This window comes from Quercus lobata, chromosome 3 (assembly GCF_001633185.2).
Source record: "Quercus lobata isolate SW786 chromosome 3, ValleyOak3.0 Primary Assembly, whole genome shotgun sequence".
In the NCBI taxonomy this organism is placed as follows: domain Eukaryota; kingdom Viridiplantae; phylum Streptophyta; class Magnoliopsida; order Fagales; family Fagaceae; genus Quercus; species Quercus lobata.
In genome coordinates this window covers 33,001,173-33,105,978 of record NC_044906.1, presented here as the reverse complement: position 1 = coordinate 33,105,978, position 104,806 = coordinate 33,001,173, and the positions used below count along the sequence as shown (strand labels likewise).

The window sequence follows — 104,806 nt, the reverse complement described above, 5'->3', positions numbered from 1 at the left end:
TTATTTTATTGATGTGGGCCCATGTGTTGCTTCATAACCCACCAACTCAAATATGCAAATTTTAAATGTGTTGGCAATTCAAACGGTAACAAACGTTAACAAATTCTCCTTTATTACAATGAGCTGGCAGTTCAGGTGAGGTAAGCAAATTTTAATTCGCTGGCATGCTCCTATTGGCTGGGACTACAAGGTCAGCATGCTGACCTTGTAGTTCGGGACTAGGCAATAATTTCCCCTTCTAATGACCCCAGGCCAGCTAATAAATAAGCAATTCTGAAACATATGGATTTTTATTTTATTTGAATATGTAAAATGTAATATTGTAATTCAATAATTTACCAACCAACCAACCAAACACTGCAATTTTCAACATCAGTTATTAATTGAATTCAACGCACACAAAAAATTTATAAAAAGAAATAATGAATAGAGATAGATAGAGAAATTGGAATTGGCGGCATAGGTCAGAGGAGAGGGGTTGGTTGTGTTGTACTACTGACCTGAGTGAGAGACAGAGTGCGACGCGTGATCTAATTGTTCTGTGAGACTCAAGCCTACCGGCAAGAGATCGATAGATCAGATCAGAGAGAGAGTGAAGATCATGGAGTTGGAATTGGAGTTGGGCTGCTTTTATATATATATTATATATATATATATATTATATATTATTTATATATATTGATTGGGTCACTCTCATAATTGGCCCAATTCTCCCTTTTTGGGGGTGGGGGTGGGGGTGGGGTTGGGTGGGGGGAAGGGAGGAACTATTAAGGTGCTGTTTGGTAGACTTGATTAAACATAAATTTTTAATTTTTAAACAATATTACACTTATTTTTACACACTTTTTCACTACAGTATAATAAATACAATTGCACAAATTATTGCTGTCATTCTTCTCTAAATATACAAGAGAAATTTGCTACCAATATCAAATCTGATCCCAACTCTTGAACAACAGTTGAAGAATATGGTACATTGTAATACATAGCTCAATAGTAAAGACATGGTCATCAAAGACTTTTCTGTGGATGTAGGCCTTCATACCAAACCATTCTTTCTAAATCTTTTATTTTCTTCAATTTATTATTAGTATCAGAGCTATGTTCAAATGTATCTTTTCTCACACAATAATGCCTACAAGCATAGTTGTTAAAATGTGAATCGTATCATGAATCTTATTTTTTTGTATTGTGTATCATATTGTGTCATGTATCGTATCGTATCATATATAGTAAAATATACAAACACTTAATAAAATTTATAAAAAAAATTATAGATATACATATATATAAAAGGTAAATTCATTATAAATTTTGAATATATTCAACTAATGCCTAATTTATCATCACTTATGTAATAATGTTGACAAATTAACTAAATAAATCAAACTAGCATGCGCTTATAAAATACACATTCAAATTTATTAAACTCAGAAGTGATAGTACATTACAAATGACTCAAAATATTAATTTTTTTTTAATCATATTCATCATCTTGCCTAATCAACTTCATCTAAGTCAATGTTATCATCATGTTCATCATTTTACAAACTTATTTCTTCATTGAAATTTTCTTCATCAGCATCAACATTTACTATCTCCTCTTGTTCATTTATTTTAATAATTTAAATATATGTGTGTTTGTGTGTGTGTGTGTGTGTGTGTGTGTTTCTTCTTGACATTCTAGTTTCTTAGACTTATAAGAATAATGATAAAAATAAAAAATAATTATATTATCAGTTAATACAATATTCATAGAATCATAGTATAGAAAAAAAATTTGTAAATAAGAAAGTGTGAGGTCCAAATTTTGTAAGAGAAAGGGGGAAAAACAAAGACTTATGGACTTGTTGTTTTATTAGACTAAATTATCTAGTAATTTTATGTCAAAAACAAGTATAACAACTTGTTAGATTCAAATATAAGTGCAAATTGTAACCCAAAAAAAAAATAATAATAAAATTCACTTTAAAGCTTATGTTTATATATCATACGAACTGTACAATTTTACGATACGATACGATTCATATGATACGCACAATGTATTATGTGATTCATGAGCACTTTTTATACACCCTTATTATACAAAACTTTACACAATACGTATCGCATATCATACAATACTAACAGCTATGCCCAAAGGTACATTAATGAATAAAAATACCAAAATGTTAGTGTAGACACATGAATGCACATGAATATGATTAGTGTTAGTGATTTGGTTAATCTAAGGATCTCAATTAGAAATTGACAAGTTTTAATTCAAGAGTTGCGTGATTGTTTGGGAAATGATTAGGTAGGCTTCATTTGGATGTCATATGTACAAGATATATTCTTATTAACTATGCTATTTTTGTGCTTATTGAAACCTAAACTACAATTACCAAATTTTGTAATGAATTTGTAGAAATGGCAAAACGGGTTAGAATTTTCTAACTTGGCTTGAAAAATACCCAACTTGAAATTGATTTTTTAACTCGAAGCAAAAACGAGTTGACCCGTGACCTAATCCGTGTTTTTTGTGAGTCAACCTATCCCGACCCGTGACCCGAACAATTTTCAAATTTTTTTTGGTAAAAAAAATAAAATTAAGACAATATTGGTTTAATAGTTTGTTGTGAGTTTTAAGGAAACAATTGAGACATTTACATAACTGCATGCAAATGAATTGAAAGATGAATGGTTGAACATTTTGTCATGAGTAAAGATTTTTAAATATCAAATAGTAAAGTACATGCCAAGATAATCTGGTTACAGTTAAGTAAAAAACATAGATCTAAACTTGTAGACATGTGTGAGAGACATTCATAAGTGTGAAAATAGCGAAGCCAAATTATCAAATTAGCATAAATTATGAATGCTTAGACATATTTTTTAACAATTTATGTCCAAAATAAACGGCTTTTCAAAATAAATTATGATATTTCCCAGAGTGTGTATTGCTTAACAATGATATAATATTCATAAAAGAGATCATGTATAAATAAGTAAATAATGAAACTTAAATGTATATTCTCAAATTGAAATAAAGTGCTAACCACAATTGATAACAGATATAAAATTAATTTTCAAGATTGTAAATTTCTTATATGTTTTTATTTTTTGTCAAATGAGTTATCCAATAAAAGTCATTTGTAATTTTGTTCTATATTTTGGGATGTTGATATTGTGTAGAAATAAAATTTGTGTATTTGTTTTACTTATTTTTGTATTATTTTGTTTTAGCTAGCAATGTTGGGATTTTTATAATTTTAAAATCATTGAATAAGTATTAATAAGTTTAACTGAATTCATTCTTGATATAAGTAGTGAATTCAACGTAATGTATTTTACATTAAGTAATTTGTTGCATGACTTTCCAAATGACAAATATAAGTTTTTTTTTTTTTTTTTTAATTATTAAAAAAAATCATGTGAAAATTACGGGTCAACCCGACCCAACCTGCCTGCAACCCGATTGACCTGAACTCGTTTTTAATCAGCCTAAAATGACACGTTTTTGAGTAGTAGCTTGTTTGACCCATAATCCGATTGACCCAATCCGAACCCGACCCGGCCAAACCCGCACATTTTGCCATGTCTTTGAATCTGTGGCACTGGAATCTGCTACCTACTTAATTGCATAGCAACTTGACAAATACTATTCGCTATGAATCAAACTATACAATAAGGGAGATAGAAGCCTAAACCATAGAGATTCAGATCAGGTGCAATACCTAGGATATTGCACCTGATGCAATAGCAATACATGGTTGAGATTGAAAGTTTAAAAAAGAAATTTTCAATTTTAACCATTGAATAAAAAAAAGTTAAAAAGAAGTTGAAAAGGTTTATCCATGCTAGATTTGCGTTCTTTTGTGGATATTGCTCTATAAAGAGATCAAGTTTATCCATGCAAGATTTTCAACCTTTTCCTAATGGGCATATAAGTAAACTTCCAAAATTGATATAGCAAACAACATACAAATGTGATTCCCAGCACATGGAAAGTGGTCAGATTAAATTATCAAATTAGTTAGTTACTTTTTCATAAAAAATTTTCTAATGGTATACTAACTGAAAGCTCGAATTTATGCTAAAATATAAGAGCTTGTTTAGACCCCCAAACTAAAAAAAAAAAAAAAAAAAGGCTAGATAGCTTTTATTCTAACTTATACTAAGTGCGGAACAAAAGTAAAGAAGCGCAATCATTGGATCAACTCTAGTGCATACACATAAATAATAAACAATAAAAGAAAAGTACAAGAGTAAGGGAAGAGAGATGCAAACACAAGATAACTGTAACGACCCAAGGAAAAGCGCTAGCCACATCTGCGCTATACCTCAAAAGGACTAGTCACAATTGAGACTTCTTGTAGTTGTTAATAAAACCCAGTTCAACCCAATAAATATCCGATGTGGGACTCATCACACACCCACACACATCACACAATCAATCAATCAAATCAAGGCATCACAATCTCCCCCACTTAAATCCCTAACGTCCTCGTTAGAGCCCACTTTGTGGGGTAGTGTTTTTGAGCCCACACGGGGTTACCAGGCCGGCTCTGATACCATAACTGACGACCCAAGGAAAAGCGCTAGCCACATCTGCGCTATACCTCAAAAGGACTAGTCACAATTGAGACTCCTTGTAGTTGTTAATAAAGCCCAGTTCAACCCAGTAAATATCCGATGTGGGACTCATCACACACATCACACAATTAATCAATCAAATCAAGGCATCACAATCTGTAACACCTCAAACCCATACTAAGGATTTAGATGCACAACCTGTCTTAGTAATACTCAACAATAATATAATGGAACAGAGCGTAATTAAATATCCACAAATAAACTTCACTTTTATCAAAATCTTTCCTATGAAATCCATAAAACAAAAACTTTAACAATAAAGTCTCCAAATACAATCTCAAAGAGTTCCACAAATGCCAAAATTACTATCCTAAGAAAAAAAAAATACTAAAACAATCCCTCAACTAACATAGCTCCAAAAGAAGTCTTCAATCTATGTCTCCAATGATCTACCACCAAAAGATATTCCACTGCTCTAATCTGAAAGGGTGGAGAAAGGGGGGTGAGCTAGAAGCCCAATAAGAGATTACATAACATGAGGATGTCTTTCAAAACAAAACATTAGTATCATTAACAAAATATAGTCTTTACAAAACATTTACTATATAGCTTTAACGGTAATATAATATATTCTATAAAACTGTTAGAAAGAAAACATTTACTATAACATTGTAATCAGTAAATAAAATAGTAACAACGTTAGTTAGCCAAAATACACTAAATAGGTAGAAACAATATAATATAACAATAAACAATCTTTTTTCCACTTATAAAGATCAGTAACAATAAAATAGTAATTCGATATGGAAAACATTAGTCAGACAAAGACGTAAGCTGCTAAACACTCGGTGGGTGATTCCCATGGGGAACAATAACACTACCCTCAAAGAGGCAACACTGGCTCCAAAGAGCAAACGATAACACTACACCACACCACAATAACACTACATCGGCCGAAGACCAACACTTAACCCTGTGTTGGCAAAGGTTGCAGACTGTCTAGCTGACTATTTGAAAACATTCTTATTTTATTACAATATTGTCAATACCAATCATATATCATATAACAAATACTTTCTCAAAAATATAGTTTTGAGTCATTCATAACATTTACAGTTTCAAGGTAATACTTAAGAAATAATAAAATTTAGGTATGTGTACAAAGCATTGATAATAGTATAAGTTTTTGGAAACTTCACTTTTGCAATTATATATATATAAATATATTTTTACCATAAATATATATAGATATAAACGTCCTGAGAGATGTCATGTTCTGTAGTCCACTTACCTCTAGTTGTTAAACCAAGCTTCACCTCAACAGTTTGAAACAATATCAATTAGAACCTAAATAAACACAAGACGACTCAATAAGAATGGATATACTAAGGCAGCAACAAAATATAAATTTCACTCTTAAAATTCGTATCTCACTACTTATTCTGAACTATAGCTAATCTAGTACTCAATTGCTTTATCAAGTACTCCAAAATCAATACCTAGTAAACAATTCTAAGGAGCTGAATATGTAAATCTCTATATTATTAAATTCTCCCAGTACAAGTTGGCTTCCAAATGATCACATGCTTGTAGATCATATTAACCCAAAATAATATATATCATCCATAGAAAATTCTACCCGTAGGACATAGAAACTATAGTATGTACTGAGTGTTAGAAAGTTTATCTAACATATATATATATATATATATATATATATATATATAATATTCAAAGATCTATCCTACCCGTAAGCCATAGGAAGAACACAATAGATTCACCAATTACTTCCTACCCGTAGGACTTAGTGACCTGAAGCATGCATTGATAAAAGTTTAGAACTTGACCACAATATAGATTACAAGATTCAAAAGTCCAGTCCCACTACCATGCGTAAACTCTAGCAACTAGGTTATTTCCATGAGGGTTTGAGAGAGAGGTATACCTGGCCACACGACCATACGGATGCAGGATTTGTTTCTTGTAACTTTGCCGTCTCTCTCTCTCTCTATATTTCAGCAGGAAACCCTAACCTACTAACACGTTAAAACTATTTTCACTTGGGCTCAAATATAAAACCCACTAAAAGCTTAAATAAGCCTCCCAAGACTTCAATTCCCACTAAACTCATATTAAGGTTGTTTAGATGGGCTAGAACTCTAAAGAATTCAAATAACACTTAAACTCCTAATCCAATTAGGTTTTAGTCTCTTATCCTTGTCCTTAACTGATAAGGAGACTAAAAGTTTAATATGAATAATCCACAAAATAACTCTCACGTTACATCTTTTATTTATTTTCTTTGTAGATATCATAATATAAAATAATATCACCTTCACAATAAATTAAATAATTCATCAATTTCACTTTAGAAGCAATAAAATTAAATTTAAGTGAGGCGGGTGTTACAATAACACCAAGACATGTTATCGAAGAGGAAATCAAAAAACTCGGCGAAAAACCTCTCCGCGACCCTTCAAGTCGAAATCAATCCACTAGCGAATAAGTTGGAATACACGAATAACAAAAAACCCTCCAAACCTAATCTACCCAATGTACTTGAGCTCTCCAAGCTCTTGCTACTGACGGACTTCTCGGAGTCTTGTCTTCACTAGCTTTTCAGATCCCGCAATACGCCCGATTGCATCCACCAAACCTCACCGACTTCTTTTGGCAAATCCCCAAAACTTTCCAAGTTCCAAAACACTCTTTATACTCTAACAAGGTGTGAGTTGTGTTTGGGTACAAATCTCCTCTCAAGGTATGACAATGGAAGAGGGAAGGAAAAGAGACTAGAATGATTTCTTACTAAAGATGAGTAGCTCTCTCTTTAAAAGATGGGTGTGTTGTGTTGTAGAAAATCTATCTAAGGTTTTTCTCTTTGAATAGCCTTTCATATTTTTGTGGGTAATAAGAGTATATATAGTATAAGTGAAGAGTAAGAAAGTCACACTTAAAATTCTCAAAGTAGAATGTTTCATGGGTACCTCGCAAGATGGCCTATCTCGCGAAGCACTCGTGAAATGTAGCTAGCATTTGACTCTTCAGCTTCTAGCATGTGCTTTTCACGTGCCCTTTTTGCGAGTTACTCTTTTCGCAAACTTTTTGTGAGCTAATCACGAAACTGCACTGATTCTTCAATTCATGTTCAATTCTTTATCAACTTAATACTAAATCTAATACAATAAAATCTCACAAAATACAAGGAATAAAATTAATGCAATTACAACACTTTTTGTCATATAATAAAGCCAATATAAAATATGGTTGTAAGTCACAACTTTACACTAACATATGTTTTTAGGGCATATGTTAATATAACCCAATAGAAAAAATATATGATCTTTCTTTATTAGTAAAGACCAGGATCTTACCTCTCAAATACGTTGGTCTCACATCCACCTTGAGTTTGAGGGGGGCTGTTAACGTGTATTGGGTTGTGGGCTTTAGGCCTATCTTGTTTATTTGTATAGCACTCTTACTTGTACTACGCACATCTACCTCCTATATAAAAGCACTCATATATATTCTATTATTCTGAGAAATATAATACATTTATTCAGTATTTCTAACAAATATAATATTAATACATGCTATAGGTGTCAAGTTAAGAAAATTCATATATTCATATATAACAAACTTGTTTTGATTCAATAGTTAAAATTGGGGTGGGAAGAAAGGGGGTGGATTTGGCCATTGGATGTTTCCATTGAAAACAGTAGGAGATGTCAATTAATTATAAGGCTCTTGGCAAAACAAGTGTCAAAACACACTTATTTTGATAAATTTAGCGTTAATAAAAAAATTAACTTACAAAAGATTTTTACTACACTTTTTGCTAAACCACTGTCCAGATAAGGGAGGACTCATAAATAGACATGGCAAAACGGGTCAGAATTTTCTGACCCGACCCGACCCGACCCGAAAAATACCCGACCCGAACCTGATTTTTTTTGACCCGAAGCAAAAACGGGTTGACCCGTGACCCGACCCATGTTTTGTGCGGGTCAACCCGACCCGAACCCGAACCATTTTTTTAAAACTTTTTTTTTTTGTAAAAAAAAATAGTGAAATTAAGTCAATATTGGTTTAATTGTTTATTGTGAGCTTTAAGGAAACAATTGATACATTTACATAACTGCATGCAAATTAATTGAAAAATAAATGGTTGAGTATTCTGTAATGAGTAAAGATTTTTAGATATCAAATAGCAAAGTACATGCCAAGATAATATGGTTACAGTAAAGTTAAAAACATATTTAAAATTGTAGATATGTGTGAGACACATTCACGAGTGTGAAAATAGTAAAGCCAAAGTATCAAATTAGCATAAATTATGAATGCTTAGATCTATTTTTTAACAATTTATGTTCAAAACAAACGGCTTTTCAAAATAAATTATGATATTTTCTAGAGTGTGTGCTGCTTAACAATGATATGATCTTCATAAAAGAGACTAAGTATAAATAAGTAAGCAATCAAACTTTAATGTATATCTCAAATTGAAATAGAGTGTCAACCACAATTGATAATAGATTATAAAATTAATTTTTAAAATTGTAACTTTCTTATATGTTTTTATTCTTTATCAAATGAGTTATCCAATAAGTCATTTGTAATTTTTTTTTTTGAATGTTGATATTGTATAAAAATAAAACTTGTATATTTGTTTTACTTATCTTTTATGTTGTTTTGTTTTAGATAGCAATGTTAGGATTTGTATAATTTTAAAATTATTGAATAAATATTAATAAGTTTAACTGAGTTTATTCTTGATATAAGTAGTGAATGCAAAATAATGCATTTTACATCAAGTAATATGTTGTATAACTATCCAAATGGCAAATACATATTGTTTTCTTTATAAAAAAAATAAAAAATAAAAAATAAAAAATTTCATGTGAAAAATACGGGTCAACCCGACCCAACCCGACCCGACCCGCAACCTGATTGACCCGAACCCGATTTCAACCCGCTTAAAATGACCCGTTTTTGACCCGTGACCCGTGACCCGATTGACCCGACCCGAACCCGACCCGACCCGCCTGTTTTGCCATGTCTACTCATAAAGCCCTTTTGATTCACTTGGAAAGTGTTAACAACATAACACCAACATTTCATTTTCTGTTCAGCAGCAGAATTTAAACCAAGAACTTCCCAACCTCAACGACCCCTTTCCTACCTTAGTTTTGCTTACTAAAATTAAATGTGATGCTTAGGGGTATTACTGAGAACATCAACTTATACATATTATTTACTTTTGAATTTTTAATGCATCAATTATGTTCAAATAGGACTTGATGCTGTAACTCTGGATTAATGCTAGCCTCTAGGTAGTAACTCTTTGATCAAAGACAGATCTTTTTTATTATATTATTATTATTATTATTATTTATGGGTAAGTTAACCATGCACCCAATGGATCTTGAACCATAACTTCACTCTCCACCAAGAACTTTTAAGGGAATGTGGTACCATTTGAGCTAGAGCTCATAGGCAAACTCTCAGGTAAGTTCAAATGCAGCCAACGAATTTTCTGGACTGTAAAAGTATTTAGAAAAACAAGTCAATTCTTCTATCTCTTGGGTTGAAAGATGTTTTTAACATAGTCAAAGGCAAAAGGCTACATTAAGGCACAAAGGCCTTGTATCGCACGAAACATGAGGTGACAAAAAGGTGCTCGACTGACTAGAGAGAAGAGCCAAATTCTCAATATAATTTAGGTTTTACAACAAGATTAGAATAAAAGCAATTATAAATTTAAAAAATAAACAAAGGAGGGAGGGGAATTAGTCTCTAGCCTTAGCACCTTGCCTCGTCTGGGTGCCTAGGCAAGCGCCCAACACACCTTTGACTTCCATGGATGTACCTCAACAGAAATAGATATTTTCTAATTAGGTTCATTGCTACTCTAGTCACTTATAAGCACAGATACAAATATGCTCTACAATATATACAAAAAGTTCATATAGCATTAAAAAAAAAAAATAATAATAAAGCTATTAGTAAAACACACTCTTCATCCCATTTTGATGGTCCTTACAAATTCTTGATGCCCAACTACTATCGCCCACTTGAATATGTAGTTAAACCAAAAATGTTAAACAAAAATATAAAATCTGAAAAATCCACTAAATAGTCATTATAGGTGTTTAGAACGTATTATTTTAGTCCGCAAATTGCAAAACAATGCAGGAAAATTCAAAAAATAAAAAACCACAAGTTTCAGGGGTATATTAATATGCAATTTAAAAGTTAATAAAATTGAAATAGAGGGAGTATTAAGTAAACAAATATGTTGCTAATGAGATCAAACTCAAATAGCATTTCCTCTTCTCACGAGAATGTGTAGATGGTGACATAGTGAGTTCAAAATCTATAATAAAAAGATTATGTGCATCTAGAAAAATAACATTTTCACACCAGAGAATTTGGAAAGTGGCAGTTACCACCTGCAGTTTGGGAACATGACACTTCTTTTTTATATATAAGTAAATTTATCATATTCTTTATTATAAAAAAATAAAAATAAATAAATAAATAAATAAAAAACCTACCTCATGAACAATACAAAGCACAAGAATGTCTAAAGAATTATAATTAACAGATTGAATTAGCAAACTCGGTGACAGTACCACTGTCACTGAGATCCAGAGCAGTCAATCATTCAACAAGAGATGAAAGCCTCAACTATACCTATCATAAAAAAATAAATAAAAAAAGAGACGAAAGCCTCAACTACACTTCCGAGCCTTCCACATGTTCAAAAAGGTACAGCAATTCCGCTCCCACCACAAAAGCCAATTAACTGCAAAAAACACCCAATTAACTGGCAGTAAATCAAATATTATATGCGGCTGCACCAAATTAACTGACAGTAAATCAAATATTATATGCGGCTGCACCCAATTAATTGCAAAAAAATATGTCTTATTTGTATAATAATTTTAATAGCTAATCACACACAAAATAATAGTAGCTATTTAACATATAAATATCTATTTTACTGTAATAATTTCTTAGTACTTATTTACTAAATGCTATATCCACTAGCTAAAAACTTTTAAGAATGATAATGAATATCATCATCATCCAATAATAAGCAATTGAGTTTTACTAAGACATTCTCACAATATTTAAATTTTTGTAATGAATGATGGTATATACTACAATTGAAGTTTTTCATCAAATACCTTCAACCATACATAATGAAAAAAAATTTCATTCATACTTTTTTCCCTATCATTCTACATCAGTCTAGGTGCAATACTTAGCTTACTTTTGAATAAACACCAATTTTAGGCAAGAAAAGGAAGAAAAAAAAATGCATATGTCATCGAATTTCCTATTAGATAAATTATTAGTTTCGAAGATTTAAACCTAGAAAATAAATGTTTTTTAGGTAATAAATAATACACCTTATATCACAATTCCAACTTTCTAAGCATTATTTCGTACCATCAAAACTCAAAATACGAGAAATTTTTTTTGGAATATTAAAATTTAGTGGGAGTTTTTAGACATTACACAATGTAATATTTTAAGAATTATACGATTTGATTAGAGTTTAACTGAGAGAATAACAATATGACTTATTTGCTCTTTTTCAAAATATTAAGAGAAAAATTGCTTGATTTTAAAGTTTAGGAAAGAATTGTAAACTACCCCAAACATAAAAGATGAAAAGTGCATTTATCCTAAGTTTTTTTTTTTTTTTTTTAATTTTTTTATGTAAAACTATGTGTTTTAATTAAAATTGTGCTTAAAAATAAAAATACAATAAGAAATACAAAAAGAACTATATGTGAAATAGTGAATTTTGGCTCAACAAAATTGACTAAACCCAAATAAAAAATTCTAGAAACACAACATAATTGTACAACATTTTCGTAATACCTTTATAATTTTGTTATATTTTATTTTGACTCGTAAAGAATCGAAACTTTAGTAGTTGTGAAAATATAATGATTACAGCAAAATTACTTAATATTTTCACAAGAGAAATGCAATGTTCACAATATTTTCATAACAAATCATAAAGTAGTTGGTAGTTACGGGTTGTTGTTGGTAGGCAAAAAAGTAATTTCATTGTTAAGTTTAAATTAAAAACAATAACAATTTTCTATCTATGATTTGTTATGAAAGTGTTGTGCAAAATGTTATGGATGCCAAACTTTTATTTTTCACAATACATTTATTTTTAATTGTGGTTGGTTCTAGTATGATATTTTTATTATTATTATTTTATTTTAGCTTATAAAGAATTAACACCTCAACTATTGTGATAATATTGTGGCAATTTGTTGTGATAATATATATATTTTTTTGGGTAATATCTCATATGTAGATAAAAAAAAATAACAATAAAAAGCATGTTTAATAGGTGATATTTCCCAACCAAAAAAAAAAAAAAAGAAGAAGAAAGAAGAAAGCTACTTTTCACAAGAGAAATGCTATATTCACAATATTTTCACAACAAATCATAAAGTAATAGGTTGTTACAGGTTGTTATTGATAAGCAAAAAAGTATTTTCATTGGTAAGTTTAAATTAGAACCAATAATAATTTACAACCTATGATTTGTTATAAAAGTGTTGTGAAAAATATTATGGATATCGTACTTTATTTTTAACAATATCTTTATTTTTAGTTGTAGTTGGTTCCAGTATATATTTTTTTAGCCTATAAAGAATTAATAGTATTAATTTAATACCTCAACAATTACAAAAATATATATTGTAGCAATTTGTTGTGATAATATTTTCTTCTTTTAGGGTAACAACTCATATGCATATATAAAAAAAAAATTAATAAAATATAAAAGTGTGTTCAAGAGGCGATATTTCCAAAAAAAAAAAAAAAAAAAAGTAAAAAGAAAGCCAATGAAACTATTTGGATTGAATAAACCAAAAATACTGTATCTTTGAGTATTGACCCTTTTTATATATAGATGAGTTTAAATTAGAACTAATAATAATTTACTACCTATGATTTGTTATGAAAATGTTGTAAAAATTGTTGTAGATGTAACACTTTTTTTTATGATACTTTTATTTTTAATTGTAGTTAGTCTCAATATGATATTTTTATTATTTTATTTTATTTTTTCCTATAAGGATTTAATACGTCTAACAATTGCAAAAATATTATGAAAATTTGCTGTTTTAATAGAGTTCAAAATCCGCGGTATTAAAAAAAAAAGAAAAAAAAGAAAGAAAGAAAGAGAGCTAGCGGAACACTGCCTCTTCAATAAACCGAATGTATTGTAACAATTTACTTATTCGCACTTTTTATATAGATAGATAGAAGGTGTGATTGTACTTGTTAATTTCAACTTTTGTAGTAGGAAGCTGCGAGCCCATATGATATGGGACCAATAAATATCATTTGTGTGGTGCCATAGGAATTTGGTCCTTATTAGGATATCCGAGTTCAACTTATTGGACACTGCGTGGACCAACCGACTCTATTGACCAAAAGTGGCAATGGTATACCCAAAAACTATATTATATATATTGAGAACCCAAGTTTCCAGAGTTAGTTTGAATAGATTTAGTTTCTCAAAAAAAAGTTTGAATAGATTTATAATCCAAGTCTTAATCTTTATCTTTACAGCTGGGTGGAGCCTCCACCTACCACACGTCAGAAAATTGAACAAGTTGAAACTTGAAAGCTGTACGTTCACATAGTCATCATTGATAATTTGATTAATCTATTCTAAAATAGAGATTAAATTTAATAAAGATGGGCATAAATCCTTTAGTTTATACCCATCAATAAAAACATGTCATATCTGACTTCTATTTAAATTGATTGTAAAATCGATACATCTTAATATATCTTTAAAAAAAAAAAAAAAAAAACACTGTTTCACATTTTTAGCCACAAACCTCGCTAGACCTCCGTTTGCCACCGCACTATCTCACCAAACCCCCATCTGCTGCCACACTACCTCACTAGACAACCCATTATAAACAGTATAATTCAATATTTACTAAAAAAATAAATAAAAAAAGAAAACCTATTGCTGTGTGAAGCCTGAACACACTGCCTCACCGAACTGGAGAAGTCGCCTGAAACCTACTGAGACTGAAATGTGTTTTTATATGGCAAAACTCAAATCAAATGTTTCTGTCCAAGACTTCCATGGAATTCTTCTAAGTAATCCGTAATAAACAAATGAAATAAAAGGAAAACTTAGATTAACAATACTCCAAATACGAAATCATACCTAATCACACTAAAGATGCATTGAGATTTGAGATTCATACCTTTCACTCCAAATACGAATCTGAAACTCAATTTTTCTTCTTCTATTTATTTTTAATTTATTAATTAATTTATTTCAAAGGTTAGAAGAATCACACTAAAGATTTGAGGTTCATTCATATAAGATAAGGTTCACTGGTGATCGTGGCGATTGTGGTTACAGGCGAAGGAGTGAGGTAGTGGGAACAAAGAAGAGTAGAGAAAGATAAGACCGGTATGGACAATAGATCAATGATGGTGACCTCCGGTGAGCGACGGCTGTGGCGAGCCATGGCAATTGGTTTTTGCAGTCAAAGAAAGGGTCTGAGAGAGACGATGAATGAGGTTATTGGGCTTTAATCAGGTGTTTTTCGGATGTATCAGTCTTTAGTTTACTATTTTAAAAAGTCTAATGTGCAACTTGTCTATTGGATGGTGTACTCCGTCTTTATTGAATTTTATCTCGTCTAAAGTAATATATAGTAGACCAAGTCAATCCAATTACTACAAGTTGGCAACTTGCTTTATAATTCGGTAGACCTGGCAGCCGGCAATTATTGACGAGCAAAGACAAATTATCATGGTGGCATACGAATAAACAAATAAGTACCTGGTTTTTCTTATAATCGTTGATGGTTTTTCTTATAACCGTGAATCGCGGGTTGTATTTTTCGCAACAAACAATTACCCAGCAAAATAATAATAATATTAAAAAAATAAAAATAAAGAGAAGTCCAATTTAACCATGGCTTACAAATAGGTACTACCATCCAACAATCTAACCGACCTTCACTCATTCCTCTCTGCAATCAACCATGGCGCTCTCCAACATGCCTTTTTTCCTTGTTCAACCTCCTCAAAAACTCCACTTTCTTTTCAATCAGCTCTTCATCTTCTTTTTGTTGCTACTTCCCAGTGCAATGTCAATTTCCTTCAACTTCCCTAGCTTCAACACAGATAACAGTAACCTAACCTTACAGGGTGATGCATTCACGAACCCAGATGGTCTCCAACTCACAAAGGATACTCGTGGCAGCTCCATCGGCGGAAGTGTTGGTCGTGCCTTATATCATGAACGAGTTCACCTTTGGGATAATAGCACAGGGAAGCTTAAAGTTACAGACTTCACCACGAACTTCTCCTTTATCATTAAAGCTGTAAATAAGTTTGCTGCTGATGGGCTTGCTTTCTTCATCTCACCATTTAATTCTAGTATCCCTAACAATTCAGCAGGCGGGTATCTTGGACTGTTTAGTAATGAAACCGGTATCAACGGCACTCAAAATCAAATTGTTGCCGTTGAGTTTGACACTTACCAAAACCGGTGGGATCCAAGTGCTCGTCATGTGGGAATCGATATCAATTCCATTGTCTCAAAGGTAAATGTGACTTTGCCACCAAGCATTAATATTACGAATGGGTCAACAACAAATGTATGGGTAAGTTACGACTCATCATCCCAAAATCTTAGTGTGCTCCTTACTTATGCTACTAAACCAGTTAGTCTTTCATATATTGTTGACTTGACTATTTTGCCGGAATGGGTTAGCGTTGGTTTCTCCGCTACTACAGGTGCGGATGCTGAGTTACATACAATACTTTCTTGGTCATTTAGTTCAACTTTAGAGGCTGGAGATGTGTCTACTCAACCAAACAAGACAGGAGGTGGATTTACTCAAACAAACAACACGGGAAATGGGAGTACGAAAAACAAATTGGGGTTGATCATTGGTTTAGCAGTGAGTTCCGGTGTAGTGAGTTGTGGTATAGGTCTACTTTGGTTTTTTTGTTGGAGAAAAAGGGCCGGTGGAAATACAGAAGATTCGGGTGATGATGACAATATGGATGTTGAATTTGAAAAAGGAACAGGGCCAAGGAGGTTCACATACCGTGAACTTCTCAATGCAACAAACAACTTTGTTGAACGAGGGAAGCTTGGAGAGGGAGGATTTGGAGGAGTTTACAAAGGTTTGTTAAGTGAATCCAATGTGGAAGTTGCAGTTAAGAGGGTCTCAAAAGGATCGAAGCAAGGAAAAAAGGAGTACAAGTCAGAAGTGAAGATCATTAGCCGTTTGAGACATAGGAATTTGGTTCAACTCATTGGTTGGTGCCATGAAAAGCGTGAGTTACTTCTTGTGTATGAGTACATGCCTAATGGAAGCCTTGATTCTCATCTATTTGGAGTAAAGATTATGCTAATATGGCCAGTAAGATATAACATAGCCCAGGGATTGGCTTCTGCATTACTCTACCTTCATGAAGAGTGGGAACAATGTGTAGTGCACAGAGATATAAAGTCTAGCAATATCATGTTGGATTCAAACTTCAATGCCAAACTTGGTGATTTTGGCCTTGCAAGACTCGTAGACCATGAGTTCGGCTTACAAACAACTGTTTTAGCTGGGACCATGGGCTACCTTGCCCCAGAGTGTTTCACCACCGGTACAGCTTCTAAGGAATCCGATGTTTATAGTTTTGGGGTGGTTTGTCTTGAAATTGCATGTGGAAGAAAGCCCGTCGATCCACAGGTGGAACCAAGCAAGGTTAGGCTACTAGAGTGGGTGTGGGATCTCTATGGAAATGATCAACTCCTTGAGGCCGTTGATCAAAGATTAGGTAAGGAATTTGATGAAGGGGAAATGAAGAGCTTGATGGTGGTTGGATTATGGTGTTGTCATCCTGATCCCACTAGCAGGCCCTCTATAAGGCAAGTAATACACGTTTTTAAGTTTGAAGCTTCTCTGCCCAACCTTCCATCAAAGTTGCCGGTGCCAATGTATGCTGGGGCCCCAATGGACCTATGTAAATTATCCAATACTTCATCGGGTTTCACCAGATCCAAAGATCAAACGCAATGTTCATCTAGTAGTTGTTCTACTAATTCGTCTATGTCAACTGGCCCAAGCAAACCTCTTCTATATTCAAGCAAAGCTGAAGTGAAGTTGGCATCAACTATGCATTAATGTATTTGATAATTCAAACTTTTGTAATGAATTTGAAAACATGCATGTATCATGAATGTAAACTTTTATTTGAAAGTGTCTTTCCTGAATGGTTTGAGAAAATGAAGTATGTTTAAAAGTCCTATTAAGTTAGGCAATGACAAAGTCCATCTTTTTGGTGCTGAGTCCTTTCTTGCATATGGTCACTTAGGTGCAGTTTGGATAGCTAAAACGCAGCGCATTTTGTGTCCGCATTTCAGCCTTTTTTTTTATTTATTTTTTTTATCAGCGCATGAACAGTAACTCACACGGTTCATATACATTGTGCAAGAGATATTGTGTATTGTTCATGGGACCCACAACCACTTTATTCAGGAAAAAAAAATATTAAAAATGGTCTCATGGTACTATTTACACATTTAAAAATTATTTCGCTACAATATTTTCAGTTTTCAACTGTATCCAAACAGACCTTAGTACGAACAAGCTTAAAAATTATTTTATGCTCCAAACAGATCTCAATATCAAAATGGTTTTCATTCAATTTTAGAAGAAATAATCCCTATACTCTTTTCTAAAATGATATCCTTTTTTTAATTAATTATAAGTGGGTTTGGATTTTTTAAAGGATTATAAGTGGGTTGTTACTTGTTGGACTTAAAAAGTAGAGTGAGGCTATTTTCGTAATTGGACTTAAAAGTAGACAATAAAAATAGAGTGTGGCTATTTTGGTAATTGGACTTAAAGTAACCTAAACATCTATTTATTATTGGACATAATTTAGTTACAAAATTAGTTGTAGCGTAAGACTACAACTTTACTCAATAAATTAAATATTACTACATATTTTGAAAATCTAACTGTTAAATTGCATATTCTTTACGCTCTTAATATATATATTAAATTTTGTGTCAATTAGATATTATTTACTATATGATCTATAAGTTTATATTTTATGTATAATTTTAAATTACAAAAATTTACAATTTAAACAATTTATTGATGAAATAGCTATTGATATTTAATTTTTTAGAAATTTTGTGAGCATAGAGGGTATAAGAAGAAAATATAATCCAATTATGAATTTATCAAAATACACCTTTATTAAAAAAAAATATTAAATAAAGTTATAGTCTAAGACCCCAACCAATCTTATATTTAAATTTTGTCCTTTATTATTTTCTTTTCTCCCTCGCAAGCCTCCCTTTTCTCCCCGGCCCAACCCGCATCTGATCTGACTTTAGTCAACACTAACTTAAAACCTTTAGGTCTTTCTTTTACCCATCTTGTTAGCTAGTCATGGTCTTCTACAGTTCAGTCAATGTGAGCTACTTTGGTGGGGTTGAGGGTTGTTGGGCACTTCACGCGGTTATACTAGTAGGCTAAGACCACCATATTAATTAAATTAGTAATTTAAGAAAAAAAAAAAAAAAAGACCGAACGAGTTTATATTCGCGCTTCGCATGAAATTTTTTATTTGTAAATATATAAATATTAATATTTAAATGATAAAATTTAACAATAAATTAAATTGATTATAGTTCAAGACTACAATCTTACTTTATATTTTTTTATTGAAAGTGAATTTTGACAAATTTATCAGTGGATTACTTTTTCTTCTTATATTATCCATACTTGCAAAATTTCTAGAAAATTAAATACTAATAGCTATGTTATCAATAAATTTTTTAAATTACAATTTTTTGTAGTTTAAAATTATGAATAAAATATAATCTTATAAATTTTATAGTAAATAATATCCGATTGGCACAAAATTTGACATGTAAATTAATGTAAAAAATATACAATCTAATAGTTAGATTTTTAAAATATATAATAATATTAATGATATATGAAATTTAACCATTAGATTTGTGAATACACCCCAACCCAAGTAAATTTCCTGGTCTCCAAAGAAGGATCTCAAAAAGGGGCGAAAATAAATGCTTGTGGGGGTATGAGTATGGCATGAGAGTGTAGAATCTTTCACACAACCAAGGCAAAGGAAAGAAGTGAGTCTGAGTAAGAGATAGAAAGAGATAAAGGAAAACACAAGATGGGGTTTTGTACAATTTTTTAACAAAAGATTCCCTTCAATGCCTTGAGAGCCAAATAAGAGGCTGTTTCCTTGGTCGGAGGAAAAGCCAACGCGGAGCCCGAGCGCAACCAGTTAGCCAAGGAGACATAACCAACCGGCTATTAACACTAAAATATTTCTCATATCAGTAACACCCACAAGCACAAATCTGAGTCCACCTCACTCTCTCTATATATTTCTGTTTTTTTCCCTTCACTTGCTGATCACTTTGTTACATTTGTTTTCCATTTTTTTAAGGATTCATACCACTAGACCCTCTTGTGACCTTTAAAGCTTCAAGTTCCAAACACAACAATATAAAAAATCAACTTTTTTGTATGAATTATTTAACCGTTGATGCTTCAAAGCAAGGGTGCCAGAATGAGGTCCACTCAGAGGGAGTTTGGATTATAGTGGCTGCGTTTGCTTTTTCTGACTTTGTTTTTTTTTTTTTTGTTTCAGCCGTACTATTTAACCAAGTCAATTGTAAATAATGCATGGATGTACTATTTATAGACCTACAAATTCTACTTTTTAGTCACTTTTTCATTAAAAATGAGTCTTATAATACTATTTACACATTTAAAAATTATTTTATTACAATTTTTTCAGTTTTCAATTTTAACAAAATAAGTTCTATCCAAACAGACCCTCATTTTACCTAAACTTCATAATTTTTCATCAATGTAAATAAAAGGCCTTTAAAGTTCATTATTTTTTTTAAAAAAAGGTAAAGGATGTCACTGGTAGTTTTTTTTTTTTTTTTTTGGGCTAAAGGTTAATCACATTCAAACGAAAAAGTGATAGTTATGGCCTATAAACTAATAAACATTGACAACACATACCCAACACAGAACCCAATATCAATATACACAAACTAGGACCAAGTGACCAACAAACAGCAGGAAACAAAACAAGCTAGCAAACTAGAACAAAACCAGGACACTAGTGGAGGACATTCTATCTTCTAAGAAACCAATAGTAAACATAATGAGGGATTTAGATAGACACCCACAAAGTGGGGAATTTGAATTATTTGAATTTATAAGCACTCCCTTAATGAGGAAGTCTTTGAACATAATTTTTGTGTCATGGTCCTGAGAGCATCTCTAACAACTTAGTTAAATTTTCACACTATTAAGAGAGCAAACAGTTCTATCTATCAAATTTTTAAAATACATTTTTCATTAGACTCTCTATCCAAATTTTTTTTTATCACACTTAAATATTACTTTTTCATTATTTATTTAATCTTTTTTATTCTTTATTCTTAATGTGCACAAATAAAGGGAGAGAGTGGTTGAATATTTTAATTAGTAAATATTTAATTCATAACAATTTATTTGGAGAGCAACAGTAACTTTCGATATGTGGAGAGTACTGTAGCTAATCTATTTTATTTTTTTAGATTTTGAAGAGGTTGTTGGAGCTAATTTTTGTGAATTTTCTTCCTAAATATGACTTTAGAGAGCGTATTGGATTTGGCGATTCGCTCTAATGCAATTGACAATGATAGATAGAGAAAAAGTGATAAATCAGTTATAAAAAAAAAAAAAAAAGATTTGTTACACTCACAGTCAACTGTGTCAAAATTGCGGCACAAAATTGTGGTCATAGAAAAATTGTGGAAATGAATTTAATCATAGTTTGACATCAATCCCACAAAGATTTCAATGATAAAATGTTACTTCCATATCGTTTAGTTATAGATCTTCAGTTCAAACCCTCAACAATAACGGCACAATGTTAATTGCTGGTTCAAAGAAATTAGTGAATGAATGTAGTAAATTATTTGGAATGAGCAGCTTTTGAATCTCTTTTTTTTTTTTTTTTTTAATAAGAAATATTGAGCGGGCTAACTCTAATAAGCATGTCTATTTGGTCCTCCCGATTTAATCCATAACGAGAAATTTTGACTTTGCTTGAAGAAGTCGCTCTTACTAAAATGGAAAGCCTCTTGGTGAAAGAGTGACTATTGATGACTGTAGAAAAAAAAATTAAATAGAAGGGAGACTCTTGATGAAGGATTACAACCTTTGAAAAATGTTACAAAATTTTTGTATTTATGTTATTTTCTTTTGAGGTACCAATTAAGGTAGACCTCATAGGCAAACTCTTTAATCAAAGATGTGGTGGTTTTATAGATAAATTTATTCTAAATTAATTATGATTGGTTGTTGGTTTCTTCGCTTCCATATGATGGCAATTGTATGCATTGCCAACCTTCATGTAATTCCATTGCAGCCACCGAGGTTTTTATCCTCTCTCAACTCTCGGGTTGAACGATATAATTTCTCAACAGAAATATACATTCATTATTTATTTTCATTCTTGCTTTAGTCACTAGTAAGCACAGATACAAATATGCACTAGAATGTCTATAAAATATACTAAAAAGTCCAAATAGCATTAAAATTTTAAAATGATGAGGGAAATTTTGGACCAACCCTAGAAAGGGACGGTTGAACTTGAAATTGAAGATTGTCCCCCAAAAGGGATGATCTGGCCCTACAAGGGACGATCAATCCCTGAAAGGGAAGATTGATCCCTGAGAAGGACAGCCAATCCCCGAGAGGGATGATCCTTCAGGGGTCGACGAGTCAGACGATTCTTGGTTTGAGCGACCCATCCCTAGGGTTTCGCCATGGCTTGCGTGGGGCCTATTTACATAACATTACTTGGAAATTACTTGCACATCACAACCAAAGGCCTTGCCGCGCAATCAGATCTCTTATATATGAAAAGCCAATCCCGAATATCTCGGAACCCTTCTCCCTACAAGGAAACTCCCCCGAATCAAGGGATTCAAGTCAGCTATCTACCACTATATAAATCGCCAGCCTAGCCTTTCTTGAGATACGTGAATTCTCCCTAGCTCTTGCGCTCTCAAGTTCTTGGAAATTCTTCTATCACTAACTTAATCTTCGAATAATCTTCAGCCTGTACCCCACAGGTGCCCTTTGATTGGTTCTTCTCTTTTGTTCTTCAGGTACACCCATTGGCACGTGTGTGCACAATCAACTCATTGAAGATTTTTTTACATCATCATAAAATTAAGATATATGTTCGTAATGCACACCCGAAAAAAAAAAAAAAAAAAAAAGTAGTAATAATAATATTAAGTTAAAAAATTTGATTCTCCACATAAAAAAAAAATATAATAAATTAGATTACCATAGGGAATAAAAAAAAAATGTTTTGATGAACATAAAAACTGTAAAATAAAAAATATATGTTAATAATGAGCTTTAACTCAAATAGTATTTTCTTCTCTCACAAGAATGATTAGAAAGTGACATCACATGAATTCAAAGTCTATGTTCAAACTTCAAATGATTATATGCTTCAAGAAAAATTAACATTTTTACCCACAAGAGATTTAGAAAAGTGGCAGTTACCACCGGTGATTTAGGAAAATGACACTTTTTTCATATAAGAAAATTGAATTATTATATTTCAAAAGAAAACTACCTCATGAATAATACATAGTACAAGATAGTCTAAAAAATTGTATCTAAGAATTAAAATTAAAGGATATTAAATTAATAATTAAACCTAAGGTTTTTTTTATAAAGAAGTAATGACGTGTATCGTATGTGAACTAGATAAGTATGATGGTGACCAAAATAAGGAGGGAGCAATTTGACAAAGCTTTGGCATTCAAAGCACATCAGTCCGAAGAGAACAGTGCATTGACCATCATTCCTAGCATCCTTCTGCCCTTTATCTTGACTCTTGAATTGTGAAGAATTAGATTGCTTTTGGTCCTTGTCAAATCCTTTAGCATTGACATTCTACATAAATTTTTTGAATTGCCTTATGATGTAGGATTTCATTTTAGAATCTTCATCATCCGAAGACTCATCGATGTCACTGCTTTTGGCCTTTAGTGCCATGCTCTTACCCTTGCTTGATTTCCCAATCTTAGTTAAATCCAATTCATAGGTCTGCAAGTTGCCAACCAACTCTGTCAAAGGAATTTTGTCAATGTCCTTTGATTCCTCAATGGCGATAATCTTGGCATGAAATCTCTCAGGTAGAGATTTGAGCACTTTTCTAACAATCTCGAGTTCTGGAATGGTTTCCCTAAGATTAAATGCAAAGTTCACTATGTCCTTAAGCTTGTCATAGAACTCATCGAATGACTCATTCTCCTCTATCTTAGACTTGAACTTTTGTTCCTTGAAGTATTAAACACATCCTAGATCTACACAATTACAAGTAAAGTGCGTTTTGTCAAAAGAATTAGCCAATTCTAAATTACATATGTTATTAACATAATCCACATATGTCCTAACAATATTGGCTGAAAAAGGAAACTTTTTTTACTATTTAGTTTATTTTTACTACTATTCATAAGTCTTATTACACTTTTTGGTAATATTAATAAGTCTTACTATACTATTTTAACTAGTTTTTAGTTTTATTTACAGTACTTTCAGTAAAAAAATTTCAATTTCAACTAAATAAATTTTTCCTAAACAAACTCGTAATGATGTGGCTAAGGATCGAAACTTTAGTTATGAGGGATGGGGGCCATGGGGCTGGGTTGCTTAATTAGAGAATGCTAATGGGAAAACTCAATTCTTCAAGGGGACACCCTTGAATTAAATAGCTTTAGGTTGTACTATAGAATTGCAATAAATAAATAAATAAAACTTATTACAATTTTCAACATAGGCTCTTAGCATTTGACTGGTTAATTGAGTAGCTTACTAGCTAACCATTACTATAGTTCTAATAAACAAAACGTGTGGTGTCCGCAGGATCTTCGAGAAAGCTGATGGCAATGGAGCCCTTAATGCTACGTGCAAGATCATGGAACAATCGCCAATAATGGGTTTTACACCCAATTCTATTACCTGCATTATATCATTCATTCAAGAAAAGCATATATATAATTAGAATGATCCGCTGCATCACTTTGCCACTCACACTCAGAATCAATTCGTGTATGGCTAACATTAAGATTAAAAAAAAAAAACAATTATGGACACATTCATACATGAATATACTTATTAAGATGATATGCTCAAATAGTCAAACTTAGATAGTTTCTTCTGTGATAAAATTTTGAAAAATACTAAAACTACTACGTATTTTAATATATAATATTTTTAAACTGAAATTGTACTGAATGCGATTTGTGAGTTTCAAACACCTAAAATTGAACGTTTGATTTTTTTTTTTTTTAGTAAAATTGTCAAATCAATTAATAAATTATAATATATAATAAAATTTGTAATAAACCTAGCATTTTTCCCTAAAATCTTAACCAAAAATCATTTAGATGGATCCGGCCGGCCGGTTGGGCTGCGATAGGTAACAAATAAAAACAAAATTTAAAGGGGAGAGCGAGAAGTGCAGAGCCCACTGTAAACAAAGTTTTGTTTGCATATGGCACCAAGCGGTGGCTTCAATCTGGATCCTCAACATGAAAATGATATACACGTACGATACATAATATGATCAAATGCTTAATTAAAGTTGTCCCAAAGGATTGCTATCCAACTTATCGTTTTCTACGCATTCAACGTAACCATATAAGGACATCTCCAACATACATTCTAGCCTTCTTCAATATTAGAAAGTCCATTGTTTTCTCAGTCAACTCTTCATCTTCATCTTCTTTTTATTTCTACTTCCCTCTGCAAACTCAATTTCCTTCAACTTCTTTAGTTTCAATTCAAATGTTGTCAACATAACCTTTCAGGGTGATGCACACTCGCTACCAGAAGGTCTGCAACTCACAAGGGATTCCGGCTACGAGAACAACACCTATAGTGTTGGTCGTGCCTTATATCATGAACAAGTGCACCTTTGGGATAACAGCACAGGGAGGCTTGCGGACTTCGAAACTCAATTCTACTTTAACATCAAATCTATTCATGAGGTTTCTGGTGATGGACTCTCCTTCTTTATTGCATCATTTGGTTCGGACATCCCTAAGAATTCAGATGGTGGGTATCTTGGATTGATTAGTTCTGGTACTCTATCTTCTTTTAATGAGTCTAGCAAAAATAATTTTGTTGCAGCTGAGTTTGACACTTATAAAAACTGGTGGGATCCAAGTGATAATCATTTAGGAATCGATGTCAATTCCATCAATTCAAGCGTCACATTCAGTCAAGTTAACTTTAGGCCAGCAGCAAGCGCATTGATATGTTATAACTCAACAACCAAAAATCAGAGTGTGTTCTTTACTTCTGCTGAGAATCTTGACCTCAACTGGAATTATATCCTTTCATTTATAGTTGATTTGAGGACTGTTTTGCCAGAATGGGTTAATGTTGGATTCTCCGCTGCTACAGGTGAGTTCAACCAGTCATACAATACTTTCTTGGTCATTCAATTCTAGCTTGAGGGAAGAAGGGATTCAGGGGAATACCCTGCCAAACAAGAAAAACGTATTGGTGTTGGGGATTGGTTTTGCAGTGGGCTTGGTTGTAGTCATGAGTTGTGGATTAGTTCTACTTTGGTTCATCTGTTGGAGAAAAAAAGAAAGTGAGTGAATAGAAAAGTTTATTGATAATATGTGTATGGAAGATGAAATTTGTGCAGGAACTGTGCCAAGGAGGTTCACTTACCTTGAACTTAGCCGTGCAACAAACAAGTTTGTTGAAGAAGGGAATCTTGGAGGGAGGCTTTGGAGGCGTTTGCAAGGGTTTGTTATGTGAATCCAACATACAAATTGCTGTTAAGGTCTCAAAAGAATCAAAACAAGGAAAAAAGGAGTACATATCAGAAGTGAACATCATTACTCATCTAAGAAATAGGAATTTGGTTCAGCTTATTGGTTTGTGCCATGAATGAAATGAGTTTCTTCTTGTGTATGAATACATGCCTAATGGAAGCCTTGATTCTCATTTATTTGGAGAAAAAATTACACTAACATGGCCAATAAGGTAAAAAATAGCCCAAGGATTGACTGCTGCATTGTTGTGCCTTCATGAAGAGTGGGAACAATGTGTGGTTCATAGAGATATAAAGTCTAGCAATATCATGTTAGATTCAAATTTCAATGTCAAGCTTGGCGATTTCGGCATTGCAAGACTTGTAGACCATGAGTTAGGCTCACAAACAACTGTTTTAGCAGGTACCATGGGCTACCTAGCCCCGTAGTGTTTCACCACTGGCAAGGCTTCTGAAGAATCTGATATTTATAGTTTTGGTGTTGTTTTCCTTAAGATTGCATGTGGAAGAATGCCAATTGAGCCACAAGCAAAACCAAATAGGGTAAGGCTTGTAGAGTGGGTGCGGGATCTCTATGGAAAAGACCAACTATTTCAAGCCATTGATAACGAATTAAGTTTGAAATTTGATAAGCGGCAAATGGAATGCTTAATGGTAGTTGGCTTATGGCATTGCCATCCTGATCCGTCAATCCAACCCTCTATAAGGCAAGTGATGCATGCTCTTAATTTTGAAGCCACTTTTCCCAAACTTCCATCAAAGTTGCCAATGCCAACGTACTTTTGACCTCCAGTACATGTCACACTCACGCCCCAAACCAACTAGCTAGGGGGCCAACTGCATGAGAAAACTATCCATTAAGAAACTTGTAAATTTTATTTTCATATAGGGCATTCTTTGGGAATTCTCTTCATTTAGATTTCCATATCATCAAACAACTGAATTTATGTTAAGTATTAATTCATTATGTATTAATAGGTAGATGTGTGCATTTATTTCTATTCACAAATTAACTTGTCCAAGTAATTTATATGGTTCTCTCTCTCTCTCTCTCTCTCTATATATATATAGTACAAGTGTAACTATATTCAACATCACATCATTGAATTACACATTTTCATTGTTGTTAATACAGATACCGAATTTTGTGTTAATCGAATATTATTTACTGTATAATATAATATTTTACAAATATTACAAATAAAATAGAAACTAATCTTAATTATCTTTTTAGTTTGCAAGTATGTATAATTTAAATAGACAATGTAATATCTGACCAACAATTTAAATGTTTTCACTCAATTTAATAGCATAATATAAAATCAAAATCAATTTCCCAAATACAATCAATGAAGTGTAATATAATTTAAATTAATCCATGTACCATAAAATAATTTCCTATTACAATTTTCAAAATGAAGTAATAGCATATTGACTAGTTCATAAAATATTAGCCTCCTAATATCACTTGTCACGGTAAGTGAGAGCTCTATGGTCTATAGATATTAACAAAACTTGCAGCTCAAATCCTGTATCTCTCAAAATACACATTTTACAACGGTATAACTACAAGTGACATCTAAACTGTCACTAAGATAAATATAGTTCAACGTCATACTATAATCCTCTTTGGATTGTGCAATCGCAAGAACATGTCTAGCTCTTGCACACCTAGGATCGATCCACAAACTCCAAGAGCCTTTAGTAAAAGCAAGTAACATCCCATGAGTAACACATAGTAGATGCTTTTGACCATTAGATACTAGAAAAAACGGCTTATAACTTAGCAATGTTGGTGCCTAACACCTTAACTACCTCAGCTCCAAACTTGAACCTTGGAATGTCGATTATATGTTTCTATTTCAATTAGAGTTTACTTGTAATTTTTCTTTTCCAATGCTATAATTACATGTTCCTTTTAAATTTTCTTTAAAAATTAAAGTGGCAATTCGATCGTTAGAATACAGGGGTATGATATGTAGATAATCAATTTCTCACCTTAAGAGACCCCAAAATTGAATTATATAAAAGTTATAGCCAAAGAATCAATATGCAATTTTGTGTCTCATTTATCTGAGAACCACTTACAAAGAGAATAGATTCTCCTTCTCATCCACAAATCTTATCTTCATAGTTAACTAGGCATGTCACTACACTATAGCAAATACAATTGCACAAATTATATTGCTGCCATTCTTCTCTAAATATGCAAGAGAAATCTGCTACCAATATCAAATCTGATCCCAACTCTTGAACAACAGTCGAAGAAAATGGTACATTGTAATACATAGTGTTCAATAGTAAAGATGTAGCCATCAAAGACTTTTCTATGAATGTAGGCCTTCATACCAAATCACACAAACTCTCTCTCTTTCTAAATCTTTTATTTTCTTCAATTTATTATTGCTATCAGAGCTATGTTCAAATGTATCTTTTCTCACACAATAATACTTACAAGCATAGTTATCAAAACATAAATCGTATCATAAATCGATTTCTTATTTTTATGTATTGTGTATCGTATCATGTCATATATCGTATTGTATCGTGTATAGTAAAATACACAAACACTTAATAAAATTTATAAATACACACACACACACACACACATATATATATATATATATAAGGTAAATTCATTATAAATTTTAAATATATTCAACTAATGTCTAATTTATCATCACTTATGTAATAATATTTGACAAACTAACTAAATAAATCAAACTACCATGTGTTTATAAAATATACATTCAAATTGATTAAACTCAAATGTGATAATACATTACGAATGACTCAAAATATAAAAAAAAATTTCATCATATTAATCATCTTCCCAAATCAACTTCATCTAAGTCAATGTTATCATCATGTTCATCATTTTACAAACTTATTTCTTCATTGAAATTTTCTTCTTCATCATCATCAATATTTACTATCTCTTCCTGTTCATTTATTTTAATAATTTAAATATATATATATATATATATTTCTTCTTGGCATTATTGTTTCTTAGACTTATAAGAATAATGATAAAAATAAAAAATAATTATATTATTAGTTAATACGATATTCATAGAATCATAGTATAGAAAAAAAATTTGTAAATAAGAAAGTGAAATTTAAGCGTGTAGTCCAAATTTTGTAAAAGGGAGAAAAAACAAAGACTTATGGACTAGTTATTTTATTAGACTAAATTAAGTACCTAGTAATTTTATGTCCAAAACAAGTATAGTAAAACAACTAGCTTGTTATATTTAAATAAAAGGGCAAATTGTAACCCAAAAAAAAAAAACTCACTTTAAAGCTTATGTCTGTGTATCATACAAAACGTACAATTTTACGATACGATACAATTCATATGACACGCACAATATATCGTACGATTTATGAGCACTTCGCATACACCCTTATTATATGAAACTTTACACGATACGTATTGCGTATCATACAATACTAACAACTATGCCTAGAAGTACATTAATGAATAGAACTACCAAAATGTTAGTGTAGACACATGAATATGATTAGTGTCAGTGATTTGGTTAATCTGAGGGTCTCAATTAGAAATTGACAAGTTTTAATTCAAGAGTTACGTGATTATTTGGGAAATGATTAGGTAGGTTTCATTTGGATGTCATATGCACAAGATATATTCTTATTAATTATGCTATTTTTGTGCTTATTGAAACCTAAACTATAGTTACCAAATTCTGTTTTGAATTTGTGGCACTGGAATCTGCTACCAACTTAATTGCATAGCAACTTGACAAATACTATTCGCTATGAATCAGACTATACAAAAAGGGAGATAGAAGCCTAAACCACGGCTATGATGTTACATCATTCACTGCAATGTCAATCATTTGTCTAGCAGATATCACCCTGTCCAATGTTTGGTCTGGAACCATGATCCCAGATGTCTCCAAGTCTGCAACAATTGCAATGGTTGCATCTGGTTCCCCAAGATCGAGACATAACAAGATGATTTCATCATAAAGCTGACTGCAATAGAGGAAACACAATAAGATAAGTTTTATGGTAATGATTTCAAATAGCCAAAAAGACATGCAATTTTAAGGCTTTTTTGGATTGGACTTTTTTCTAATGAATTACATGTATATATGTGTGTGCGCGCACGCATTGTATCCAAATGCAAGAAAACTACTAAAATGCTAAAAAAAAGAATTACGTTGTTGCATCAATCTAATGCATGGACAATTTAGGGCCCATTTAAATTAAGGGAGGAGTGGAGAGGAGTGAAGTAAAGTTGGTTGAAAATAGGCTAATTTTAGATCATTTCTACTCTACTCTACTTTACTCTCCCTCCCTCTCCCTTAATCCAAACAAACCATTAGAGAAAGTCCATCCATGCTGTCCCACTAATCATGCAACTCTTAAATTGCGTTCTTTTGTGGACATTGCTCTATAAAGAGAAGAAGTTTATCCATGCAAGATTTTCAACCTTTTCTTAATGGGCATATAAGCAAATTTCCAAAATTGATATAGCAAAATACATACAGATGTGATGCCCAGCACATGAAGTGCTCAAACTGAATCTAGAAAATCGCATCTCTCTCATAATCTATCTTCTTTACTATCAAATCAAAAAATATGATCTTTCTTTATCAGTAAAGACCAGGATCTTACCTCCCAAATACGTAACCAAGACTGTGCGTTGTCTGTAAGATCTTCAAGAAAGCTGATGGCAACGGAGCCTTTATTGCTGCGCGCAATATCATGGCACAATCGCCAATAGTGGGATTTCCACCCAATTCTATTACCTGAATTATATCCCAAAAAAAAAAAAAAAACATAATTACAGAAGATGCTTGTAAGGCAATGGTAAAGTTTCCACATCAATGAAATTACATGTGAATCCTTCAGGCCTAGGTTTTAATATACTATTAATACATGCTACGTGTCAAGTTAAGAAGATTAATATGTTCATATATAACAAACGTTTTTTGATTCGATACTTAGAATTGGGGTGGGGGAGGGGAGGGGGTGGTCCAGGTGGATTTGGCCCCTAGATGTCTCTATTCAAAACACCAGAAGGTGCCAATTAAGTTACAAGACTCTTGGCAAAACAAGTATCAAAACACACTTGTTTTGATAAATTTAGTGTTAATCAAAACATTAACTTACTAAAGATTTTTACTACACTTCCTGATAAGGGAGGACTCATACAGCCCTTTTGAATCACTTGGAAAGTGTTAACAACATAACATCAATATTTCATTTTCTGTTCAGCAGCAGAATTAAACCAAGACCTTCCCAACCTCAACAACCCCCTTCCTACCTTAGTTTTGCTTACTAAAAATAAATGTGATACCTAGGGGTATTACTGAGAACATCAGCTTATACATATTATTTACTTTTGAAAATTTTTAATGCATCAATTATGTTCAAATAGGACTTGATGCTGCAACTCTGGATCAATGCTAGCCTCTAGGTAGTAACTCTTTGATCAAAGATTGATTTTTTTTGCTTTTTTTATTGGTAAATTACAAATGCACCCAATGGATCTTGAATCACAACTTCACCCTCCACCAAGAACTTTTAAGGGAATGAGGTACCATTTGGGCTAGAGCTCATAGGCAAACTCTCAGGTAAGTTCCAAAGCAGCCAATGGGTTTTCTGGACTGTAAAAGTATTTAGAAAAACAAGTCAATTCTTCCATCTCTTGGGTTGAACGATGTTTTCAACACAGTCAAAGGCAAAAGGCAACCTTGTGGCACAAAGGCCTTGTATTGCCCAAGACGTGAGGTGACAAAAAAGCGCTAGACTGACTAGAGAGAGGAGCCAAATTCTCAACATAGTTTAGGTTTTACAACAAGATGTCAAGATTAGAATAAAAGCAATTATAAATTTAAAAAAAATATACAAGGGAGGGAGGGGAATTAGGCTCTAGCCTTAGCACCTTGCCTCGCCCGGGTGCCTAGGCAAGCGCCTGGCTCACCTTTGACTTCCATGGATGTATCTCAACAGAAATTGATATTTACTAATTAGGTTCCTTCCTGCTTTAGTCACTAATAAGCACAGATACAAATATGCGCTATAATATATACAAAAAGTTCATATAGCATTAAAAAAATAATAAACAAAAATAAAAAATTAAGCTATGTTAGTAAAACACACTCTTCATCCCATTTTGATGGTCCTTACAAATTCTTGATGCCCAACTACTATCGTCCACTTGAATATGTAGTTAAACCAAAAATGTTAAACAAATATATAAAGTCTGAAAAATCCACTAAATAGCCATTATAGATGTTTAGAATGTATTATTTTAGTCCGCAAATTGCAAAACAGTGTAGGAAAATTCAAAAAATAAAAAACCACAAGTTTTAGGGGTATATTAATATTCAATTTAAAAGTTAATAAATTGAAATAGAGGGAGTATTAAGTAAAAAAATATGTTGCTAATGAGATCAAACTCAAATAGCATTTCGTCTTCTCACAAGAATGTGTAGATGTGACAATGAGTTCAAAATCTGTAATAAAATGATTATGTGCATCTAGAAAAATAACGTTTTCACACGAGAGAATTTGAGAAGTGGCAGTTACCACCTGCGGTTTAGGAACATGACACTTATTTTTTATATGTAAGTAAATTTATCATATTCTTAAAAAAAAAAAAAAAAAAAAAAAAAAAAAAAAAAAAAAAAAAAAAAAAAAAAAAAACTACCTCACGAACGATCAAAGCACAAGAATGTCTAAAGAATTGCAATTAACAGATTGAATTAGCAAACTCGGTGGCAGTACCACTGTCACTGAGATCCAGAACAGTCAATCATTCAACAAGTAAGAGATGAAAGCCTCAACTACCTATGATAAAAATAAAAAAGAGATGAAAGCCTCAACCACACTTCCGAGCCTTCCACATGTTCAAAAAGGTACATGGATTCCGCTCCCACTAACTGTAAAAAATACTATATGTGGCTGCACCCAATTAACTGCAAAAAATACTAAGCACATGGCCCCATATCACATAGGCAAAATCACAATAAAGTAACAAATGTTCCACTGAAACAAATTTGGTTCCTATTATATTATAGGGTAAACTACATATTTGGTCCCTAATATTTATGTTGAATGTCAATTTAGTCCTTAACTTTTCAAATGTATTAATTTGGTCTTTAACCTTTTACTATTATCTCAAAATAGTCCCTACCAATAAGTAGTGGATGAAAAATACTGACGTGACTAACTGTTAAAATAAAACATTAGGTTTAGGCAGACAGCCACTTGGACTGTCACATCAGCTTAATAATAAAAAAAAATACCCCAGTTTAAAATACTCAATACTCTAGTTTTAAAACATTATTTTTTTCACTATTTATTATTTTTTCTCTCTGATTTTTTCTTCATCTGTTCGGTGTTCCTCCTCTTTGACCAAAATCAACTACACCTTTATAACCTTTCTTCCTCTATCTATGTTCCTTCCAACCAGATCATCCCATTAATGTTTATCTTCCCCTCTCTTTCTCCCAGGTCAACCCCTTCATATACATGAGACAATCCAAATCAACATCAACAAAACTTAAACTGAGCCAAAGAACCTAGATCAACTCCTCCGCCTCTCTTCAATTAATAAATAAACAAAGGACCAAACAACCATGGAAGACCCATCATCAAGGGTGACAGCCATGGACAACAGCCAAACTACCAGAGGATGAAAACCGTCTTGCTAATTCAAGACGGTGGTTGCAGCGGCCAAACGGTGAAATAGAGAGGTGGGCTTTGTTGTCAGAGAGAGAGAGAGGTGGAAGAGAAGACCAAACAACCAGAGAGAGAAAGGGGCCAAACGGTGAAAACTGTTTTGCAGCGATGGTTTGAGGGGCGGCAATTGCAAAGGGTAATTTTTGGATGGATTTGAGGATTATGCGACAGATTTTGGGGATTATAGTTGTGGGCTTTGGAATTTATGGGGTTGATACAATTTCTTTGCGACACATTTGTTGGGTTGTTTCAATAATTCATGGTTGTTGAAGAACAACCCCAGCCTTTGGACTTCAATTACACAAGCGTAGATCTTCGTGTTCTGTAAGAGGCAATGTTGATGAGAACCAAACCATAATTAAAAACAAAACAGAACAAAAATAAAAGGACGTTGAGGCACATATAATTTATTTATTTAATTTAGGCTGAAATGGCAGTCCAAGTGGCAGTCTTATGTGGTCTAAAATTAATATTTTATTTTGACTGTTAACCATGTTAGCATTTTCCATCCATTACATAGCAGTAAGGATTATTTTGACACAACATTAAAAGGTTAGGGACTAAATTGACACATTTGAAAGGTTAAGGACTAAATTGACATTTAGTGTAAAGGTTAGGGACCAAATATGTAATTTACCCTATATTATATTCCCCACTACTCCTACATAAACAGCACCAGTATTATAATGTGATTCCTATCTAAGATTATCATTAGACAAAATCTTCCCTCACACTACAAAGAAGAAGCTACCCACTTTGGGGCTTTGGCACAACAAATTCCTCTCAATGGGAAAGAAATCTCTCTTGGGGCTTGGCTTGCAGCACACCATAGTATAATTGCACATCGTACACCCCCGTACCTCGCAAACTCCATCTCATTCTATTAGGACCTATCCTCTTTCGTATATTTGAATGCAATAATCCAATCCGAGAAACGACCAAATCCAACTCCCAGTCATTAAAACTGTTTATAAAGCAAACATCTTAGTGTTTCTCTCTCCCTCAGTATTGCATTCCAAGTATGAAGCCACTAAAGTGTCCCGGTCAACTACCAAACAGTACAAGGGCAGATCTCCACACCACTTATCAGTTATCATGCCAAAATCGTACATTCTCTATTCCCCACCTCAAAATGCATAAATTCATCCTACCCTACAATGACACTCTTTCCATAAGCTACATCAAATCATCTATGATTTCTACAGTGGCTTTCATTCTCCAACCACCCCCCATCCACCCCATGCTTAAATGCAATGATCCTTCTCCACAAATGAGTCTCTTCCTCCCCAAAACGCCATCACCATCTGCATTCACAATTTAAAGGTTCAGTTGAATCAACAAATTCTAGATTTCAATATGTTTTTCTATCTGATACAGGTAAAAGAAATGTGACCTAGTGATCACCTACAGTGATGAAGCTTGTCCAACATAAAATCCAATGCAGCCAAAAAGGACAAAAGACAAAATTGCAAGTGTTCCTGTAACTAATTATACATCTAAAATATTTTTCATACATTTGATATTTGTGAAATTAACAAGCTACATTTGAGGTTTGTCATTGACAAAAAGGTAGAATACATTTTTTGATATAGAGTCAAAGAAGAATATCGCTGCTCTTTTGACTAAGAAGGCTTAACTAATTATTTATCAAAATAAAAAATAAATAAAAAATCCAGAACAAACAAGGAGGGTACTTTTGAAAGATCACTAAGACCAATACGAGGAAAAAAACTGAAAAAGCCGCCCTCACCCCAATCTCTAAAGGGGCTTAAGCACTCCGCTTGTATAAGCCCCTCTAGAGATTGGGGCGAGCCACGAGCTTACCTTGAGTATTCATGACTCAACACATGACAGGCATATGACATGATTCTCAAGGAGTTACACGACGACCATGCATGTAAGGGGCCTTTTCTTGCTTGTTGCGCCCACTTACCCCTATTTTCTTAGTTTTTTCATTAAGGAACTCAAGTTTAACCTTTTGACAACCTTACTAATAGAAAGGGGCAAGCACACAATGGCTTTCTCTGATATGGTCTTGCTTCTTCAATCTTCGTTTGCTGCTTTTCATTTTGATAGGGTTCATTCCCATCAATACCAAGAGCCCTTGAGTCTGCTTTGGTTAGGGAAGGCAATAAGTTGGTTGATCACTGTTTGCCTCATTAGTGTAAAGCATAACATGAAGCAGATATCAAATCAATGATTGTTTGGATTGCTGTGTGAACCCCACTGGGCCACTTTCCTTATTTCAACCATCGCCCGGGGGGGGGGGGGGGGGTGAGGGTGTTATTCCTACTTTCAACAGGCTTCTTTCCCTATTTTTAGCCTGTAAATTTTGGCCTTACCATTTTAGAGAAGAGGAAAGATCTTCTCCATATAAACTGGCGCAGTAAAAACATTATCCAATTTGATCAAAACTTCAACTAATTGCATAGAAAAAGTATCCATAAATGCATATAGTAGCTAAAGAATCCAAACAGCCAAACCACCATGGACGCTCTCTCTCTCTCTCTCACTCTCATTTTTCTTGACGACGAAAGAGTAATTGTGACAACATTTTGACTGACGTTGAGCAATTTTTAGGGAGTTTTAAAGCAATAAAGTGAGTTGTGGTGGGCAGAGAGAGAAAGAGACAGGTATTTGATCTCCAATCTTTCACTTATTTAAGGGAACCCTTAGATCTAAGACACCTTTTTTCTACGTTTTCTTTTGTTTTTTTTATAAGTACTTTTTTATACGTTTTCCATGTGGTCAGCAACAAGAAGGCAAATTTTTGGCTATCATGTTGATTAAAAATTCAAGTACTCAGAAAAATATCAGTTTATTTGCTGAATTGAGAATTCAATTGGAATCGATTGAATCCAAACATATTTGTTGCCTTAAGAACTACTGTATGGCAATCAGGATTGCAATTTTAAACCATTATAAGGTTAAATGGTTGAGAAATCCATCACACATTCAAGACTTCAACTAAAGAGAGGCTTAATCTCTATTCAAGCATGGGTCAACTTGACAAATTTAACGAACCAAACTGAGCCAAGCTCAAGCCGATAGTTTTTTGACATGGTAGTCAAAGCTCAATTCAAGATTGAAGGCAAGAGATATAGTTTCTTCATCAAGAACAACTTCAAGTAGCTCAAGGCTTAATGCCGCTTGTCTCCTTAGCATGTTGCAGCTCCAATTTTTAACAACTAATCAAAGATAGGGCAAAAGAAAGTGAATTCAAGGAACCACATGACGGCAATCAGGCACACAAAGAAAGAGACACACCATTATTTGCGGAGTAGGGGTTTTGATTTCATTGATTGGTGCATCATGTGTCGTTGCTATAGGGAGACAGTGGATCATTTGTTGCTACATTGTGACAAGGCTCATCATTTGTGGAGTTTTGTCTTTAGAACTTTTGGGATTTCATGGGTCTTCTCAAGATCAGTTGTAGATTTCATTTTTGGTTGGTGGAATTGGTTGGGGAAGCATTCATCTAACATTTGGAATTTAGTTCCGTTATGTTTAATGTGGTGTATTAGAAGGGAACATGATCGGTGGACTTTTGAGGATTTAGATAGATCCAATGACCAGTTGCTTGCCTTTTTTACTAGTTCACTTTTTGATTGGTCTAGGGCATGGGGACTCACATCTAGTGAATCCCTCTCTTTGATTCTTAGCTCTCTATTTCTTTGTAATTAGTTTCTTTTCTTTGTTCTTGCTTTTCTCTCATTATTGTAATCTTTGATATGCTTTGTGCTTCTTTGCATAAAGTAGTTTTTTTAATATACTTTTTTCTTACTTATCAAAAAAAAAAGTTGGGGGGGGGGGGGGGGACAAAGGATAAAGGTTGTGGAAGAAATACTGTGCTCATCAAAAATAAGGATTACTAATGTCACATGCAAAGAAAGAAGTGAGAAAAAGGTATAGGACTTGCCTTCATTATAACTTTAATTGCCAACTCAACTTCCCATTCTTGCGACCATCTTCGAGGAGTTACATTTTTTAGTTTTCTCTCCCATGTCCAACCCCAAGCGTCAGCTAATGTATACATGTCTGACACATCAAACACCTTCCTTTTTCTCAGCTCCTTAAATGCCTCAAATATATCCTCGGGAAACTAGTCCTCATCATCATCGTCCTGCATCCATATACAGAACAGATTCTAAGGTAAGATTATAGGTCCAAAGACAGATTGTGGTCCTATTCCATAGTTAGTGCAACCCTAATAACAAAAGCAAAAAACCAATATACAAAATTCCACACCTAGTATATGCTCTTAAATTTTTCAATGAAAGAATCAAACCACATCCGACCAAGAAACCAAATATGAAAAAGACTATTATTATAACTAGCCTCATCACACACGTTTTTTTTTTTTTTTACTGATCCTATTTTGTAGCCAAAACAAAAAAAAAAAACGTGTTTTTATTTTAAATATATAATTTTTATTTTGAAATTTTAATTTATAAATGGATAAAGTAATTTGAAAATCAATAGGAGAGTGACCCTATTTTTTAAGCAATGTTTTAGTAGGAGTTAGAGCTGTATTTTTATTGGATTGTCTTTTAGTCTTATCTCTACTTAAACTAGGGATGTAGGGCCATTTTAGAACCATGAAAATGAGGAATCCAAATAGGGGAAGCCCCTTAAATAGTAGTATAGATAATTTAAACATATTAGTGACATTGCTTAGATTGAGGAAACCTATCTAAGTGTACTTGTAGTAAGGCTTAGGAGAATCTGTGGATACATGATTATCCAAAAGGAAGTATTAGGATTTGTGGTTTGAATTATGATTTGAAAAATTAAATTTTGATGGATGAAAGAAATTTGAAACATGGAAACCTACTTGCTAGAATTTTCTGGCAAAAATAAAAGGTTTTGCTTTTAATGATGTTAAGAGGGATGATTTGCTATCTGGAAGGGTGGAAAATTTTAGGGTTTTGGCTTCAAAAGGAATAGAGCGAACTAATTTGGGTTTATAAAAGAAGAAAGAAAGAAGTCTAATATGACTTACAACTTAAAAAACTAAAATATTCCACTAATACATCCAATCTTCAGCGGATATTCATATTCATAGAAATTATAAAGCCAAAAAGACTAGCATTTCTACTTATCAAAAAAAAAAAAAAAAAAGACTAGCATTTATTTTATTGATAAGTTCAAAAAGATTAGCATTTATTTTCTAGAATTTCTGAGGAAGATGCCACTTGGTTGGACAGACCTTTTGATGAGGAAGAAGTATTTGGAGTGGTCCAAGATTGCAATGGTGATAAAGTGCTAGGTCTGGATGGTTTTACAATGGCATTTTTCCAGTCTTGTTGGTGCTTGGTGAAATTAGATATTAAGGTGTTTCATAGTTTTCATGCCCACGCTGTGTTTGAAAAGAGCCTCAATGCTACTTTTCTTGTTCTCATTCCTAAGAAAATTGATGTTGTGGATGTCAAAGACTTTCGGCCTATTAGTTTGGTGGGAGGGTTGTACAAGATTATTGCTAAGGTTTTAGCCAATCGAATGCGTAGGGTGGTTCACAGCCTTATTTCTGAATCTCAAAATGCCTTTGTGAAAGGTAGACAAATTTTAGGTTCTGACCTTATTGCTTCTGAGTGTTTAGACAGTCAATTGAAGGCAGGGGTTCCGGGGTGCTGTGCAAACTGGATATTGAGAAAGCATATGATCATGTGAATTGGAAGTTTCTCATGTTTCTGTTACAGCAGTGTGGCTTTTTTGAGAAGTGGAGAAGGTGGATCAGGCGTTGTATATCAACTGTTAAATTCTCCATTTTGATCAATGGTAGCCCTTCTGACTTTTTTGGGAGTTCTAGAGGACTTTGGCAAGGTGACCCTTTATCCCTTTTCTCTTTGATAATGTCATGGAGGCCTTGAGTCGTATGTTGGTCACAGCTACTGCAGCAGGGCAGTTTTCAGGCTTCATAGTGGGGAATGTGACTGGTTCCTTGATGACGATGTCTCACCTTTTGTTTGCGGATGACACAATTGTTTTCAGTGATGCTGATAGCAATCATATAATAGCTTTGCGTGGGATTCTCTCTAGATTTGAGGAGATGTCAGGGTTAAAAATTAATTTAGGAAAATCTAAATTGGTTGCAGTTGGGGATGTGCCTAATCTTCATGAGCTAGTGGAGATTTTGGGTTGTAGGGAGTCGGCTCTTCCGCTGAAATATTTAGGTCTTCCGTTAGGTGCTTCTTTTAAAGATAAGATGATTTGGAATCCTATTTTGGAGAAGATGGAGCGAAGGCTAGCTGGTTGGAAGAGGTTGTATTTATCTAAGGGGGGTAAGGTTACCCTTATTAAGAGTACTCTCTCTAGCCTACCTATATATTTCCTTTCTCTTTTCCCAATCCCAGGCAAGGTGGCTAAGAGGATGGAGAAATTACAAAGGGACTTCCTTTGGATTGGTATGGGGGACGAGCATAAGATTCACTTAGTAAATTGGTCTAAGATATGTAGGCTAGTGAAGTTTGGAGGGATAGGCATTAGGTGTTTGAGAAGGTTTAATTCTACCTTATTAGCCAAATGGTTGTGATGCTATGGTTTGGAGAATGATGCCCTTTGGAGAAGGATCATTGGGGCGAGGTATGGGAATGAGTGGGGTGGTTGGTGCACAAAATCTGTGTCTGAGGCATATGGTGTTTGTTTATGGAAGTTCATTCGGAGTGGTTGGGGGAATTTTTCCAAATTCATTCGGTATGAAGTGGGTGATGGAACTCGTGTGAAGTTTTGGGATGATGTGTGGTATAGGGATCGTCCTCTTAAGGAGGCGTTTCTAGATTTATATAATATTAGTAAGACAAGGGATGCTTCGGTCTCGGAGGTTATGTGCTTTGTAAATGGGAGAGTTTCTTGGGACATTCAGTTTCATCGTTTAGTGAATGATCAAGAGTCACAATCTTTGGATTCGTTTATGGTTTTGATCTATTCCACAAAGGTGCGGGGTGTTGGTTCTGACAATCTTTGTTGGAAGCCAGCCAGCAGTCGAGGTTTCAAGGTGAATGGGTATTATCATTCTATTTCCCCTTCTACTAGCATTTCTTTCCCTTGGAAAATGGTGTGGCAATCGAAGGTTCCTCCTCGAGTAGCTTTTTTCTCTTGGACTACGGCTTTAGGCAAGATTCTAACTATAGACAACATTCGGAAGAGACATTTTGTTGTCCTTGAGTGGTGTTTTATGTGCAAAAGGTGTGGGGAATCTGTAGATTATCTCCTCCTTCACTATCCTATAGCTTATGAGATGTGGAGTATGATCTTTTTCTTGTTTGGTATTTGTTGGGTGATGCCTCAAAGGGAAGTGGATTTGTTGGATTGTTGGGCATGCAATTTCAGGCGTCATCGTAATATAGTCATTTGGAGGCTTGTGCCACACTGTTTGATGTGGTGTATCTGGCGGGAACGAAATTCTAGAAGTTTTGAGGGTCGTGAACGGTCAATGATTGAGTTTAAGTCTTTCTTTTTTTTTACTCTTCCCCAATGGTGTCTTGTTTTACCATCTTTTTCTTGTTTTTCCTTTCCTGAGCTGCTAGATCTTTGTAATTTGGTTTCTTGATGTTTTTGCCTTTATGTACATTTCCAATGTACTGGGCTGTGTGTTTTTTAATAAAATTTGGCTAAATTGCAAAGTACACTCCTAACATTTGGGGATGATTGAATTTTACACCCCAACGTTTCAGAACTTTGATTTTACATCCCAACGTTTGGTTCTGTTAGCAAATTACACCCCTGGTTAGATTTTGCTGTTAACTGCCAAGTCACCTTGCTGACATTTTTTTTTTTTGGCCAAATAAGCTCAAAATGACACAGTTGCAATGGAAATGATGTGATGACTTGGCACATGCTAAACGGCACCGTTTTGCCCAAAGAGAAAACAAACAGAAAATCTCTAAACCCACGAACCAGCCCTTAGCTCCCTAACCCACGAACCCAACCCTCCCTTCCTAACCCTTATGAACCCAGACCACCCATCAGCTCTGCAACCAGACATGAGCAAGTTCATCGAAGGCTCCAAGTTAGCTCCAAGGCAGTAGCAGTGGTGGTGACGGGTACAGCCAAAAATTCTCTATGGTTCTCTCTCCCTCTCTTTTTGGATTTTTCTTGTCATTGCTGGATTGGAATTTTGGGTTTTTTATTGGGTTTGTTGGGGCTTTTGTTGTTTGGGTTTGTTGAGGTTTTTGTTCAATTTTTTTTTGTTTGGGAATGTGGCTGCCTTGGAGCTAACCTGGAGCCATCGATGAACTTACTCACGTCTGGATTCATGATGCAAGGAGCCGGTTGTAGAGCCGATGGGTGGTCTGGGTTCATAAGGGTTAGGAAGGGAAGGGAAGGGTTGGGTTTGTGGGTTAGGGAGCTAAGGGCTGGTTCGTGGGTTTAGAGATTTTTTGTTTGTTTTCTCTTTGGGCAAAACGATGTCGTTTAGCATGTGCCAAGTCATCACATCATTTCCATTGCAACTGTGTCGTTTTGAGCTTATTTGGAAAAAAAAAAAAAAAAAAAAAAAAAAAAAAAAAAAGCAAAGAAGCAAAGTGACTTGGCAGTTAACAGCAAAATCTAACCGGGGGTGTAATTTGCTAACAGAACCAAACGTTGGGGTGTAAAATCCAATCACCCCCAAACGTTAGGGGTGTACTTTGCAATTTATTCATAAAATTTTTATGTTACTTATCAAAAAAAAAAAAGATTCATATTATATGTGACAAATCACTAAAAATTTGTAAGTTAAGCTGTATTTTTGGAGAGTGACCATTAATTCTGCTATACAAATTTCAGGCCTATATTGATTCTCAGGGAAAAAAAATTAAAAATTAAAAATAAATAAAAATAAAACTTCAGGTCTATATTCTTTTTTCTTTAACAAGAATATCATTTCAAAAAAATTAAATTGGAAGGGCATCAAACCTAGTACATGAGACATATACAAGAGATACACAAAAGTAAATAAAAAAGGAAAAAAAGAACATCCAAATTACAGATATTTACAACTATGAAAAAGGCCCTGGAAGAAAACTCTCAACTCATCATCTAATTGAAATGTGATATAAATAATAGTAATTTTAGTCTAACATTATAAAACCATTCCTTCAAAAGTCCTAGCATCCCTCTCTAACCAAATACTTCACATGCATGAAGATATTGTATTCTCACATTTTAGGCTTGTTTTTCTTAATAAAAATTCTTACATTACTTATCAAAAAAAAAATGCAACTCTTCCTGACTTTTATATCTTCTTGTGGAATCGAAACAGTGGCATCAGGTTAAAAAATTAACCTATTGAGTTGATATCAGAAACTTAAACAGCAACCCCCACCCCCCACCCTGAAAAAGAAAAAGAAAAAGGAATAGTAAGAAATGAAACCATTACAGACTTTAATTCCTCCACTGATATTCGAGAGGATCTTCTCCTCGACTTTTTGGATGAAGTAGTTGTTTGATCAGAATCTTTCAACAATTGAACTCCAATCATTTGAAGTGGCTTCTTGGCTGCGACCCCCTTATCCTTTACCCTGTCTCCATCTTAGCTCTCAGTCTGGTCTACGTCCTCCTCCTCATCAGTCTCATCATCCTCCACCTCTTTTGCAGCATCTTCTACATCAGCGTCATCCAACACATCTGGAGGTTCTAATTTGCTCATGTCCAGAGGCTTCTCATGATCATCACTAAATCCTTCTCCAAGGAAGCGACGTTTCCAGAATTCTGTATTTCCTTCTTCAAGCTTGATCCGAGATCAGGGGCGTAGCCAGGAAAACATGCTTGGGGGGGCCGGGTTGTAACAGAGATATACCAAATATAATTTTTAAGTCTATTGGATACAAAATTTTCAACTTTTATATATTATTATATACTTGAACATGTTGGGAATTCAACCGAAATTTCAAACCTGTGAGAAACAAAAAAATAGAGAAAACAAAACGCCAAAAGTAAAATAATCACACGCACAAGACAGTATTTACGTGGTTCGGCAATTTGCCTACGTCCATAGAGTTGCAGGGATTTCACTATTATCAAAGAAAATTACAATGTGCAGCTACAATGTTTTTCTTTCTCAAAAACAACAACAAGACAAAACCTCAATCACCAAAAAAAACAGCTTTTATATCCTGCGCACAAGATTCACAATAGGTTACAAAACGGGCCAAAAAAATTTTGTCGGCCCAAGCCTCCGCTCCATGGACTAAGCCTCAGTAAATCTCCCATTATTCAGGTCAGGTCGGGTCATCAACTGAATCAAATCATGCCTGACGACGATTTTTCATGGAATAAAATTCATCCATTATCATCTCTATAGTGAAATTCCCTGCAATTTCCTTCTCTATATAAATTATCATATTATCTGCCAAAAACTCATCCTCCATTCTATTGCGAAGTCTTGTTTTTAACAACTTCATAGCTGAGAAAGCTCGTTCTGTAGTTGCTGTAGAAACTGGAAGCGTCAACATAAGACGAATAAGTCTATCAATCAAAAAATATATTTTAGACTTTCCTGAAATTTTTAATCCCCTACATAGCTCGGAAATTGTACTCATATTCTGAAAATCTGGATGTTTTATCACATCAAGCTCATAATGTCGCAATTGAGACTCCAAAAGTTCTTGTTCATGTTCAGTGAAATCTTGAGGATAATATTTCTTAACCAAATTGCATATATCAACAATCTTGAATAATCTAAAAGCATCCTTGGGATTTAAAGCTGAACTAAGAATGACAAGTTCCGTTGTTAGCTCACAAAATCTACTTTTCAATTCTTGCAATTGAAAGTCTATTGCAACTGTAAATATGCCAATTCTAAAATGATGTTCCATTGTTAAATTGTCATCTTGACGACGATATCTACCTCGACCTTTAGTGTAACGAGCATTCATATCAGGAATATCAATTTCATGTTGCTCACAAAATGATATAACACTAGCAAGTAAAGGCTCCCATCCATCATCTCTCAACTTTTGAATAAGTGATTTTGTAGTTGAAACTAAATGCATGGCATTTAAAAGGTCTTGAGATTGTTGTTGCAAAGCTTGACAAAGAACATTAGTAATTCCCATTATCTCTTTCATCAAATGCAAGATTAAAATAAACTCAAATGATGTTAACACCTGATAAGCTCCCTCGGCATCACCGCGTTGTTTATAATTAGCCCCTTCCTCAGAAATAGTATTAATAACTTTGCAAGTAGCGTCAAACATTTTAATCAAACTACAAATAGATTGAAAATGAGATCCCCACCTAGTATCTCCAGCTCGTTGCAAAGTACCAATCTGGTTTGCACCTCTTCCAGTCTCAATTTCATTAGAAGCAATCATATTCTCAACTTGTTCTGCTTGAGCATGTTGCAATTCATCATTACGCTTACTAGAACCAACAACAATATTGATAATATTGACCAAATGATCAAAGAATTGATGAACATCTTTTACTTCTCTAGATGCTGTAACTAGAGCTAATTGCAACCTATGAGCCATACAATGTACATAATAGGCATATGGACAATCTTTAAGAAAAAGAGCTTGTAATCCATTCCATTCACCACGCATGTTACTAGCCCCATCATATCATTGACCTCGAATATTTTCAATGTGGAGGTTATAACGAGAAAGGACAGCACATATCTCATTCTTTAAAGTCAATGCAGTAGTGTCTCTAACATGCACAACATAAAAAAAACGCTCTTTAATAAAACCTTCTTTATCAACAAATCTCAAAATGATGGCCATTTGCTCTCTCTTCGACTCATCCCGAGCTTCATCAACAAGAATGCAGAATTTTGCATCTCCAATTTCTTCACGAATAGCATTTCGCACATTATTAGCAAGAATATGCAAAATCTCCTTTTGAATTGTGGGTGATGTATATTTGGCATTTCCAGGAGCATTTTCCAAGACAACACTAGCTACTTTTTCATTGAAAGTTGATGTCAATTTTATCAATTCAATAAAATTGACTCTATTTTTTGAATCAAGGCTTTCATCATGACCTCTAAAAGCACAAGCTTGGAATGCTAGCCATCGAGCACACTCTATTGAGGTTTTGAGCCGCAACCGATTATTCTCTAATTCTTTTGACGTTTGTTTCTCAATTAGCTTGTCAATATGTTGTGAATAATTCTGTAAATCCTCGCAACATTTCACAGCATTTTTATGTGGAGAGTTTGGTTCTTTCCCTTCATGACGAATTAAAGGACAATTCATTCCATCTTTCACCTTTTTCCAATTATTAAAACCTGTTGAAATGAATACATCTGATCCGGGACGACCTATTGGTTTCTTACTAAAAAGGTAGCAAGGTAGACAATATAATGCATCCGTTGTAGGTGAGTATTCCAACCAATCCTTATGTGAAACAAACCATGAAGGTTGAAATCGACGACGATAAGTATCATCATTGTATGGACAGACTATATCTTCAGGTTGGTATGGACCTTCTATGAGATAAGCTTGTCGAATTTCATCTTGTTTGTTGATAGGAAATTCACATATTTGTTTACGTGTTCCTGGATCACGATCTATCTCTTCAGATTGAAGTTTTGGACATTTGGAGGTGTGTTCATCAGGCATCGAAGTATTAACATTTTGCTTAGTTATATGAATATTATTCATACTCAAGGAAAAAACAAAATTTTCACTATAATTTAAACAGTCAACCCATTTTTAATACAACTTTAATTAATAATAACCCCTCAAATAATTTAATTAATTTATCTTTTATAATGTATTGGTTAATTTAATTATATAACTTTAATTATTGTTGTTTAGCATAACAATAAACTATATTGCTTTAATTTATTTATCATTAATTATAATGCTTTAATCCTAGTTAGTAATTACGCAATATAGTTTTAATTTATTTGTCATTAATTTTAGCATAACATATCCTTTGTTACAATTCCTAAAATATAGCAATAAATAATTAAACAATTCTTAAAAAATTGCAATAAATAATAGTTAATAATTTAATTATTAACTTTTGAATAAATATTAATTATTATTTAATAATGTTGGTTTATACTAAAAACCAACACATTGACCATTGACCAACAATGAGGAATAACCGGATAAGATAAAGACAAACAGGAAAAAGAAAAAAAAAAAAAATCAACCAATGAATGATTGAGATGTATTCAGCCAAAAAAATAAAAAGAATGAGTGAGAATGTGAGATGATATTAAAGTTAAAAGAATAAAAGGGCAGAACAAGATTCATAAACAGCCTAAACCATTCGGTGAGAGAGAGAGAGAGAGAGAGAGAGAGAGAGAGAGTCAAAGAGAAAAACCAGTTGAGGGAGGGCCGGACTGCCGGAGCCGGAGCCGAAGCGGAGGAAGCAACTAGTCAACGGCAGATCTCCGACAGCGATGAGTGATGACCGATCTACCGTCTGGCGTCGACGATCTACAAAGATTTCGTTCAATTTTTCATTTTAGTGACAATGAGATAAAGAGAGAGAGAAAAAGAGAGAAATACCTTGAGGGAGGGCCGGAGGGAGCACCGGAGCAGAGGCCGATCTCCGATCTGCGATGAGGGGCGAGCGATGACGGCGACGACGAGCGAGCTGCGGCGTCGCGGCGACGTGACCGTGGGTCTGCTGGGGTTTGGTTTTTATTTGTGTATTTGGGAATTTTTTTTTTTTAGATAAAAACCTCTGTCTCTCTGTGTTCGTTGTGTTTCCCTCTGTGTTTGGTTTGCTGTTGAGTGTTGAGTTTGGTTTGCTGTTGAGCTTGGTTTGCTCTGTATAGACAGTATCGGGCATTGTGGTATCTGCCACCGATTTGATCTCTCTGCCAGCGACGTGATGGGTGGATTTTCTGATTCTCTGTAATTTTTTTTTTTTTTTTTTTTTTTTTTTTTTTTTTTTTTTTTTTTTTTTCGATTGAGAATGGTGGGCTTGCCGTGAGTTTGTGGCTCACCGTGGGCTTAGCTTGCCGTGGGCTTCTCTGTGAATTTTTTTTTTTTTTTTTCAGATTTTAGTTCAATTTTTTTTGGGCTTTTTTTTTTTTTTTTTTTTGCTTGAAAGTAGACAGATAATTTTTTTTTTTTTCTTTTAATCTAAGGATGTTACTAATTTTTTATTGAGGCCTGGGAGAATGGGTGAGAAATTGGGAGGGGGGGTCGGCTGCCTAAGGTTGGGGGGGCCTAATTATTTTTTCTTCATAGTCTAATGGGAAATTTTTTTTTTTTGCAGGGGCCTCAGCCCCCCCAAGCCACTATGTGGCTCCGCCCCTGTCCGAGATATTAGTTCATCAAACTCTTCATCAACCTGCCAGATGAAAAAAATGAGATATTAGTTCATCAAACTCTTCATCAACCTGCCAGATGAAAAAAATACAGATTGATATATGAGTATTCAGGAAATATGTATATGATTTAAGAGGAGATTAACCTCTTCTTCTTCCTCCTCAATGGGAGGAACCCATAGAGGCCGACCACGAGAGCGGTTTATTCTCCTTGCTTTTTGCACACGCTGATAAAGAACATTTCTAGTTCCATCAGTTGGCAGACCTTGTGCTTCTAGTTCTTCCTTCAGTTCAGGTACTATCATCTTACTAGCAGCCTTGGGTTTTAAAACGTTCTGATCGGGACCTTTTATGATTTTCTTTAACCATTCTTCCACTCTGATATAATCAGATTCTGATGCATCCCCTAGAGCTGAAGGTCCTTCATTCTGTAAGGTTTTCAAGAGCTTTCGGTGGTGTTCCCTCAAATCCTCAATACATCTTTGCTTAAAGGAGGTTTCAATGGGATTAGAGTATATAAATCCAGCAACATCTGGATCAAGAGGAGTTTTTCCCCTTCTGGGTACCCATCGCTTGCGGTCACCAGTAAGCCCACCCTCTTCAATATACCTGATTCATGTGCAAAGCCACTGAATACCTTACAGTAAAGTTATGATCAGGCCCATCAGGGCATGCACCAGACCAATGGTAAAACATGCCTGGAAAAAAAATGATCAAATAAAATGTCAAAAGACCCATCAATTTCTATTCAATATTTGAGTTATGATTGCACAAGCAATAGGTAAAGATGCTAGTTCATGAGAATGGGACTCATATAGACATGGAATAAAGGGTCTTTAATTAAGAAACTGGGAAAAATAATAGATACAATGACCAGAAGGAGAATAAACAAATTCACCCTTAAGTGGCTAGGTGAGAAATCTAGGGAAGTCGAACATACAAGATATAAATTACAATATCCATAAAAAGATAAAAATAAAAACGGGGAAAGGATAATCGTAGATAAAATTCTTGAAGAATTGTTGAGGTTATGATGATAGAGGATAAAATTTTATTAATAAAACTTGATTTAAGAGAAGAGACAATTAACATAGTTACAATGTATGTTCCTCAAATAGAGTTGGAAGAAAACATTAAGAAATAAATTTTAAATAAATGAATTGATGCATGTGTTACCAACTTGGATATTTTAATTGGAGGAGACCTGAAGGATAATGTTGGAAAAGAGAGGGGGATTTGAATGCAGTAAGGAAGAATCAAGAAATGCCATTTTGGACTCCACAACCATAAGTGAATTGATATTGATGAACACTTTGATTCAAGAAGAGATTCACACACAAATTACCATCAAAAGTTGGACAATCATTAGCCAAACAGATTTCATCCTTACTCCAAAATTTGATAGTAAATGTTGTATAAATTGCAAAGATGATACAAAGAAAGAATGTGACCACAACATAAGCTGCTAGCACTAGATATTTGTATTAGAAGATGGAAAGAAGATACAGTAGACAGAGAACCCAAGAATTAGGTGTCAGAGCTTGAACAATGGAGATATTTTAAACCGTACAAATTGCCATGGAATTAAGTTTCAGTCACATGATGAAACACTGGGAAAAAGTGATAGAACATAGATTAACACACAAAATAACAATATTGAAGAATCAATTTAGTTTCATGCCAAGACGGTCTACCATGAAAGTTATTTTGCTATTTAAAAGCCTAACGATGAAATATTGAGAAGATATTTGTCTATACAATATTCTTACATTTGTCTACATCTAAGTGGCAGAGAGACAAAATTTCTTAATATAATACAGATATAGAATAGAAACAATGCTGCTATGCACAATAGGGGAACAGAGCATTCGGCAAATCTAAAAATAAGAAATCATAGAATGGAGGGCTAAAACTTATAACATAATACAAAATTGTATTAAAAAGACATGAAGGTCTCTTTTTTCATTGTGTTCATTCCTGAATATGCTTGATCTTTTACTTAGAGAGTTTTATATGTTGTTCCATGTATACGCCCTGCGTACCTGGTATTTTCATCAATGACAATGTTGCTTAGCTCTAGTACGCAGGAACATACACTTTTTTGCTTGCAATTTACACTCAATGAAATAACTAAAATAATAAATATCAATGTATAGACTCGCAGCACTGTAGTAATGTATTGATTATAAAGCAAACCTAGCAATGTAATCAATCTCATATCCAAGTTCAGCTTCTTCTTGTAGAGGTTCAATCCATGAGCTCACTAAAGACCGGTACTTCCTGCTCAAGATCATGGCTCGTGGTGGAATTGGTTGGTTATCTTTTGCCATAGCTTCTAAAGCTTCTAGCAACTCAACAATCCTGCCTGGATTTAAACATGACTACTAGCTCAGAAACATTTCTTAGTGAGGTCAAATGAAGAAAAATCCAAAACATAAGTAAAAAACACAGTGAAAAGATATATATTGTTTGAACCTACCAGATTATTAAAGAGGTAGTAATTCCACAGCTGTAATAAACCTAAAAGCTAGAACAATAAACTATGGGTAGAAGCACTACAAACTAACCTGAAAAAATGTATACTGAGCTTTAATTAATGATAGAATTTGAACAAAGATAATGACTACTAGAAGGTCCTAATACAACATCTGGTGACATAACTTGTGATTCCATTGTAGACTAAGAATTAATTATTTTTTAAACAGAAACCTTCCAAGCTACTATGCTAGATCCTAAAGTAAAAACCTAAACAACAATGGCTAGCCTCATACATGGCTCAACTCAGATAGTCAAGCCCTCATTACATAAAAATTATTAGTCAAAATAACATTGTTATCAACAATTCAACATACAAACAAAGGGTTAAATTATTTTGTAAGATTGTAGCACATGTTGAAACAGCAAAATAGAGAGCTATTCCAATGCACACTGAGAAAGAAAAAGAAGACTGGAGAGAAACTAGAAACCATGCCTCAAAACAAACACACAACTCCATCATTAACATTTAATTTTTGTTATTACAATTAATCATGTTAGTGTAGGGGGTGCTTTATAAACATTGTCAGTTTACTTCCTTAAAGCATAAAAATTTGGAATAGATGGGTCCTAATATGGTGTCAAACTTTGGCTTGAGAGGTCACTTGTCCAACAAAATAAGCATGTGAAGTGACAGATTTAATCATCAATAATAATTCTGACACTCCTAAACACATGGGTTTTTGAACTTAAATGGGAAAAGACAAATTTTGGATAAAAAACCCTCTGCTATAAAACCATATTATTAACTATTAATCCTAAAAAGAAGAAATTATTACAAAATGGACCAAAAGAGTAGATCAGATTCACCAACATTAACGCTACCTATGTTTATAGACTTGAATAGATTTGCTTGGCAAGTAAAATCCAATATAGAAACTTAAACATACTTAATTTCTATCTTATGTACACCCCCAGTGGACATGTATTTTCTATTAATATAATTCTGTTATTTGGTCTATTGATCTCCCCTTGGAAGGAGGAACTTTTATTTGGTCTAATTCTCGATAAGTCGCTTCAAAGGCTAGGCTGGATACATTTTTGTTCTCAGCAGATTGGGAGGATAAGCTTCCTACGGTTTACCAGCAAAGAATGTCTAGGTTATTATCAGATCACTTTCCGACTGTCCTAGAGGGTGGTTCTTTTCATCGGGGCACGAGGCCTTTTAGATTTGAGAACATGTGGCTTAAGGATGACGGTTTTGTGGATAGGGTGCGTTCTTGGTGTGAATCTTATCATTTTCAATGTGCTCCGAGTTTTGTTTTGGCAAACAAACTAAAACTTTTGAAAAATGATTTGAAAAAATAGAATGTGGAGGTGTTTGGAAATGTAGAAGAATGGGGGAAATAGTTGTGAAGGGATCTTAGTGGACTGGAGACTATTGAGGAGAGTCATGGACTAGCGGACAGGGAAAAGCTGGATTTGGAAAGAATCTGAGGTGAGCTAGAAAAAACTTTTTTGGGAGAAATTTGTTGGAGGCAGAAATCTAGAGTGCTTTGTATTAGAAGGAGACAAGAATACTAAATTTTTCCATCGTATAGCCAATTCTCACAGGAGGTTAAATTCCATAGATAGGCTTATGGTGGATAGAGAACTGTCCTCAGGTCCGCAGGACATAGTAGAGTGCATTTCTCATTTCTATAGGCAGCTATATTAAGAGAATGTGGTTAATAGACCTGTCCTTAATGACGTGGAATAAACTAGAATTTCTGAAAAAGATGATATTTGGTTAGATAAGTTGTTTGATGAGGAAGAGGTGTATGGGTGCTTAATGGTTTTAATGGTGATAAGGCTCCTGACCCGAATGGGTTTTCCATGGCATTCTTCCAGTCTTGTTGGAGTTTTTTGAAGAAAGAGATTATGGAAGTCTTTCAGAACTTCCATACTCAAGCTGTTTTTGAGAAGAGTCTTAATACTTCTTTTCTTGCTCTAAAAAGGCAGATGCTATGGAGATCAAGGATTTTCGGCCTATCAATTTAGTTTGTGGGATTTACAAGATTATTTTGAAGGTGTTGGCTAATCTGTTCCAAAGGGTGGCTCATGGGCTTATTTCAGATTCTCAGAATGCATTCATGAAAGGTAGACAAATTTAGGATTTCGTGTTAATTGCTTTTGAATGTATTGATAGTAGATTGAAGACACCTAGGGTGTTGTGTAAGTTGGATGTGGAGAAGGTGTACGATCATGTGAATTGGAGTTTTTTAATGTATTTGTTGCAAGCGTTGTGGGTTTTTGGATACGTGGAGAAAATGGATTATATGTTGCATTCCTACTGTTAAATTTTACATCTTGATTATTGGGAGTCCTTCAGATTTTTTTGGAAGCACTAAGGGAATTAGGCAAGGGGATCCTCTATCTCTATTGTTCTTCGATGTTGTCATGGAGGCTTTAATCCGTATGTTGGATGTGGCAATAGCTATTGGACAGTTTTCGGGTTTCTATGTAGGTTCTACCCCTAGTACTTTGATGAGGGCATCTCATCTTTTATTTGCAGATGACACTCTTATTTTCTGTGATGATGACTCTAATCAGTTAGTTACTCCGAGGGAGATTCTAACTACATTTGAGGAAGCTTCGGGTTTAAAAATTAACTTGGGGAAATCAGAATTGGTACTAGTTGGAGAGGTACACAATCTGGATGTGTTGATGGGGCTGTTGGGTTGTAGGCATTCTTCCCTTCCTTTGAAATATTTGGGACTTCCCTTGGGCGCTAAATTCAAGGAGCTATCAATCTAGAATCCTATATTAGAGAAGATGCAGCGAAGACTAGCAAGATGAAAGAGGCTTTATTTATCTAAGGGGGGTAAGGTAACTCTTATTAAAAGTACCCTCTCTTCCTTACCTACTTATTTCCTTTCCATTCTTTCTATACTTGGGAAGGTTGCTAATCACGTGGAGAAGTTACAGAGAGATTTTCTTTGGAGTGGTAGTAGTGGAGATGCTAAATTACACTTGGTGAAATGGGCTAAGGTTTGTAAACCAACGCAGGTGGGGGGGCTAGGTATAAGACGATTGAGAAGTTTTTACTCTGCCTTGCTAGGCAATTGGTTATGGAGGTATGATTTAGAGACAGCAATATGGAGGAGGGTTATAGAGACGAAATACGGGAATGTTTGGGGTGGTTGGTGCACAAAAAAGGTGACAAGTGCTTATGGTGTTAGCCGCTGGAAATTTATTAGAAGTGGCTGGTTGATTTTCTCTAAACTCCTTTGGTATGATGTGGTTAATGGATGTGTAGTGTGGGGATTGTACTCTCAAAGAGGCTTTTCCAGAACTTTATTGTCTTAGTAAGGCAAGAGACTCTTCAGTGGCAGAGGTTATATGCTAGTTTGGTGGGAGGATTCGTTAGAATTTTCATTTTCGTCGTTCATCGCAGGATTGGGAGGAAGATTCTTTTGACAGATTTATGGACACTTTTTATGGTTCAAAAGTGCGTGGAGTTGGCCCTGATAAGGTTATTTAGATGCCAGTAAGGAGTATTAAGGTTAGAGGTTTTTATCTTTCTTTCTACCCTCCTACTCTTTCTTTCCCTTGGAGGTTGGTATGGCAATCGAAGGTTCCTCTAAAGGTGGCTTTCTTTTCATGGCCAACTTCTTTAGGTAAGATTCTTACGACTGATAACCTTCGCAAAAGGCATATTATTGTTCTTTAGTGGTGTTACATGTGTAAGAGGTGTGGGGAGTTGGTGGATCTTCTTCTGTTTCATTTCCCCACAGCTTTTGAGCTGTGGTCTTTGGTGTTTTGTTTGTTTGGTCTTCATTGGGTTATGCCTCATAAGGTAATTGAGGTGTTTGAGTCTTGGCAAGGTAAATTTGGGCGACATCACAATATAGAATTTTGGAGAATTGTGCCACATTGTTTGATGTGGTGTATTTGGAGCAAATGAAATGCTAGATGTTTTGAGGGATGCGAACGGTCTTTGTTAGAGATTAAGTCTTTTTTCTTGCATTCTCTCCTTGTTTGGAGTGTGGCATTGCCACATTTTTTTGTTTTTCCCTTCCTGTTTTACTTGATCATTGTAATTTTGGTTCTTGATTTATGCCCCCAAAGTACATCCCCAATGTACTTGGGTTGGCTATTTTTTCTTAATAAAATTTTTTGTTACCTATCAAAAAAAAAAAAAAAAAAAATTCTGTTATTTATCCAAAAAAAAAAAAAATCTATCTTATAAATCCTTAGTTTAAACACAAGCAAGCACATACAAGGCTAAGAGAAACAATTACAAACCCTAGACTAAACTTAATCCTAATAAGCCTAATCTCCATTGCAGGCTGCACGTAAGAAAGTTGGTTCAATTTTCATGAAGTTTTACTAAAAACAGGGGTTTTTAGGTAAGTCCATATTTTCTAGAATGAACTGCACAAGAGACCCATGAGTCATATTTTTATGTTTTGAGTTCTTTTTCTATTTGGTTTAGAAGTTCTTAATTAATTTTATTTCTTATTAGGAGTCTGATTCTTTCTAGGAAAATATTCTTTAGAAGTCCTAATCTTCTAGGAAACAATTTGGCAATTTAGTCAATAAAATTGAGATAAAGCTTTAAGGGTGTAATTGCCTTCATATTATTTGTTTCTAGTTCAATTTACTGTTTCAATGCCAAACAACCATCAAATTCCCTCAAGATTCAATCTTTATTCACCTAACCATATTTCCTTCAACAATAAACCTCATTCAAGAATCCTTCAAGGTGATATAGGAATCCTAATATAGTGTCGAATTTATAAAGATCCAACATCAGAATTGGCATCAGAGCCCATTAAAGTTTATATCCTCCATCAACCACTTAGGACAATGAAACACTATTGGACTTGATTTATTTCATGTATGATCTAACAACTATCATGTCAGAGATGATAGAAAAGACTTGACGGACAGTTAGACACAATTTTAACATCTACAAACAATTTTAGGCATTGACACTCTCACTATTGCAAAATGGCATAAGCCTAATCTCCATTGCAAGCATGATTTTAGATTGCATGGTTCAAAATCTCTAGCCAATATGTATTGAAAGAAAGGAAGAAATCAAATGATTAGAAATAAGTATTACTGTTAAAACATAATATAGTATATGCACACCTTCTCGACATAAAGCCCGAAGATACAAGGATAGCGGATCCCCAAAGTTTCCTTCGTTATTTAAGGGCACGAAAATGCCGAATAGCTTCTCTTACAACACAATACTTGGTAAAGCACTCCACCAACAGCCTGATCATGAATGCATAATGTTATCTATTGGAATTAGAAAAGAACAAGAGTTAAATTTAAGATAGTATCAAAAAATCTAAAACGCATCCAGCCTTTAGTTCTATATTCATGTATTTCTAGGCACACAAAAAGAAACTTTTGGCTCACATGTAGCAAAAGGCAGAGAGCAAAGAAAAATTATTTCAGAAAACCAGTTGTGTAAACGCATATTTGGTCTCGAGCACCAGGAAAGATGAAGAAACCACCTTAAATTAAGGTAAACTATATATGCATCTCCTGTCAAGAATTTTACGAAAGTGGTTAGAGTCACAGCTTATGCTTTCCAAGATCACTTTGAATAAACAACACTATGCATTGTGCTTGTTGCTTATACTTTTTTTTTACTTTGTCCAAGGAGACAGAGAGCTTCATTGCCACCTCTCACCTAACCAAAGAACAATCATGCTATACCAGGTTACATGCAATTCTAATAACAGACCACTAATCACAGGCAAATAATTTGACCATTCTTGTATCTGAATTCAAAAATACCCCACAGGTATTGCTAGAAAAGGAACTAGGAAAGGAAACTAGGATCCCTTCCCGAAAGGATTTGATGTGTTTAAAGAAAGTCAGATATTAATTTAGGAATCCTATACTCCAAGAGCCAATCATTGCTTATTGAAGGAAAAGAGTCAACTGTTATACCAACAGAATCAGGGTAACACCTTGACAACTTATATTATTGAACTCAATAATTCTAAACCTAATTAATGAACAGTAACCATTTTTGTGGAGCAAGCAAGCTCATCCAAAACCAATATAAAGAGATATGGACTCATTTTTAATTGCATGATATTGACTATTATTATAGTCAAAGCTCATTGACTAACTATTATTGCAACAGTTCAGTTGCGGTTTGTTCAAATAGACACATAATCGATGGCAACAAAAACCCTACTCAATGTTTATGTCTCAGGTAACAAGAGTTAACATATTTCAAAAATAATAAGAACGAAACCAATAAAAATGTATTAAACATGATCTCATTTAATATATATTTATTAAACATGATCTCTAAGATAGGAAAAATACAAAATAATATAAATTTCACGTAAACGATTTACCTAAGTTTCAACTGAAAAAAAATTCCTTAAGATTAAGATTCATAGAAAGAGGCTTTGCTTACGCATGGATCTTCACATTAGGCTGCAAACGCTTGTGGTCTTCAACCATCATTCCTAGTAACTCAGCAACATCTTGCACCATACAAGTACGTTATAATGAAACCCCAAGATAATTTATGTTATACATTAACTTGAAATTTTCTAGTTCAAAACATAGAAACTAAAGCAAACCAATAAAGATAACTTTCTAGAGATTTTTTTTTTTATTTTTTGGATAAGTATAACTTTCTAGAGGAAATACTCCTGAACTGTGCTTTTTCATGCTAAACTAAAGCATAGACGTCATTAATTGTCAATTAGATATAATTTGCGGGTAGTTTTCTCACTCTCTTTTTTCATTTTTCATTTTTCCTTTCATGTAAAAGGATTGTGGAGATCTTTGTTTAAAAATTTTCATTCTTCAATAAAAACAATTGTTTTCATCTGCTAATCTTGAATCTCGGTTTCTGATTTCGTATTAGCAATAAGAGTAGTGCTCCAGAGGCCTTGTAATTTCAACTAGTAGCAGCTAGCACCAAGCATTGTTGCAACAGGATCATTAATCAACATTTTTATTGTGGATATTATCGAGTTACTTTTCTTAATGGAAGGATATTCTTAAAGGCAATTACAATTTACAACATTCATAGTGGTCACATAATTATTTTGTATGATGGCTTATCTTAATTACTTGCTATGATGGCAACTTTTAATTACCACTACATATGTAAAACAAAATAAAACTAGTTCTGAGTTTTGACTTGACATAAAAATGAGATGGGACCCGCCTGATAATTTGATCGTCTTTTTGACAATTAGTGTTCACTTTTTGACAATTATAATTTACTTGTATTCATATCCATTTATGCAAACCAAGCATTCTTCTTGGTAGACATGACTGTTGTGCCAGTCTATGAGTCTATGACCTTCTGCAAAATTGTTGGGGTAAACTATTATGCAGTAAGGGATTGTGCAGTGCCAAATGCCATGCCTATCTATGAACTTTTGTCCAATCCAATTTAAAATCATGAACTATGTGTTAGATAGCCCCTGTCGCTCAAAACCAATAGCACTTATTGCTTACCAGTAAATTCATACATGTAACAAATTCAGTAACTCTCCCCCTATAAATTCATATATGACGTAAGAAAGAAAAAACATTTGAAACCAGGTGATACTTCTACCCTTTAAATTGGAAGGGATTTAGGGAGAAAACGGAAGGTCGGAGGATTCTGCAACAAGGGAAGGGTAGTAGGCAAACCACTATTTGTGCCATTGATAACCAGAAAATGAGAAGAAAAATGTTTAACGTGGTAAATTATATGACCTTCAACTGATTTACCTTTTTCTAAGAATATTCAAATTGGAAAATCCTAGAGAGGAACAAGCAATTGATAAAATGAATAGAATGAACCCTGAGGAATGAGCACGGTCAGGGGCGGAACTAGAATTTTGTGAATGGGGGGCCAAAATAATAACAATATAAATTGAACCAATTTAATGGTGTCATACATGAAATATGAAGAGTTTGGGGGGCTAGCCATATTTCTTTTGAAAATTTTAGGAAAATTCAGGGGGTAAAAATCTAATATTTGAGATGTTTGAGGGAGGGGGGGTGCCAACCATATATTTTTTGAAGAATTTAGGAAATTTTAGGTGTAATTTTATAATATTAGAAAAGTTTGGGGGGCTCTCTTCTAAGTGGGTCCGCCCCTGAGTACGGTCAAGATGGAGTAAATTGGCATTGTAAAACAATCAATATATAACAGAGAGTCTAGAGGAAACTACAATACACTTGTTGATCCAACAAATAGAAGGAATCCGAAAACTTGATCGTGACAATAAGTAATTAACTGAAATTTGGCACATTGGTAGGAGTTCCATGTTCTTGGGAACTTAACCCCAAAAATAGGGTTCAATTATTTTATTTTATTTCATTTTCTTCTTTGACAATGATAACGTTGGGAACCTTTCTAAAAAAGACCTTTTTTACTTGACTAAAGCTAGTAAAATTTAAGGACAACATATTATTAAGTTTTCATTTCTTGGTTTAATCAAAAAATTAGGGCTGTCAAAGCACTCGACTAGGAATTTGACCCTAAATACTTTGAAGAATCAAAACATTATTGCTCGTAAATAAACCAAATCTGGTCTTGCTGATATGCTACTGAAGTACTTGTCATAAGATTCAGCTTTTGTATACGCTTGGATCAGCCAATTATAAGTCTCAGTATCAGGTTTCATATAATCTGTTATGCAAAAATAATTACAAGTATTTAACACCCAGGGGGAAAAAAAGATAATTAAGTACAAACCTTGAACAGTTGAAAACAGGCTAGAGAGTTCATTTAACTAAATTAAACCTACATAATGTAATTATGGAGTCTATTTCAACAATTGAATCAATGAAGTTAATATTGCGGAGGTTAAATAGATGATTACCTATTATTCTGTTAAACTAATTGGTTTCAAAATATGGATATTGTAAAGTTTCAAAGTCATAAACATTTCCAACTTCCAAGGGAAATAACATGGATAGAATCGGATACTATGAAGCACCAAAGGAAAGAAAAACAGTGTGGAAAGAAGCAAAAGTCAACCAAGAGAGCTTAAAACCCTTTGGCAAACCAAAAAATAAGAGTACAATTTAGTTTCAATTAACAAGTGTCAAATATGTAGCAAACAGTTTAAATCGAGGGATGCCCCTTGACCAATTTTTGCTTGTAATACGTCCAATTAATTTGATAAAAATTGAACTAATACGAGAAAGCATTGCAACTCTCAAAAAACAAGCATATTCACTAAACCTGCACCAGGCCAATGCATAGGAGAACCTACTTGCAGAAGAAGGCATTGGCCGGAACTATTTTAACTAGTGACATTGATTTGCCTTGACATAGTTTTTGTTTCCCTTTCCACTTTATTTCCTCTTCAATTGTATTTGTTGAGGAATTTCTTCTATCTCTACCCTTTCTTCTACAAGTAAATATTTAATTTATTAATACGTAAAAGAGGCACCACCCATGTACACAGGATTATACAACAGGTATACCAATATTGAACACTAAAAGTAAAGCAATCAAACATCTCAGGAAAAGTAACAAAAGAGAACAACTCCAAGGATTTATCCTCTATCTCTTCTCTTCTCTTTTTTCCTTTTCATCACATGTTCCTCATCAAAGTGGTTTTCTGTAGTGGATCCATTCAAAAAGGGGGTAAAGTAGAATAAAAACAACTAGAAAACTACTAATTCATATATATTGTAAAATAACCAAAGTACATCTTTAGTGCAACACATACACTAAAATGGTCACACCAGTTCCCATGGCAAAAATCTTATCAAAGTCAGTTAGCAACTGGGCAATCATCATACCATTAATGATAGTGCACTACCGAAAAAGGCATAAGCTTCCCAAACATTTATGAAACAAAGCAACTGCCCTGTAACTAATTCTGAATAAATGAACTGAAGTATGGCTCTATGGGAGGAGATTGGTCCACCAATGCCGCGAATGGGCTGTATGGGGTTAGCCTTTGGAAAAATATACAGGGAAGGTGAAATCTCTACCTTCATCAATTTCAAGGGTGGTGATTAAGGAGTCTTTCCTTGAGTTGCATCATATTGCATAGAATAAGGGAACTAGTAGCGGTCATATGCAATCACACAATCCATTCACTGGGAGTCGAAAATTTACCAAGGAAGCACATGCATGGATACGGGCACCGGTACAAGTACGGATACGGCACAGTGACACGACAATTTTTGAAAAATTAAGACACTAGTCAGTCGGGATATGTATATTATTTTATTTTTTTTCAAATTTTACAAAATTTGTTTTATAACAAAAATTTTATTTGTTTTTAAATAATTGTTAATAATTCTTTTGTAAGTATATTAAAGCCTAGCCAATATATATATATATATATATATATATACACTTGTATCTATTGTCTACCTAAATAATAATAAAAGAATAATAAAAAGTTAACTCATAAAAGAAAAGTTTAAAAAGAAGTTGGCTTAGGACACACGAACAAAAAAAAAGGGCATAAGGGGGAAATATGAATGGATTTGTCCTTTAGTCCTTCCTGTGTGAGAAGAAGATGAAGAAGACAAAGATGAAGAAGAAGAGATCTGTGATGAAGAAGAACAAGAACATCTGCAAAGAAGAAGAAAAAGAAGATCTGCTATGGGCTGGGTTAGTTAGTCATTTTATTTTCACGAAGCGGGTCCCAACTATGTCTCAGAAGTGTCCGAGCTGTGTCCAGGCCGTATCCAATTATTTTAAAAAAAAATTAAAAAAAAGGGTGAGTGGGACACGCGTACAGCTGTGTCCCAGGAGTATCCCGTGTCACATACAACACGGATACGGCACCCAATTTGCTGTGTCCGTGCTTCCCAGAATTTTACACAAGCAGTCCATAACTGGGAATTGAAGTTAGAGGAGAGGATACGTTGTGCTGAAGGTCATCTATTCAGGAGGGTTCAAGATTAGATCCTATAATAGAGCCTTAGCCCCTACAGAAGTTGAAAAGTTGCCTTGGAAATGCATTTGGAAGCCTAAAGTCCCAACAAAGGTAGCTTTTCTTTCTCTAGGTTGCTTCTTTGGAAAAAATTCTAGCAACAGATAATTTGAGAAAGCATAATATTATTTTAGTTAGCTGGTTTTGTATGTGCAAGGGGGATGGGAAACATTAAATCACTTGTAGAGAGTTGTGGGATATGGTATTTGCTCTTTTTGAGGTTCAAAGGGTGATGTAGATTTACTAGCTTATTAGCAAAGGCTGTTTTGGGCAACATCGGAACAGTGAGATATGGAAGGCCACTCCTCATTGCTTGCTGCAGTGCATCTATAGGGAAAGAAATGTAAGAAACTTTGAAGGGTGTGCGAGGAGTCGAGGACAGATCTAGAAATTGCATTTCTTTGAAAACTCTTAGAATGGTTGCCAGCATCAGAAAGCTTCTCTTTCTCAAACTTATTAGAGTTTATTGATCATTGTACTCTTAGAGCTTAGTTGTGACGAACATCTATAATACATTGTGTGTAATTGTTGAATTCTTGTTTTTCCAATACAACTTAGTACTTATAAAAATTAAAAATTAAAAAACAAATTCACAGCGCATAATATCTTCATGTAAAAAAACAAACAAAGGAAAAAGTTGTTGCGAACCTTCTCCATATTTCATGTTCTCAAATGTTGCAAAGGCAATTTCAGGGATGCCACAAGTAGCCTAAATAATAGAAACAAATGTAATCAGTTTGATGCAAAATCTGTAACTAAAAAAAACTAGGTCAATTTTGTTATCTAATTGTTAAATTATTGTAACACACGCATTAATTGAGTTTTTAAACCACACCCTCAGTCTCCAGCCACTCTTGTGGGAGGAGGAAGTACCTTTTAAGCCAAAGTTCATAAGCAAACAACTATGCCAATTTTGACCAAGCTGGAATAGTTTACTACAGAATTAAAACATCAGCTGATACTTCTAGTGTTATTCTAACCACCATATTTAGTAGTTCATGAAGATTAATTAAAAACAAAACAAAATAAAAGTAAATTACATTGACATTCTTGAGGTATAGTGAAAAAAGACTTTAAATACCCTACTGTTCCCCCAAATTCTAAAAATGATTGAAACTCCTTCGAACTTAAACAGAGGGCTAAAGCCTATTCCCAATAAAACCAAATTCAAAATCCCAAACATCATCTTGGGGTTCAAGTAATAGCCTAAAGGTAATGGCATTTTTTGTGGTGCCCCATATATGTGGTTCGAAGCCAATCTCCCCCTCCCCCACTATCTACCTATCAAAAATATATCAGAAACATCATTTTTAATTAAACACTCCACCATGTATTTACTTTTCTTCTCTTTTCTCTACAACCAAACAAAACAAAAAAATTAAAATGAATAGAATGAATAAACCTTCAAGAGAGCCAATGGTTGTGGGAATGGGCTCAGTAGGGTTGTGGGGCCACTATTATGGGTTACAACAAAGACTTACGACGACAGTGGTGGCTAGGTTTTCATCAACGACCACATGCAGAGGTTTGACAAATCAACAATTGGGGATTTGGCTTGGGTTATTAGCGGCGGCGGTAGGTTGTGGTTCATTTGGGGGTTTTGAAGATTTTGTATGCTTGATGATGTAATTGGTTGTTGTTGTTGTAGGAATGTTTGGTTCCTGGGTCAGCTGAGTTTTGTCTTTAATTTTATGAAATTCTTTATCTTGGTTCATCCTTCTAAAGGAAATATTTGAAAGATTAATTCACCACTAGTGTTTTATTTTTACCCTAAATAGATTGAACAATTTTTAAGCTATAGACCAAGCTTGGAAGCATGTGTGGTGCGGGGATCGTTCTTTCGAAGAGGCTTTTTCGGAGCTTTATTGTCTTAGTAGGTCAAAGGATTCCTCGATGGCTGAAGTTATGAGTTGGTCTACTAGGAGGTTTCACTGGAATGTGCAATTTCGTCGTCGACCACAAGATTGGGATGAAGAAGCTTTTGATCGGTTTATGGGGTTGGTCTATTCTTCGACAGTGCGGGAGTTTGGATCAGATAAGGTTTGTTAGAAGCTTGCAAGGAATAGAGTTTTTAAGGTTAAAGGTTATTACTGCTCATTCTACCCTCCTACTCTTGTACCTTTCCCATGGAGAATGATATGGCAATCAAAGGTCCCTCCAAGAATAGCTTTCTTTTCTTGGTATGCTTCCTTAGGTAAGATCTTAACAACAGACAACCTTCGTAAAAGACGTGTGCTAGTGCTTGATTGGTGCTATATGTGTAAGAGTTGTGGGGAGTCGGTGGATCATCTTCTGCTTCATTGTCCCATAGCTTGGGAGTTGTGGTCTTTGGTTTTTTGCTTATTTGGTATTCAATGGGTTATGTCTCATACTGTCCTTGAGTTGTTTGAGACTTGGTAAAGGAAGTTTGTGCAACACCGTCACATAGATGTTTGGAGATTAGTGCCTCATTACTTGATATGGTGCATTTGGTGTGAAAGGAATGCTAGAAACTTTGAGGGTTGTGAACGTTCTTTGTTAGAGATTAAGTCTTTTTTCTTGCACACTCTCTTTGAATGGACTGTGGTCTTTTCTCATTTTTCTTGTTCCTCTTTTCCTATTTTTCTTGATTGGTGTAGTTTTGGTTCCTGATTTGTGCCCCTATAGTACATCCCCAATGTACTGGGCTAGGCACTTTTTCTATTATTAATAATATGCTTATGTACTTATAAAAAAAAAATTGAACTTTGAAATCTTGTAATAAAAAATATAGCTTTACCAATGATGATGATGAAACGACAATATAGCTGTGATCGTCTTCTACTGATTCTTCACATGCTGAAGCAAAGGTTTCGTCCTTGATCATCCAATTCCAATCAATTTTAATTTTTTTTTAATTTGAATGTTAAAGCATTTTCGATGATAGTTCAGCCAGTCTTATTTTTTTGAGATTTTTTACTTAGATTTCTGTGGCGAATTTAATAAACGCCCTGGGCATAGATTGTAAATGAAAAAAAAAAAAAAAAAAAAAAAAAGGAGAAAATCTCCTTGGCTGCACGAAATTGGCTAGTTAAGTGCTTGGTTACATAAAAGGTGTTTGGAATGTTTGATTTTTGTTTCATTGGAACATGTTGATGCGGACAAAAAGATTTCAAGGAAAAACAACATTAAGAGTCAATTTGGATACAACTTATTTTGCTGAAAACTGAAAACACTGTAGCAAAATAATTTTTAAATGTGTGAATAGTGCTGTGGGACCCATTTTTAATATTTTTTTTTTGAATAAAGTGGTTGTGGGTCCCGTGAACAGTGCATGAACAGTACATGAATAGCACTTTGTCCCCTAAAGCTGAAACGTGTGCAAAAAAAAAAAAAAAAACCCCGCAAAATGCCAAACGCAGGTTCATCTGGATCCAAACACATACTAAATACGAAAAAAATTCAAGATTTGTGGTCTAGTCTAGATGTGGGACTTTTGACACCTTTCATAGGTTACTCTAGTTGTTATTGAGTTTCTTAGGATAGAAAGATGTTGGATCAATTTTAACTCAGGGTCCGTTTGGATTGAGCTTATTGTTGCTGAAACTGAAAGTACTGTAGCAAAATAATTTTTAAATGTGTGAATATCGTGGGACCCATTTTTAATATTTTAATGCGTGAACATTACGTGAACAATGAACCCATGTGAGGTTACTGTTCACGTGCAAAAAAAAAAAAAAAAAAAAAACAAAACAAAACAAAACGTGGAACTGAAAACGCAAGAATAAGCACTCCCCAAATGCTCACTCAGTTTCACTAGAATTAGGGAAATTTGGTAATTTCCAAAAAACTGCAATGGGCTGTCCTTGGCTGTACCCAAGGCCCATGACTCTTACTTTATGCTTTGAGTCATTTTCCAATTTGGTTTAGAAATTCTTAAGTCCTTTTTGAAAGTTATTAGTAAACCTGTTCATTCTATGAATAGGTTATTGATAGTAAGATTTTCTAATAAAATCTTAGCAGCTTATTTTATTGTTTGAGGGTGTGATTGCCTTCTCCAACCTAAGTGTGATTGCTTAGAAACCTAGGTATGATTGCCTAGTGATTTATCTATCTTATTTCATATTCTACTCACTATTTTTGACACAAAAAAAAACCATCAACATATTCAAGAATTGATATTTTCTTTACCTAAACCCTTTAACCCCAATCCTTATTCAAGAAACCTTCAAGGTCTCATTAAGAACCTAATTTAGAGCTAAATCTTAAAAAACCTACATCACATGTCAAGTTTTGATGCCATTTGACTTGGAAGCATAGCCGGCTCTAGCATATAAGCAAGAAAGGCAGTTGCGTAAGGCCCCAGGTAAAAAAAAGGCCCCCTAATTTTAACCAATAGAGTTATTTCATTTATTTTAATATTATTAATTAAGCCTAAAATATTAGCCAATAAATAAAATAGTATTTTTTTACGAAAAAGAAATTCTACGTTCACAATATTTTTCACAATACTTTCACAATAAATTCTAAGTAGCAGGATGTTACTGGCTGTTATTGGTGGTTAAAAAAATAATATCAATGGTGGGTTCAAATTAGAACTAGTAACAATTTAACACCTAAAATTTGTTGTGAAAATATTATGAATTTAGCACTTTAAAAAAAAAAAAAAGAATAATACACAAAAAATTTCACAAGATTTTTCATAACAATTAAGTTGGCAAATTTTTACTAATTCTCATCTAAGTCCACCACTGACGTCACTTTTTTTTACTTACAATTATTAATCTGCCACATCAATAGGTGTGAAATGTTTAATCAAATTTTTTGCGTCTACAAACATTCTAAAAAAAATATTCTAGGTGGTTCATACTAATTAGTAATTTTGCATCTAACAAGAGAATAGAGTTTAAGCAATATTTAGATTATTTTTTTTAAAAGTCATTTTTAAATATATAAAAGGTCTCAATTCTTTTTTCGCCTTAGGCCCCTCAATGTATCAAGCCGCCCCTGCTTGGAAGTAGGTCAAGGGTGCACACTATAAACAACGATTTTTTTTTTGATGAGTAATAAGTTTTATTGATATAAAACAAATAATTGATGGCAGAACATGGTGTTTGGCTGTTTTGACTAAAGATACAAGAACAATGTTAAAAGAGCCATAGCCAAGTGCATGTAGAATTCATATTTCACCAATATCAGCTGCATCTCAATTAAAAAAAAGTTGTTTCAAATTTGGGAAACATAGGAAAGCATTGGATGGGTCCCCCAGTCGGTTGGTATCTATATACCAACTTTCGCTTACACGTGAACAGACAGTACCTTTTTTCTAGATCTTGTTTATTTTAAAAATAAACTAAATAAATAGATTAGTAGTGACTCATTTCATCACGTAAGAGACAAATTGGAAAAAAAATATGACACTTGTATCTGGTAGTTATTTCTTACACACAATTTTTTCAGATTATTTGTGTATTGGATCTAAAAGAAGATTTTTCCCAGCGAGGGTGTTTTCCATGCTGCTGCTGGTACGGAAGCTGAGGCTGGTGATTTAGACATGAGTTTTTTTTTTTTTTTTTTTTGTGCTTTCATATGGTTTAGACTAATGAGCTTTTTTTGTGCTTTCATAGGTGTGTTTTTTTACTGATTTTGTTGCTAATTGTGATATATTTTTTTTTATTATTCTATATATTTGAACATATTTTGGCACTCACTAGTTATGACATAATTATCCAACATATGGTTTCTTTTGCACTATATATCGTTTTGCATGCTTTTGATCTATTATGTTTGCAACTTGATGCTTTTGTGCCCTTGATTGCTAATTGTTCTATTGGTTTCCTTCAAATTACTATTAGGTGCACCTAATGCCTATTATAGTGGAATTCCAAGAAAAGTGTTTTTTTTTTTTTTTTTTTTTTCAGTTGTTGGAGAACCACTTTCTATTTAAAGATAAATAGAGCATTCAGGAGAGAGAGAGAGAGAGGATCAGATTTTAGAACAATCATATTAATCAATAAACTACAATTCAGTAAGGCATAACTTACTTATAAAAATAAAAGTACAAAAACAAACAAACAAAAAAGAAGAGTCAAGCTGGGTAAAAATTTAAGGTGCTCAAAGAAAAACAAGTTGAAGAAATATACAAGAACTCAAACCCTCAATATACTAAGACTATCAAAGAAGATTGACACTACCAAAGAAGATTGTACAAACAGAACTTACAACAGCTATATTGACAATACGAAAGAAGATTCCATAAACAAACAACTGCAGTTACACCTCTTGCAAGAGACAACTCCATATTACTTGCCAACTACAGTTAAAATGCAAAATTTTCTCAAAATAATAAGTCAGTTTTAAGTTTTAAGTATGAGGATAAGAATATTAATTAGAGCAATACAGAAGACATATATGATCATTAATAGGATTTATAATTTTGTGATACTTCAAAAGTATTCTTGCAAAAAAAAGAGGAACTCAACCACACAAAAGTGCACAGGAGGATCCCTTCAAGAAATTTATAGAACTTTACAATGCCCAGAGAAAAATAATAAAAAGATATTAGGGGTCCTTAAGGCCTAAAATATTTTCATTGGAAAATAATTCCTTGTTCATGTTAGGATGCGTTTTGAAAAGGATGGCTGGATTCCCACTAGTTTCAATCTATACAATAAGGCAAGAAAAAACATAAATGCAATGAAGAAAGGTCGACCACTGCCTGTTCACGCAATGCACTAGAAACAAATTGTTAAAACAGACAGCAACAAACACAAAATTACAAATTAACATCCAGAAAGAAAATGCAACTATAGAAGTTTCTCATGATGAGGACTGTGGGGGGTAAAAGACCAGTAGGCCCATGTCGATGCCTATATTGGGCCAAAGGCCCAACCCAAGGGAAAAATCCCTCCTCGGTTGTGGGGAGGAAATGCCCTTCCTCGGCCACGGGGAGAGCCCTCCTCGGCACAATATAGCCGAGGATGGAGGAGGTAACCTGCCACCAGTAGTGACACTCTCTATCATCCCACGGAGCGGGAAAAGTACTAAAACAGAAAAGGACAATAAAAGTGTTTAAAGGAAAGACTGCCATTATTGCATTCAGTGCCTTGCGCCTAACACGACCATACTTCTCTGTCCTTACAACCACTCCAAACAACTGTAGGGAAGGGCTGATGGAACAAGTACCTACCCTAAGGACCCCATTCAGGAGGAAGAAAACTACTATAAAAGGGGAGTAAAGAGAAGCAAAGATGGGGGTCCCCAACACACAAGAGGGACCAGAAAGGGCTCCCGGAACTGTACCGAGGACCAATTCTCCCAGACGAACTCAGTCCAGCTCATCCTATCGAGTAGAACACCATGACAACTTTTGTTCATACACCAAAACCTAACTCTTTGGCCCACTCTCTACAAATTCATTGTACTGGGCTTGTTGGTCTGAGGTCCCATGCATCCTGGGACGGACTAGAAAAATCGGACCCTACAAGGACCATACAATGTCTAAGATACAAACCAAAAGTATACTACCTAATTTCCTATTACTGGTGATTGTTTTTACTTTTTATCATCTGAGGAGTTTCATGCATGCTTAAGTAATGTCACTATAAACAATAAGGAAGAGTTTGACTCCAAACATATTTGGAGTTATTCATTCCAACCCATTATGTGGCAAATGAAGAAACTATCCATGTGTTAATGAGTCATGTGACTTGTTTAGAACATAAATGCAAATAGTCTTATAAATTGCCGCGTAATGGTTTGGAAAAAATAGCTCCAAATATGTTTGGAGACAAACTTTGTTCAAACAATAATATTATAGTAATAGAATTACTTATCAAAAACAAATAGTAACAAAATGACTTCGCCTTCTGCCTTCAAAAATTCCAAGAACTGGTTTGTCCTTTGAGATTTATGGTATTTTTGGAAGTTTAGAGAGGGAGGCGAGTAGAGGGGAGTAGTGGGGAGGAGAGTAGAGGGGAATGGTTCCTCTCTACTTTGTTTGGATGTTTTTAAAATTAGTAAGAGGGAATGGAGTAATTAGCCATTCCCCTTGTTTGGATGTTTTAAAAATTAGGATGAAGAGAAGAGGAAATGATTAAAATAGACAAATTTACCCCTATTTGAAAATGGACTTGCAACATTGGTCTATGATTAATTTGTTAGATTAAATAATTATGACTATAGCATGCAATATTTTTTTTTTTGATAATTTTTTTTATGTGAATTAAATAATCAACATTGGTCTATGATTAAATATTTTTTCTACTTTTTTATTATACTAAAAAAAACTATCCTTAATTGATAATAATTAAAATAAGAAAGAAATGTATGATTTGTTTGTTTACTGAAAAAATCAACAAAATATTGAATTTCAATGTTTCTTTCATTTATTATTATTTTTAATATATATATATTTTTATTTTTCTTAGTACGTGAATTTAATATTGACAATGCACTTTCTTTTTAAGTCTCAACATCTCTCTGACTGTGTGTGTTGTAACTTGTAACTTTCTAATTCGAAGTTTGAACCCCATGGAGCTAGTGCAGGAGCTCTTGGTCACAGCCTCTCACACTCTCATCATCTCACACAGTTATTCATATTTCACCTAAGATAAAAAAAAAACAACAAGATGGAGGACAAAATCATTTTATCGAATTTGTCTCTCATTAACAAGGAGGCTTTTTAGCTTCTAGTTTTATCCATTAATCTAAGGCTAATGCTGAGGCTTGGCCCAAGTCTCTCACAAATCAGCATAAACAGGCAGTTGATTCCATGACAAGCATATATGCCTGTGAGTAAAATCCAAGCAAAGGAACACAAAGAAGTAGTAGTTAGAACTTTTAACCCATTTACAATTGCCATTCCAAGAGAATTTGAATTACAATAATAACAAAACCAGCACCATAGGTTCTTACATAAATAATCTATAGGTACTTCAAAGGTCAAGATAAGAAAAATATGTAGAATCAATTAATTTTCTTTTACATTTTCCAAAACACATAAATTTCCCTGCACACCTGCCAGAATTCCTCTGATAAATAATGCAATTGTGTGATACACCTTTGAAGAAAAATCCTTTTGAAACAGTGCTTAATTCAAGCATTGGTACACCAACTTCCTATATTCACAAAGACGCAACTCTTGGGCTCCCTACAGGCTAATCAGTGTATAACAAAAATTTTCTTCTAGGTTGTTCAGTAGAAAACTAGCAGTAGCTTTACATGCCAAGTTAGCAAACTATACCACCATCATCAATCATGATCAAATTGAATGTCCATCAGCTAAATTCTTCCACATCTTTTCATCCAAGGCATACATTTGGATCATCTTCATCAGAGTCAAACTCAACCTGCATGCATAAATCACTACATTTGACATCATGAAAAATAATATCATTAAAAAAAGAATTAATTAATTGGTTTAATCAAAATAGTATAATCCAAAATAAAATTATTTGTTAACTTCAGAATCTCAATACACCCTGTCAAATTTAGTACCAGTAAGCAGTATCAAGAACGATGCCAAAAAAAAATAAAAAATAAAAATTGGCTCACATTTTCATCTCTGAACCACTTCCCCTGACAATCACACTTCCAACCTGCAGCTGTAAACTTGAGCTCCCTCTCTCGGTGCTCTCGGAAATCCAAATGCAGTTGCACAACCACCTTGTCAGTGGCTTGAATCATAGGGCAAGAACTATTTTGACTCAGATTAGAATTCCCATCAGTAAGGTGGTCCAGAATTAATTGTAAATCACAGTTCGCATTGCTGGATTTCTGCTGAGGAGTTTTGTTGTTAAGTATCTCCGAAGCCACATTCTATGTCTGTTCAATCAATGGTTTCCCAATTGAGTAAGTACACATCCCAAAAAATCGGTTAAACCTATTCATATCAACCCAATTGGAATCACAACTTTAGTTACCACCCAACATAGCATGACCAAAATTATAGGATCTCCATACCATTACAAACAGAACCACCCTATACTCTAATACACACTATCACAGCACATCGAAACATATAAACCTTAAACCATTGTCTTCTGGGTAAAAAGAAGACAATCATCTATAATACTATTGTTCAAACAGGATTTAGCTATTTTCTTTTAATCTTACTTCAGCAATTAAAAATTCCAACAAAATATAAACAACCCAGAAAATCTTTAATAGATTCAAAGCCTCTAAGCTACTTAAACCATCTGTTTCAATTGGTTTGCTTAAGCTGATTTCAAATCAAATATTTTCAAAAAAACAATATAATAATATCTAAACAGGAAAAAATTATCAGATTCAAGCTAAACCAGCATATGGGTAAGCATAATAACATCATATAAACAACAAACAAACAAAAAAAAAAAATCTCCTTTATTATTTTCTCAGCAACCAAACAACAGGGAAAAATGAAAGCAAACACAATTTCAAGCTAAAAGCTAACAGTTTTCTCAAAACCCAAATGCCAAAAACATAAATCAGATCCATTCTCCACTTCAAACTTGAACATCACAAAGATGAGAGAGTACCATTTTGGTTGGGGCTTAGGAGGAGCCAAATCAGAAACCCATTCACAAAAAACAATAAATTACCCAAATCAGAAACCCATTCACAAAACACAAGAAATTACCCGATAAAAATAAACAAGAAACACTGATCCATATGTAGCTACAATATACAAATTTATGCAAGTTCACAATCTAGACTCACTCAAGCACTTTATCAAACACTTTATGAGCAATACTTTGAAACTTTAAAATTTAAGGAAAAAAAAAAAAGCAATCAAATCTGAAACCCACCCACAAATAACATGTTATTACCCCATAAACAATTAATAAGAAATTACCCAATAAAATCACAATTTTAAGAACATAGTTATTTGATCCAACTCAAAAGAAACCCATAAAACAAAACGAAAAACAGAATTTACCTTTGAAAGAAAAACCCAGGCGTGAGAGACGATTGATTGTGAAGAAGTTGTGTGAGAGAGAGACAGCGTGAAGTGTGGAAGAAATCGTGTGAGAGAGAGGCAGAGGGGTCTTCAAGGCTGAGAGAGTTGAGAGAAATTTGAGACTAAAGAGAAAATAACGTGAATAATACGTGAATTTATTTTATATACTCGGTTTGTAATTTTATTAATTTAGAAAGGGTAAATTGGGAAATTTATCCACTCTACTCTCCCTCCATCTCTCTCCAATTTGGGAGAATTAAAAATGAGGAGTTAGAGGTGGTTGAAACCCCTCCAAACCCCTCCCCCTCCTTCCTTAAAAAACTTCCAAACAAGGTAATTGAATTACTCTCCCTCCCTTTACTTTACTCCCCCTCCCTTTTTTAACTTCCAAACAAGCCATTACCAAGCTGCATGCCAAGACCTTTTGGAGGAGCAGTTGCTGCTGAAGGTGGAGGGCCTAAGAATTGGGGAAGACATTGTCAGAAATGTTCTAATTAAACTAAAAAATATGCACTCAAACTAAAATAATAATAAATATTCCAGAAAAGGTTGACCTAAGATCACAAAGAGCAGCCAATGGAAACCTTAAACTAACAGTGAAAAAAATGTATTTGGAATATAATCCTTGCTTCTAGAGATTAATGCATAACTAAAATTTTAGATGAACAACATATTACTAATAGATGACTCACACAAACTTAAGCATGTACCACACATCAACATCCCTAATTGATAAAAAAAAAAAAAAAAAAAAAATGGGACATTTTTGTAAAATTCATGCAGACAAATAAGCAGAAACCTTTAGACTTGTGGTTCGTTTGGATTGAACTTATTTTTGCTGAAACTGAAAACTAAAAACACTGTAGCAAAATAATTTTTAAATATGTGAATAGTGCCATGGGACCCATTTTTAATATTTTTAAATTTGTGAACAGTACTGCTACAATGCGTAAACAGTGATTTTTGTCTCTGCACAGTAAATTCATGTGATTTTATTGTTCATGCGCTAAAAAAAAAAAAAAAAAATCCAAAACGCTAAACACAGACGCGTAAAACGCGCAATCCAAACAGGTACTTGGTGGAAAATAATTCAATATCAGTGCTCAATCCAAACCCAAAACCACTTCCAAAACCACCACCACCACCACCACCACCACCACCAGATATGCTTATATCACTAAAGCCACTCTCAATCCCTCCAGAGCCCATTGACTGACACATGCACAGAAGTGTTAATTAATTGCAAATCAAGACATGCACAAGAAGAGAATGCTTGAAGAACATAACAATCATACACAATTATTACTACTACTACCATTCATTGCTTCACTTTTCAAGTAGTGAAACCCTTCAGTGCCTTCTGTACCACCACCATTACTGGTTCCCTCTTCATCACCCATCACTTCAGCACTTAAAAAAACCCCAACTTTCCAAAAATTAGGGTTTCAAAATAACACCTACATTTCAAGATTCAAAATTTTCCATGAATTATCCCATAACAACTTCACAAACACCAACAATAATAAACCACAAACTAACCCACTAAAGCAAAAACCCACTGTTTGTTAGCCAAGAAAACGAAGGAAAATAAACGAAAATGCAGTTTTCAAATCCCACGTTTTCTCTGACTCTTGGTTTCTTTGGAAATGAAAAAATTCAACAAAACCAAACCCAAAATTTGCTAATTTGCTATCTAAAGTCACCAAGAAAGAAAATAACACATTTTCTCGCCTTATTTTCTCAGCAACCAAATAGAGCATTATAAAAATAAACAAAAGAACAAAAAATTAAGAGAGAGAGAGAGAGAGAGAGAGAGAGAGAAATTGTTACCTGAGTGAAAATTTTGAAGCCCTTAAAAGAATCGAAACCACACGAAATCCTAACCCTAACCCTAAAATTTCTTCTGTTTTCTCTGGTGGTGTAATGACTTGGAGAGAGAGTGTGTGTGTGTGAGCGTGTGTGTCAGAGGAGGAGAGAGGAATTAATTTATTATAAGGGGTGTGGAGAGAGAGAGAGAGAAAAGTTTTTGGGAAAAGAGCCATTGAAATTGGGAGTTTTTTGAATTTTGAGTGAAAAGAAAAAGAAAGAAACGAGGTGGTTGTCTTGTCTTGTGGGGTCTAATGAGTGCTACTGCTCACGCTCAAGTCAAAAAAAATTTTTTTTCCTTTTCTTTCCCTTAGTCTTTGTGCCTATTCCTGTTATTTCTATTCTTTTTTTTTTTTTTTTTTTGGTTAAAACGGTTATTTCTATTCAATCATTTCTTATATAAGTCTATTTAGATACCGTTTATTTTGCTGAAAACAGAAAATTGAAAATAATAAAAAAGTTATTGTTTACATGTTGGTGTGGGTTGTTGTTCGTGTGGGTGAAAGAGACGCTGATCAATTAAAAAAAAAAAAAGGGAAACACGGAAATAATTTCTATCCAAACGCTCCCTACAGTAACATAACTATTTTTGTGGTAAACTCCTAAAGCCATTTATTATAATCTATAAAAGAAAGAAACCAATTAACAAATAATCAAATTCAGCGAAAGGAAAATAACAAATAATAAATAATAGCCATGTTTTAAACATTTGCTGAAAAAGATAGTCATGTTATAGGGATGCAACATTACAAACATTAAATATAAATATAATAGATGCTTAATTCTTTTAATATATCCGGAGTTTTTTTTTTTTTAATTTTTTTTTTAACTGCTCGTAAAGTAGTAGCAACTCGCAAACAAGTGGGGGGTTTAGTTTAAGACATTTTAAAAATATATGTGTAATTGGCTTGTATCAATACTGTTGAGTTTTGCTTATCAAAAACAAATATTATTGAGTTTTCAATGCACATAGTTGTTCTTTAAAAGATTGTGTTAGAATTCAAAAAATATATTTTTAATAAGTTTAATTTAGTGATGAGTTCTTTGGAATTCTTTTTAATGGTGAAAATGACACCATTTTTGCCCCATATTTTGGCTTTGTAACACCCAATAACCTCATGAGGCTTAGCAAAGAAAATCAAAGACAAAAGTATAATGACTGTGACAATGCTAAAAAAAAAAATTTCCTCCAAAAATACATGGTTCGATATTGATGAATAAATAAAATAATTGGAATTGTTAGAGCAAAATGAGTTTAAGAGGTTTGGTTTGCAAGGATTTTAGAATGTGATAGGGGTATTTAAATTAAATATAAATCTTTGATGAAGTTATTAAGAATGATGAAGGGAAATTGTTGCACTATTTCTAGGAGGAGAACTTGTCTTTTGACAAGATGTTCACACCAAGATCCATAACATATTTTTGTGGTTGACATTATCGTTATTTCCTTTTCATCTCAAATTACACTCACAATCTATCTTTGTAAGTCCAATCAAACCAAAGTATAAGTTTCCATAAAGAAAAGCCGACAAAAAAAAAAAAAACTCTCACTTGGTTTGGGCGTATCTATTTCTACAACACTTTTACAACAAATCTTAGGTGACATGTTGTTACTAGTTTTAATTTAATTTGTATGGAAATCTAACAAAAGCAAAATTCAATTTTGAATATAATTAAATTTTCTCTAAGCATTAGTGTGTGTGTGTGTGTGTGTGAACCGTATATAGTCATGGTATATATATTTGGTTAGATTTTTTATGTTTATTTATATTGAACTTATCGTTTTCTACATTGTATTAACTCACTTGGCACACAAATTAAAAAAACTTACATTAGATAAGATACATGACGCAAAATTAAATTGTAATTAAATTCTAAATTTTATATTGAATTAACTAACTTGGCATAAAAATTTAAAAACTTAAATTAGATGGAACATGTGACGCAAAATTAGACTTCAAATGAATTCCAATTTGAAATCTAATTAGATTTTCTCTCAGTTTTACCTATTAATATACACTAGTGTATAACCTTATGCATATGCACGGGTACAAATAAATAATCATATTTATACGGTTCAAAGTATGCCCTTTTTTTTTATATAGAAAATGTTTAAATTATACAATGTATTAACTTACTTTTTATTTTTAAATTATACATTCTAAAATATGTAATGGTTTCTTATTATTATTATTATTATTATTATTATTTAATGAAAGTTCAAATAGTGTAAAAACACTTTTGAATGTTTAAACCCCCAAATTACAACTTAACCAATTCAAGCATTATGTCAAACAACTAATGTGCGGAAAATTAACATAAGCTATAATATGGAATTGGAAAAACTATCTAAGCCAAATTAAAATCACAACCCACAGTAGATAATAAAAGGTAAAGATAAAAGGGAAGGAAGATGCAAATACAAAGACAACACGCGATGTGTTATCGAAGAGGAAATCGAAACCCTCGGCGTAAAACCTCTCCGCTGCCCTCCAAGCGGTAAACAATCCACTAGAAAATGTAGTTGGGATACATGGACAGCAATAGACCCTCCAAGCCTAATCTACCCAGTGCACCTAAGCCCTCCAAGCTTCTTGCTCCAACGAGGTTGCGCCGAACCTTTTTCTTTTCTAGCTTCCTGGATTCCGCTACTAGACCATAGCATCAACCAATGAAGATTGGTTCCTTCCTAACTGCTTCCCAGAACACCAAACAGCCTTCTCACAGTAATGGATATGGTGAGAACAAGGTTTTGGTAAAAAACCTCTCAAGGGTTTAGCAATGGAGAGGAAGAGAGTTGAGGAATTTGAAGAGGCACTTATGTAAAGATTGAAGATGAATCAATCTTGTTTTACTCTAGGGTTTCTCTCTCAAAATTCTCTCTGGAATCTCTCTTTCTTTTGTGGGTATAAGGGGTATATATACTAGGGTGAGAGATGAATGTGAAACGTCAGGTTTTTCAAAACAGAGCTGGCTCGCAGCTTGTCCTTGCTACTTGACTGAGTCGCGAGATCCAGTCGCGAGATAACCTATGGCCAGTTGTCCTGTAGTGCTCCAGCTAGCATGACTGTTCACCTTCTGTCATGCTTGGTATGTGTGTTGCGTCTGGCGGCTTGCAGCCGCGAGTCACCCGCGAGGCCAAGCCGCGAGTCTCTGTTTTCTTGCACACTCTTGAGCAAACTTCACTCTATCTCACTCACTGCCCTTACAACAAACCCACCTAAATACAGGGTTACTAAATGCTGAAATACAAACAAATTTGACACGGAATAAAGCCAATTAGATGGTTGAATAAATTCAACCTTACATTTAAAATTTAATTGGTTTTATACTCTTCGGTTTTTGTATCCAATAATTCACTTGCTACAAAAATTGAGAATCCAATTAAAATCTAATTAGATTTTCTCTAAATTTTGGTTATTAATATATATATATATATATATAGATTTAGGGTTGTGAATTAGGCATGTTCCACATGAGGGCTAGGATTAATTCAAATTTGATTATGTCCTCATTAGTGACTATTATATTTATTTGGCTTAGGCTTGAAGCTGAAGGATCATGGTGATGAAACTAGAGCAAAGTAAGCATTGTTTATTTGGTTTGCGAATTGAGGTAAGTGAGACTTTACACACTACTCTCCTTCCCGTTATCTATATTTGTTGATAAACCATTTGGATGTTCAATTTTCATATATATATATATATATATATTTCTTGAATCTCCTTAACGCATTGATATCTTCTTCAATTTTTTTTTTTTGGTGACCCTTTTTAATGCATATCACTTTCTTGTAACTATTGAACTGTTGTCTTTGCGAAATGAAATTAATCTTGCTCGTAAATATCCTTAATTGAATCTTCTGCAATGAATTATTTGTTTCAGTGACCCGCCGCAATACATGGGCCATTAATATTTGGATCATGTGTTTAGTGTTGTGGAGGTGGATCATATAACCGCATTTTTAACATGCGGCTATTGCTCTTAGAAACGTCACTATAGATCCATTTGGTCTATAGCCACATTTCAAGACATGGCCTAAACACTGTAACTATAGATTTAAAAGGTCTATAGCCAAATGCTGCGTTTAACAAACACGGCTATAGGTCCTCAACTTACAGCCACATTTAAAAAATGCGGCTAGAGACCCTTATATTTTTTTTTTTTTAAAAAAAAAAAACATTGATTACCAAAAATTAATTTTCGGTAATCAAAAGTTTTTTTTTAAATTAAAATTTTTAAAATTAATACTTTCAAACTTTAAAATTTCAATTTTAATTAAATTAAGAAATTCAAGAGAAAAATACAAACCCAGCAAATTCAAATTCAAACAAAAACCAGAAAATTTCAAAATTAATCAAACATAACATGCTCACAATACAAACACAACATGCTCTAAAATACAAGAAAACAGTACAAGAACACAAACAGAACATCTCCTTCAATGAAATCAACCCAAATTGAACACACAGCCTATTCAAGGAAAACAAAAGCACAAGCTCAAAAATACAAAAGCACATGCTCAAGAACACAAACCCATTTGCCTTAGTCTACCTGAAACCCACATCCAAACCCACTTTGAAATCAAACTCAAATCCAAGCTAAAAATGTGGCATTTTGAACCCCCAATATCAAATCCCAAACAAAAATCAGAAAATCCCCATAACAGAAACACAACCAAAAAGAGTCTATATGCTCAAACCCAAAATTAATCAAAACACAATCAAACAAAAGAAAATAATTTTCGGCCATGGGTCAGGGAAAAATAAAGCAAAGAGAGATAATTTTTTGAGGCACTTTAGTTTCATTGATTAAAAATCTTCAAATCTAAAGCAAAGAGAGACTCAATCTTTAGATCTACTGCAAAGAGAGACAGAAAGTTAAGGGGAACAAAAATGAGAAGGAATAATGAAATATGGCCGGTATTTAAAAGAAAAAAAAAACCAAAATAAACGATGTCAGTGGATAAGAATAAAAAAAACCAGATAGCTCGGATCCTCCCTACTGTTGCCATGATGTTCTGGTAATGACCCAATTTTTCCGTTCATCCTCTCATCTAGTCCACCTTCTTATCTTCTTCTTCTTCTTCTTCGCGTAAAAGTCCCAAAAGCCAGACCTCTTCCTTCTTTTCTATTTTTTATCTTTTGTTGTGGTTATGGACGGTAGGTACAATTAATAGCTTTTTAACTTTTAAATTTTTTAAGACAAGTGTAGCATTAATGGCCTTTAAACTTGAAGTTTGGGCAGTGTGCTTTGATAGGACACTAACCCACGTGAACTTAATTCAAAGTTTTTTTAAACCTTAAAAGCTTCCGGCAGCAAGTAGGAAAAGACAAAGTTGCAAGATAAAGTTGCGAGTATGAAAAGACATTAATTATTTATTATTATAAGCTCTTTGAGATGTTGCTGTAGAACCGATAGCCATGTTTTTAAACACGGTTATAAATATAACCTGTAGCTATATTTTAAAAATGTAACTATAGGTTTTCTTTTAAAAAAATAAAAAATTATTCACTTGGATATATAGTCATGTTTTTAAATGCAGACTTAACTTATAGTTGCAATTAAATACTGCAATTATAGGTCCATATTAAAAAATAATAATAATAATAATTATTATCTGCTAGGCCTATAGCCACATTTTTAAATGCGGCTATAGGCATAACCTATAACCGCATTTGAGAAATGCAGCCAGAGGTTAGGTATAGCCGCATTTTGAAAACACGGCTATAGGTCCTCCTTTAAAAAAATATATATATATTCAACTGGACCAATAACCACGTTTTTACATGTGGCTATAGACTTAACCTGTAGTCGCGCTTTAAAAATGCGGCCATAGGTTAGCTATAGCCACGTTTTTAAAACGCGGCAATAGACCCTATCCAAAAAAACACAGCTAAAAACACTTACAAACGCGGCTATAGACTTAACCTATAGCCGTAGTTTAAAAACGGGGCTATAGGTTAGCTATAGCCGCATTTTTTGTAAACGTGGCTAAAAAAAAACGCGGCTATAACTCGCATTTTTTGTAGTGAGTGTTGATGGTGGATTATTTATTTTTCAGTTACAACACCCATGAGGGCAATACACTGGAGTCACTTTATCCATAATCCATGCATGGTGGTTTATCTCCTATCGTTACATAAGTAAACACTTCTTATTGTATCGGAACAAAATCTCACTTGATTGATCTTTATGGTGCTTTTTCTGTCAATTAGACCCTTTCTTTATCCATAGACTAAAGGATCTAGGCATACCTATTACACATAGGAGTGACCCTTCATGCGGAGGCAATACACAGGACATGGCATATTGAATTCAATAATTGTGACATTATATTTGCTATACATATAACATGACCAATCAAATCTTTTCAGTATGCACAACTATCACATTCTTTTTTGTGCCTTGGTATATGTGGAATTTATTACCTTATTGTTGGCTATCCTTGTTAACTCTTCATTTGGGTTTGGGAATTTGATTTTTTGAGAATTCTGTGGGTTTGTTGAGAATACTAGCAATAGTTTGGCTTCAAGCTTGCTGGAAATCTTGTTTTGTTTTGGTGTTGCTTTGACTGTGTCTTTTCCACTTGTTTAGCTTTAAGCTTGATGGAAATTTTGGTTGATGGAGGGTAGTTGGTTGAGGAAGAAACAAAAGGCTTTTTTGTAAGCAACTTCCTTGAGATGACCACAAAGAAAGGCATTTTTCATGTCAAGTTGACGAAGAGGCCAACCACTAGAAGTAGACAAAGACTAAGGCATGGAAGTACCAGCATAGGGTTCACAGGTAGATCAATATAAAGTGTACCACCTGGCAAGGTGGGAGTGTCAGAGTCAATCATGACCATATGTGAAGCTGGTGTTGATGTGGAGGAGTCTAGTGGTAAGGAAACTGGAGGAGCTACACTTGCTTGATGAGAAGAGAGGAACCCACTTGAACATTTAGCATATGTAGAGAAGCTCCCACTAGTTGTAGCAAATGAAAATAATGATTTCGGATCAGTATATGAGAGAATGGATTCATCAAACACAACATGAGGAGATATAAATTCTCTTTGTAGGCGGATGAAGACACCGATAGCTTTTTGTGTGGGACTATAGTCAATGAAAATACATGGGTAAAACTTCAGTTCAAATTGTTCTTGGACTGATCACGTAAATATGGGAAGCAACGATGCCCAAAAACCTTCAATGATGAATAATCTGGATGGACCTTAGGAAGTTTAAAAAATGGAGTGTCCATCCCAAGTACGGAAGATGGTAGTTGGTTGATGAGATATACAGCAGTCAGAAAAATTCAATCCAAAGATTCTTAGCCAACTAGCATAAAACAACATTGTAAAGCCAGTTTCAACAATATGTCGATGTTTTTCCTTTTGTAATCTCATTTTGTTGAGGTGAATGTGTTATACAATGCTGCAAAGTTCCAAATAAGATAGAAAAGCCTGTAAGGAAAATTCACCACCTCCATTGACGAACATCCATGATAGGTCGTTCGTAAGAGTGACGATCACAACTGTGTCCTTTGTAGAGACGAAAGTAGGGGCAAGACCACGTCGACACGATCAAAGGCATGTGTGCACACATTGATGGCACAGATAAATGCCAACTGGGCAGCTGGCAATCCATAACTACGCCGAGACAGTTACAAAAGCAGTAACGGCACAACGGTCATCCATTATGCCTTAATTGAGATTATCATTACCCATTAAATGCAACGGTCAGGAGAAAAACGCTTAACCCAGCATTTAACGGACATAATTGCACTAACCTGAAGTAAGCTATAAAATGTGAACCCAGCACTAAGGTACGACACATGTAAAATTACTAGAGAGAAAGAACTGTGAGAAAGTTTATTCTGGGAGTACGTAATCTGACTTAAGCATCGGAGAAGACATTCCTTTGCCGGCGAAGACATTCCTTTGCTTTCTTCTTGTCTTGACAACAGGTCCCACAGATTGTCCATTGCACTGACGAGGAACATACTGATGAGGTACATTTTCGGCTTCATCAGTTTGGCGCCGTCTATGGGAAACGCAGTGAGTTAACCCTTACTCAAACCATCGTGCTCCTACCGATAAAGTTCTTGTCTCGAGATGGACAATGAAGCGGCAGGGCCTCCAGATCCCGTGGGGAAAGACAGCAATGAACTTGGATGGCATGCTTAAACAGGCAGATTCGCCTTTCACACCCGGTGTCTTGGAGTGCCCCCTGCCTCCAAAATTCCGTCTGCCGTAACTAGAGTTCTATGATGGGATGAAAGATCCCCTCGACCATATAGGGGCCTTCAAGACCGTTTTAAACCTGCAATAGACCCCAAACGAGGTTATCTACAGATCATTCCCTGCCATCCTCAGAGGGGCTGCAAGGGTTTGGTTTAGTAAGTTGCAGCGTCTTCCATTACAAATTTCGAGCAACTCAATGACTCGTTCGTTCGCCATTTCATTAGAGGACAACATCATAAAAGGCCAACCTCTTACTTGTTAACAGTAAGGCAACAGGAAGGGGATAGCTTGAGGGATTATATGAAGCGGTTCAAAAAGGCAGTATTGGAGATCGATGAAGCTGATGATCAAGTCATCATGGCGACCTTCCAGGCAGGACTCAATAATCCCGACCTCATCTTTTCATTAGGAAAAATGCCATCAACCTCCATGATGGATCTGCTGTCCAAAGCCTAGAAGTATATGAAAGGGGAGGACGCCTTTACAGCCAAGGGGCTAATGGGAAAACGGAAGAAGGAAGAGACCGGCGAGTCCCATGGAAAGAAGAAGGATTGCAAGGATTCATACTTAGCCCTGACACCCCGAAGAAAAAGATGAATTTCACCCCGTTGGTTATGCTAGCGGACAAAGTCCTCATGCAGATAAAGGATGAACCAGGGCTAAAGTGGCCTAAGCCGATAAGTACGTCCTCAAGGAAGCGTGACCCGAAGAAGTATTGCCGTTTCCATAAAGATCACGGCCATTATACTGACGAGTGCCGCGATTTGAAGGAGCAGATAGAAGAGCTGATCCAACAAGGAAAGCTTCAAAAGTTCATCAAGAGGGATCACTAACCTCGGTCAAGGGCTGACTATGAAACCCATGGTGATGCCAAGGATGATGAACAAGACCTTCCAAAGCAAGTTGTAAGGGAGATACGGACGATAGCAGGAAGGCCCGTATCAGGAGGGTCATACAAGTCTTTGAAGAAGATTTATTATAGGTAGGTCAATAGTGTCCATATGAAACATCCATTCCCAAAGTACTGACGGTCAGAGAATGATGACATCACGTTTTCTAAACGAGATGTAAGTGGGATAAAGCAACCCCATGACGACCCACTTGTTATCATGTTGGGAATAGAAGGATTTGCCACGAGGGGAGTGTTAGTTGATAATGGAAGCTTGGTAGACATAATGTATATGACGGCCTATCAGCAATTGAGATTGGATCCTAAGAGGCTTAGGTCCTTTAATTCTCCATTAGTTAGTTTCAGCGGAGATAAAATTTACCCAAGAGGAATTGTCACGTTATCCGTTACAACTGGAACACACCCAGCACAAGTGACAATTCAAGTAGATTTCTTGGTCGTCGATTGTCCGTCGTCCTACAATGTCATCTTAGGACGACCCACTCTGAGCAAGCTTAAGGCTATAATGTCGACTTACTACTTGAAAATGAAGTTTTCAACTCTAAACAGGGTAGGCCAGATATGTGGAGATTAGCTATTGGCCAAGGAATGTTATCAAGCTGTCCTGGCTTCAAGAGAGAACCACACGTGGGTGGTGGAGGAGGAACCAAAGGAGTCGTCCTAAGAGTTGGAGGAAGTAAACCTGGTAGACGGGGATACAACGAAAGTGAAAAAGGTGGGGACAGGACTTAGCATAGTCTTAAAGAGTAGGATTGTGGAGTTCCTCAAGCAAAATCTAGACGTCTTTGCTTGGACTCACAAAGACATATTGGAGATAGACAATGAGGTCAAAGAGCACAAGTTGAATGTCAACCCTACCAAGAAGCCCGTCTAGTAGAAACGACAAGTTTTTGCCCTAGAACGGAACAAAGCAGTTATGGAAGAAGTAGAGAAGCTTTTGACAGCTGGATTCATCCGGGAAGTCTATTATCCTGAGTGGTTGGCCAACGTCGTCATGGTCAAAAAGTCCAACGAGAAATGGCGCATGTGTGTGGATTTTACAGATCTCAATCGAGCCTGCCCTAAGGACAGTTTTTCACTCCCTAGGATCGATCAGTTGGTGGACTCAACGGCCGACCATGAGTTATTGACTTTCATGGACGCATTTTTAGGCTATAACCAGATCCGCATAAACAAGGAGGACCAAGAGAAAACTGCATTTATTACTAGTCAAGGGTTATATTGCTACAGGGTTATCCCTTTCAGCCTGAAAAATGTAGGAGCCACTTACCAGAGGTTAGTAAACCAGATGTTCTGCAGACAGATTGGAAGCAACATGGAGGTATATGTAGACGACATGCTCATGAAGAGCAAAAAAGCAGAGCAACATCTAGACGACCTTAGGGAGACTTTCGACATATTAAGGAAGTATCAAATGAGGTTGAACCTAGCTAAGTGTGTATTCGAGGTATCATTTGGCAAGTTCTTGGGGTTCATGGTCTCGCAGAGGGGTATAGAGGCTAACCCAGAGAAAGTCAAAGCTATATTGGATATGACGTCCTCGAGGAGTGTGAAAGAAGTTCAGAGATTGATGGGGCACATAGCAGCCTTGAACAAGTTTATGTCCAGAGTGACGGACAAGTGCCTCCCATTCTTCAAGACGTTGAAGCAGGCTTTCCATTGGACAGACGAGTGCGAAGCAGCTTTCCAAGCTCTCAAAGATTACTTGTCCAAACCACCATTGTTGAGTCCGTCCTTCGAGGGGGAGGATTTATTCCTGTACTTGGTCGTCTCTCAGACAGCGGTAAGCTTGGCACTCATCAGAGAAGAACTCCAGGTTCAAAGGCTAGTTTACTACACAAGCCAAGTTTTCCAGGGGGCAGAAGCAAGATACCCAAGGATAGAGAAGCTAGTCTTTGCCTTGATCGTTGCATCAAGGAAGCTCCGTCCTTACTTCCAAGGACATAGGATACTGGTGATGATGGACCAACCATTGCGAAAGGCCATGGGCAGGCCAGACGTAGTAGGAAGAATGGTTCAATGGGCAGTAGAATTGAGCCAGTTCGATGTTGATTACAGGCCTATGACAGCGACCAAGGCTCAAGCACTAGTAGATTTTGTCGCTGAATTCACTACGGCTGAAGAAGATCCAGAATTAGGGTACTGGATGATGAACACAGACAACTCAGCGGCATCTGGCATAGGCGGAGTAGGTGTGATTCTCTTCTCCCCTGAAAAAGACATCCTCAAGTATGGGGCAAAACTCCAATTCCCAGCGACGAATAATGAAGCAGAATATGAAGCCGTCTTGATAGGCCTACGGGTTGCAAAGGCTCTGGGAGTGAGAAACCTGAAGTTGAACTCTGATTCAAAACTCATGACCGGATAGATGAATAATGAATACGAGGCTAAGGAGGACAGAATGAAGAGGTACTTAGCACTGACTAGTCAGTTAATTTCTAACTTTGATGATGTCAAGATAAACCAGGTACGCCGAGAAGAAAATTCTGAAGCAGACAAGGTTGCCAGACTAGCATTGTTAGAGACCAGCAAGAGATGACTTGATTTGTTAGTGGAGGTGCAGTATCTCCCAAACTTCGAAGGACTTGAAGTGAGCTGTGTACTGTCAGGAAAATGCTGGATGGATCCAATAGTCACTTACATCAAGGATGGCAGTCTTCTGTCAGACCCAGTCGAAGCTCAAAAAGTCAAGATTAGGTCGTCCAGGTTTACAATCTTGAATGACGAGCTGTACAAAAGGGGATTCTCTCAGCCTTACTTAAAGTGCCTTGGCCCAGGAGATGCTGAATATGTTCTAAAGGAGATCCATGAAGGAGTGTGTGGGAATCATTTTGGACCACGCTCACTCGTCAGTCAGGTTATTCGCGCAAGGTACTTTTGGCCAATAATGCAGAAGGATGCAGCTCAGGTCGTCCAGAAGTGCGACAAATGCCAACGATTTAGGAATGTGTAGCATGTCCCAGTAGAGCATTTGACAAGCATAACTTTACCTTGGCCATTCCCCACGTGGGGAATCGACATAATAAGCCCCCTACCTCGTGCTAAGAAACATGTAAAGTTTTTGGTCGTTGCTATTGATTATTTTACGAAGTGGGTGGAAGCAGAACCTTTTGCAGTCATAACAGAGGTGAAGATACAGCACTTCGTGTGGAAGAATCTTGTTTGCTAGTTTGGAATCCCTCGCATCATCATCTTTGACAATGAGCGACAGTTTGACAACAGAAAATTCAGAGATTTCTGTAGAGACTTGGGGATAAAGAACCATTACTCTTCACCTAGTCACCCATAGGCCAATGGCCAGACAGAAGTTACAAATTGAACTTTGCTCAAACTGATCAAAACCCAACTTGAGGGGGGCAAAGGGGGCATGGCCTAACGAGCTCCCAGGAGTTTTGTAGGCCTACAGAACGACGGTAAGAACCCCAACGAGCGAGACTCCTTTCAAGATGACTTTTGGAACAGAAGCAGTGGTCCCTATGGAGATTGGAGTATCAAGCATTAGGAAGGTGTGGTACAACGAGCAAAGTAATGACGAAGGTCTCAAGTTAGCCCTGGATTGTTTACCCGAAGTTAGAGATGATGTTGTGTAGAGAATGGCCCTATATCAGGAAAGGATGATGAGGTATTACAACTAGAGGGTCAAGCTAAAGTGATTCAACCCAGGAGACATGGTCCTGCGGAAGGTTTCACAAGCCACCAAGGATCCAAACAACGGAAAACTAGGCCCCAACTGAGAAGGCCCATACAAGGTCATCCGTTACTCAAGAAGGGGTGGCTACTACTTGGAAGACACAGAAGGAAAGCCTTAGCCTCGTCCATGGAATGCTAAAAATATTAAGAAGTACTATCAGTAAAGGAGCAAAGCCTCAGCCTTAATAAGTTCTAGGATTTGGAAAACCTCGTTTATCCACTCACAGATAAGCGAGACATCAGTTTTCATTACGTATTTGTACTTTCATTATGCATATATTTCATTTCCTTCCAATATTTTATCTTTAGCACTTGTTGTGTTTCCTTATAATTCTCTTTTTATAAGCAAGGATGAATAAAACAGGCCAAGCGTATATAGAATCATTTCCTTTCAAATGATCGCAACAATAACATTTCACGGAAGGGCTCCCTAAAGTTAAGGATAGAAATTCCCGTCAATACGAATGACGAGGATAAAAATCCGATGAAAGTGATAAAAACTCTAAGTTTAAATCACAACGATAAAAAATTCCGTCAATGAGAATGACGAGATTAAAATCCAAGCTTAAGTGTTAAAAACTCTAAGTTTAAATCACAAGGATAAAAAATCCCAACAATGAGAATGACGAGATTAAAATCCACTTTAAGTGATAAAAACTCTAAGTTTAAATCACAAGGGTAAAAAATCCTGTCAATATGAATGACAAGATTAAAATCCAATTTAAGTGATAAAAACTCTAAGTTTAAATCACAAGGGTAAAAAATCCCGTCAATATGAATGACAAGATTAAAATCCAATTTAAGTGATAAAAACTCTAAGTTTAAATCACAAGGGTAAAAAATCCCGTCAATATGAATGACGAGATTAAAATCCAAACTTAAGTGTTAAAAACTCTAAGTTCAAATCACAAAGATAAAAAATTCCGTCAATGAGAATGACGAGATTAGAGTCCAGTGAAAGTGGTAAAAACTCTAAGTTTGAATCACAGGGATGAGAAATCCTGTCAATATGAATGACGAGATTAAAACCCAACCTAAGTGATAAAACCTCAAAGTTTAGATCACAAGGGTAAAAAAAATCCCGTCAACATGATTGGTAAGGTTAAATTCTGACTTAAGCAATAAAAGCTACGCATGTGAATCACAAGGGCAAGTACTCCATCAACACAAACAAGAATCAGAGCGATAGGGGCAAACATATTCTATGAAAAACCTTAGGAACATCATCAACAGAAGAATTTAACAAGCAAGGTTATAATTCTAAGCACAAAAGTCATAAGCAGTTTGTAAGACGGCCCCAAAACCGAGGGGAAACCTGTCATTTCAAAAAAGTTGAAAGCCTCAAAGACAAGGAGGCAGCTGTTCGTCATCAAAAATATAAAACCCCAAAACAAGGGGGTAACTATTGTTTTCCAAATAAAAGAAAAAAGAAAAAAGAAGGAAACAATGATGAATTAAGAAGGAAGGGCGGAGGATTCGTCCATGTTTTTGCCATCAGTTGCTTTATCTTTTTCTGGAACACCAGACTCGTCCCTCTCTAGTTCCTTAGACTTGTCCTCAAGAATCTCGGTATCAATCTTCTCAAAATCTAAGTTGGAAAAGTCTACCGCCATGCTATGGTGCTTCATCGTCCATCTGCGTAAGAGCTCAAACCCCTTGAAGTACTATATGAACTGGAGGTTTGAAAATTCTTTTGACCCTTTGAACTTCTTAATGACCTTGGCCCTTTCCTCGTCAATCTTCAAGAGAGTCGCCTGAATCTCTTCGTCTTTCTGGACGACCAAAGCCTTCTCCACACGAAGGGCTTCTATCAGCTCCTTTATCTTCTAGTTCGCCTCGTTCTTCTCGTTCATAGTAGCGGTTAAGTCCTTCTTCAATTGAGAGCATTCAACCTCCATGGATTCCGCCTTCGATGTGGCCACCACGACCTTCTCCTCTGTATTCAGACAGTTTGTGGTAATGCGCAATGATTCCCCAAGGACCTGATTGGAGTAAACAGAAAAAAGAAAAGTTACACTTGTGTACAAGACAAAATCCAAAAGCGACACTAGAAGAACAGAATTGCTTACCTGCACTAATTTGTGTATATGTCGACTGACGAGCTCATAAAAAGGAATAGACGACAAGCCCTTCAGCTTGTCATTGGTGATAACATTGTGCGCATGACCCAGGGCAATAGCAAGGTCATCCCACACACTCATCCTAATCTTGCTCTTCCCCTTTGAGTGAGTGAGTGGGGGAGTTACCATAATTACCTCCAGTGAGGGGGTTGGAGAAGGAGGAGCAACATTAACAGTAGGAGAAAGGGCAGCATCAAGCTTTTCATCACCAAACTTCCTTTTCTTCGAATTAGATGTCAACTTGGCTAGAGGTTCGTTCTTTAAGTCCTTAATACGAGCATACTTATCTTTACTATATCTAGTTGCCCTTTCCTTTTTCTTTTCTTTTTTTCTTTAAAAAAAAAAAAGAAAAAAGAAAAAAAAGAAAAAAGAAAAAAAGAGATAGAGGGCAACCAAGGCCAAACAAGTAACAGATGGAGTTAGAAAAAACTGACGAAGTGAGCAAGAGCGACGACGAAGTTAAGGAAAGCAATGAAATTGAAAAGGTTAAGGACAGATAAGATCTTACTCTTTTCCTCTCGAAGAATCTTCTCCAACTATCTCGAAGGTTCCGGACCTAAGCAGTAGGCATATAATTGACGAGGATCAACAAAATCGTCAAAGTCGTCCACTTCGCGAGCGTAAGCAAGTGCAGCGCGAACACAATGATGGTACCGGTCTTCTAAGTCAGGTCGATCAAGCGTTGCAGCAGATCAAAAAAAAGAGATTCATTAGACAAAGAACCCAAACAATGAAAAGAAGCAAGGAAGAATGACGGAGATACGCACCAAGGGTTGGGACTTCCCATTTTCACAGTAATCTGGGGACTTCTCCCCAGAAGTCATCAGACAGAGTTTCCCAACCCTTACTTGAGACAAAGAAATACTGTGATTTCCAATCATGGAAAAAAGAGCGAAAACCCCTAACTACCCTAGACTTCCTATCCCACGGCAGGAGTTCAAAATAGCCATTGTGGGTCGAAGCTTTTAAACGGTACAAATACAAAAACTCATTCAGGGTTATCATCTCCCTGTCACAGGCATACAACCAAATAGACATACAACTAATGATTGTCCTCTAAGAATTGGGGACAAGTTGACCTGGAGTGATTTGAAACTCGTCCAACACTTGCATGATAAAGGGATGAACAGGAAAACAGAGACCGCACAGGAAGTCGGCCTCATAAAAACACACTTCCCCGTGGGCAAAATTACAAGCCTTTTCACCCAAACGGGGCAATCTGACGGAGATTCCTTTAGGGAACTGGAACCTCTTCCTGTAACCCTTCAAATGGCTTTCTTTGAGGGAACAAGACTCTGAAAGAGCATGCAAAGGCCGCGAGGTTGAGGTTGAAGGCAATTTGGAGACGGCAGTGTTAACAACTTGGTTTAAAGACTCAGCATTGGAAGACAAACCGATCTCCAACTCACTGGACCTGACATCATCTACCCTATACTCGATAGGGTCCATCTCTAAGTAATACCTAACTAAAGATTGACGGATTAGGGGATAGAGGGTGAACAAAATGGGCCTAATAGCAAAACTACGAGACACAAACAGACTTAACTGGGGACGCCGACCAGAAGAGTGCTCAAGGAAGACTCCCAACTTGGAAAAGAAAAAAGAGACCGAAGGGGGCTCTTGACTGAGATGCTTAAAACCAACCATTAAAACGAAAAGTGAAGAAACCTTACTAGAGATTTTGAAGATGAAGATCACTTGGCGCTTCGAAATCTAGGCAAAATAGGGCGAAGGTAGGGGAACGGTTTTCTCTAAAAGGGAAAACCCAAAATTAAAGCACGCCAAAACCGATGTAACTTCGCACGCACCCCCAATCGAGAACCAACGCGTGCCTGTTTCTTGAAGAAGCAGTCGCTTCACATTTAAACCAAAACGATGGATTTCAAAAATTGCAGAAAATTGGATCATCGCATCCAATCACATTCCTAAGATCGTCCAAACTCATGACAACCACGGAATGGGAGGGCAACTGACAAACATCCATGATAGGTCGTCTATAAGAGCGATGATCACAACTGCGTCCTTTGTAGAGACAAACGTTGGGGAAAGACCCTATTGACATGATCAAAGGCATGCGTGCACACACTGATGGCACAGATAAATGCCAACTGGGCAGTTGGAAATCAATAACTACGCCGAGACAATTACAAAAGCAGTAATAGCACAACGGTCATCCGTTGTGCCTTAACTGAGACCGTTGTGCCTTAACTGAGATTATCATTACCCATTAAATGCAATGATCAGGAGAAAAATGCTCGACCTAGCATTTAACGAACATAATTAAACCAACCTGAAGAAAGCTATAAAAGGTGAACCCAACACTAAGGTACGACACATGTAAAATTACTAGAGAGAAAGAACTGTGAGAAAGTTTATTCTGGGAGTACGTAATCTGACTTAAGCATCGGAGTATTCTCAGCTGGCCTCACACCAGTGAAGACATTCCTTTGCTTTCTTCTTGTCTTGACAACAGGTCCCGGAGATTTTCCATTGCACTGACGAGGTACATTTTCGACTTCATCATCCATGACACAGAAAATTTTTTAATCTGGGACTTGAATTCATTTTCTACCATTTGTTGAAAAGTGAGAAAAGCATTGAGAAAATCATATTTATGCTTCAATGGGTACAATCATGTCGTCGACAAAAATAACATAATATTTGAAATGGAAAAACTTATATTCATACAAGCATTAAGGAAAATCTTAGTACAGGTTTTACCATTAAAATAAATCTGGACAAGGAATTGTCTGTCAAGAGTGAACATCCTTTGGATATATCACCCTTTAGTTTCACGTATGCATGAATAGTTTCTTTAGGACAATTTGAGATCTCTATCCAATGAAACGGCCCTTACAGACCTTTGGCACTTGAAAGTCTCTTGCATCACATGGGAGGATTACAGGCTAGTCAAAATTAAAAGAGAAATCCAACAAAAAACAAAAATAAAAATACTGTTAATAATACAGCTTACATGATAGTCAAGTTAAAAGTAAAAGAAATAAGAAGAAGGGGGAAAGGTAGCTCTATACCAAATCCAATTACCCAAGGAAAGGGTTAAAGAGACTCGTGAAGTTTGGGTCGTAATAAAACATTCTAAATCCAATTTCCAAACTACCCCACATGGACGCTTACACACACAGTTCCTTTGCAAATGTCACTTAAAGTCTCTTGCATCACATGGGAGAATTACAAGCTAGTCAAATTAAAAAAGAAACCCAGCAAAAAGAAAGAGAAAATACCGTTAATAACACGGCTTATATGATAGACAAGTTAAAAGTTAAAGAAATAAGAAGAAAAAGTAGCTTTGCACTGCACCTAATTCTATTACCCAAGGAAAGGGTTAGAGAGACTTTGAACTTTGGGTCTTACTGTCAATATTCCTAATTCAATTTCCAAACTACCCCACATGGACCCTTACACATGCAATTCCTTTGCAAATGTCACTGCTTGACTTGCTGCCATGGCCTCGCAAGTTCAATTGAATGTGGACTTTTTTTGCTCAAAGCTACTATAATGTATTTACACGTTTTTTTTTTTTTTTTTTTTTTTTGCCAGATTGGATTTGCTAGTCTTTAAAGATTAGAAGATCTCAGGGAATTTTTTTTATCTGAACAACCTCAAAATCTATTGCAAGGGTGATTGAAATTTTAAGTGATAGTAGCTAAGGAATAAAATTGGTAAAATCAATTTGATTCTAGGGAGTTTTATTTTATTTATTTATTTATTTTAAGAATAAGCATTTGCTATCGTTTAGGGCCTGTTCGGATTAAGGGAAGAGGGGAGGGGAAGTGGATGGAAGTAGAGTAAAATTGGCTGAAATTAAATAGAAAAATTTTGGGCCAATTCTACTCTACTCCCCTCTCTCCTCCTCAATCCAAACAGACAAATAGGATTTCAGAGGGTTTACCTATTTAGGACCGACTTGTTGCAAAATAGAGTCTAAAAGACTAACAATGAAAAAAAGAAAAAGAAAAAAAAGAAAACGATGTTGCACAAGGATAGTTATGTCCAAAATGCTACTCATTTTTGTGTTCTCATTTTCTCTCCACATTTCTCTCCAATTTGGGGAGAGTGTATTTTGGCAAGCCTAAGAATAAAATAGTTGGGCTCCATTAGTTTCACTCCCCTTTTCTCTCCCAACAAAATAACACAAAAAGTTATTTTCTCTCTCTCTTTCCATCATCTTCCAAATCTTCTCAACCAAACAGAGTATCATAGTTTGAGACGAAAATCAAACCTTAAGTAAAGTTCATGGATGAAAACAATACTTTAACTAAAAAAAAAATACTATTTGGAATGAGCACTCACACTTTAACAAAAGTTAGAATTAATAATTCACTGTTAACTTAAATAAGTTAAACCTGTGTACATGGTGAGACAAAATGGCTAAGTCCTTAGAGACAAACGAATTACTTAGTAGGAAAAGAGAGTATCCAAGGTACCTCATTTTAAGAGCATCTTTCTAATGTACCCTTAGAATCCTTTAATAAAGACTCATGGTGAGCTTTTCAAGTGTTAATTTCCCCTGGGCATGTGATCTGAGGAACCTGACATGTCCCAAGCTCTGTTCAATACTTAAATGGATAATATGAAGTATTAATTTACCCAAAGTATGTGGTCTGAGGCACTAGGCATGACTAAGGTTCTGTTTAATACTTAGTAAAATGACATGACGAATTAATTTACCCAAAGTATGTGGTCCGAGGGACCAGGCGTAACTAAGGCTTTGTTTAACTCTTAGGAAAGTGTCATGAAGTATTAATTTACTCAAAGTATGTGGTTCGAGAGACCAGACATAACTAAGGTTCTGTTTAATACTTAGAAAAATGTCATGAAGTATTAATATACCTAAAGTATGTGGTCCGAGAATCAGGCATAACTAAGATTCTGTTTAACACTTAGAAAAATGACAAGAAGTATTAATTTACCCAGAGTATGTGGTCCAAGGAACCAAGCATAACTGAGGTTCTATTTAACACTTAGAAAGATATCATAAAATATTAATTTACCCAAAGCATGTGGTCCGAAGAACCAGGCATAGCTAAGGTTCTGTTTAACACTTAGAAATATGTCATAAAGTATTAATTTACCCAAAGCATGTGGTATGAGGAACTAGGAATGGCTAAGGTTCTGTTTAACACTTAGAAAGATATCAATTTACCCAAGGCATATGGTCCGAGGAACCAGGTATGACCAAGATTTTGTTTGATATTCAAATAAATAACAGGATGTATAACGCATAATGTAATAAACCTAAATATGGCAGAGAAAACTTTCATTAATAATAATACCTCCTCAGGTTGTTTACATTCCAGGGACGTGGTACAACATTTCATCTAAATCTTCAAGATAATATGCACCTATTCCAGCAATTGAGGTGATCCGATATGGTCCTTCCCATTTGGGCCCTAACTTTCCCTATGTTGGGATCTTTGTAGTACCCAAAACCTTTCTTAAAACCAAGTCTCCAGGTGCTAATGGCCTTAGCCTCAAGTTGGCATCATACCCTTGCTTGAGCTTGTATTGATAATATGCCATTTAGACCATGGCATTTTCTCTTCGCTTTTCAATTAAGTCTAAGCTCTTCCATAATAGCCCATCATTGTTGCTCGGAGTAAAAAAACTCGTTCTCAGTGTTGGGAATCCAATTTCCAGAGGAATAACAGCCTCGGCTCCATAAGTCATTGAAAAGGGTGTCTCCCTTGTTGACCTACGAGGTGTAGTCCGATATGTTCAAAGAATGTGTGGCAACTTTTCTACCCATTTTCCCTTTGCATCATCCAATCTCTTTTTGAGTCTATTTACTATGACCTTATTGACAGCCTCGGCCTGTCCATTTCTTTGTGGATAGGCCAGGGTGGAGTATCTATTTGTAATACCCAGATCACAGCAATACCTCTTGAAGGCTTTGCTATCAAACTGAAGACCATTGTTCGAGATGAGTGTACAAGGGATTCCAAACCAAGTAACAATGTTTTTCCAGATAAATCTTTTGGCATCCATATCCCTGATATTTGCTAGTGGTTCAGCTTCCACCCATTTGGTAAAGTAATCTGTGCCGACTAGCAATCATCTCTTATTCCCTGCTACCTTAGGGAAAGGCCCTACAATATCCAAGCCCTATTGAGCAAAAGGCCAAGGGCTGGACAGAGGATTAAGGACACCACCTGGTTGATGAATGTTTGGGGCAAATCTCTGGCATTGATCGCATTTTTTCACATACTCTTATGCTTCCCTTTGCAAATTTGGCCACCAATATCTCTGAGTGAAGGCCCTATGAGACAAGGATCTGCCCCCTATGTGGCTTCTACAAATCCCTTCATGTAACTCTTCTAGGAGTAGTTCTACTACCTCTAGGTGTATGCATAGCAAATATGGTCCACAAAAGGAGCTCTTGTATAACTTTTGGTCCTTAGATAGCCAAAACTGAGGAGCCTTTCTCCGTACTTTGTCAGCCTCGGACTTCCCCTCAAGCAAGATATCTTCTTTAAGGAATAGTATAATAGGATCCATCTAACTAGGTCTTACTCTAACCTGATGAATATGGACCATCACTTTCTTCATCTCAGTAGGCTTACACCAGTCTTCAACAAGGATAACCCGAGGTAATCCCTGTGCCGAGGAGGTTACAAGAGTGGCCAAAGAATCAGCGTGTGTATTTCCACTCCTAGGGACATGCAGCAAGTTGAAGGACTCAAACCTTGACTGTAAGTGCCTAACCTGATTTAAATATTCTTGCATTCTCACATCCCTGACCTTTAACTCGCCTTTCACCTGGCCCACAACTAATCTTAAATTCGTAAATATCTCCACTGCTTTTCCACCCAATTTCTAAACCATGGTTATCCCTATTAGCAGGGCCTCATATTCATCCTCATTGTTTATGGCCGAGAAGCCCAATCTTAATAATTCCTCAATAGTGATTTTTTCAAGAGAGATCAGAACTAGCCCCACTCCTAATCCTCTTTGATTCGCTGCATCATTAACGTATACCCTCCAGGGAAAAGGCTCTTGCAGGGAGACCACGCCAATTGATTTTCCATCCATGTTTGGCTTTCCAACTTCTTCTTCCAATGAGGATTCAGCAAACTCGACCACCAAATTAGTAAGGACTTGACCCTTGATAGAAGTGCGAGGCATGTATTTGATATCAAAAGCCCTTAGGATCGTACCCATCTTGGCAATCCTTCCTGTGTAATCAACACTCCGGAGTAGCAATCTAAGCGGAAGTTAGGTTAAAACAACAACCGTATGGGATTGGAAGTAGTGGGGAAGCTTACGTGTAGTATGCACCACTGCCAAAATGACCTTCTCCAATGGTAGGTATTGCACCTCGGCCTTTTACAATGATTTGTTCACATAATAAATTGGCCTTTACACACCACTATCAACCTGTACTAGCACCAAGCTCACCGCATGGGGAGCCACTGCGATGTAAGCAAACAAAACCTCATCCACCTCGGGTTTGGACATAATGGGTGGCCGAGAAAGGTATTCATTTAATTGCTGGAAGGTCAGGACACACTCCTTGGTCCATTCAAATCCCTTCCATTTGTTTAACAACTGGAAGAAAGACCTACACCTGTCTACTGATCGAGAAATGAATCGATTTAGAGCAACAGTCATCCCTGTCAACTAATGGACCTTTTTGGGATTCCGAGGTGGTTGCAAACTATTAATTGCTTTAATCTAGTCAGGATTGACTTCAGTTCCATGGTGAGTAACCATGTACCCCAAGAATTTCCTTGAACCAACACTAAAAGAACATTTAGAAGCATTAAGGTGCAGCTTGTGTTTCCTTAGTATTCCAAAAATATTACTGAGGTCTTCAACGTGCTCGGATACCACCTTACTCTTCACCACCATATCATCAATATAAACTTCAATATTCTTGCCTAATTGTGACTCAAACATCCTGGTCATCATCCTCTAATAGGTAGACCCTGCATTCTTCAATCCAAAGGGCATTACTTTGTAATGGTAATTTCCAGTAAGAGTGACAAAAGCTGTCTTTTCCTAATCACCCAGAGCCAGTGGTATTTGGTGGTATCCCTAGAAGGCATCCAAAAAACTCATCTAAGGATGGCCTACAGTTGCATCCACTAGCTGATCAATCTGAGGTATGGGGAAAGGGTCTTTTGGACAGGCCTTGTTCAAATCTGTGAAGTCCACACAAACTCGCCACTTTCCGTTCTTCTTCTTCACCACTACAGTATTGGCTAGCCATTCGAGATAAAATACCTCTTTAATAGCGTTGGCTTGCTTAAGTTTGATCACCTCGTCCCTGACGGCATCAGAATGTTCTTTAGATGAACGCCAATGTGGTTGTTTTTTAGGAGTGATGGACAGATTAATATTCAGATGATGGCAGATGAAGTTCGGATCCACCCCAGGAGCTTCATAAGCATTCCATGCGAACACATCAATGTTCCCCTTAAGAAATACTACCAGCTCCTCCTTCTCCCAAGGAGGCAACTGAGCTCCAACCTAAAAGAACTTATCCGAATCACCACCTACAACAATTTTCTGTAACTCCTCACACTTCGCCCTTTCTAATGCCACATCTATGGGCAATACCAGAGTCCTTGATTGCTATAAACCCCTATTAGTGGAGGTCGATGACCCAACTTCAGGTTGATGCATGATTGCAACCACCAAGCACTGCCTGGCCACAAACTAGCTCCCAACTAGTTCCTCAATCTGATCCCCGAACGGATATTTCACTTTTAAGTGAAGGGTAGAAGAAACAGCTCCTAGTGTGTGAAGCTAAGGTCTCGCTACAATGGCAGTATAGGAAGAGTAAGCATTGACTAAAATAAAGTCCACCTCCACCACCTTTGAACCTGCTTGTATGGGTAGCCTGATCTGGCCTCTTGGAATAACAACCTTCCCATCGAAACCCAACAGAGGTGAGTCATAACTTGTCAAATCCTCAAATTTCAAGTTTAGTCCATTGTACAAATCAGGGTACATAATCTCAGCCCCACTACCCTGATCCACCAACACTCTCTTAACATCATACCCTCCAATCCTGAAAGTGATCACTAGGGTAACATCATGTGGTTGTATGGTGCCAACCTTGTCGTCATCCGTGAAACTCAGCGCTGGTCGGATCTCTATCCTAACTCTCTTCAACTCAGAGTTGGAGTTTTCAGTAGGTGGCCGAGCTACGGACATCACCCTAGAGGAGTGAGAACTAGTCCTCCCTGGAGCAGCGAGGATAACATTAATTGTGCCCAAAGGGGCTCTTGAAGAAGTATTTCCCCTAGGGCTTAATCCTGACTGGCCTCCATGCCCATTGGGCTGATGTAAAAATTGCTTTAACCTCCCCTTTCTAACCAACTGATCCAGATGATTCCACAAGGTTCTATAATCTTCTGTGATGTGCCCTCTCTCCTGGTGGTATTGGAAATGAAGGCTTTAATTGCGCTTCATAAGATCTCCCCCCATCTTATTTGACCATTTAAAGTATGACTCATTCTTGATTTTTTCTAAAACCTGATGCATTGGTTCTCGGAACACCGTGTTGACCACCTGAGTAACAATAGGTCCAGATTGCCCAGCAAAATCTCTATGGGGCCGATTATTGTTGTACCTATCCGACCTAAAATCCCTTCTCTCTTGAGGGATAACCTTAGCCTTCCCTTTCCCTTGCTGCTGGTCTTCTTCGTCCTGTTTATATTCGTCAATACGGTCCATGAGCCAACGAACACTCCTCACGGGTTTCTTGGTCAATGATTTTCTCAAATCATGCTTGGCAGGTAGGCTGACCTTGAAAGTCCTTATGGCCACATCATCAAAGTCCCCATCGATTTCATTAAAAATTTCCTAGTATCTATCCGAATAGGTTTTCAGGGTCTTCCCTTCTCACATGGCCATAAACAGTAGGAATCTAAGGGCCGAGGAACCCTGCTGCACGTAATAAAGTGAGATCCAAACGCCTAAGTGAGTTCCTTAAAGGAATCAATGGTACTTGCTCCCAAGCCATCAAACCACCTCATGGCCATGGGCTCTAAACTAGAGGAGAATACCTTGCACATCAAGGCCTCATTCTTGGAGCGCACTGCCATTCTCTAGTTGAAGTGGCTCACATGCTTTACAGGGTCTTTTTGACCATTGTACATGGTGAATGTTGGCTAAGTGAACCGCCGAGGAAGTCTCTCTCCCTCAATTCTACGTGTGAAAGGTGATCGGGAAATTTGGTTAAGCGCTCTGCTTATTGCATCATTTCCCAAGCCTTTGGAAGATGAGCTCCTGTTTCTGCATTCATGGTGGTAGTCCTCATCATATGAGAAGGATTTACTAGGAGGAGTCCCTGATCTGGGTCTGTAACTATCATCACCACCATCAGAAGAAACGCTAGAGTTTGAAGGAGTCATTCTCCGTCATTCGCGACGCAATCTCCTTCACAAATGATCAATCTCCAGTTGCATGGCTCTGGTAGTCTCCTCATGAGAAAGGTGGCTCCCGCTTCGAGGCTGGCTCCTGCTAGTATAGGTGGTATGCACACTAACCTCCTAGTCCCTTCTCCACTCAAGATTAACAAAATGGTTGGGACCTCACAGATTCCTCCCGATGTAGACCTAAACCTACCACACTTGAATGTTACACTTACTAAAGCACCAGAATTTCCCACAAACAACGCCAATTGTAAAGACTGAATTTGAGTCCTAAGCCTAAAAGTTAAAAGGATCTAGGCCCAAAGAGCCCAATACAATGAATTTTTAGAGAGTGGGCTGGAAAACTAGGCTCTAATGAGTTGGGTCATGATTGTAGTAGATCCAAAATGACAATGAAGTAGAAATAGACTGGTTTTATCTAAGAAAATCATCATCGGTACAGTCTGAGAATATAAGTCTTGTATATAATTATTGAAGTTGATTACAAGTACAGTTCTTATTGCTACAATATTTCTCTTTTAATTTTCCGATCTCTCTCTCAAGGCCTCCCTTCTATTTTATATTATCTTTTTCTTTTCATCTCTGCTCTCCACGTGTAGATTAGATTGTTGGTATTGATCCTTATCACATCAGCACCTTCCTGAAGTCTCTGGGGAGCAGTTGTAAGTCTAAAAACTACTGTTCAGGTATCACTTCCTCATTAATGCGATCAGAGAGTTAGTTGCAGAGCATTCAATGCGGTGGTAGCAGCTTTTCCCCTAAATATTTCCCAGCTCCCATTTGTCCTGTACGTTCACAATACATATCCTTATCAATAGAACTTCCTGGAATATCACTCTAGATGACAGAATACACTTTCTGACCTCTGTTTTGTTTAGCCGAGGGGATACCCATCCTCGACTTACCTTCCTCAACCTTCTCATTCGTAGCTTGCTCATGGAGTCCTGAGTCTTACATCTTCATTACTATTTATCTGTCCTTGGACCACAAAGTGTCTTCGGACAAGACCCAAGGCCCAACATATATTCTTAGGCCCCTTATCCCTACAATATATATATATATATAAGGTAAATTCATTATAAATTTTGAATATATTCAACTAATACCTAATTTATCATCACTTATGTAATAATGTTGACAAACTAACTAAATAAATCAAACTAGCATGCATTTATAAAATACATATTCAAATTGATTAAACTCAGAAGTGATAATACATTACAAATGACTCAAAATATTAAATTTTTTTAATCATATTCATCATCTTGCCTAATTAACTTCATCTATGTCAATGTTATCATCATGTTCATTATTTTACAAACTTATTTCTTCATTGAAATTTTCTTCATCAGCATCAACATTTACTATCTCCTCTTGTTCATTTATTTTAATAATTTAAATAAATAAATAAATAAAATATATATCTATATATGTTTCTTCTTGACATTCTAGTTTCTTAGACTTATAAGAATAATGATAAAAATAAAAAAATAATTATATTATCAGTTAATACAATATTCATAGAATCATAGTATAGAAAAAAAAAAAAATTGTAAATAAGAATGTGTGTGGTCCAAATTTTGTAAGAGAAAGGGGGGAAAAACAAAGACTTATGGACTTGTTATTTTATTAGATTAAATTAAGTATCTAGTAATTTTTAATCCAAAACAAGTATAACAACTTGTTAGATTTAAATAAAAGTGCAAATTGTAACCCAAAATAAATAAATAAATAAAACTCACTTTAAAGCTTATGTTTACATATCATACGAAACGTACAATTTTACGGTACAATACGATTCATATGATACGCACAATGCATCATATGATTCATGAGCACTTCTTATACACCCTTATTATACGAAATTTTACACGATATGTATCGCGTATCATACAATACTGACAACTATGCCTAGAGGTACATTAATGAATAGAAATACCAAAATGTTAGTGTAGACACATGAATGCACATGAATTATGAATGCTTAGACCTATTTTTTAACAATTTATGTCCAAAATAAACGGCATTTCAAAATAAATTATGATATTTCCTAGAGTGTGTATTGCTTAACAATAATATGATATTCATAAAAGAGACCATGTATAAATAAGTAAATAATGAAACTTTAATGTATATTCTCAAATTGAAATAAAGTGCTAACCACAATTGATAATAGATTATAAAATTAATTTTCAAGATTGTAAATTTCTTATATATTTTTATTTTTTGTCAAATGAGTTATCCAATAAGTCATTTGTAATTTTGTTTTATATTTTAGGATGTTGATATTGTGTAGAAATAAAATTTGTGTATTTGTTTTACTTATTTTTGTATTATTTTGTTTTAGCTAGCAATGTTGGGATTTGTATAATTTTAAAATCATTGATAAGTATTAATAAGTTTAATAACTAAGTTCATTCTTGATATAAGTAGTGAATTCAAAGTAATGTATTTTACATTAAGTAATTTGTTGCATGACTTTCCAAATGTCAAATACAAGTTGTTTTTTTTATTAAAAAAAAAAATCATGTGAAAAATACAGGTCAACCCGACCCAACCCGCCCGCAACCTAATTGACCCGAACTCGTTTTGACTTGCAACTTGATTGGCCCACAATCCGATTGACCCGATCTGAACCCAACCCGACCCAACCCAACCCAACCTACAAATTTTGCCATGTCTATGAATCTGTGGCACTGGAATCTGCTACCTACTTAATTGCATAGCAACTTGCCAAATACTATTCGCTATGAATCAGACTATACAATAAGGGAAATAGAAGCCTAAACCACAGCTATGATGTTACATCATTCACCACAATGTCAATCATTTTTCTGTCCAATGTTTGGTCTGGAACCGTAATCCCAAATGTCTCCAAGTCTGCAACAATTGCAATGGCTGCATCTAGTTCCTCAAGATCGAGACACATCAAGATGATTTCATCATAAAGTTGACTGCAATAGAGGAAACACAATAAGATAAGTTTTATGTTAATGATTTCAAATAGCCAAAAAAGATATGCAATTTTAAGGCTTTTTTGGATTAGACTTTTTTCCGATGAATTACATAACCACGATGAAGTTTCTAAGCTTCTGTGCTCAAAGAAATAAATATATATATATATATATATATATATATATATGCATTGTCTCTGAATGCAAGAAGACTACTAAAATGCTAAAAATAAGAATCATTGACAATTTAGACCCATTTGGATTGAGGTAGGAGTTGAAGGGAGTAGAGTAGAAGTGGTTGAAAATAGGCTAATTTTAGGTCATTTCTACTTTACCCTACTTCACTCTCCCTCTCTCCTTCAATCCAAACAAATCATTAGAGAAAGTTCATCGACGTTGTTCCACTAATCATGCAACTCTTAAATTGTGCTCTTTTGTGGACATTGCTTTATAAAGAGATCAAGTTTATCCATGCAAGATTTTCAACCTTTTCTTAATAGGCATATAAGCAAACTTCCAAAATTGATATAGCAAACAACATACAGATGCGATGCCTAGCACATGGAAAGTGATCAAATTAAACTGTCAAATCAGTTAGTTATTTTTTTCATAAAAAATTTTCTAAAATGGTATACTAACTGAAAGTTTGGATTTGTGTTAAAACACAAGAGCTTGTTTAGACCCCCCCCCCCCCAAAATTAAAAAACGGCTAGATAGCTTTTACTCTAAATTATACTAAGTGTGGAACAAGAGTAAAGAAGCCCAATCACCGGATCTGCTCTAGTACATACACATGAATAATAAACAATAAAAGAAAAGCACAATAGTAAGGGAAGAGAGATGCAAACACAAGATAACACCAAGACTGTGTTTTCGAAGAGGAAATCGAAGAATTTGGCGAAAACTTCTTCGCGACCCTCTAAGTCGAAATCGATTCACTAGTGAATAAGTTGAAGTACACGAATAATCTATCCAATGTCCTTGAGCCCTCCAAGCTCTTGCTACCAACAGACTTCTCAGAGTCTTGTCTTCACTAGCTTTCTGGATCCCGCAATACACCCGATTGCATCCGCCAAGTCTCATTGGCTTATTTTGGTAAATCCTCAAAACTTTCCACGCTCCAAAACACTCTCTACACTCTGAAAATATGTGGGTTGTGTTTGGGTACAAGTCTCCTCTCAAGGTATGATAATGGGAGAGGGAAGGAGAAGAAGCTAGAATGATTTTTCACTAAGGATGAGTAGCTCTCTCTCTAAAAGATGGGTGTGTTGTGTTGTAGAAAACCTATCTAGGGTTTTTCTCTTTGAATAGCCTCTTATACTTTTGTAGGTAATAAGGGTATATATAGTATGGGTGAAGGGTAAAAAAGTCACACTTAAAATCCTCCAGGCAAAATGTTTCGCGGGTACCTCGCGAGATGGCCTATCTCACGAAGCACTCACAAAATGCAGCTGGCACTTGACTCTTCAGCTTCCAGCATGTGCTTCTCACATGCCCTTTTCACGAGTTACTCTTCTCGTGAACTTCTTGCGAGCTGGTTGCGAAATTGCATTGATTCTTCAATTCATGCTCGATTCTTCACCAACTTAATACTAAACCCAATATAATAAAATCCCACAAAATACAAGGAACAAAATTAATGCGATTACAACACTTTTTGTCATGGAATAAAACCAACATAAAACATAGTTGTAAATCACAACTTTACAATAACATATGTTTTTAGGGCATACGTTAATATAACCCAATAAAAAAATATGATCTTTCTTTATCAATAAAGACCAGGATCTTAGCTCCCAAATATGTAGCCAAGGCTGTGCGTTGTCTGTAGGATCTTCAAGAAAAATTTTGG

The 104,806-nt window shown here is 35.2% G+C and overlaps 3 protein-coding genes and 3 pseudogenes across 4 annotated transcripts; 3 read left to right on the top strand and 3 right to left on the bottom strand.

Moving 5' to 3' along the window:
• The first annotated feature begins 15,607 nt into the window (after positions 1-15,607).
• LOC115979412 (L-type lectin-domain containing receptor kinase IX.1-like) lies at positions 15,608-17,925 on the top strand. 2 transcript variants are annotated; one of them, XM_031101443.1, is made up of 2 exons: positions 16,145-16,262; positions 16,373-17,925. In XM_031101443.1, exons 1-2 carry the CDS (start codon positions 16,240-16,242, stop codon positions 17,784-17,786), a joined length of 1,437 nt encoding a protein of 478 aa, XP_030957303.1. In that variant the 5' UTR covers positions 16,145-16,239; the 3' UTR covers positions 17,787-17,925. The 2 variants fall into 2 exon arrangements, with proteins under 2 accessions (XP_030957302.1, XP_030957303.1); XM_031101442.1 differs by having other exon boundaries at positions 15,608-17,925.
• Positions 17,926-25,132: 7,207 nt separating this feature from the next.
• On the top strand, positions 25,133-27,321 carry LOC115980777 (annotated as a pseudogene).
• Positions 27,322-40,114: 12,793 nt separating this feature from the next.
• LOC115980776 lies at positions 40,115-41,987 on the top strand. Its single transcript, XM_031102993.1, has 3 exons — positions 40,115-40,518; positions 40,825-41,251; positions 41,931-41,987. The coding sequence occupies exons 1-3, from the start codon at positions 40,115-40,117 to the stop codon at positions 41,985-41,987; spliced, it is 888 nt and encodes a 295-aa protein (XP_030958853.1).
• Positions 41,988-43,768: 1,781 nt separating this feature from the next.
• LOC115980775 lies at positions 43,769-46,727 on the bottom strand (annotated as a pseudogene).
• A 1,142-nt stretch (positions 46,728-47,869) lies between these two features.
• Positions 47,870-57,466, bottom strand: LOC115980774 (annotated as a pseudogene).
• Positions 57,467-70,750: 13,284 nt separating this feature from the next.
• On the bottom strand, positions 70,751-74,187 carry LOC115980773. The gene is made up of 3 exons (XM_031102992.1): positions 74,083-74,187; positions 71,401-71,664; positions 70,751-71,195 (listed from the first exon to the last, which is right to left on the bottom strand). The coding sequence occupies exons 1-3, from the start codon at positions 74,185-74,187 to the stop codon at positions 71,148-71,150; spliced, it is 417 nt and encodes a 138-aa protein (XP_030958852.1). The 3' UTR covers positions 70,751-71,147.
• Between the last annotated feature and the right edge of the window lie 30,619 nt (positions 74,188-104,806).

Excerpts from the sequence above, each read along its gene's own strand:
- LOC115979412 (XM_031101442.1), top strand. The coding sequence starts at position 15,639 with ATGGCGCTCTCCAACATGCCTTTTTTCCTTGTTCAACCTCCTCAAAAA.
- LOC115980776 (XM_031102993.1), top strand. The coding sequence starts at position 40,115 with ATGGAGGCCTTGAGTCGTATGTTGGTCACAGCTACTGCAGCAGGGCAG. Across the intron at positions 40,519-40,824 it reads AGGCTAGCTGGTTGGAAGAG|GATCATTGGGGCGAGGTATG; the intron begins GTTGTATTTATC and ends CCTTTGGAGAAG. Across the intron at positions 41,252-41,930 it reads CCAGCAGTCGAGGTTTCAAG|AACTTTGATTTTACATCCCA; the intron begins GTGAATGGGTAT and ends CCAACGTTTCAG.
- LOC115980773 (XM_031102992.1), bottom strand. The coding sequence starts at position 74,187 with ATGGGTGATGAAGAGGGAACCAGTAATGGTGGTGGTACAGAAGGCACT. Across the intron at positions 71,665-74,082 it reads GTAGTAGTAGTAATAATTGT|AATGTGGCTTCGGAGATACT; the intron begins GTATGATTGTTA and ends GAACAGACATAG. Across the intron at positions 71,196-71,400 it reads AGTGGTTCAGAGATGAAAAT|GTTGAGTTTGACTCTGATGA; the intron begins GTGAGCCAATTT and ends TTATGCATGCAG.